This window comes from Puma concolor, chromosome D3 (assembly GCF_028749965.1).
Source record: "Puma concolor isolate L17-30 chromosome D3, mPumCon1.1.hap2, whole genome shotgun sequence".
Classification (NCBI taxonomy): Eukaryota; Metazoa; Chordata; class Mammalia; order Carnivora; family Felidae; genus Puma; species Puma concolor.
Genome location: NC_141678.1, coordinates 27207966 through 27351241, shown reverse-complemented (window position 1 = coordinate 27351241; position 143276 = coordinate 27207966). Strand labels below are relative to the sequence as shown.

The 143276-nt window shown below is 48.7% G+C and overlaps 1 protein-coding gene and 2 long non-coding RNA genes across 12 annotated transcripts in view; 2 read left to right on the top strand and 1 right to left on the bottom strand.

Annotated features, from left to right (window-relative positions):
* The window catches only part of LOC147575435 (uncharacterized), a 14720-nt gene extending 12418 nt beyond the window's left edge, over positions 1–2302 (top strand). Inside the window, exon 3 of the long non-coding RNA XR_015242392.1 lies at positions 2240–2302. This is a non-coding gene — a long non-coding RNA (uncharacterized LOC147575435). The remainder of the gene's footprint in view (positions 1–2239) is intronic.
* A 3630-nt stretch (positions 2303–5932) lies between these two features.
* Positions 5933–10013, bottom strand: LOC147575434 (uncharacterized). The gene is made up of 3 exons (XR_015242391.1): positions 9777–10013; positions 9285–9315; positions 5933–6225 (listed from the first exon to the last, which is right to left on the bottom strand). It is a non-coding gene; the product is annotated as an uncharacterized LOC147575434 (long non-coding RNA).
* Positions 10014–45244: 35231 nt separating this feature from the next.
* SGSM1 (small G protein signaling modulator 1) lies at positions 45245–141400 on the top strand. Of its 10 annotated transcripts, none has more exons than XM_086682209.1 (26): positions 45245–45403; positions 45501–45544; positions 77313–77388; positions 80555–80717; positions 82271–82423; positions 85662–85729; positions 86010–86155; positions 86295–86420; positions 91413–91537; positions 96606–96673; positions 98105–98268; positions 98681–98813; positions 103158–103322; positions 105214–105352; positions 106756–106820; positions 109003–109148; positions 112317–112445; positions 117184–117366; positions 118720–118788; positions 120299–120889; positions 123117–123241; positions 125656–125738; positions 131314–131423; positions 132076–132172; positions 133576–133743; positions 139193–141400. In XM_086682209.1, the coding sequence occupies exons 1-26, from the start codon at positions 45385–45387 to the stop codon at positions 139279–139281; spliced, it is 3444 nt and encodes a 1147-aa protein (XP_086538335.1). In that variant the 5' UTR covers positions 45245–45384; the 3' UTR covers positions 139282–141400. The 10 variants fall into 10 exon arrangements, 8 of the variants coding, with proteins under 8 accessions (XP_086538335.1, XP_086538336.1, XP_086538334.1 ...); XM_086682210.1 differs by having other exon boundaries at positions 45247–45403; positions 86289–86420; positions 103158–103301; XM_086682208.1 differs by having other exon boundaries at positions 45247–45403; positions 86289–86420.
* Positions 141401–143276: the final 1876 nt, after the last annotated feature.

Sequence of the window (143276 nt, the reverse complement as noted above, 5' to 3'; positions counted from 1 at the left end):
GGAGCTTATGGTATTTGTATTTTTAATTTGTTGGCGCCCCTCCATACTGGCTTTTGCTGTGGTGATACCAATTTACATCCCATGACCAGTGCACAAGGGTTTTTTTTTCTCCACACCCTGAGCAATGATTGTTGTTTCCTGTGTGTTGAAATTGAGCCATTCTGACAGATGTGAGGTGAGAAGTCATTGTGGTAACGTTTATAGATTTAATTTTCAACCATTTCAGAGAATTCCCTGCCTGCCACACTTGGTTATGGAAACTCAGGCTGGGTCTTTCCTGGAGATTTCACAGGTTAGGAGAGGTGGAGGCAAAATAGAGAACTGAAAGCTTTTTTAAAATAGGGTCCAAAGTATGAAAGACCTGTACTCTGGAAACCGTAAAACACTGATGAAAGAAATTGAAGATGGCAGAAAGAATGAGAAAGACATCTGATGCTCATAGATGGGAAGAATACATATTTTTAAAATGTCTACACTACCTACCCAAAGCAATCTACAGATGTAATGCAATCCCTGTCAACATACCACAGCATTTGCCACAGAGCTAGACAAACAATCCTAACCATTGTATAGAACCACAAAAGACCTTGAATGGTAAAAGCAGTATTGCAAAAGAGGAAAACTGGAGGGATCACAATCTCAGATTTCAATTTTATTCCAAAGGTGTAGTAATCCCAACAGCATGGTGGGTACTGGTGTGAAAAATAGCCACATAGCTCAATGGAATAGAACCGAAAACCCAGAAATAAATCCACAACTGTATGGGCAGTTAATCTTCCACAAACAGGAAAGACTGTCCAGTGGGGAAAAGGCAGTCTCTTCACCAAATGGTGTTGGGAAAACTGGACAAGCCGCATGCCAAAGAATGAACCTGGACCAATTTCTTTACCATAGACAGAAATAAACTCAAAATGAATTAAAGACCTAAGTGTGAGACCTGAAACCATAAAAAATCCTTGAAGAGAGCACAGGCTGTCATTTCTCTGACTTTGGCTGTAGCAACATTTTACTAGTTATGTCTCCTGAGCCAAGGGATATAAAGCAAGAATAAACTAAGGGGACTACATCAGACTACAAAGCTTTTGCACAGTGAAGGAAACCGTCAAAACTAAAAGGCAACCTCTGGAATGGGAGAACATATTTGCAAATGTTTTGCAAATCCTGTAAAGGGTTAGTATCCACAATGTATAAAAAATGGATACAAGTCAGCATCCCTCCCCCTCCATAAAAGCCCAGTTTAAAAATGAGCAGAAGACATAACCAGACATTTTTCCACAGACAACATACAGATGGTCAACAGACACCTGAAAAGATGCTCCCCAAAACTACAACGAGATACCACGTTCACACCTGTCAGAATGGCTAAACTCCCAGACACAAGAAGCAAGTGTTTGCGAGGATGTGGAGACAGAGGAAACCTCTTGCACTGTTGGTGGAAATGCAAATGGGTGCGGCCCCTGTGGAAAACATTATGGAGGTTCCTCAAAAAATTAAAAACAGAACTCTCCTATGATCCAGTAATTGCACTCCTGGATACTACCCAAAAGAATACAAAAACACGAATTCCATGGGACACACGCACCCCTGTGTTTATTGCAGCATTATTTCCAATAGCCAGCACAAGTGTCCATTGACAAACGAGTAAACGAAGAAGAAGTCCTATATGTATGTGTGTGTGTGGATATGTATATGCATAGACACACACACACACACACACACTGGAATATTACTCAACCATAAAACAATGAAATCTTGCCATTTGCAATAACCTTGATGGTGCCCGAAAGTAGTATGGTAAGCAAAGTCAGGGAAAGACAAATACCATAAGATTTTACTCACGTAGTATTTAAGAAACAACAAATGAGCAAAGGAAGAAAAAAAAGGGAGAGACAAACCAAGAAACAGGCTGTTAACTGCAGAGAACAGATGGTTCCCAGAGAGGAGGTGAGTGGTGGGAGGGGTGAAAGAGGTGATGGGGATGAAGGAGTGCCCTTGTCATGATGAGCACGGGGTGAGTATGGAGTTGGTGAATCACTGTATTGTACAACTTAAACTAATATAACACTGGATGTTGCTATTACTGGAATTAAAATAAAACTTAATGGAAAAAACAGAGGCCAACTTTTAATTATGCCAACAAACTTCTTTGAATAAACAGAGAGCTGACCTTTCCCTTAATTTTTAAAATTTTGTTTTTAAAAAAATGAACATGGTTTTGTTGTATATTTTTGCTCTAGAGGCTTTCCGACAAACCTGGTCCTGATGATTCATGGCCTACATCAGCTAGCCAAGACTTCAATTTGGTACCAAGGTAAAGTACCCTCTGGTGAAACTCACTTTCCCACTCTGAATGTAGTTTTCTCCCATATTTACTCTTAAAATTTAACAGTAGCCTGTGTCTCATCATTTTATGTGTGTAATGGAAAGTTAGCAAGAACAAACTGGACAGCAACATGCAGAATAATGAAACTAGAGAACTTTCTTACACCATTCACAAAAATAAACTGAACATGGATAAAGGACCTGAATGTGAGACAGAAAACCATCAAAACCCTAGAGGAGAAAGCAGGAAAAAACCCGCTCTGAACTCAGCTGCAGCAATTTCTTACTTGACACATCTCCAAAGGCAAGGGAATTAAAAGCACAAATGAACTATTGGGACCTCATCAAGATGAAAAGCTTCTGCACTGCAAAGGAAACAATCAACAAAACTAAAAACAACCAATGGAATGGAAAAGATATTTGCAAATGACATATCACACAAGGGGCTAGTTTCCAAAATCTATAAAGAACTCACCAATCTCCACACCCAAAAAACACATCCTCCAGTGAAGAAATGGGCAGAAGACATGAATAGACACTTTTCCAAAGAAGAAATCCAGATGGCCAACAGGCACATGACAAGATACTCAATGTCACTCCTCATTAGGGAAATACAAATCAAAACCACACTGAGATACCACCTCACGACAGTCAGAGTGGCTAAAGTGAACACATCCAGAGACTATAGATGCTGGAGAGGATGCGGGGAAATGGGAATCCTCTTGCACTGTAGGTGGGAATGCAAACTGGTGCAGCCACTCTGGAAAACAGTGTGGAGGTTCCTCACAAACTTAAAGATAGATCTACCCTATGACCCAGGAATAACACTGCTAGGAACTTACCCAAGGGATACAGGAGTGCTGATGCATAGGGGCACTTGTACCCCAATGTTTATAGCAGCACTTTCAACAATAGCCAAATTATGGAAAGAGCCTAAATGTCCATCAACTGATGAATGGATAAAGAAACTGTGGTTTATATACACAATGGAATACTACTTGGCAATGAGAAAGAATGAAATATGACCTTTTGTAGCAACGTGGATGGAACTGGAGAGTGTTAGGCTAAGTGAAATAAGTTATCCAGAGAAAGACAGATACCATATGTTTTACTCTTATGTGGATCCTGAGAAACTTAACAGAAGACTATGGGGGAGGGGAAGGAAAAAAAAGTTAGAGAGGGAGGGAGTCAAACCATAAGAGACTCTTTAAAACTGAGAATAAACTGAGAGTTGATGGAGGGTGGGAGGGAGGGGAAAGTGGGTGATGGGCTTTGAGGAGGGCACCTTTTGGGATGAGCACTGGGTGTTGTATGGAAACCAATTTGACAATAAAGTTCATATTAAAAAAAAAAGACTCCACCAAACAACTGCTAGAACTGTTACATGAATTCCGCAAAGTCACAGGATATGAACCCAATGTACAGAAATCAATTGCATTCTGTACACCAATCATGAAGCAGAAGGAAGAGAAATTAAGGAATCTATCCCATTAACAATTGCATCCCAAACCATAAGATACATAGGAATAAACGTATCCAAGGAGGTAAAAGATCTGTATGCTAAAAAGTATCGAGAGCTTATGAAGAAATTGAAGAAGACACAAAGAATTGGAATGACATTCCACACTCATGGATTGGAAGAAAAAATACTGTTCAAACATTTATACTCCCCAAAGCAATCTCCAGCCTCAACGCAATCCCTATCAAATAACATCAGCCTTCTTCACAGAGCTAGAACAAACAATTCTAAAATATGTATGGAGCCGGAGAAGACCCCAAATAGTTCAAGTGATGTTGAAAAAGAAAACCAAACATGGAAGCATCACAATTCCAGACCTCAAGCTATGTTACAAAGCTATAATCACTAAGAGAGTATGGTACTGGCACAAACACAGATACATACATCAATGGAACAGAATCGAGAACCCAGGAATGGACTCACAAGTGTACAGCCAAGTCATTTTTGACAAAAGAGGAAAGAATAGCCAACAGAAAAAGACAGTCTCTTCAACAAATGGTTATTGGGAAAACAGGACAGTGACATGCAGAAGAATGAAATGGGACCGCTTACCTACACTATACACAAAAATGAACTCAAAATGGATGAAAGACCTACATGTGAGACAGAAAACCATCGCAATCCCAGAGGAGAAAACAAGCAACAAGCTCTTTGACCTCAGCCACAGCAACGTCTTAGTAGACATGTTTCCGGAGAGAAAGGAAACAAAAGCAAAAAACAAAAACAAAACAAACAAACAAAAACAAAACTCTTGGGACCTTTTTTTTTTTTTTTTTTTTTTTTTTTACATTTATTTTATTTTTGGGACAGAGAGAGACAGAGCATGAACGGGGGAGGGGCAGAGAGAGAGGGAGACACAGAATTGGAAACAGGCTCCAGGCTCTGAGCCATCAGCCCAGAGCCCGACGCGGGGCTCGAACTCACGGAGCGCGAGATCGTGACCTGGCTGAAGTCGGACGCTTAACCGACTGCGCCACCCAGGCGCCCCTCTTGGGACCTTATCAAGATAAAAAGCTGCTGCACGGCAATGGAAACGATCAACAAAACTGATGGAATCAGAGAAGGTATTTGCAAATGACATATCAGATAAAGGATTGGTTTCCAAAATCTGTAAAGAACTACCAAACTCAACACCCAAAAACCAAAGAATTCAGGGAAGAAATGGTCAAAAGACATGAACAGACGTTTTTCCCAAGAAGACAACCAGGTGGCTAACAGACACGTGAAAAGAGGCTCAACAGCAGTCATCATCAGGGAAATAAAAATAAAAATCAAAACCAGAATGAGATACCACCTCACACCTGTCAGCATGGCTCAAATTAACAACGCAGGTAGCAATAGATGTTGGCGAGGATGCGGAGAAGGGGGAACACTTTTGCACTGTTGGTGGGAATGCAAACTAGTGCAGCCACTCTGGAAAATAGTATGGAGGTCTGCAAAAAAATTAAAAATAGAGCTACCCTATGTCCTAGCAATTGCATGACTAGATATTTATCCAAAGGATACAGGAGTGCTGATTCAAAGGGGCACATGCACCCCAGTGTGTATAGTGGCACTATCAATAATAGCCAAATTATGGAAGGAGCCAAAGTGTCCAGTGGCTGATGAATGGATAAAGAAGATACAGAATAGAATATTATCGCATGAGCCAAAAAAATTGAAATCTTGCCTTTTGCAAATATTATTCCATGATCCAAAAGAATGAAATCTTGCCTTTTGCAACAACGTGGATGCAACTAGAATGTGTTATGGTAAGCAAATTAAGTCAGTCAGAGAAAGACAAGTATCATGTGATTTCACTCATATGTGGAATCTAACAAAATAGATGAACATAGGAGAATGGAAGGAAAAATAAGATAAAAACAGAGATGAAGACAGTCCATAAGTGACTTGATTAACTCTTCACACACTGAGGACTATTGGAAGGGTGTTGGGTAGAGGGATGTACTAAATAGGTGATGAGCATTAGGGAGGGCACTTGGTGCGGATGACCACTGGGCGTTATATGGAAGTGATAAATCACTAAATTCTATCACTGAAACCATTATTACACTATGTTAACCAACTTGGTTTAACAAAAAAACAAAAAACAAAAAAAACTTTAAAAAGATGGTCACAGACAGAGCACATTCAAAGCCCAGAGTGAGAACACATCTATTCTATTAAAAGACCCTACTATTATATTAAAAGAACAAAACAAGGCTTCGCACATCCTTCCTTTGGCTTTCTGATTTCATACCTCCCACTCTAAGTCTACAAAGCAGCAGGTATAAGCCAGCTGTTCCCAGGAACTCTCTCCCGTTGATTCCTACCTAAGTGCAGTTCCCTATCTGATGACTATTCATCATCGGTTCCACAGTCAGACACGCTCTCCAACACCAAATCTTTGGAGACACAAGCATGAGCAAGCAGGTTGAGACAGGGGCCCAACCATTCCTGCAACGCCCACTGAGGCCATGCTGGCTCAGCCGGCATCACTTGCCCTTCCTCTGGGTCCTCAGACCTTCCCTGGGCTTGGCAGAGGCAGAGCCCTTCCACAAGGCATTGACCACAGTTGCAAACCTTCAAGCAAGAGAAAGGATCCCCCTTCATCTGGTACTTCTCCAGCTGCACCGGATCATGATAGCTCTCCCTTGCGCAAGAAGGGGCCACCTGCACAACCTGACATTCCAACTGTTACAGACAGACATAGGGTTTGGCGGGTTCCACGAGCAGACCCTGTGCCCGGCTCAGAGCAGCTGCCCAGAAGAACCCTCTGTGAGGGTGGAAATGTTCTGCGTTGTAAACATGCGTCTGCAGGGCACCTGAAATGTGGCTAGTGTGGCCAATGGCTGTGTGGCAAGTGGCCGCTGCCCTGGATAGCACAGCTTTAGGATGTACACATGAGGAAGACGTGACCTCCCAGTCCCGGAGGTTTCTGCAGAGGAGCTTGCTGGCCTCATCTGACCATTCATTTGTAGATTCTCCCTGGGCTCATGCATATGTGGCAGCCACTGCGTGAGGCCCTGGGGACACTTAGAGTGGAAGGTCAACACCCAGGTCTTAGGGGAATCCCAGCAGGGGCACATTATAAACAGAGTGAAGAGCATGACACCCCCACACTCATGCTGCATGTAATCCAGAGCAGCGGGGCAGAGGGGGAGCACCAGGAGCCCACCCTTCTCGTTCTGATCTGGACTAGTGCCTGGGCAGACAGCTAGCATAGTGTGGGGCCCAACAGGCCTGGGTGAACTGAGGAGGGACCTTTCCACCCCTAAACCAGTTCCCAGCCCAAGGCTGTGAACAGCAGGCGTTTATTGGGGCCAAACATGGGCTGCCTAGGGCTGAGCCCCTGGGGGACGAGCAGTGACGGAGAGGCTGTCGGTGCCCTTGCAGTGACCATCCAGAGCTGTGGCTCCTGTGCCCATGAGTGGAAGGAAGGTCAGAGACAGTATTTGGACCTGTCCGTTCCCATACCTTTCAGACAAACTCTCACACTGATGTCCTTGGGCCAGGAAAGAGCACAGCAAGGACCACCTCCATTCTGGGATCAGCCCCCACCACTTTGCTGAGCTCCCTGTGCACTGGAGCCTGTGCCCCTCTCACCTCCTCTGCAACTAGAATGTTCTACAGCTGCCCTGGTCACATGGGATGAGATCCCTTTTGTATGAATGTGTTTCCAGGCAGACAACCCTTGGCCAACAGTGTGTAGACAAGGACTGGCTGTCAGGTGATGGCCGGAAGCAGGTGAAAAGTGAAAACTGGTCCCTGCTGGCCCAGGTGGATCGGGTCTGGGAACGTACTTGTGTCTGGCCTGACCCTGGTTCCATCCCTGCTGACACGTCCCAGGTGGGCGAACAGGAGCCCTGACTCCATTGTCTGCTCCTCCCCAGTGTCCACCAATGAAAGAGTCTGGTAGATGGAGAAGAGGCTGGCACAGGAAGGACGCCCCTCTCCCCAGGCTTTTAGGAAGATGTCCGTACGGTGCTCTCACCCGGCATGCTGGCTTGTCCTGCCTCGTCCCACCCAGAAGGAGCCCAAATGTCATCCTTGGTGAGGATAAGGCTGGGCCCAGGTGCTGATGCTACAATGATTCAAATAATCCTGCCACCGTGGTGTCCCCTCCCACCCTCACATAGCCTGGATGTCCTTCGTGTCTTCCCTCTGCAACCCCTCAATATTTCCCGCTTAAGATCTAGTCCAAGACCCTGGATCGTGCTCTCACCCTTTCAAGCTGAAGTATTTGAAGGAGCAAGGACCCTTAGAGCCTGGCTGCTGGTTTCATTCCTGCATGTAACCACACACAGAAGGCATTATCTTCCACACCCCTGGGATACTAAGATCTTGAGATAAAGGATTTCTAGAAGCTGGAGGATCCTCTTCTCAGATACCCTCCAGAACTGGGTGTGGCATACGCCTGCACCAGGGGCCACCTGCCCCAGCCCTCCAGCTAAGAGGGGGAGGGTTCCTTCTCAGGCTCCTTGAATCTCTTTTTGGGAAAGGATAGGAGGGGCAGGAAGGCAGTAACCCTGGGGCAATTATCCCTTTACTGCTGAAGTATGATGGAGCAAGGACTCTGGGATCACTCTAGTCTCAGCTCTGGCGGGTGCCCCACACAAGGAGGATCAGGAGCAAGGACTGAAATTATTACTGATGACAAACTCAGCCTCGAAATTCAGGGTCTGCCTCAGAAAGTAGAGGCGTGAGAGAAAGTACTAGGAATTGGGGGTTAATAAGGCCTCGTCTCCCCGTCCAGCCCCTATCCCCACAGCCTGTGCCGACCCCTCCATAATTCATCACTTCCATAAGCTTCCTGTCCTCAGAGGCCAATTAGATACCATTAGGGCTCCTTCTCCTTCATCAGGATCGGTCCAAGTGCCCTGAAGGCAATGAAACAGCCTCCTCAGAGTTGGTCTACCTTGAACTGAAGTCATGATTCACAGAATCATATGGATTCTGAAAACATATTTCCCTTTCAGAATCCTGTGAATGTTTTCCTGGCTAGTAATAGGATTTTTTTTTCAGCCTATACAAGCTATGTTTGGTGTATAATATACTAACTATATTTAAATTGTCCATATTTATATACTTTGACATACAGACACACATCATGAAGCTCGGTGATGGGATTTTTCTTATGAATGGCAAAGTTCACACCAGCAACTGTGCTCTTTAGGGAAGTATTAATCTAGAGGAACATAAACTTCTCACACAGAGACCACATACAAGCACATACCTGCTCACTTCACACACTTGTCAGTTCACAAAGAGATTCACCCAGTCTCCATGCACACAAACTCACTACCCGAATGCCACACGAGTGCTTGTAAACACATGAACATGGTTTTTACCCTTCGACAATCCGCTTTGTCACTACATCTGTGACCCTCATTTCAATGGAAACCCCAAATCAGAAGCACTCTCCTGACTAAAGACCGCAAATGATTGATTCCTGAATGCGTACCATTCTCCATGGTTCCAGAGACCACAGGAAACTATAGAAAAGAAAATAGCATAAGGGTAAGAAGGTGAGGCACACTGATTGCACCACTCTTTAGATCTTGGTGATATTAGGATCCAATAGGGAACACAGTGGTTGAGTCAAAGGCCACAAAAGCAAATGAATAGGATGGCTGTCAGAAGTTGTATATTCTGGGGGATGTGTCTCTCAAGTTCACTTAGTATGGAGACTATAAAATTCTTCACCCAAGCAGGGAAAATTGCTGCTGATAAACTTAATCCTAGCACACTATTTATCACCAGGTTTGGCACTGCCAGTGGTAAATGTCCCTCTGACCAAGGTAACAGCTGGCAAGAGACAGCCACTCACCACTCTCCCCACCAAGGAAAGAAACCATATCATCTACCATGTATATTGCCACATTTACCACAGAAGTTGATTGGAAAGACACTAAGAAAGTAATTGTGTTCCTCAGGGGAAGACAGGCAAGCTCACTTCACCAGCAGACAGGTGCCTCCTTACAGGAAAAGCCCACGTCTTCTCCTCCACAGGGACACCTAGAAGGACACAATACACACATCAGTACATTGTTAGTACTGCTCAAGAAAACTCAGGGACTTTTCCTTGATACGAACATGGGCCAGAGCATACGGCGGATTTCCTTACCTGCATGGACTGAATGTGACTGCTGAGCCACGCACAGCAGTTTTCCTTGAAGTATGCAGTATGAGGAGTTTTATGTTTGTTTTTTTTAACATTTATTTATTTATTTTTTGAGACAGAGAGAGACAGAGTATGAACGGGGGAGGGGCAGAGAGAGGGAGACACAGAATCAGAAGCAGGCTCCAGGCTCTGAGCCATCAGCCCAGAGCCCGACGTGGGGCTCAAACTCACGGACCGCGAGATGGTGACCTGAGCTTAAGTCGGACGCTCAACCGACTGAGCCACCCAGTCGCCCCGAGGAGTTTTTTGAGAATGTAGACATTGGTTATTGTGCAGTGTCAGTGACACATATCCTCTGGGCAAACCCACATCTCTCTCTCTCTCTCTCTCTCTCTCTCTCTCTCTCTCTCCCCCCCGCTCTTTCAATGTGACTGTCTCTGTTATGCCTTTGTCTCCGAATCTCCCAAGCACACACACACACACACACACACACACACACACGCAGACATACACAGTCACAATCCCGCAACATACATACACATACAGAACCCCAAGACTCATGCACACAAAGTCACACCGCACACAAGGAATACGTTATCTTTCTTATACTGTAGAAACATCACCTACTTTTACACCTGGGACATCGGTCTTTCCCCACCACCCACAAGCACCAGTCCTCCCAAGACTCTGGAATTAGAGTAGCTCTCCAGACTGAAGACAACAAGAATGCCCCACCTATGTCACCATCTAAACATTTTCCTCAGCAAGAAACAGTTTCCAGGAGACATACCTTCTTCCTGTGCTCCTACAGCCTCCTGAATGTTAGCAAAGAAAACACCATCGGGGTGAGATCATGATATACAGTATTTCCACCACTATTCAATTCTCTTGGTGACTTTAGGATGCAAGATGGGACACAGTTGTTGAGTCAAAGGTCCCCAAAAGCAAATGAATAGGATGCTTGTTAGAAGTTGATTTTCCTGGGGATGTGTCTCTCAAGACCACTTAGGATGCCGAGTACAAAATTCTTCACCCAAGCAGGACAAATTGCTGCTGACGAAAAAGATCCTAAGACACTGTTTATTACCAGGTTTTGCACCGCCAGTGGAAAATGTCCCCGTGACCAAGGTTACACTTGGCAAGAGGCAGCCACTCACCACTCTCCCCATCAGGGAAAGTAACATTATCATCGAAAATGTGTATAGTCATATTTACAACAGAAGCTGATTTGAAAGCCACTAAGACAACACTTGTGTTCCTCATGGAAAGAAAGGCAAACTCACCTCAGCCACAGCTTGCTGCCTCCTTTCAGGAAGGGCCCGCTGCTTCTCCTCCTTAGGGACACCTAGAAGGACACAGAATACACGTCAGTACCTTGTTGGTCCTCCTCAAGAATAACTCAAGGACTGTTGCTTGATATGAACATGGGCAAGAGCATACGGAGGCTTTGGTTACCTGCATGGACTGAATGTGACTGCTGAGCCACGCTCAGCTGTATTTCTTGCAGTGTGCAGTATGAGGAGTTTTTTGAGCATGTAGACATTCGTCATGTGCAGTGTCAGTGGCACGTGTCTCCTGGGGAAGCACATCTCTCTCTCTCTCTCTCTCTCTCTCTCTCTCTCTCTCTCTCCTGTCTCTCTCTGTCTTATGAGTGTGTCTCACTCTCTTTGTGTGTTTCCCTGTCCCTCAGTTTTTGCCTGTCTCAAACACACATGCGTGCACACACACCGCACACACACACACACCACAGTGAATACAGTGTCTTCTCACACTGTAAACATACACATAGGTTTTCCCCTTGGAAATCTGTCTTTTCTCCACACCCTCAAGCCTCTGTCCTGCATGGAACCTGGGTTCAGGGTAGCTCTCCACACTGATGCCAGCAGAAATGCCCGATCTTCCTGACCTTAACGATTATTTCATCAGTTGGTTAAGTGTCCCACTCTTGATTTTGGCCCAGGTCATGATCTCAAGGTGTCTGGGATCAAATCCCTGACTGGGATTCCACCCTGCTCCCTCAATCAATCAATCAATCAATCAATCAATGACCTTTTAAAAGTTACCCAACAGACTATGTAAAGTGGTGCAGTCACTACAAAAAAACAATATGGAAGTGCTTCAAGACATTTAAAAAAGAAGTGCCATTTGATCCAGCAATCCCACTTTGGGCTAACACATCCAAAAGCATTGAAATCTGGTCTCCCGAATGTTATCTGCACTCCCTTGTTCTGCATTCACAAAAGCTAAGATAGTGAAACAGCTGAAGGTCCACTGGTGAACAAATGCACAGAGACAATGTGGTCTGTCCATACAATGGGAGACTATTCGGCCTTAAAAAGGAAGGAAATCCTGTCATTTGTGACAACATGGATGGCCCTGGGGGACTTGGTGTTAAGCAAAATAAGCCAGACACAGAAAGACGAATACTGCAGGATGTCACTTACATGTGGAACCTAAAATAGTCAAATGCATAGAAACAGAGAATAGAATAGGGGCTGGAGGGAAGGGAAAGGGAGGCAATGTTGGTGTTTAGGGCACCAAGTTTCATTTGTACAAAAGAAGTCAGTTCTGGAAACCTGCCTTGCAACATAGGGCCTGTGATGAACTGCTTGAAAATCAGTAAGAGTGTGTTTGTAGGTTGAGTACCCTTACCACAAAAGAAAAAGAAGAAAAGCTCCAACAGACATTGTGTGGACAAATACCTTTATCTGGGTGAGACAGTGTAGAAATCAGAGCAATCCAGTCATTGAGAGCATGGGGTTGGTGCCTGTTGGGCTGTGCCTAAGTTCCCTGTACTGCACAATGAAAACTTTCTTAGGGTCTGCTTATTAGTCTTATGGTATGAAGTTGAAAGTGATTAAATGTAGGAAAAGCCTTCGGAAAAAAATGACTGATGGTTCAGAAGCAGTGTGTAAGTGTTTAGTCACTAAATGTCTGGAACTTTAATCTAAACACTTGGTAGTGGTTGAATCTAGAGTGGGGACTTGGATGGCTACAGGACAAAGGAGGATGGAAGCTTCCTTTTCATCCTGTCCATGGCTAGGATGCTTTACAGCTCATGGGGAAGACCTGTTACCATCTCCTGGGATCCCCATATCAACCCCATGGGGCAGAGAGGGCAGGGCCTGTGGCCCATATTTTCTGTGAGAGATTAAGTGACTCACCAAGATTCACTATTCTGAAGAGTGGGAGGTCCAGGATAGGAATGTAGATGTTCAGGGACAGAGATCCCTGAAAATCTGGGGCCTTCCCAGGGCACCTGAGATCATGCCTTGAACCCCTGAGCCAGGGGGTCCCCCAGTCTCTTTATCAAACCTTCCTCCCCAAGGTCTATGTGGAAGACAGTTGATGCCCTGGAGGAGGTGCCTAAGCTAAGAGAAAGGTGCAAATCCTAACTCAGCCTCCCACCTCTAGGTTTCAACCCCTGACCCAAGGCACAATGCAGTTACCACCAAGTGAAGCCCTTCTGAAGGAGCAGGGGAAGCCCAACAGTGGCCATCCTCCCCCGGCATCCACACTACCAGGGGTCTCACAAGGAGCCTTCCCCAATGGCCACTTGGCCACCTTCAGTGGCCAACGGTCTGCTCAGCTCCCAACCGACTCCGAAGCCACCACATTCCAAACCAACTGTCACGTAACGGCTCTGCCAAGAGTTAGCTTCCCTTCAGTTGACTAAGCCTGGCTGAGCAGCTACTGTGAATTAACTGCCAAATTGGCCCATCGGGCTGGTGCTTTGATGGTTTATTGAATGTAGGCTGGGACACTTAACGTGGCACTGAGTATTGGTCTGTGGAACCATCTGAGCAGCCAGGACTAAGGCCTGGCTGGTGGAGGGCAGGGGCTGTACTGGCTCTGAGTGGGCCCCTTCCCATTTCCTCCTTCTTCCCCCAAATCTGATCTCTACAGACTCCTCATCCTTCTTTAGACCCTGCAGTGGCAGGGGCCCATGTCCCATCTCCTTTTAGATGGACCCCTCCATACCCACGGCCTGGAGAAGCCTCCTCCCCCTCTACCGCCATGACTCTCCCTAAGGATCACCCGGACCTGCATTGATCTTTCATCTGCTGTGTACTGTTTTGCAAGTGGTTATAAACAACCCTTTACTGAGAGACTAGATTCAAATCTAGGCACAGCAGTCTGTTATTTAATCATAAATCCTTTGTTATGAAGCTCATCAATTATTAACAAATTGTACATAAGGAAAGCCCACCATTTAAAACCAAACAGTATTATTAATTATGTGCTATTTTTCTTCTAGTCTTGCCTTGAGATGCTACCCAGATATATATTCGTTAAGCATGTCAGCTATTGGCTTTCTTACTAGCAAACGATGGGATAGTTCATTAAGGAGCAAAGGCCCCACTGGAGCATGGGTGAGAGTGTCAAAACAAGGAGGATGGACACCGGGCTAGTAATCAAATGTTTGAGTTCTTATTGGTCACGGTCTCTACAGTGTGTAGTTCATGGGAATCAAGCTGTTTTCAGGGCTCATGCTGATAATGTTACCGAATATACTACACGATGTCCCTGAATCTTTTTTCCGTAATGAGTCTTCACACACCACATGCAACGGGGCCTGAACTCATCACCCAGGGAGCAAGAGATGCATGCTCCAGCAGCTGAGTAAGGCACCAGCCCGTTATGTTCCCGATTCTTATCAGATTTGTGCCATGTCCTGAAGAATGACCACACCATGAAACTGACCAGGCACTGACCAGCTCTCTAACTCAGCTGTACAAGGGAGCAGCAATGGGGGTGACGGCACAAGGTTCATTGTGAATTGGTAGTTTGAGGCTTCATTTTCATTGTCTCACGGGAAGGCTCACAGAACTTCAGCATTACTAGGGCTCACTCGTATTGACAATGCCATCCAACACCTCTAAAGGACCTCCTCAGTCCTTACTGGACTCAGGCCAAGTGCCGAAGAGTAGCTCAGCACTGGCAGAATTTGACCAGGTTTTCCTAACTTGTGCCTCCAAACTTTCAGAATCTTTGAACTGACCAGAACCATGTAAGATTTCTAGATCCTTTTCATATTAGTGACTATGGCAAGTTCTATAATAATCTGGCTTGAGAGTTTCCCTGGGCTACGGGACCACAGAGACTACCTCATAATAATAGACAGCATTTGGGATTTTCCTTGGTCCAGGTGATTCCTGACATACACACAGATGCTGGCACTCCTTTGCACAGCCAGTGATCCCATGGCTAAGTAGAAATGCAGTTCAGTAGTTAAAGCATGAGCATTGGGACTACAGGCCTGGGTTCACATCCTGACTCTTAGGAGTTCATGCGCCTGGACACAAGAATCTCTGTGCCTCAGTTTCTCCTCCTGAGAAGTAGGAAGAGTAACAAACCATCACCATATGTTTGTGATGGCATTGAATGAATTATTGCATGTAAAGTGTGCGGTATATGACAAGTGGTCAGAACGATTCATTAGAGGGTATGGATGTTAAATGAGACCTTACAATTTTGCAAGTTCCGGAGGTGGCTTCAAACCTGGGAGTCTGAGTTCCCAAACCGTTGTTCTATGACACACAGCTGCTTTGCTTTGCCTAAAGACTATCATTTTACCTCAACACAATTTAGTTTTGACAGAATCAGAGGCATCAAAATAAATAAATAAATAAATAAAGGAACGCAAAAGAAAAGAAAAAAGAAAAAGCTGTTGGTGACCCCTGGATCCCACTCTCTGTGGCCCTTGACCAGAAATATTCATGATTGTTCTCCAGAGTGATCCAATGTATACAGTGTAATTCTGGATAACACCCAAAGGATAAAAGTAAATGTGTGTTTGGGGGCCACAAATTGTTGAAACTCTCATATTGTTAGGGTCTGTTTTGGACAACTCTTTATGTGAAGGAAGGAGCACATCTCCCCAAATACTGAACCCAATACCCCTTTTTGGTATAAGGAATATAGGGAAAGCGTGTTAAAAACAATGATGGATACCTTCCATATCAACCATTCTGGATTCACTCTCCATTTCTGTAATGAATAATTTGAATACATACTTTTGGAGTTTTAAAAGATCTTACATTACAACAGACATTGCCGTATGTCTTCCCCTAGGAATACCTAGTGGTGACAAGAAAGGGGTGCAGGATACAGTCCATTTTTCTCAATGGAGAAAAAATATCAAGGGAGCTATCTTGATAGAATAACCGAAAATCAAGAGATAAAACAAAACTATAAAACATTCATAACTCTGTACCAGATAGAGGAGATTTTAAACCACGGAAAAATATTTTGAGCAACAGCTAACTGTCCAGTTAGTAGCAGACAGTGTTAAGAAGATCTTTATGAACATACCACCCCAGCAACAATTCAGATTGCCCATCCTCAAAGACGCTAGGTACAGATCTGAGAACTCACTCGCTGTCAGATTTGAACTGCTCAGCTCAGAGACTGGCAGTTGGAAAAAAGGGCATCTTACATCATTTCGTTGCCATGGCAACAGAACTTTCATGGGGAATGCAGTTGCCCACCGTCCAACTTCTGCTGTGTGGACAGGTGCGTCTCTACAGAGACAGGGGCACCATTGGAGATTAAGTGCTTTTGTTTCAAAAGTTGAACCCTGGTCTCACACATTGTCATTCTCTGTGTTGAAAATAAATTACATGAAGGGAAATGACCTGACCCCTCCAACACCAATTATAATCACTAGTCAAAATTTCAGGGTGAAGAGGGAAAAAGAAAATACTTTGAGAATAAAGAGAGGTCCCATTTTTTAATTTAAAACACAATCCATACCCATTTCTACCAACCTGAGTCCAAGGACATCTCTAGAACGAAGTTTAAAATTTGTCCCAGATGAAATATTAAAATTATCATTATATCTTAAAGTAATTTAGTCAGGTTATAGACCCATTAATTATAAACACAATTTGATGTAGAGTAATTACATAGAAGCCGTATTTATGTTCTTAGCAAAGGTGTGGGACAAGAAGTTTACCTTTAGCTCTTCACTGAAACACACATGCCTGCGTTTTTGATGAAAAACTAACAGCTATATTAATTACATGTTTTTTCCATACCAAATTAGTCTAGAAGTTTAGAATCAGGGATGGTACATACAGAAAAAGGCATAAAATGAAAAATAGTAATTAAAATAATATTTACATTAAGAAAATATAATAAAAAGAAAAATGTCAACTAAAACTAAGGTAAAATGTTCTTGTGTCAATATGGGAAAGGTGAACAGAAATGTTATTGTGTTCTTTTTGAGTAGTAGAATCAGACTTCTATTAATTTTATATGTTCTAAATCTTAAGATTTTCTACTCTGCCATTGTATGTATGTTTTAATCAGAAAAACAATAGGAAAGGTATTAAATTAATATACATTTTATAAAGGTATAAAATGAAGTAATAAAGATATGTCTTTACATTGCAAAAAAAGAAAAAAAAATGTCCAGGGCTTTGAGCTGAGATGCAAGGAGGACCCAGACTTGGCAGGGTCCCCCTCTGTCTGCATGTACTACCTGGCCTAGACATGAACCCAGAACGAGGGTGACTTTCAGGATTCCAACAGGGCACAATTCTCCACCTTCTAGGTCACTGTTCTCTGATAAAAATTATGCAAAGCACATACATAGTTTGGCTTTTCCAGTAAACACACTGGAAAAAGGAAAATCAAAAACAGTAAAACAGTGAAGCTAATGTGAGTAATATATTTTAATCCGATACGTCCAAAATGTTAAGATTTCCACTGTGACACATGAAATGTGACCACATTTCAAGGGCTCGAGAGCCTCTCAAAGCTGGCTGCTACCGTAGAGGAGAGTGTAGATAGAGATCATTCACAGCACAGCAATAGAGTGGACGGTACTGTTCAGGATCTCCTAGGCTATACTTTAGGAACATAATGAAATAATCCACTTTGTCAGACTGAGTCCTGAGAATCGCATCTCTGCCTGGAATCTCCAGACCCAGAGTCAGTGTGTGACAAAACCACATCCATGTTGCCAGGCATGGATTGGATGGTAGGCACTCAGTAATGGTTTAATCATCTAAATTCTGCATCTTGCTATCTCCTTAGCCATCTTCTTCAAAATGTGAGAAACCAATTAATTTAATGAATGTATAGCAATCATTTAAATTAAAATAATTCAACGCTCCCCTCACCTCCCCTTGAATCCTGGCCTCCAGACTTACATTGGAGTTTCTCTCTCTCACTCACTGTATTCACACCCTCTCAATGCCTCATTAGTCCAATATTACTGTTACTTAATTCAGGTACATACTAGATTATTGTACCTGGAGAGAGTACCTTCCCAGTTCTCTGGGACACACGATAATTGGCTTCTGGTGGTCCCCAATCAGGGAGAAATTGGGCCCCCAGGGGACATCTGGCAAATTCTGGATACATTTAAGGTTGTCAACAGTGGGGAAGGCACCACTGGCATTTGGCAGGTTGAGGCCGGGGATGCAGCTAAACATTTTGTAAGGCATCCTGCAGCTCCTCACAAGACTTATCTTGCGCAAAATGTCAACAGAGCCCCGTTTAAGAAACCCTGTCTTAAGCCATGTCTATGAAGTCTCTTTAAGAAAAAGAAGGATTCCTCCCAATCCCTTTGAACCCAGTGTTAAAGGGTCGATATCTATCTATCTATCTATCTATCTATAAGGATTTAGTCACAGACCCCACTGGTGTGAATGCAATAAATATATTCTCATATTTAGATTTCGTAAAAAGTAATGAGGGCTTATCTGGCTGGCTCAATCCGTGGAGTGTGTGACTCCTGACCTCGGAGTCGTGAAGTTGATCCCCAAACTGGGTGCAGAGATTACTTAAAAGGAAAATTAAAAAAACATTTTTTTTAATGTTTGTTTATTTTGGGGAGACAGAGAGACAGAGTAGGGGAGGGGCAGAGAGAGAGAGGGAGACGCAAAATCCAAAGCAGGCTCCAGGCTCTGAGCCAGTCAGCACAGAGCCCGACACACGGCTCAAACTTACGAAGCGCGGGATCAGGAGCTGGGCCGAAGTCGGATGCTCAACTGACTGGGCCACCCAGGTGCCCCAAACGTAAAATTTTTTAAATGTTTACTTGTTTTTGAGAGACAGACAGAGTGTGAGTGGGGGAGGGACAGAGAGAGAGGGAGACACAGAATCCAAAGCAGGCTCCTGGCTCTGAGCTGTCAGCACAGAGCTGATGTGGGGCTTGAACGTGTAAAACAACAAATCATGACCTGAGCCAAAGTCAGATGCTTAACTGACTGAGCTACCCAGGGGCCCTGTTAAAAACTAAAATGTTTTAATGAGATGTAACAATCATTGTTTCGAGAAGTGTACTCTAAAAGCTCACTCCGTGGACACCATCATTTCTCCCCAGATATTTATTTCTCTCTGTGATTGCAAATATGTATTTTCAAGGATTTGTGAAGCAAACTGGACTGTGTGCAAAATCACAGGAAATTGGACAGTAACGTTTCTGTTTTGAAACTTCTGCTACTGAGTTTAACAGAAATGAGACTACTAATGTTACAATAAATCCTATCCTACATCTTTTATCTAAACTAACATTCACATCAAAACTATTATTGATTAGCCATTTCACAGAATTTCCACCCCTTGGTAATCCTAGTAAAGTGTATGAGGCATAAATCTGTTGGTGGCTGGCAAAGGTGTGAACTCAGAGCATTGATAGTCCATTTAGAAAAATGTCTCTCAAAGTCAAAAACCACCACCACTTCTCAATATTGGCATTGTATGAGTTTCATATTTGCTTTCATTTGTTCAGCTCAAGTTTGGAAATGTGTGAAAATGTACAAGAAGCAGGAGAATTGTAGACTTTACTTCTGAGGTAGGAAATTAGAAATAATTCTTAGATAATCTTAACATTTCCCCTTCTTGATCAGATGATGAAATAGGTGAGTCCTGATATGGTAGGGTGGCAAGAGGACCCTTTAACTATGTAGAAGCCCCTTCTGAGTCCATCTCATTTCAGAACTGCGTCCCCTTTGAAGGGAGTTGGGAACCAGAGAATAATCTCCTAGAGGAGGAGTCCACTCTTCTGCAACCTCCTTTTTGCTGGTCAGTGTTCTACAGAAGGCACATGTGAGATGGCAAAGTGCAGGGAACGAATCCTTCTATGAACACAGCAAATGTTATTGAGGCCACCTCCACCACAAAGACAGTGTGTGCCCCTAGGGACACTGTATATGCCTGGGCCCTCTGCTCTAGGAGCTGTGGGCGGGAGTAGATTTTCAGTACCCAGGCTTGAGAGATGTCATGTTCTTTCTTTTCCCTAAACAGATCATGACTTGGACCGTTATACGAGATGTTGAATTGAGTTTCTCCCATTGATTGGTTCAACCTCTCAGCTGCTGCTGTGGGTCTGAGCCACCTCCAGGTTGGTTCTGCGAGTTGGGAGGATCTCTCAGCCTAGACTGGCAATCGCAGGCAGAAATAGAATGAGACCCACCCATGTCAACTACACATTGTCTAGTAGCTGTATGGTAAAAAGAAACAAGTCAAAAATCAAATCATTGTAATGGGCAAAATGGTACCACTTCAACATGTATTTGATTTCAAAAATACATTGTTTTTAAAACCTCAACAAGAAAGTTTCTTCTTCTTCTTCTTCTTCTTCTTCTTCTTCTTCTTTTTTTTCTTATTCTGTCCTCAGAATCAGTGTGCATGTCACACTCAGAGCACGGCTCAGTTCAGGCGAGCTGAATTCCAGGGGTTCGATTTCCACAGGTGGTTGGTGGCTACAATATTGGACACCCCAGGTCTGGTCTATTTTACCAGCTCAGGTCAAAGCTGAATGACCAACTGAGTCTTTAATTCTACTTAGCATCTCAAATATCAGAAGATATCAGAAGAGCAGCACCAAGAGTCACTTATGTTTATATTTGTAGTGTGTGGCATTTCCTAGTAGAGGGAGGACACGTAGTAGGTATGTGACATGTCTATGCAAGCGAAGAGGATAAAACCCCACGCAGTCCTGTTCCTTTAGGTCCTTAGGAAACTCTAATATCACGCTCATTTTTCCACAGAGAGTGGGTATGGCTGAACATTTTAAAGAAGGAAGGAAATGTCTCATCTGCCTCAGTTATCTTGAAAAACCCATGTTCCTAAAATGTGGTGATGTCCGCTGCCTCCAGTGTGTCAATTCATGCCAGAAGGAGCCCTGTGAGGATGGTTTGTTGTGCCCATTTTGTCTGTGGTCACTCAAAAAAATAAGATCAAGACAGGTGGTCAGCTGGGGAAGCTGGTGTCTGAGATCGAGGAACTGGAGTGGCCTTGGAGAACTATTCTCATCCTTTTCACAGAAGGATGCTGAAACACCAAGGTGAGGCATCTGTCCTGTCCCAGGTCCTCTGACTCACGTCCGGGGACAGGAGGTAGGAATCGGCCTTGGCTAAGTTAGATGTTGAAACACAAGGTCCAAGCAAACATAGGTGGCCCTTATAGACCGGATCCTTTCCTATGGGCAAGGAAAGCTTTACCACTCTCCCAGGGGGAAGCAGACAAACTCCTCTCTACACAAAGCTGCAATTGGGGAAGCTAACGGAAACAATCACAAGAGGAAAAGCCCAAGTCCCACCCTCTGGCCCTGTGAGGAACAAGAGGTCTAATGATACAGGTGGTGAGAGTGGTGACCCTGCTCCCCACCCCACATGCAATACAGTCTATCATGACACCTGCACAGTCACAATGGACTGTGAAACTCTCCCCTCTTTTCCTCATAATCCTTCTTCCTAACACCCGTCAAACTTTGCCTACAGCTTTCAATTAAAACACAATCCGTACGCGTCCTATTGAAATCATGAATTATATGTCTTTAGCATATTCCAGCAAGGTAAGGTCACAGAAGACACTGATTTTTAAAATATAATACAAGTTCTATTTCTTATATTTATTTACAAAATTGGAAAGAGAAATGTAAGCTGGAGAACCTTACTCCTTAACATATTCCAAGTTAGCACTGCATTGAATTTGCTTCAAAATTGTCTGCTCTCTTTGGTTTTTCTGTATATATGACAAATCTGTGGAATCCCAGCCTGAGAAATGGTGCCACAAGGTGACCCAGGGCGTCCAGAGGACTCTGAAGGGTTTGAGGGGACGACTGGCCTTGGGCAACTCCCAGCCTGCCCTGGAGGCTGCTGTGGCCCCTACTTAAAGACAGGCTGCTCTATGCCCATGAGGATGCGGAGCTGAGCCAGGGGAACTACCTTACTTGATTCACAGGGAGACCCCCGGCCTCTGTCCTCCTCCCTCTTTCCCCGGGAGCCTGAACTGGGAAAAACCCAGCCCACCCTGCACTATCTCACCTTGTTGAGTGGCTGATGTGCTCCCTGTTTACCTTGAGAGGGCTGGGCAGCATAGGGTCCTGCAGGACTGAGATGTTGAACCCTCCAGGGACACCTTTCCCAAAGAACACAATGTGACCTGCTCCATGTGGCCCTGCAGGGGCCTCCAGCCCCATCGCCCAAATGCAGGAGTCAGTGGAGTCAGGAGTCAGTGGCCCAACAAAGTTAGGGCTGGGCAGGGCATGGCTATTTGCTCCCTGGGATATGTTGTCAGTACACCCTTCACTTGTGGCACGTGGCCATAACCTTCATGTCCTCCTGCAAGGTCACGTGCATTGTGGGCTGCCCCAGCCAGCTCCTGGGCGTTAAGGTTCCCTGAAGGGCACTTGTTTGCCTTCTGCACTTCCTCCTGCCTCTCTGCACTCCATTTCCTCCTCCTGTTCCACCCCATGCCCCTTCGTTCTTGACGCATTCTCTTTCATCCACGACAGGAGGATTTCTGGAATCAGATTCCTGATGGAATAATTCTTGTTTCAAAATTGTGTGATCTTGGTAGCTGAAAGGCAGAAGACAGTCATGTGATTGCAGAGGCCCCCATCCCTGTCTCTGGGGCAGGAGAGCACCAAGTCGGGCTCGGCCAGGGCAGACACAGGCTCCCAGGGGGGCCCTCCAGCAGAGCGATCCCAGCCCTCCTCATTCCAGCCTGGTGCCCAACCCACCACACAGGGCTGCTCAGCCCTGGAAACAGGGTGCTGCTGGGAAAGCTGGTGACGGGATGCTGGGGAGATTATATAGACACTGGAGATGCTAGGCCCTCCTGGGCCTGGATGGGACTGGGTCCTTCAGGATGGGAATCATCCAAAGAGGGAGCAGGGAAGAGTCACACAGGAGACTTAAGCGCCGGAAATAAATAGAAAAGAGCCAGAAGTAGGAAGTAAATTATATGCAGATGGCTAGTGTCTGAATCCTAATCCTCAGGATCTGTAAAACAGACTTCTGCGTGCACAAGGGCAGCGACAGTGATGGGATGGCCATGGGAAAGAGAGGATGAGGTCAGGGGAGGTGAGAACTCAGGCTGCTGCTTCTGGGATTACATCCCTGACCCCAGATGGCAACTGTGGCCTCACACTACAATCCCCCTGGGGCCCTCTTCCCACCTTTCTCCAATGTGATGAGGAGCAGGTCCAGGGACTCCAGGCCCTTCCTAGTCCTCAGATTCCATACCTGGGACCAGGAAGCAGCACCTGAGCCACCCCGTCCCTCCAAGAGGCAGTCACTGTCCCTAGGACTTTGTGTGCGATACACTGCCCGCCTCCCAAGTTCCCTCCCCAGTGACCACCTGGACTCCTTCCTGCCTCCAGATTCCTGTCCATTTCCCGTCTCCTGGTCAGCCTCCACCTTTGTATTTTTCTCCAATATGGGGACAGTGGAACCCAAGTGTGCATGCCATGGCTGTACCGCCACCTTCCCTAACCAATCGATCCATCAATTAATCAATCCAGCCAAATCCAGGGGCACCTTCATGGTTGTGCTGGGCCGTTGGAGAAGACAATCCATTCCCCATACCGTGTGGCTGGCCTGTGCCTGCTCTGACCTTAGGTACCTGGGGGACACTGGACGTTCCCACAGCCCTTTCCTCCACATAAGTCCCAGCCCCTTAGGGACAGTGACCACGACATTAGAGGTAACCTAACTTGCCCAAAGTCCCCCAGCCTATAGGTGAAGCGAGGGGAAAACATCAACGGGTGCAGCCATAGAAACCCCTGTGCCTGCCAGCCTCTGCCCTGAGCACTGGAAGGAGTGGGGGAGGACCCAGGCAGGCACAAGAAAGATCACACGGAGGGCTATAACCGTGGTGTGGGGAGCAGGCCCATTGCTGTGTGGCTGGAGGAGTGGGATCTGACAGGGGCAGGAACCCCAGCCCCACTGCCAAGAGCCTCTTTCCTGGGGCTGTTCGCTCCCAGGAGACAGCTCGGTGGGGCCTGGAGACCCAGTGTGTGCGAGGGCCCAGCGGCATTCACACAGGCCTGTAGAAATCCTGCCAACCAGGGAGTGTATCAGCGGGTGGGGGCGGGGGGAGCTGCACAGAGATCCCTCCCACGTGGAGGCAAGTACAGGATTTATTCGGCTCCAGGGACCCAGGATTTGGGTGAGGAGAGGAGGAGAGAACTTGCTCCAGGGAGCACCTCCCACCTCACTTCTTCAGACGGTCCCAGGAGCACTTGCAGGAGCTGGAGAGGAGACATTCTCTGTGATGCCCACCCAGGGAGCACCCTTTCACCCAGGGGCAAAGCTGAAGGTAGCCCATACAGGTGCTGCTCCGTGACCTGAAGGTGCAGAGGGAGAGGGTCCCCGGGTCCCCAGCACCCAGCTCACATGGAAGCACTTTGTCTCCGTTTCAAGTGTGCATGCCAGAATATGCCTCATCAGACCACCTCTGTCACAGATCACACCAAATCCGACCCAGTAAACTGCCCCTGCTCAAGTCCCAAGACGTGGGAACCTACCGTAACCAAGGCTTTGATGCTTGGCAGAGGCAGAGCAGAAGAGAGCAGGTCTTAGTGGAAAGAGAGACTTTAAATAACAAAGCAAGAAAAGATTGCGAACAGCACACCCTAAGCCAACAGACATAACGGCTCTTATTCCTACAGCATTAAAATATGAGAAGGACGCACATTTCCTTTTCTCTCTGATTTCATACCCACCTCCCTCAGTCTCCAAAGCTGCAGGTAGAACTTGACAGCTCCCAGAAACCATTTCTTGATACACCTCAGGGCTGTTCCCTACCTAGGGCTTCTTCATCCTCGCTGCTCGAATCGTATCTTCAGTGGACAATCCAATCTTTACAGACACAAGCATGAGCAAGCAGGGTACTAGAGACAGGGTCTCCCCTGTTCCTGCTGCTCCAGCTGAGGCCATGCTGGCCCACCCGGCATCAGCTGTCCTTCCTCTGGGTCCTCAGACCTTCCCTGGGCTCGGTGGAGTCAGAGTCCTTCAACGAGACATTGACCACACTTGCAAACCTTCAAATGGGAGAAAGGATCCACCTTCACCTGACACTTCCCCAGCTGCACTGGATCGTGATAGCTCTCACCTGGGCACGAACCAACCTGACCTTCCCACTGTGACGGACACATGTTGGGTTAGGTGGGTTCCATGAGCACACCCTGGGCCAGGCTCAGAGCAGCTGCCCAGGAGAGCCGTCTGTCGGGATGGAAATGCTCTGTGTTGTAAACATGCACCTGCTGGGTACCTGAACTGTGGCTAGTGTGATGAGGGATGGAATGTTTAACTTCATTTACTTTAATTAATGTAAACATGAGCCGGCACATCTGGCTAGTGGCTTCCCCCCTGGATAGTGCAGCTGTCGGATCCAAAGATGCAGAAGACGTGACATGCCTGCCCTGGGGGTGCCTGCAGAGGATTTGCTGGCCTGACACGATCTTTCATTAGTAGGTTCTCAGGGCTCATACACATGTGCCAGGCACTCCATGGGTCCCTGGGGACGCTCAGAGAGGATGGCCACCACCCAAGCCCTAGAGGAATCCCAGCAGGGGCCCACTTGTAAGCAGAGTGAAGAGCATGACCCCCCACACTTGTGCTGGGTGTAATCAGAACATCAGGGTAGGGGGGCACCTCACTGTCCTCAGGAAACCACCCCTCTCTCTCTCGGATATGGACTAGAGCCGGGGCAGATGCCCAACTTAGTGTGGGGCCCAACAGGTTGGGACAAGCTGAGGAGGGACCTTTCCACTCCTGAACTAGATCCCAGCCCAGAGGTTTTACAAGAGGCTCTTCCCAGTGCTGAGCACTGTGTGAGACAAGAGTGAGGCAGATGCTGTCAGTGCCCTTGTAGTGACCACCCAGGGCTAGGGCTCCTGTGCCCATGAGTGGCAGGAAGGGTTAGAATGGATGGGGTTTAGAACCGAGAATTCCAATACCTGTCAGACAAACTCTCCAACTGATGTCCTCGGAGCCAGGGAAAGGTACAGCGAGGACTACCTTAACCCTGGGATCAGCCCCCACCACTTTGCTGAACTCCCTGTGCACTGGAGCCTGTGTCCCTCTCACCTCCTCTGCAACTAGAATGTTCTACAGCTGCCCTGGTCACGTGGGGTGAGATCCCTTGTGTATGAATGTGTTTCCAGCCAGACAACCCTTGGCCAACAGTGTGTAGACAAGGACTGGCTGTCAGGTGACCCCCAGAAGCAGGTGAAAAGTACAAACTGGTCCCCCCCGGCCCCCAGTGGATCAGGCCTGGGAACCTCCTTGTGTCTGGCCTGGCTCTGGTTCCATCTCTGTGATGTGTCCTGGGTGGGAGAACAGGAGACCTGACTCCACTGTCTGCCCCCCCCCCCCAGTGTCAATGAAGGAAAGAGTCTGGTAGATGGAGAAGAGGCTGGGACAGGAAGGAAGGCCCTCTCCCCGGGCTTTTAGGACGATGTCCATGCGGTGCTCTCACCCGGCACCCCGGCTCGTCCTGCCTCACTTTTGCTCATAAGTGGTACCCAGGCAGGGGATGGGTGAGAGACAGTCCATGGGGCTTAGGGCCGAGGGTCTCGTCGCAGTGCCTGGCTCCCCATCCACAGGCTGTGCTAGTCCCCGTAATCCATCACCCTCTCTGGCCTCCCTTTTCCCAGAGGCCAATTAGATACCATTAGGGCTCCTTCTCTTAAATTAGGATTGATCCACCTGCCATGGGGTTAAGGAAACAGCCTGCTCTGAGGTGAGATCTATCATTAAATGAAGTGGTTATTGACCCAATAATGGTGATTCTGAAACAGTTTTGTCCACTTAGAATGCTGGGAACCCTTCCTAGCTGGCAATGGGATTTCCCCCCCAAGTTTATTAGCATACAAAGAACCGTACAAACTCAAAGTGCAGAGTTTGATCATGTTTGAAGTACATATAATTGCAGGAAGCAATGGTGATGGGAATTTTCACTTAGAAGCTGATGTTGTCAACTGTGTTTTTGGAGGGGACACCAGTCTAGGGAGACACACACACACACACACACACACACACACACACACACACACACACACTCAGAGCCACACCACCTAGATTCACACAGGGAAGAGCCCACCACCATACACACAAACCCTCACCACCCAAAGGGAGCAAAAGCGCTTGTGAAGAAATGGCCACGGTTCTTTCCCTATAGGGTCAGCCTCATTCCCCACATCCCCAGCCCCCGTTCCCAGCAGGCACCCAGAATCGGGGTGGCACTCCCAATGAAAGCCAGCAGGAAAGCCCCGCGTCTCTCACCACCTAGATCTTTCCCCAGCAAGTGTGGGACTCCACAGAACTTACTATTTTCACTTAATCCCGAGACCACCTGCAATGACAGAAAAGCATGAGGATCAGATCGCTCCCATGTGTCCTCTGGGTGACTTTAGAGACCTAGCCGGGAGACCATCCAGTAGAAGCCCCAATGGCCAGAGTAGAGAACGTTGCTGAAAATTCCTGGATCACGTCCTCTCAAGTCCGTGTCGGTTGCCAATCATGAAATTCTTAATCTGATGAGGGGGGATTTCTGCTAAGGAAAGCCCTGCCCCCCTCCACCCCCCCCCCCCCCCCACAGTCTAGGAGCCGGTGCAACCCTTCGCAAACAGCTGCATGAACCAGATGTCACTGGTAGGACTCGACACCCATCCCCAACAAGGAACTGATAAATATCGTCTCTGATGAGCATGCCCACATTTTCACACATGAATTCAACTGAAAGAAGGAAACCTAGAAAGCAGGGTTTGTGTCTCAGACAAAGGCAGGTCAGCTCACCGTGGCATTGGACGGGGCCTTTGCCTCGGCCCTGTCCCAGGATGCTGCTCCGCCAGGCCCTCGGGGGGCAGCCAGGAGGACACAGGGTAACTATCACTCAATGGTGGTGCTGCTGTGCTCACGTAGGGGGTTCTGCTTGACATGACTCGGGCCCAGGCTGCCTGGCAGCAACGGGTTAACAAGCAAGAACTGCGCTGTTCTGGGCCACCCGTCTTGGTGAAGGAAGGAGGCAAAGGAGAGGGGCGGGAAGGGAGAGAGAGGCAGAGTCCGGGCTGATCACAAAGCGCATACTGAGTTCCTGTTTGTCACTGTCCCCGGCCATTAGGCTCACACAACCGGACACTTCCAGGGCTTGTGGTGATCCTCTTATTAAATGCCCTAAAGTATCTCCCTGAGTCTTATCTGCTTTGGGCCAGAGGCTGAGGAGTGAGCCCAGCACTGACAGGTGTTGACCTACATTGTCCGAGGTGGCCTCACACTTCTCAGAAACTGTGGGCCGCCCGGGAGCACAGGGCTTGCTACGTGCATTTCACACTAATGGCCGTCCCAAAGTCAGCTGAATGCACTTGTGGCTGCGGGGGGCTGCGTGACCAATGAGGCCACCTTGTAAGGCTGGCAGGATCTGGGACCTGGGTGGACTCTGGCGCTCCAGGCATGTTCCCAGATGCCGTAACTCCCTCGCCCCACGTGGAGTGCGCGTGAGGAGTGCAGGTCAGAGTTCAGAGCTGCAGCCACGTGCCTGGGGGCCGCATGGTAGCTCCTGAGCTTGGGCCCTTCATCTCTGCACCTCAGCCCCTCTCTCCGAGGGGCGGGGAGAGAAAGCCAACGCCAGCACAGCTGTGGCGAGGGGTGAACAAGACAATGTATGCAAAGCGTGCGGGGTGATGGGGTTCTATCTGAGAAAAAGGACCCAGCGTTGTGACGTCTACATGGGCATCTATCTACTGGGGAAACACATGCTCTTACCCACAGGCACTGCCCGCACCACACGTTCACACCACGCAGACGCACACAGAGACCCTGCCCCTAAAGCCCATACACACAGACCCACACCATATAAGGGAGCGTGGCTGTTCCAGGGACTGTAGCACTGGCCATGGTTCTTATCTGGAAAATCAGTCCTTACAGAAATGTCCCCTTTCCCAACAGGAAGCTGGAAATAGGGTAACCTTCCAGACTACAACCAGCAAGAAAGCCCCACCTTTCCTTTCTTAAGGATTTTTCCTCCATAGGTGAATGATTCTAAAACACGTACCATTTTCACAGGGCCTTGAGTCCCCCTGCAATCACAGAAATGAAAACACAGTGAGAGTCAGGTCATACTGTATTCTGCTTGCATGGGGCTTTTGTTCTCTTGGTGAGTCTAGAAAACCAGATGGGAAAAAGCAGTTGACTCAAGGGAACCCAAAAGCAAGAGCAGAGCAAGTGTACTTATGCCAAAAGGCACCAACTTTTCCTGGACAGTAGGTCTCAGGTCCATTTTGATTGGCAATTATAAATTTATTTTCCAAGGAAGAGAAATGCCAAGATATTCACTGCTGTCCAGTTTGGAATGGATGCTGTCATTTTTGAGTGCCCTCTTGACTCAGGTATCTGTTGGTAAGAAACTCCCAACTGACACTCTCCCCACCATGGAAACTGCATATGCCATCCGTAATATACATTGTCAGATCCTCCTGCGTGAAATCCATCAAACCTGAAATAAACCGTCAAAGCAAGGTATCAATCTCAGACAAAGACAGGAGACCTTACCTTGGCATTAGATGGAGCCTCTTCGTCTGCTGTGTCAGGAGGAGTTTCCTCGATAGGCCCTGGGGGGGATCTAGAACGACGTGCCAGTCATGAGTGGTGCTACTTGGCACTTAGGCTGCTTTGGTCGACTGGGCACGGAAGGGGGCTTATGTAGCCTGTTAGTTAATAACCATGACCAGGGTTTTCCTTGGTTGGAAAAGGAAGGCAATGGGAAGAAGCAGAAGAGAAATGAGAAACAGAGCCTTTTGACTTTCCAGTAAAGGCTATCTAAGTCACCGTGAAATGTTCATGATTGCAACTGTATGACATTTTGGAAAGGGCAGATCTGGAGAGACACTAAAAAGACCAGGGGTTTCAAGGAAAGAGGAAGGGGTGAACAGGTGAAACCAGGGGATCATTAGAGCAGTGAGACTCTTCTGGTTGGTTGATAGCAGATGTTCAATATTTTTCCAAAAAAAGGACATAGAAATTGGGGCACCTGGGTGGCTTAGTTGATTATGAAGCATCCGACTCTTGATTTCGGCTCAGGTCATGATCTCAGAGTGCATGGCTTGGAGCCCTGCGTCAGGCTCTGCACTGACAGCTTGGGACTCTCTCTCCCCATCTCTCTCTGCCCCTCCCCCACTTGCACGTGTGCATGCTCTCTTTCCAAAATAAATCTCTCAACAACATAGAAACGTACAACACAAGGAGTGAATGTCAATGTCAAGTATCCACCAATATTGGGTCCCTAATAGTGACAGGTATAGCACAAAACGATTAGGGGTGAGTAATAAAAGAAATAGGATGGGGGGAGAGGATAGGGCATAGGAGAACTTTCTCTGTTATCTGCTCCATTTTTATGTTAATCTGAAGAGCAAAAATTACTTTTAAAACACCTGGTTTATTAATTTGAAAATAATCTGGCAGCCCTGTTTCAGGGAGAGATCTAGCTCCACTAACGTTCAGCAACCAGTTAATATGCAAACATTAGCTTGAGACATTGTTTCCCACACAATGTCAACAAGGCTGAGTTGTTAACCCATGTTTACTTCCATGGTCATAGCGTTACTGTCTGTCTGACGCCGTCAATGAGAACTTTTCACACGTGGAATAAAAGAGCATATGGCATAGCATCTTACACTTTTCCATTATATGGGTACACTGAATAAACTTCCATCAGTATTGAATTTGCTTAATGATTGAATTTCCACAGTACCTTCCATTGATTTGTTTGCGGGGTGCACCCTGGGGTGCGGCAGGATGCTGTTTTTGTCACCCGCTGCTGGGGGTGAGGTGTGTGTCTTCTTAAATGAGGAACACATTGTCTTTCCATATCCATCTCATACCATTCTGGGGAATGCATTCACACAATGAGAGCTAGTGGGCACCTGGCCAGCAGAAGATCACAGCGAAAGTAGTAATGACTTATTCACAGTTCAAACTTTTGATCTCCTGTGCACGAGCTGATCCTGCGCTCCAGGATCTTGCGGTGTGCACTTAAAAAACCCAGCAGATATGGGTGCCTGGGTGGCTCAGTCGGTTAAGTGTCCTGACTTCAGCTCAGGTCGTGATCTCACAATGCCTAGGTTTGAGCCCCGCGTCAGGCTCTGGGCTGACAGCTCAGAGCCTGGGGCCTGCTTCAGAGCAGGGCCCGGGGACCCCTATTTTATAGTTGCCAGCATGGAACCTTAGAGACCTTCAGAGATTCACAACACCTATAAGCGATGGATCTGGGACAGGAATGCAACGGGTTCCCGGGGACAGAGATCCCTGAACCCCTAAGCAAGTCCTTTGGATCATGCCCTTGACTCCTGAACCAAGGGCTTCCCTCCCTTCAATCCTCAACTCCTCCTGCCCCAACGTTCCTCCTGGAGGAGGCGTCTGAGCCAAAAAAGCGGCCTGAATCGCAGCTCAGCCTCTTCTCTGTGTCTACCAATCCCTGACCCAAAACATGGCACTGTTTTCCCCAAACCAAGCCCCACTGAAGGAGCAGGGGAAGCCCAGCCGTGCACATCCTGCCCCCACACCTTCACACCATCAGCCGCCTCGTGTGGAGCCTTCCCCAATGGCCAGTTGAGCACCGTCAGTGGCCAGGTGTCTGCTCGGCTCCCAAGCTGACTCAGAAGCCAGGACGTCCCAAACCAACCGTCACATGATGGCTCTACCAAGAATTAGGTTCCCTTCAACTGGCCAACCCTGGCTGAGCAGCTAATGTGAACCAACTGGGAACATGGCCTGTTGGGCTGGTGCTTTGGTGGTTTATTGAATGAAGTCTGGGACTCTCAGTGTTTCACTGACTGTTGGTCTGAGTAACTGTCCAAGCAGTGTGGGCTAAGGCCCGCCTGACAGCAGGGACGGGTTGTACTGGCTCTGAGAGGGCACCTTCCCTGCTCCTTCCTTTCTCCCCAAAATCCAGGCTCTAGGACTCCTCATCCATCCCTAGACCTTGAAGGGAGAGGGGACAGAGTCCCATCTCCTCCTAGATGGTCCACTCCTTTCCCACAGCCTGTGACCCCACTCCAGGATTTTCCGAAGGATCCCCAGACCCTCACGACCTCTGCTACCAAATGTTTATTTCATGAACCTGAAAGAACTGTCCCTTCTCACCACTCTCCCAGGCAGACAAGGCCAGGAGAGAACGCTGCTTTGTTCTGGTTTCTTTTGGCAGAAGGCAGAGGGGAAGGGCTGTGGGCAGGGGTGTGAGGGAGGGCAGGGGGGTGGTAGGGAAAGGGGAAGGGACAGCATTCTTGAACATTCCTGCAGAGACCAGCAGAGCCAGAAACCCAAGGAAGGACCTGGTGTCCAGAGGGACGCAGGCCCAGCTGCTGACGGGCGGCCCAGAGCCATGGAGACGCCCAGCTGCGCCCTGCACAGAGCCCTCTCCTGCCTGGGCATCCTGAGCGCTGGGGACTTGGGGGCAGCGGAGGCAGTACCCTTAGCTGGACACAGTACAGATGGAGCAGAACAGGGAAGATGGGCCCCTGAGCCCGCGGACCCGGAGACCCAGCACCTGGGGAGGCAGGGAGAAGGCTGTTCCGACACTGGCCCTGAGTCTTGGGTCCTGTTAAGGGGACCTTGTATAACCTCCTGTGCTGAGGCCACCAGCTCATGCGGGTCACATTCCTGGTTTCTGTGCCAACCTCTGTCCCAGCCTCTGAAACTTTCTCTTCCAAATGTCCTTCCCTCCCACTAGATGCTGCTCTACCGTCCCTTACAACACCCCCATTTCTGATTCCTACGTCCTCGTGTGGACGAGGCACGGAGGTGATCTGGGGAGTCCTCCCCATTCCCTGGAAGGTGAGTGGAGATCCGAGTGTTTACCTGGGCTCCTTGATATTATGGTGACAATAATATCTAGCTTTCCAGAGCTAGAGCTGGAAAGGCACTCAGCCTGAGTCAGGCTCTTTTCACCTGTCAGCTTCTTATCCACCCCCAGGCCCCTTGAAGTTAGTTCCTGACCTACATTTCCAGGAAACTGCACCTCAGAGAGGTGACGCGACCTGCCCAGAGTCACACGGCACGTGAGTGGACAGGCTGTGATTGCACCGAGGTTCCTAGGTTCCCAACACCAGAGACTGAACCACTTTTCTGTCCCATTGTCTAAGGCAGTGGCTAATGACTGAGTGCCTTCTATGTGCTGGACAGCAGCCAAAGCTTAGAGAACGGAGATAAATAAGACAGACTCACTGTGTCCCCTCTCCTGGGAACCTAGCCCCCACATGTCCCCAGCATCTAGCACAGAGCTTGGCACAGACTGAGGCCTCAGTCAGTGACGGATAAATGAACAGGTATTGGTTATACAATAAGCACTCAAGTCTGAAGACTTTTTGTGCTCCATCCCAGGGAAAGTGCAGGACAGACAATGTCCTGGGACCTCACGTTTTTCCCATCCAGGCATCTGTCTGGGTCCTCAGGCATCTGTTCGGGTCTGTCGGCTTAGCCCCACTGGACCATCCCAAAGGCTCCTCCCGGTCCTGGAGTGCCGCTCTCTGTAAAACAGTGGTTTAGGATGACTTTTCCAGTGGCACATGCTTCTTCATTTTTCCCAGTGTTTCTCGGTTTCTTGGGGGCCTTAAACAGTATAGAGAATATGTTGAGTTCTGTAGATGCCTCCCCCTGAAAAGCACACGTGAGCCTGTAGTTTACATCCAGTTTCAGAGGCTTCCTAGACCCTAAGTTAAGAATCTCGGTTGTAGAGGATCTTAAAGACCACAGACATTCAAAACCAACAGAACCGCATCTCAAAGGGTGCCATGGATTCAATCAGCAAATTTGTATCAAATTCCCGCCATGCGCTGTGTATCATGATGGGTTTTGGGGACCTCAGGGGACAGCTGCAGCATCCAGGGGAGTCAGGAGGCAGCTCCTGGGAAGCAGGAATCCAGTCAGCAGCCTCTGGGCTCCCAGGCCATGCCTAGAGTGGCCTCCAGTGGCTTCCGTAGATTCCCACGTCCCTGAGGCGCCTGTGACTTTTCTCCCTCCTGGTCCCTCTCCATTAGAGTCCTTGGGAGCAGGCTTATCCAAAGATGAAGGTGGACGATTCTGAATGTAGGCACTGTCTTTAGTGCTTCTGCTCCAGAGTATATCCCACAGGTGTGCAAGGTCAGCTGCCAAGTTAGTGTTACAAGTTCAAAGCCACCCTCGTCCTAACTTCCTCAACAAAATGTCAGGAACCTCTTCCTCTCCTTTTTGTTGCTAACAATAATAATGACAACCACCAATAATAACAAAATTTTTAGCCATTCATTGGGCACATGTGTATTGCCCCTTTGGGGGCACCTGGGACTATGGGGTGAACAAGATCCCAGGTGCCCAGGTGGCTGAGGGGTAGGGGTGGGGACAGGATGAGTTGATGCCTGGCCACAAGTGCCAATCTACATATCGTAGGGTCTGAAACTGCCAGACTTTTGAAGACCGCTTTGAGGAAAAAATTAAAACTGCAAAAACAAATTTCGGTTCAAAAGTGGCAAACTGCGGCGTTAAGAAAAAGTCAAAATATTGGCGACATTACAAAACCCAGAAAACAATGCTTTCCTGTATTGCCTGCCAAACGTATAACACTTCTTCTCATTTTTTTTTAAATTAAAAAAAATTTACTTTGATGTCATGGTCTTTGATCGCTTCTCCATAGGGCAATGCTTTTTCTAATATGTTCTAAAGAACAAGTAAGCTAGGATTGCAGTCTTTCTTCTAACATAGAAGATATCAACTTGTTCTTTCTTAGTTTAGAAAGCAATGTCAGTGTTGGGGTGCTTGGGTGGCTCAGTCAGTTAAGCATTCGACTCCTGATTTCGGCTCAGGTCATGATCTCCCAGTTTCGTCAGATCGAGCCCCATGTTGGGCTCTGCGCTGACCCTGCGGAGACTGCTTGGGATTCCCTCTCTCTCTCTCTCACTCTCCCTCTCTCTCTGCCTCCCCTGCTAGTGCTCTGGCTCTCTGAAAATAAATAAACTGAAAAACAAACAATGTCAGTGTCGCATATCATCATTTGTAACACCATCTAAAATTTTGAGATTGTTGCCAAATTTGGGAAGGACTTTCCTGAACTTCTATCATTATGTGATAATGTCCATGATGTGAGCATTTTGAGTGTTCTTTGTGAACTGATTAACTGTTAATACTCTTTGAGGTAATCACATTCAGTAACTAATTGGTCATCAATGTAAATTTGTAAAGAGTTTTCCATTATCTTGATTTTGTGTGAAACCAGTCAGTCAGAACTTTTTCTATTCCTTCAATAGGTTAAGATTTACTCCGCTTTCTTAAGTTGATTATGAAATAATCCAAGAGCCTAATCTCTGATTCTATTTGAAATTTATCTCTTCCTCTTCATGAATGGTGACTTTTGATATGAAAACTTTGTGTTAGAATCCTCATTGTTTGGTGCATTGATAACGATATACGCTGCACTATGAGTTTACTCCAGTAGGAATGGATACCAGCATTATTCTGTTGGCTCAATATGTCCTAACTGAGCACTCCAACTTGTTCATTAAGGAAAAAGTTCAATCCTGAGTATTTGGGGCCTGAAAACTGTGGCAAAAAGGTATTGGATAGGAAATGTTTTCCCTTGGTGATTAAGGACACACACACACACACACACACACACACACACACACTACATATCCATTTTCTCCATCATTTCCTAAAAGGGAGGCCATCTTAATGCACAGAGTAAGAAGGACATAACTTTAGAAAAAGCGAACCATAGCCCTTTCCAGGCAGGGACAGTTGGTAACTTGTAACACTGGTTTATGGATCTCAGTCTTGTTCCATTACCTCCTAGCTGTGTGACCTTGGGTAAGTAACCTGGCCTCTCTGTGCCTCACTGCCTGCTCCAGGTCCTTGGGAGGATGAAGCAATCAAATCAGCCACAAGCTTAAACTACTGCAGCTGGTAGTTGCCTTTGTTGTCATTTATGGGCCAACAGTGCCACTCAGTGTCCTCTCGTTCAGGCTTCAGACAGGCTGCTCCTGCGCAGCAAAAATGAGTGGGAACCTTGTGCATCCGCCAAGGCTGAGGCCCCAGCAGAGGGAAAGGCCATAAATGTTCACGGAATCCGGAATGAAGTTGGACCTCCCCCTCACACTCACGGCAGAAGTTAATTCAGGGGCGCCTGGGTGGCTCAGTGGATTAAACATCCGACTCTTGATTTTGGCTCAGGTCATCAGCCCCACACAGCACGGAGCCTGCTTGGGATTCTCTCTCTCTCTCTCTCTCTCTCCACCCCCCTCTGTCTCTCTGCCCCGCCCCCCCACTGGAGGCTCCCCCCACCAAAATAAATAAATAAATTTTAAAAAGGATTAAGATGGTAAATTTCATGCTATGCGTATTTTAGCACAATTTAAAAAATGAACACAGCAGTACCACAAAAGACAACACAAAGTTAAAAGTTAAGACACAGACTTTAAGAAAAAACATTTGTAACTTATACGCAAATAAGCCCACAGACTATGTATATAACATTTCTCTATAAATAGGAAATGATTAAAGATCAAGTGACAGAAGAATAAAATACAAATGGCTATTAAATATATGCAAACTCACTAATAATTTGAGAAAAAGAAGTTAAAAGGAAAAATTATTTCTCAATCACCAAATTGACTAATTATGATTGATCATATTCTCTGCAATCAAGGCTATGGGTAAATAGGAATTCTCATATACTGATTCTGGTACCCTAAATTGGTGATTTCTTTTTGGAACGCCAATCTTTCGTTTTTACCAAAATATTAAATATCCACACCTTTTCCTTCGTATTCTATTTCTAAGATCAATCATTGAAGAAAAAAATATAGCTTATGTAACAACCAATGAATGTATAGCTTATGTCCCATTCAGTATTATTGATAATAGTACATAACTGATACCAATGTGTCTCTCAATAATAAATAAACGTTAAAAAATTAAGAATTAAAAAGAAGACATCATTATAGGTACAGCAGATACAGAAAAGACAACAAATGGATCTTATGAACACATTTATGCCAATACATTTGAAAAATGTGTACCAAATGCACAAAGTCTTTGAAAAACACAAATTTCCCAAATGGATTCTTTTTTTATAACGTTTATTTTTGACAGAGAGAGAGGGGGGAGGGGCAGACAGAGAGAGAGAGGGAGACCCAGAATCTGAAGCAGGCTCCAGGTTCTGAGCTATCAGCACAGAGCCTGACACGGGGCTCGAACTCACAGACTGTGAGATCATGACCTGACCCAAAGTCGGAGGCTTAACCCACTGTGCCACCCAGGCGCCCCCAAAACTGATACTTAGAGAAATGTGACCTCTAAATAGTCTTATAGCCATTGAATAAATGTAATCATACTTTAAAAGCATTTTTTTTCTGTTTCTCTCTCTCTCTCCCTCTCTCTCTCTCACACACACATACACACCCAGACACACACACACACACACACACACACACACACACACACACCAGTCCTTATTGGTATTATTGGCTAAATACCAAATTTCATTGGAGATGTCATTCTAATCTTATTGCAATAGTTCCATGAAATGGTGAAAAGGGCTACTTTCCAAACCATTCGATGAGAACACTGTGATCTTAATACCAAAATCAGACAAAAACTAAGTAGAAGAAAGAATAACTATAGGCCAGTCTTCCTGTGGATCACTGATAGACAAAAGAAACAGGAGGAGAAGACATTGACCCAGTCTTCAAGTCAAAGAACCTAACGCAACCCAAACCAAACCAATTTAGTGTATGGTTGAAGATAACATACTCTGAAATGCTAAAAACTGTTAATGCCTTTAAAAATATTAAATAAACAAAGACTGGGGTGGGGGACGGCTGCTGGAGAAATTCTCACGAAGGAAGTAGGATAGGAAATAACCATTTCAATTAACAACTCAGGCAACAACAGATGTTGGTGAGGATGCAGAAAAGGAGGATCTCTTTTGCACTGCTGGGGGGAATGTAAACTGGTGCAGCCACTCTGCAAAACAGTATGGAGGTTCCTCAAAAAGTTAAAAATAGAACTACCTTACGACCCAGCAATTGCACTACTAGGTATTTATCCAAGGGATACAGGTGTGCTGTTTCGAAGGGGCACATGCACCCCAATGTTTGTAGCAGTGCTATCAACAATAGCCAAAGTATGGGAAGAGCCCAAATGTCCATCGATGGATGAATGGATAAAGAAAATGTGGTATACACACACACACACACACACACACACACACACACACACACACAACGGAGCATTACTCGGCAATCAAAAAGAATGAAATCTTGCCATTTGCAACTATGTGTATGGAACTGGAGGGTATTATGCTAAATGAAATTAGTCAGTCAGAGAAAGACAAATATCATATGACTTCACTCATACGAGGACTTTACAACACAGAACAACGAACACAAAGGAAGGAATGCAAAAATAATATAAAAACAGGCAGGGGACAAAACATAAGAGACTCTTAAATATGGAGAACAAACAGAGGGTTACTGGAGGGCTTGTGGGGGGATGGGCTAAATGGGTAAGGGGCATTAAGGAATCTACTCGTGATCATTATTGCACTATATGCTAACTAACTTGGATGTAAGTTACAAAAATAAAAAATAAAAATCTGGAAAAAAAAAGAAAGAAAGAACCGTTTCAGGGGCACCTGGGTGGCTCAGTCGGTTGAGCGTCCATTGAGCATCTCGCTCTTGATTTTAGCTCAGGTCCTGATCACAGGGTGTGGGATAGAGACCTGCGTCAGGCTCTGTGCTGAGCATGGAAGATGCTTGAGATTCTCTCTCCCTCTGTCTCTCTCTCTCACTCTCTAAAAACTGAAAAAAAATAAAAATAAAAAATAAAAGAAATAACTGTTTTAGAAATGTCTTTAAAAAGCAGTCTTTGTTTTCTCTCCACAAGGAAGGAGAAATATGGTATTGCATGTGTGGGGAGCTTGGTATATGTGGGTAAAAGTGAAGAAATCTGCCTGGCTGGAACAGAGGATGTATTAGGGGCATATAGAAATAAGATAGGAGGAGAAGATGGGGGTGCCTGGGTGGCTCATGCGGCTAAGTGTCCCACTCTTGATCTTGCCTCAGGTCTTGAACTCAGGGTTGTGAGTTCAAGTCCCATGTTGAGCCTGCTTAAAAATAAAAAAAGATAGGAGGAGAAGATATGGTTGTTTAATACAATCAAACAAGATTGATGTGTTGAACACAGTTGGTGGCTATGGAAGGAGTGTTTGGAACTGTCAGCCCAACAGCTGACACACAGATCCATGGGATCGATGATGGATGGATAGACAGACTCATAGACACACAGATGAGGGGATGGATTTCATCTTTGACAACTTGTTGGGAAGGTAAAATTATGAAGGTCACTTAGCCATAAATCTAACAGATTTTGGGAGCACCTGGGTGGCTCAGTAGGTTAAGCTTCCGACTTTGGCTCGGGTCATGATCTCACAGTTTGTGGGTTCAAGCCCCGCAGTGAGCTCTGTAGTGACAGCTCGGAGCCTGGAGCCTGCTTCAGATTCTGTGTCTCCCTCTCTCTCTACCCCTACCCCACTCGTGCCCTGTCTCTCTCTCTCAAAAATAAACAAACATTAAACAAAATTTAATCGATTTTCTCAGAGGCTGAATTTAGTGACATTGAAAGACACACCCCAAGCCAGGCACACAGAGTCCCTACGTGAAAACCAATTGTGAACCGGATAGTATTTTCTTCAGGACCATCCTCAGCTTCTTCCTGTCTTTTCTCTTCTGCATCTATATTGGTTTATTCCTCTGAACTGTTCTGCAGAGCCCATCCGGCATGGGCGATACAGCTGCCCAGAGACCACAGTCAAGTACGTGAGTGATGGGCAAATGTTTACAGTTCTATAATGTGACCTCCGAAAAAGTCATTCTGAAATTTCCTGATCATTACTAGTGAGGTCATATGCATGATGAAAACACTGCCATTCCTGTCCCCCCCCACCCCCACCAAAGAAGATGTCCTAGCCTGCCACCTCACCCTCATCCTATCCTTATGAAAACTTCCCATTTGGTACAACTCCTTGGAGCAGAGGCTTGCTAGCTGCAATGCTGCCGGATTTGTGGGCTGCTTAATATCGTGAATTAGATCTCCAAATGTACTCCATTGGATTTTGTTTTGTTGTTATTTTTTAATTGAGGTAGACTCGGCATACAATGTTTTGTTAGTTTCAGGTATACGACATAAAGATTCAGCAATCCCGTACATCACACAGTGCTCCCCATGAATTTGATTCTGAACATCACCAATCAAGATGCCTACAGATCCGAGGTCTGTGGTCACATGATCTCATGGGAAGGAGGATCCCACTGTGCTGCCTTTCCCAGTGTTTATGTACAGTGCAGCTGGTTTGAGATGAAGGATACCCCCCAGGACACACACTTGCTCCCAGCATGAGACAGATTCAGAGTCTGAGGCTGTGGGTGAAAGTCATTGCCAGAGAGGAGGGGTGGCCTTGACAAGTACATTACAATCTGGTTGTGTTTCACGAGCCATGGTGTAGCTTCTGGAGCCACGTCATGAAAGTCCTGCCATGTGAGAACTCCCTCAGAGAGCTAAGCTTCTTGCTTTAGTTCAGCGGAGTGGGGGGATACAAAGTCCAGAACATTTGGCTCTACGATGGGGGCAGGTGCTCAGGTTGCCCTGCTACCAGTCCTCGAGGCAGAGACTTGATCTGCTTGCATCCTCGCAGAAATACCCCCCACTCTTAGCATATGTCATTTTATGGATGTGTTTGTCTCACAGATATTTCTAGGATGACCTTTCAATACCACTCAAGACATGAGAATGTCTTTATGCCTCAATATAATGTGAGGTCCTTTATGCCAGTAGCATCCATGCCTAAGGGGTTGCCTGCATCCTTGGAATCAGGAAGTATTCTAATCCAAAAATGCAGCTGTCATCTGAGAGAGCTGCACAGAATTCTCTCAGAAACTCAAGCCTGGTGGTGTCTGGGTGGCTCAGTCAGTTAAACATCTGACTGCAGCTCAGGTCATGATCTCATGGTTTGTGGGTTCGAGCCCCGCATCAGGCTCTATGATGACAGTTTGGAGAGCTCCCTCTCTCTCTCTCAAAATAAATAAATAAACTTAAAAAAAAAAAAAGAAACTCGAGCCTGTTGTGGGGGCTTAGTTGCTTACACTAGCATTTGAATCAGAGGGGAGATTTTCCACTGTCCTCTTGGAATACAAAACTCTTTTTTCCTTATATTTAGTTTTGGGAAAGTGCAAGTGGGGGAGGGGCAGAGAGAGATCCTTAGAGGATCTGAGGCAGGCTCCTCGCTGACAGCAGTGAGCTGCATGTGGAGCTTGAACGCAGGAACTACGAGATCATGACCTGAGCTGAAGTCGGACACTCAACCAACTGAGCCACCCAGGCACCCCCATAACTCTTGAATCTTTACTGCATAGGTGGGCTCAGGCAAAGCAATGGGTCCCATTTATTATGGGAAATTCAACTGGGCAGAGGATGGGCTTGCCAGTGTTCATCTAAGAGCCGGTGGTCAGATGCTCAACTGACTGAGCCACCCAGGCGCCCCTGACTTATAACTCTTATAGACAACCCCAATTGCCACAGAGTTGATCTGATTATCATTACCTTCCTGATGACATGCAGGAATCTGCCAGCGTTCTTTCTGGGGAAAAAAAAAAAAAAAAGGAGTGGAGGGCAGTGGGAGAGAAGGTGGCATTTAAGTTGGAAAACTGGGGATACACAGGCAAAAAGCGGTAGACAACTAAATGCAATTTGGATATACAGTTTGTACATATACTGGACCTACACACACATTCTTGCATGAACTTACGTATGTATGTATTTACTTACACCTGAAATGAGAAAACACAATCACACACCAAAATAAACCTAATGGAAGAGGCTGACAAAACGGAAGGTGAAAAAACTAAGGTGGTTCTTTAAGAAATCAAGATAGCAGCTAAGCAGCTAAACCACCAAGAAGCCTAATGAAGACAAAAAGAAAGCGCCGAGAATCTTTGCAAAGATAATGAAGAAATGATCACAGAGAGGGAAAGGATGAGGAGAGGAATAATTAGCAGGCCTCTGCAAAGTAATGGAGAAACCTGGGTCAGAGGGATGGTTGTCTATACCACCTTGCATAAAATCACATCAATTGCTGCCTCTCTGCTTCCTTCATGTTTCCCTCCCACACCTTGTTCCCACGCCTCTGCTTCCAGGAGATAGATCACATGCTACACGTTCCTACCCAAGTAAATAAATAACCACGAAAGAACACATATCCATTTCTGGAGGTGATGGATATGTTTAGTACCTTCGTTTTGGTGATGGTATTACAGGGGAGTGCATAGGAGAAAATTCATCAAGATGTATACAATCAATGTGTGCAATTTGTTGTAAAAAGAGGGAGACAGACAACATAAAGGTAATGCTGCAAATGTTAACAGCTGATGAATCTCACTTAACAAGTGAATTGAGTTGATCAATAGATCAAGATGCTTTGTGCTGTGCTTGAATTCGTTCGCCCACCACCCCCACACGTTTCAAATTGTATCAAAATGAAGAGGCCTAGAAGCTGTGAAGAAAGCATTTGTGCATTCCTACTTAGCAATGCACAGTGTAACTCTGTCAACTGAGAGAAGAGGCAGAGCTGAAATAAAAACAAAGTTATTTATTTGGGGTCTCAGAATTGCAGTTTGGGAAAGACACATTTGGGCAGCAACCAAAGTAGTGCCTCTACCCTCCCCACGCCCATCCAGGGAATAAAAGGAAAAGGTTTTTGAAGACAAAAGGGAATGCTTGGATATGTCGTTTACTAAGAATTCTGATGACCAAGATTGGTGTTGGTGACAGGAAACTAAACTTGGTGACCGTAACTGGTGTCTAAGGCTATCACTAAGCAGGGTCTCTTACTAGAGCAAGCTGCAGGTGTTTGGGCCGAGTCCCTGGAAGAGTTGCAGTTTGGCCCGGTTCCACCATTTGTGGTTCTCCTACCGGTGAGGATGTACATAAGGCCCATCTCCTTACTGGCCTCTGGCTCCATTTGAAAACCTGTTGAGATAAGTGACCATTTCATTTCACCTTTCACAATGTAATATATTGAAGAAGATAATATTAAGAAGCCAAAAGTGAAGCTTGGGCTCATGTCCGTGTTGTGTTTCAAGCAGGCAACCCAAACCCTAAAGCCCTTAATGCAGTGGCTGGCACACAGTAGGTCCTCAATATATGGTTCTAATATAATGGGGGGGGGGGTTGGCTACCAAGCAACCATTTCACAACTCTGGGCCCCCCGGGGACTCTCACTGGAGATTCTGGGGCGGTGGGTTGTGCTTGAGACTCCCCTTGCCCAGCAAGAAGCAGGCGTAGGTCTCAGGCCAGGCCAATAGGATGCTCCCTCCTTGGAACGGGAACCTCCAACAGCTGGAGCTCCTTCCACCTGAGTGGTGGCACCCTAACCACTCTGTCCTTGCCAGGCGACTGTTCCCAAGGGTCTCTCTTTCTGGAGCTACCTTGCTTTCAACCCAGTCCTCCAGGCCCCCCTTGGACTCTGGGAATGCCCATTACCTTCCAGCTTATTTTCTTTTCCCTAAGCTAGTCAAAATCATCTTCTCTGGCTTATGGCACTGACAAATGGAGAAAAGGGGACTCTGAACCCCTCAGCAAGAGGGTGTGCTCTGACCTGTGACAGGAGGGCTGAAACCTGGGGGCTCTTGAGGGCAAGATGCGAGTCCTTTAAGTGGACTTCAAGGCCTTAACAGGACCTTGGAAGACTGCCAACCCTTCTTGTTCATGCCACTCCAGCCCCACTGGCCTCCTAGCTATTTGTCATACCCAGTGGCACACTCCTACCTCAGGGCCTTTGCACTTGCCCTTCCCTTTGCCTGGAATGCTCTTCCTCCAGAAATCCCCCAATCTACTCTTCTCTTCTTTGCTCAAATGGCATCTCCTCATGGGACCTCCCTCAAGCACCCTACTTCAAAGATACAAACCCCACCTGTCTCCTTTGCCTACTTCATTTTTCTCCAGAAACTTCCAATCTACTACATCATCTGCTTATTTATTTTTCTGTCTACGTCCTATGCCCTGTGAGGGCAGGCTTTTGCCCATCTTGCTCACTTCCGTATCCTCAGTACAGTAACCTGGCTTGTGGTAGGTGCTCGATAAACGTTTGTAAACCCGTGTTGCAGTCTGGGTGGACGCGGTCAGGAACTTGGTGGAATAAGCGTTGGTCCCAAAGAGTGTTGGAGATCCTGGCTGACAAGTGCCCTATTGGGGTCCTGGAAGGATCCCACTCTGCCACTCTCCCAGTGACCTGCGTGTGGGGGAGGGAGTCACGTAAGGCCTGGCCAATCTGGGTGGAGAGCCACTGTATCTTGGAAGACTCAATACTAATACTAATACTAATATTAATAATAATAATAATGGCAGCTTTTATGGTTGCTGGTCTTTTTTCCTAGGTCTCTGTTAAGTGCTTTACATTCACTATCTCTTTTACGTCCAGTATCGTTCCGATGAGGTGGTCCTATTACATCCATTTTATACATATACATATATTTTAATGTTTATTTATTTTAGAGACAGAGCACAAGCGGAGTCGGGGCAGAGACAGAGGGAGACAATCGGAAACAGGTTCCAGGCTCTGAGCAGTCAGCACACAGATCAACGCGGGGCTCGAACCCACAACCATGAGATCATGACCTGAGCCGAAGTCCGACACTCACTCACCGGACTGAGCCACCCAGGCGCCCCTATTACATCCATTTTAAAGATGAGAACCCTGAGGCTTGCAGCGTGTCAATAACAGGCCCCACCGCCTCAGGCCACTTCCCTGCAGCCTGGCAAGGAGCGCATCTGGGAACGAATGATGCATTTCCGCCCTGCCCACTAGAGGGGGAGTGGGACCTGGGCGCCGGGCGTGGGAGGCGGGGCTTCCCGTGGAGGCGGGGCTGCTGGTGGTAGGGGCCCGGAGCGTGCGTCGCCCCGAGGACCTTCCCGCCAGGAGCCAGGCTGAGCCGCCGCGGCGGCGGCGGCTCCTCCTCCTCGCCGGCTCGCCGGCGGGGCGGGGCGGCTGCGCGGGGCGGCTGCGCGGCGGGGCCTGACGTCACCGGGCGCTCGGTCCCGCCCCCCCGCGGCTGCAGCTGCGGAGCCGGAGAGCGGGCACCGCCGCCCCCTGGGCTGGGAACGCAGCGCGCGCGGCCATGGCCTCCGGCGCCGTGGGTAAGCGGGCGCAGGGCGCGGGGGCGGCGGGAGGGCAACCCCGGGCCCCCGCCCCCAGCGCTCGGCTGACTGGCTGCCCCCCCGTCTGGTCCCACAGAGGCGGACACTCGACAGAGGCTGCTGCGCACCGTCAAGAAGGAGGTGGGTGCCAGAGGCGGGGGCGGGGGGCGCGATCCTGGGGGAGGGGGCTTTCAAGCCCCCGGGGAAGGGTCTCCGGAGAGGTGGCTGGTGGTGGCGGTGGGGACGGCCATTTCCGGTTTGGGGCTCACCTGGCTGGGTATTTACCTCCCGCGGAACTGGAGGCGGGTGAGTTTGGGGGTTGGAGTATAGGGGGACTCTGGATGTTTTTATGCTGTGTGCAGGGGCGGGTGCAGCGGGAGGGCCCCCCGGGTGTGAGGCACCCCTGGATATGTCTGGGTAGGACCTCCTCTTGTGGAGGAGACGGTGGTTGGATCTCAGGAAGGTGAGGCAAGCGCCTGGGGGTGCTGACTGGGGGTATTGGGTGGTGGGGGGCTGAGTGGAGCTGCAGAAGGAAGACCAGACTTCGGAAGGGGAAAAGGGGAAAAGGTTCACTGTGGAAAAATGCCCCTCATCCCAGATCTCCCCTTTCCCGTAAATTCTCAGTGTTTGGAGCCACCCCCAGGAGCCAAGGGACTCCCCCCGCCCCCCATCCCTGAAAGCCCCTGGCAAGTGGGTGACTCCATTTGTGGGCTTGTCCCCTGCTGTTTTGGCAGGTGGGTTTCCCTTACCCCCCTACCCCACCCCCACATGCATTAGAGTGAGAAGCAAGCAAGGTTCAACTGTCCCTCTGCCCCTTCCCTCTCCTTGGGGCCAACTGGGAACCCAGTCCAGCCTTTAGTTTGTAGCCCTGGACTGCCCGCAGAGGGGAGAATGCATAGTGGTTGGTTCCCGGGGAGCGTTTAGATGCTTGGACTGTGTGTGTGCGTGTGTGTGTAAAGCATGCACACGCCTATGTGGGCGAGGACATGTGGCTGTGAGTGTGTGCCTCTGAGCATGTCTGTGCATCGGTCTGGAGATATCCAAGTATATCTTCTTACTGCGTGTACATGGGTCTGTGTGTTTATGTGTTTTTGTGCGTATGAGGTGTATCTGTGTGATGCATGAGTCTCTGTGTACACGGGTGAGGCCGTGACCGTGTATGTGTGATTGTATGTGTGTCTATTGCCTTCCTTATGTCACTTCCCATCCTGGGACCCCGTCACTGCTGAGCTGCCTCACCCCTGTATCTTGAGTCCTCAGCCTGAGACCACAAATGCCCTCAGACCTTGGGGGCTGGCCTCATATCTGTGCCCGTGTATGTGTGTTGAGGGTGTCCGCATCTGGTGTCAGCACTGAGCACCAAGAAGCCCCTCCCCGCCTGGTGGCAGACAGCCGCCAAAGGACAGGCTTGAAGCCTGGACCTGTTGCTGCCCCTCCCTGCTCAGAAAGCTCGGGCATATGTCTGCGTATAGGTCTCTAGGTGTGGCATGTCCCGCGTTGTTGGAAGAATCAGCTCTAGGGCTGACTGTACATTCTAGCATTTCTTTTTTTTTTTTCTTAATTTTTTAATGTTTATTTATTTTTGAGACAGAGAGAGACAGAGCATGAATGGGTGAGGGTCAGAGAGAGAGGGAGACATAGAATCTGAAGCAGGCTCTAGGCTCTGAGACGTCAGCACAGAGCCCAACGCGAGGCTGGAACTCACAGACCGTGAGATCATGACCTGAGCCAAAGTCGGACACTTAAGCGACTGAGCCACCCAGGCACCCCTCATTCTAGCATTTCTGAATAAGGTGGGATGTGTGGAATTCCTCAGAAAGGCCCAGATGTTTTTAGTTTAGCCCTCTTAGAGGCCCTGTGGGGACCTGAAGAAAGCTCTGTGTGGATAGACCACCTTCCAACAAAACATACAGACCTACAGTATTCTGATGACTGTGTTAGGGGAGGCTGTCTCTAGCACCTCCCCCAGAAGCCTTCAGGTTAAAAACCTGCAGACTCTTTGTTCATTGTTTAACCAAACCTAGCTGTCATATGTGCTCTGCAGATGTTTGCAACTGGAATGGCTGCGTTTTCAAGGAAATGGTTGGCTGTTCAACTGGGAGTGGGGGCCACAGGCAGAAGAATGTGTGAACAAGGCATCTGCCTCTGGGCAGGGCTCCAGCTGGGACCCTGGTCCCAGCTCTGCCAGCAGCTCCCTCGATGCCCTGGACAAGTCCTTTCCCCTCTCGAGGACTCCGTTTCCACATGTGGAGAAGGAGCGTCCTTGGAGGTCCCACCCATGTCAGTCTAGTTTGGATTATTGGCCGCGGGGTGGGGGGGTGGGGGGGTGGGGGGTGGGTGGGTATACTTTGCCCCTGGTGACCAGAGGTGTGGGCCTGCATCCTCTCTCCTGGGAGCAGCCGAGTTTGGGGCATGGAATGAGCTTTCTTCCTGACATGAGGCCAAGGCCATCGCCTGATCAGAGGGACATCCCCCTTGGTGCCCCAGTGGGGCAGGGACAGAACCTTGCAAATTTGGGCAAAGGGCCTCTAGCGCCCATTGACTCCGGATCTGCAGTCAGAAGGCACGGCCTACAGTAGTGAGTTGGTGGCTGATTCTGAATTCTGTATTTCTTGGGGCACATCGTTTCAGGAATCAGAACTTCCATTTCCTGGGGGCTACTCTGTGCCGTACCCTGTGTGTACAGGTAACTTTCTGAGGTGAGTGCGATTGTCCCCACTTTACAGAGAACCCGAGCTTGGAGGGGAGGCGTGAGTTGCTCAAGAGCACACAGCCGACAGGGTGCGGAGCCAGGGACTTCACCCCCAGGTCTGTCTGACATCAGAGCCAGGCTTTTGCCTGTCATAACCCAACCGTGTCCATCCAAGTCTATGCAGCACTGCAATGTCAGCACGTGTGGTGCCATGATTTCCATCGCACGGATGTGAAAACTGGCCCAGAGAGAATAAATGATGTCCCAAGGGCACAGAACCAGTAAAGGACAAGTTCAGGTCTTCTGTTTGTGAGCCCTTTGTTCAGCACGGGTGCCCCCTGAGGCATGGCGACAAGCCCCTGTCCCACCAAAGCCGACTTCCTCTCTCTTTCCCTTTCTCTGCCCACCTCTTTGGGGAGCATCTCCCCCCAGTATCAGAGAGCCAGGCTCCAGTGGAGTGGCATAGGGAAGCTCTTTGCCTAGAAATCCAGGAGTCAAGTCAACTCTTCCTTCTCCCCATTTTCTGGGTTCAGAGGAGCCACATCCCTGCCCGTCACAGCCTTGCCCAGAGACACCTCCCACCCTTCTTTCTGGAACCGTTGGCTTAACAGTCCGTTGCTTTTTATTTTTTCTATTTAAAAACATTTTTTTAATGTTTTTCTTTATTTTTGAAGGAGAAAGAGAGACAGAACATGAGTGGGGGAGGAGCAGAGAGAGAGGGAGACCCAGAATTCGAAGCAGGCTCCAGGCTCTAAGCTGTCAGCACAGAGCCCGATGCAGGGCTCAAACCCAGAAACTGTGAGATCATGACCTGAGCCGAAGCCAGATGCTCAACTGACTGAGGCCCGCAGGCACCCCAACAATGAGTTTCTTTAGGCAAGGTGTGCAAGCTTGGGATAAGCCACTGAAGACACAAAGGTCAGCAGAGGCTGTGGGGCTGGAAGCTCTGTCCAGTGCTGATCTGGGGAGCCAGTATGACCTGGCACCGTGAAACAGGTGAAGAAGGAGCTCTGGGTGAGGTTCGAAATTCTGGTGGTTCAAATTCTGGTGCGTGTATTTACTGAGGGGCATCTGTGTGCCAGACACCAGGCTGGGCTCTGCGGACACAGCAGTGAACAAGATAGTCCTGCCCCCTTGAGGCTGACATCCCAGTATGGTAGACACACCCTGATAGACCTTCTGAGTGTGATTAAAAGGATCATTACAGGCTTTGCACCACAGTGTGAAGGAGAGCCACTTGGCCCCACAAGAATGTGTAACAGGGTGAAGTAACCTCATGTAGGTGGCCCAGGAGGGTTTCCTGGAGGTAGTGATGTTTGAGAAGATATGTGAAGCACCTATAAACCCTTTTAGGTAAAGGGAGGAGGTGGAAAGAGAGGAACACTGTTCCTGGCCGAGGGAGCTGCGTCTACAAGGACTTTGTGGCTGGAGGGACCACGATGAACTTGAGGAAGACAGAGGGCTCGGAAGTGGCTGGAGTACAGAGAAAAGGAGAATGGTGGCAAAGGCAGAGGGGCAGAGCATGTGGTCCCGTCCTAAAAGCACGAGGAAAGGAGTGGGGAGGACATGAGCTATGCGCAAGGAGAGGGTGGAGCTAAAATTGATTGCTTGTAAATTGCGCAGTCTCAGGCAAGCATCTGTCTTTCCCTTCACGAGGGTATGGGGGGTTTATCCATGAGGAGGAAAATTACTCACCTATCAGAATGAGCCATGGGCAAACAGCCACCATGTTAGCCTGAGCTGCTTCTGAGCAGGTATCTAATCTTGTCTGTCTCCCCAGTGTCGCCCAGGGAAAGCTGGGGACAGGGTGGCCTCAGCATGATTTCTTCCAGTTGAGATCCAGCCCGCTCTCATCCTGGCTCCTGCCAGGCCCGCTTTGCCCTCCCCTCCTTTCCTCTCCCCGCCTCCACCCCTTAATTTTGTTTTGGTTCCCAGAGCAGCAGGGACTGGCTTCTCGTTGCCATGACGACTGCCATTAAAGGAGCCTGCCCATGACACAAATTGATCAGGGAAGCCAAGTGTCTAACCTCCTTGTTTTCTTGCCTTGAGCTGGGCCTGGCAGGCCTCTTAATTGGAAGGAAGGCAGGTGCTTGAGGGCCGACCCCCTGGAGGGGGAGTGGGGATGAGGGGAGTGCTAGAGGGCAGGCCACGTGTACCTCTGCAAACTGGAGCCTTTGTCACTGCCACTGAGCTGGGTGTGTTTAGGGAGATGCACCTCCCAGCCCCGGGGTGTGGGGTGATGGGATGGGGGGAGGAGGGCATCCCATGCTAAGAAGACAGGAGGAAAGAGAGTCAACCAGTGTTTCTACCTCCTAAGAAGATAGGAGGAAAGAGAGTCAACCCCATGGTGCTTCCAGTCTAACCCAGTGGCACTTCATGAATGAGGGGTGGCAATGTTGCCCCCCGGGTAGGGTTGCCAGGTAACATAGAGGTCACACAGTTAAATTCAAATTCTAGATAAACAGCAAGTACTTTTGGAGTGTCAGTATGCATTGCTAAATCTGGCAGCCCTACTTCAGGGGGACGTTATATTTCTAATGGTGAGAAATGAGAGTGCTGCTGGCATTGAGTGGGTAGAGTCCAGGGATGCTGTTCAACTTCCTGCAATGCCGAGGACAGCCCCCACCACAGAGAAGTGTGCAGGCCAGAATGGCACTGCTGTGGAGGTTAAGAAACCTCTGTGCTAGGCACTGTGCTGAGTGCATGCCAAGTATTCCTTCTTTTGCTCTTCATGACAGCCCTGAGAGGGAGGGTAATTATTTCCTCCACTTGATAGAGGAGGAGCTGGAGGCACAGAGATGTTAAGCAGCTCACGTAAGGTCACACAGCCTGTCCGTGGAGAAGCTAGGATTCAAATCCTGCTTTCTCAGGCTCTGAAGAGTGGCCTCATGGAGGTTCATCAGAGACCCTGGAAACATGGCTTGGGGTCAGGTGTGGGGGTGGGGGCAGATAGATGAGGCAGGAAAGTCATTAGTTACAGCTTACTTTGGGGCTGTGAATGCCAGGCTGCAGCCTTTGCTCTGTCAGGTAGTGGGGAGCTATGGAAGACTTCAGAGCAAGGAGGGTCTTGCTTAGACTTGAACTTCAGAAAGTTTCAGCTGATAGTAGGAGCCAGGATTGACCCTTTCTGCCATTTCTTAGAAGAAAACTTCTTCCTTTCCTTCCTTCCTACCTTCTTCTCTACTCCCTCTCTATCTCCCTCCCTCTGTTCCTTCCTTCCTTTCTTCCACAGATATTTACTGAACATCTACTATGTACCAGGTATAGCTTAGGAACTGTAAAGAAGGAACAAAGCAGCATCCCTGTTCACATGCTCTCAAGCATAGAATGTAGCTGGGGGACAGATAGATAAACCTATTTTAAATATACGCAGGCACATCTCGGAGACATTGCAGGTTTGGTTCCAGGCCACTGCAAGAGAGCAAATATTGTGATAAATCAAGTCAAAAGGAATTTTTTGGTTTTCCAGTGCATATAAAAGTTATGTTTAGGGGCGCCTGGGTGGTTCAGTTGGTTGAGCATACGACTCTTGATTTCGGCTCAGGCCATAATCTTGTGGTTCATGGGATCGAGCCTGTGGTTAGGCTCTGCGCTGATGGTGTGGAGCCTACTTGGGATTCTGTCTCTCTGCCCCTCCCTTATGCTTTCCCTCTCTCTCTCTGTTTCTTTCAAAATAAGTAAATAAACACTTTTTTAAAAAGTTATGTTTACACTATGCTGTAGCATTATGTCTAAAAAACAATGTATGTGTCTTAAGGGGCACCTGGTTGGCTCAGTTGGTTAAGCGTCCGACTTGGGCTCGGGTCATGATCTCACAGTTGGTGGGTTCGAGCCCCACATCAGGTTCTGTGCTGACAGCTCAGAGCCTGGCACCTGTTTCAGATTCTGTGTCTCTCTCTCTCAAAAATAAACATTAAAAAAAAATTTTACTACTATGTTATGTCGTATAATTATATTAACTTTATTTTTATTTTATTGTATATGATGTGTAAATTTTTCAAGTTTTTTCATAATTTTTTTAAGTTTACTTATTAATTTTGAGAGAGACAGCATGAGTAGGGGAAGGGCTGAGAAAGAGAGAGAGAGAGAGAGAGAGAGAGAGTGAGAATCCCAAGCAGGCTCAGCGCTGTCAGTGCAGAGCCCGACGTGGGGCTTGAACTTACAAGCCATGAGATCATAACCTGAGCCAAAATCAAGAGTCAGATGCTTAACCGATTGAGCCACCCAGGCACTCCTATTATATAAGTTTTTTAAAAGGGAGTGAGAAGTGGAAGCTTCCCTAAAAAACACCTTACTGTTAAAAACGCTAACCATCATCTGAGTTTTCAGTGAGTCATAATCATTGATCACAGATCACCGCAACAAATATAATAATAATGAAAAGGTTTGAAATATTGTGAGAATTACCAAAATGTGACCCAGGGACACAAAGTGAGCAATTGCTGTTGGGAAAATGTGCTGATATAGACTTGCTCGATGCAGGATTGCCACAAACCTTCAATTTATTTTTAAAAAAAGGCAGTGTCTGCTATTAGAAGTCCCAAGTGCTGTAAGGAAAATAAAGCTGGAAAGTGGGTGGAGAGGTGTGAGAAGGGCTCTCCAGAGGTGGTGGTCAGGGTTGGGTGACATTTGGACTGAGACCTAAAGGGAAGGAGGGGACCGTACTGACATCTATAAGAAGGGTGTTCCTAACAGAGGGAACAGCATGTGCAAAGGCCCTGAGTGGGGAACAGAGAGTAGGGAAGAGGCTAAGGAGCCTGGAGGGGAGTGAACAAGAATGGAGGAGGAGGAGAGACGAGGTCACAGGGTCTCGTGACCCTCAGAAGTGAGATGGGAGCCATGGGAGGACTTGGCACAAGGGAAGAAACATGGACTCATCCATGTTGTGGACTGCTCAGGCTGCAGGACCGGCAAAAACTGTGGGGGACACCAAGGCAAGAGAGGAAACTTGTTTTCTGAGCTTTCAATTCTTGGGCTAGAAAGCACAGCCCCCCACTCTTCCCACTTCCCCACTGGCCTGGCCAAGTAGGGGTTCCAAAAATGCTTGCCAGTTGAATGCAGGAATACTGGGTGCAGATATTTTGGGGCTCTCTGATGGTTCTAGGGTTGACTCAGATCAGTTCACGTGTGTCGTGTTTTCAGGCTTAAGACGGCAGAAATGCTCCTCGTGAATAATGCAGCCACATCCGTGCGCACTGCGTTTTGATGCTTTTCTCAGGTCTCTGGCAGTGCGGCTTCCGGGAGCTTTTGCCAGTGCAGCGCTTGGGCTTCAGCACCTTGGTTCGATGAGAAGAGAGTGGCAGGAGGGGCCCTGGCTTTCCGTGTGGGTGATGTCTCCTGTGCAGTGTGGCTGCGTCTCCCCTGAGGTCACCGCATGAGGGGCTCCAGGAAATGGCGGTAGCGTTTGTTGCCATTTGGCAGGTAGAAAAGGACATTTTTGTCACCCCAGTGGGCCTGCGGTTCCTGGCCGCAGGTCCCAGGATGGGAACTGAGGACCCCAGAGACCTTGTCCCAGTTCTGCCCCTGACCACGCCCCTCCTCCCTGTGTCATTCTGCTTTCTACGTGAATGAGGGTGGACAGCTCTAGGGTTCTAAGAACCTCAAGCCATCAGATTTGGCCAGCATCACTCTCTGAGAGCCGAGTCTTCCAAGTTTTCTCAGCTCCACATTTGCCAAGCCCGTACTTCAGACCCATTAAAACTCAGTAGCTGCTAAGACTATTTTGGAGTGTCCATTCCACTCAGGAAAAACAAGGGCTCAACTGAAGGCTTTCTTGAAGATAAAGAGTCTTTTACTTTTTAAACAGCACTTACTGAGCACTTCATACAGATGAGCTCGTTTAATTGTCCCCTTGCCACGACACGGATAAAACACTGTCCCTTGGGGCGCCTGGGTGGTGCAGTCGGTTAAGCGTCCGACTTCAGCCAGGTCACGATCTCGCGGTCCTTGAGTTCGAGCCCCGCGTCAGGCTCTGGGCGGATGGCTCAGAGCCTGGAGCCTGTTTCCGATTCTGTGTCTCCCTCTCTCTCTGCCCCTCCCCCGTTCATGCTCTGTCTCTGTCTGTCCCATAAATAAATAAAAACGTTGAAAAAAAAGAAAAAAAAATTTTTAAAAACACTGTCCCTTATAGCTAATGAAATCGATACACACAGATGGCAAATGCCTTGCCAAAGGTCACGGACATTGTCAGTGGTACGGCTTGGGGTTCTGGCTCTAGAACCCTGCTCTGCATTACCCTGGAGTCAAAGCCAATGACCTGCATATGGTTATGAGCTACTCTGAGAATGTGGAGTTGGGGAAAGGTCCCGGCTTTGCAGCTGGACAGCCTTGAGTTCAAGTTCCAGCCCTGCCATTTGGCAGATTCACGAACCTTTCTGGCTTCCGTTGCCTCACGTATGGGATGGCAGGGGGGGTCACGTACCAACACGGCACCACATTGTGCTATCGCTGCCGAAGATTCACCAGTATTTGTGAAGGGACCAGGCTCTGTGTTTGGCTTACCCTTTGAGAGTTGAGGGGCACCTGGGTGGCTCAGTCGGTTAAGTGTCCAACTCCTAATTTCAGCTCAGGTCATGATCTCACAGTCGTGAGATCGAGCCCTGCATTGGGCTCCACACTGAGCATGGAGGCTGCTTACAATTCTCTCTCTCTCTCCTCCTCTCTCACCCCTGCCCACCCCTCTCCCCCACTTGCACGCTCTCTCTTGCTCTCTAAAATAAATAAAATAAAAAAAAGAACTCAGTTGCAGAAGGATGTTTTGCTGCCCTGTCTGGTCACATCCGGACTTGCAGATGTTTTAGCACAGGATCTTGCTCTCCCTGGGTAAGCCCTGGGCTGGGGGGCGGGGTGTTGTAGACCTGGAAGGGGGAATTTCTTGGGGTCCAAAGGAATGAGCCCTCAAATGGAGGTCAGGAAGGCTGAGTCTCGCCTGACTGCCTCGCCATCCTGAGGTGGGCAGCTGGATCTCCCCTCTGGGTCTGGTGGGTCACTGGCCCCATGGAAGTAATCCCTCAGCCAAAGAAGGCCCAACACCCTCGTGAGCCTCCTGGCCCTGCCACTTAAGCACTCTGTGCCCCCGGGGGTCAGCAGCTAAGAGTGCTGAACTCCAGTGGGAGGCGGTGTGTTTTTCTTCTAGTAGGTACAGGAAGACAAGTGAATAGGTTCTTACACTTTTTTTTTCTCCCAGAATCTCGAAGGAACTCGGGTTTATAGAGGATGGGAACAGCTCCCTTTGCAGTGAGCCTCCCTTTAAAAATCAGGTAGCTGAGAGGCGCCTGGTGGCTCAGTCAGTTAAGCGTCTGGCTGTTGATTTCAGTTTGGGTCATGATTTCTCAGTCCTGGGGTCAGGCCTGTGCTGACAGCAGGGAGCCTGCTTGGGATTCTCTCTTTCTCGCTCTCTCTCTCTGCCCCTTCCTGGCTTGTTCTCTCTCTCTCTCTCTCTCTCTCTCTCTCTCTCTCTCCCCCCCCCCCCCCCGCCAAAATAAATAAAACCTTAAATTAAAAACAGTCAGATAGCTGAAGCCTCAAGAGTTCACGGGATTTGGGTGATGCCTGGGACCTTGAATGAATGGTCCTTTAGTTTGTATTATTTAGTAAGTTATGTTTCATTAGTAAATTCAGATTATAGGAACTATCATTCATTTTTTCCTTCTGTTGTTTTTTTCTCCCTTTTTTGAGAAATAAAGACATTTTACAACCCCCACATATTAACCACTGCTCTAAATCACCAATACACAAAGCAAGCTTCCTGTCGAGTAGGTACAAGTAGCAACTCCTCTTTACTGATGAAGGAAACCGAAGCTCAGAGAGGTTAAGAGGCTGGACTGAGGTCAACAACTTGAGAAGCAGCACAGCAGGGTGCTGTAGCCAGCTTCACCCATTTCACTGTGGGGAATCCCTTGCAAAGCTAGCTAGAACAATAAAGAAATCTAGAAACACAAAGCCAAAAGGGAAAGAGGCTCAAAAAACTGATTTTATTGGTTCAAGGGTATGGGAAGTTGGGGTACAGACTGCCAGCTTCAGGTGCAGTTCTGTCCAGGGGTCCCAATGATGTCATCAGGACCTTCTCTGCTTTCCTATCTCTGTGCTGATTTCCTGCGCGTTGGCTTTATGCTTCGCCTGTCTCTGGGGGGAGGGGGAGAGTTGCCCGGCCGCTCTTGGGGTCCAGCCTGCCAGCTTGGCATCAGCAGACAGAGAGCTTCCCCTCCCCCTTGGTTTTGGGGGAAGATGTAGGAGTAGATTTCATCAGACCAGCCCGGGTCACATGCAGCTTTTGCCCCTTTCACTGTGGGACTCGTTGCTCAGATTGATCAAGCCTGAAAGGGCAGTGTGGCTTCAGTCCAGTGAGAGTGAGGGAGGGGACCCAGCGGAGAGTCAAGGTGAAATGACCAGACAGGGACATGGGAACTAGGCAGACAAGCCACAGATGTCCAGTGTGACAGGGTGAGGCCGCCAGCATCTGGAACCCAGCCCCTAAGTGTGGAAGTGCTTGGCCGCCGTCCCAAGTGCTGCCTGGGGACCTGCTGTGTGCCAGGTGTCTCTGCCGGGCCACAGATTTGACTCTAGGGGTGTGCAGAACCCTGAAATTGTGCAGACGCTTTGTACTTGCTGTAGGGAGAGCATATCCTCAGTACCGTGAAGGGTCCACAACCCCAAAACCCTAATATGGTTCAGAACCACCCTGAAGATGCTGGGATACCAAGATAAATATGGTTTCTCTGACCTCGGGGTGCTCAGAGATGACATGCACCCTAACTTCTAACCTGGTGAGCCCTCTAATAACAACAACCCCTGATAATAATCATAATTAGTGTTTATTGGGCACCCACTGTGCCTCAGACCCTCGCTGTCCAATGGGAGCCACTAGTCACATGTGCTGATTTACGTTTAAATTAAGCAAAACTAAATTGAATAAAAGATACTGTTCCTGAGTCACATTAGCCAGATTTCAAGGGCACAAGAGCATGTGGCTAGAGATCCTGTTTTGGACAAATGCACAGGCATAGAACATTTCCAAAAATTCTGTTGTGTTCTAGACATTGGTGCAAAGTACTTTACATCCTTTAACATATTTAACCTTTAAAAAAAAACGCAAAGGGTAGGTCCTATTTTACCCCATTTTATCGCTGAGTAAATTGAAGCATAGAGGAAGTAAAGTGACTTACCCAAGGTCACACAGCTGCCGAGGGGGAGAGCAAGGATTCTAACCCAGCCCTCAGATGCAACACTTGACTGCGTTTCCCCCTAACGTAGGCTAGAGGTGGTTAGTATGTTCTCTGGTTCGCCCTGGGTGTGTTTGAAGCAACCGTCTGGGAATTTTGTTTCTTACCTCCTGCAGCGGCCCAGACCCCCAGAGAGAACGTAGGCACGCTCCAGAGCCCGTGCGTGCCTTCCTCATCCGTGAGGCCCATGTGGGTCTGTGGAAGTGGGGCGCGTTGCCGGGGAGCCGCCTCATGCAGCAGGCAGAAGCACCCAGAAGAAAGCTGGCCGGTCTCCAGGGTGTGGGCTGAGAACGTGAGACACGCAGGCCGTTTTCTTTGGGAACGGAGGGGCGGCGGTGGAGACTGTCTTCACAACTGCATCATCTCCAGGGGTGGCTGTGTGCGGGAGTGTTGCTGGAAGGACCTTTTTGCCAAGGTGCCCCCAGGCGAATGCTCCAGAACCAGGCACTGGGGGGACCTCCTTGTCAGGGGCCATGTGAACACCTGTGCAGGGCAGCGACGGGAGTCCTGTGGGAAACCCATTCTCGAACCCCAGCATACCCCCCCCTTCCAGGTCAGGGCGGGTTGGCAAGCACTATCCTGTGCCAGAACGATGCCTGGTGCCTATTTATAGCATCCCAGTGAACGATTAACCGGGGCCAGGCTAGCAGCAGCCGAATGAGAGAGGCTTTTGCTTCCCTTGCAAGGCCAACAGCCACATTTAGGGCAGGTTAAGAAGGTCATGCTAGAGGGAGGACTTTTCTAGCACTCCGAAGATCCACGTGCCACGGCTTTATCACTTCTGTCCACGCCGCCCCCCCCCCCCCCCGCCCCGCGCTCTCCCCCACACAGATGGGACTGTGGAATGACCCTCCTGTGTCTCTGCTTTCAGCATCCATCTGTGTGGATGTGGAGGGCAGGGTGGATGTGTGTGGGCAGGAGGGTGGGGCAGGTCTGTTCTGGAACTGTGTGTGAGAGAGAGTGTAGGAAGGAGAGCCTTGATCCGTTGAGCAGTGTCTGCTGAGCTCCTACTGTGTGCCAGATGCCTTCAGGCCCCTTCTTTGCAGCGCATTGCAGGCCCCAACGGGCTGAGGGTGCAGAGGAACCCCTCTGGGAGGAGGGCTTCGCCCATGTGCTGGAACGTTGGGATCCCTGCTGACATCCTACATCAGCAGCAGAGCACAGAAAGGATATTTCCGTTTTCCTTTCTTTTTAAGAGACTTTGTTCATGTTTTTACAGCAGTGTGAGGCTCACAGTGAAGATTGAGTGCAGAGTACAGACCTTTCTCATACGTCTCTTTATCTGCCCCAAAACTCCTCTGTGCGCTGCCTGTTCATCCCTCCCTCCCCCGCAACCCCTGGCAACCAGTGATCTTTTTGCCGTCTCCATAGTGTTGCTTTCTCCAGAACGTCCTACAGCTGGAATGGTACAGCACGTGGCCTTTTCGGCCTCTTCATCCAGTAATAGCATTTCAGGTCAGACATTTTCCTTTTGTCGCGGTGATTGTCCTTCGGAGACCGACGTGCAGCGTCGGAAGCCGGAAGCAGTGTGGAGCGGGGAGGTGAGGGGTGAAAGGTGATAGCGGGGCACAGGTGGAGCAGCCGGCTGGTGCTGTGGGACCCAGGCTCCGGGAGCAGGCAGTTGGCCATGGCTGTGACTGTGACTGTGCCCTAGGCTCAGGGAGCAGGTGCGATGGCCACCGGGACTCCGGACCAGGAGACCTGGATTCACATCCCAGCCTCTTCACGGACCAGATGGTCTCTGTCCCTCCTAGGTCAGCTGCATCATTGGGAGAACGGAATAATAGCAGTGACACCCACATCGCACACTTGTTGTGAGTCTTTTTTAATACATGTATTTTTAAAATTTTTTTTAAAGTTTATTTATTTTTGAGACAGAGCATGAGCAAGGGAGGGGCAGAGAGAGAGGGAGACACAGAATCTGAAGCAGGCTCCAGGCTCTGAGCCGTCAGCACAGAGCCCGACGGGGCTCGAACTCACAGACCACGAGATCATGACCTGAGCCGAAGTCGGACGCTCAACCGACTCAGCCACCCAGGCACCCTTGTTACGAATCTTTGGTGGGAAGCGCCAGTAGGTGTCTGTTGAATGAACGAATGAACCCACTGTGTGCCAGCCTCGGTGCAGGGCAGATAGTCATGGGTTTAAGTTCCCACTCTGCCATTCAAAAGCTGTGTGCCCTTGGGCAAGCATTAACCTCACCAAGACTCAGCTTCCTCATCTGTAAAATGAGTGCCAATACCCATCTCTCCTAATTACCCCGAGGATGAGATGAAATCATGCCCCTAACCAAGCCGCCAGGCTAGGGAACACTTTATAAATAAATGTATAAAGCACTGATTGTGTGCCGGCCACTGTGTTAAATGCTTTTGATGTATTATGCCTGTGAGGCTAATACAAATATTACCCATTCTACTGATGGGAATGTTGGGGTTCACAGAAGGGACATGATTTGCCCAAGATCATCTGTGTAAGAGCTGGGGTTTGAATTCTGGAAGTTTGACTTGACAGCCTGGTGCTCATAGCCGACCATAGGGAACTTGGAAGAGAGGGGAGTCATATCAGCTTTGGCGGGGGGGGGGGGGGGGGCCTGTTAGAGAAGGGCCTGTTAGTGAGTCCTGGAGGATGGGGTGGTTTCCCCAGAGTGGGAGATGGAGGGAGGAGTGGGTGGGGACATCAGTGGAGGTGACCGCACAAAGCAAAGGCAGGGAGTGGCAATCATGTGAGTCACACAGAAGGAACAGCACGTGTGACCGGAGCTGGGTGCGTGCGGGAAGGGGGGGAGCAAGACTTGTCAGGACCACACAGGAAGGTCGGGCCACACGGTGGAAACGGTCACGGCTTGCAGCCCTGCCCCAGCCCTTGCCAACCCACCTCCTGTGCACCCCACCTATAACAAATTAAAAAGTAAAAGCTACCAGCTATTTCCATGTAGGGCTCTTCCCTGCCACATTGTCCTTACATCTGTTCCTTCCTTTGAGCTCCAGGGTGGCTCTGTGGAGGCAGTTGTAGGGGACGGTATCACCTCCTCCAGGAAGCCCTCCCTGACCTCCCGACCTACCTCCTCAGGTCAAGTTTCTTTGTTACTTGTCCTCATAGAACCAGATTCTTTTGCTGCAGAGAACTGGCCTCACTTGGTCCTAACGTACTCATTCATGGGACTTGGCTAATGTCTATCTTGATGGACTGGTGCCTGCACAAGGACAGGAATTCTGTCTGCTTGGCGCCCAGTACCAAACTCATAGGAGATGCTCCATAAGTGTTGAGTGAATAGGTGACAGTTTTGGCTCCTGTGATAAATGCTGGCAAGGCAAGCGTTCACAGAACATGGAAGAGGTACACTGATCCCTGCTCGGGTAGGGAGAGTCCAGGAAGGCTCCCGGGAGGAGGGGACATGTGGGCCGAAGCCTGAATTGCTCTTAGCTGGCTGGAGCATGTAGAGAGGGGCACCTGGCCGGAGGCACAGTTGAGCGAGGGCACAGAGCGGAGCCCATGGCGCCGCCTTTGGGGAGCAGCATCTGAGGGTCTGTGGTCCAAGGCACAGCCGGAGACGCTGCCTGCTAGATCCTCAGCACCCAGGGCGCTCGCAGGGGAGGCAGAGCAGCAAAACCTGCACTCTGCTCTTCCCCTCTCCTCTTCACTTTGCCCAAATGCCGAGAACGATTTTTAAAGCCACCCTGACACCCTCCAGATACCCTGCATTAACCCGCCTCTCCGCTGTGAGTTTCTGGCAGACGCGAGAGTCAAGGGGCCTCCGTCTCTTTAGCTACTGCTGGCTCAGTGTTACTCGCCCACCTGCACTGCCAGGCGCCGACCACCTGAGACCCCAGCTGGGGTGAGGTACGCCCTGAGTCAGGACTGAGGCAGCAGGCCTCGGAGGAGCAGATGGCAAACGGGCTGGTTTTTACTTTGGCCTCATATGCGCCCCAGGCACAGTGCTGGGGGCTTTATGCCAGGGGGTCCCCTGGGCCAAGTTCAGCCTTTTGGTGAAACTGCTCTTGAGCAGAGAAGAATGGTTTGTACATCCTAAAAGAGGGTTATAAAAACAAGAGACAGTGGGACAGAGACTCTGTGTGGCCTGAAAATATGTTTGACAGATGGAGTAAGTGAAAATTCAGATTGCTGGATCTGAATCCGGGGTGGGGGGGCGGTGGTGGTGGTGGTGCTGCAGGGCACCTGGCTGGCTCAGTCAGTTAAGCCTCAGGCTCTTGATTTCAGCTCAGGTCACGGTCTTGGGGATTGTGAGATTGAGCCCTGCATAGGGCTCTGTACTAACATGGCGGAGCATGCTTGGGATTCTCTCTCCCTCTCTGCCCCCGCTCTCTAAATAAATAAATAAACTTAATTTTTTTTTTTACATTCAGATTGCCTGGTTGAATCTGAATTTCAGGAAAACAAGTAATCTTTTAGCATAGGTATGGTCCCATGCAATATTTGGTACATACTTACACACACAAAAAATTCCTTGTGTATCTGAAGTTTAGGCATCACTGGGCAGCCTGTATTTTATCTGGCAGTCCTATTCCAGAACCCGAAGTGTTTGCTGTCTGACCCTCTCCGGAAAATACTGCCCACCCTGGCCTTGAACACACAGCAGATGAGATCAGACGTCCAAGGGACTTAAAGACACTGCCTGGATCAAAACTCAGTGAGCTTTAGCTGCTGGTGTTAGTGCTACTAATATAATCAGAGTGATCACCAAACATAGATTGAGCACATGCTGTTTGTTTGCCTAGTCAGCATCCTAGAGACGGACACTAAACGCCCTCAGATGTATAGTGGAAGTCAGGCCATGATAAATTCTAAGGAAACGTCTACAGCAGCAGAAGGGGGTAGGGAGTGGAGCTCTCTTTTACACAGGGTGGGTCTGAGCCCCTGCCCCCATTCTGAGCGCTGTGCGTGTGTTTTTATGAAGTCCGCACATGGCAGCCCAGACAGGTGGTGTGAGTGTCCTCTCCATTTCACAGATGAGGAAACTGAGGCCTGAGGTCACCTCGCTAATGGCAGAATTGGAGTTTGACCTGGGCCTAGTGGCTCCCTAAACTCAAGTTTTTACTGACTTCCCTCAGGCTCCTTCCTTTACATGGTGCCAGCTGTGTGCTGTGAGGCCCTCTGCCCAGATTTTCCATAATCCTTATGACAGCCCTGCACCCTGGGCTGTATTATTCCTATCCAGGCACAGGAGGGGTGAGCACAGAACCGTGCCGAGAGGCAGCGGGGAGTAGTGGCTGATCTGAAACCTGGCAGGGTTCAAGGTGGGCAGCACGAGGGTACCTTGGTGTGGGTGGGCAGGTGGTGGGAGTGAGGAGAGAAGACAAGGCAGGCCCCAGAGGCCCGGGAGCCCTCTCTTCCGGCTTTGCGGGTTGGTCCGGATTTCCCTGCCTGATTCCCTCCTGAGATTACACCTCCTATATGTTGTTTCGATATTTGCAGGTGGAGGGTGGGAGGGCGGGGCTGGTTTCTGAATGGTTGCAGGGTGGGGCTGGAAGTGTGCTGGGGCCTGTGCTCACTGGTGGCCCGTGGAGGGGTGGGGTCACAGCCCCAGAGGCCACCTAGGTCCTAAATAACCTGTGGATGAGAAGCTGGGGTGGGTGAACAGAGCCTCAGAGCCCCTTCGCAATTGCCTGTTCACCTAACTCACACTCGTGAGCATCCACTGTGGGCCAGGCCGCGAACCCTACGGTCGCTGCCATCTAAGAGTGGCTCCTGCCTGTACAATTCCTACTACGTGCCAGGTGCCGTCTCATTTGCTGATGAGGTGGGGTACTATTATCCAACACCCCATGGTACAGGTGGGGAGACTTGTCCAGCGTCATGAGTGGTCAAGGGTTCAACACCAGTTCAGTGACCCCACGTTCTGGCTCCTAGCCTCTCAACTGCCTCCTAACATCCTGTCGTTAGAGCTAATAAGCTGGTTTTGAAAGAAGTGAGCTCCCCATCATTTGGAGGAATGCAGGCAGATGTTGGAGGACTCCGAATGGATGCTGGACAGAGACAAAATCTTTCTGACCTTTGAAGTTGGCTCCCCCTGCCCAAAGGACCCCTAGAGGACATGGTTGTAAGAGTCATATCCGGGTGACCCAGGTCTCCTGACTCCCAGTACAGTGCTGTTTTGGTCCCCACGTTGGGCAAGACTGAGGAACCCCTTCTCATAGGTTTCTCAGCACTTTGGGATTTCACAGGGCTTGACCCATTTCTGAGCAGGTTGCAGGCAGAGCTGTCTGTCAACCTTAAGTTCAGGTCTGGCTGCGGCCTTTCCTGGTTGTGTGCCTTAGGGCAAATTGCATCAATTCAGTTTACCCATCTTTAAAACGGGGAGGAGAGGGTCACCTGGATGGCTCAGTCAGTTAGGCATCTGAATCTTGATTTCAGCTCAGGTCATAGTCTCGTGGTTTGTGAGTTCAAGCCCTGCATTGGGCTCCGTGCTGACAGCACAGAGCCTGCTTGGGATTCATATTCTCTCTCTCTCTCTCTCTCTCTCTCTCTCTCTCTCTCTCTCTCTCCCTCCCTCCCTCCCTCCCTCCCCTGCCTTTTTGCCCTTCCCCCACTCACATGCACACACGTGTGCTCGCTCTCTGTCTGTCTCTCTCTGGAAAAAAAAAAAAACTTTAAAATGGGGATGATAATATTTTTGCGAGGATTAAATAAGGTATTCTGTGCAAAGTACATGGCACATAGTAGGTGCTCAGTAAACATACTCTCTTACTCTTAAGCTGGGCAGTAACAAAACTATTTCAAATGGTCTCCAGCTTCTGCTTTGAGGCCTTTGTTAGAATAAAGGCGCTGGGTCTGAATCCTGCCTCCTCTGCATGACCTTGGGTGGGTTATCTAATAGCTCTCTGCCTCAGTTTCTTCCATCTGTAAAATGGGACTATGTCGGTAATTTATCTTGGGTGGTCATGCCATAAACAGTCCCAGGAACACCATAAGTGCTCAAAAAAAACAAAAGAAAGAAAAGAAAAGCAGTGAGCTTTTAGCATCATAAAACTCCTACTGTGTGCTAGCCAGGCCTCCTGTTTTGCAAATAACACCCCATTGAATCCTAACCCCTGGTCATGAAGGGCTGAGCTGGATGCAAACACAGGTCTCTGTGGCTGCAGTCGCCCCACCCATAGCCACTGCCTCAGTCAGGCATGATTCTGGGGCCAAAGCTTAGAAAATCACATGGGCTTTTGCAAGGAGCCAGGATCCCACACTGCCACCGCCATCCCCAGACCACCCCGAGGTTCCTTAAAGCTGTCGACCTCCACAACAGATCAATTCCAAGCTCATGCCTGGAAGCCTGAGAGGGGAAAGATGGTTGAGCTGCATTTCAGAGGCCTTCTGTGGCCCTCTACCCCGTGCCCACAGGTGCGGTTGGTTCCCCCGGGGATGGGTCCTCCCCTGGCCAGTTTGGGCCATAGCCTCTTCCTGCAGTGAGACAGTGCCCTCTCCCGTGAGGCTATAGGGACTGACCTTCCGGGGGAGGCTTTCCCCCCCTGCCTTTTTAATTTCCTCTTCTGGCCTCAGGCTGTCAGCGCATTATTAAGTTCTGGGGAAGTCGGGAGCCAGCAGACAGAACCCTTGTCAAAACCCCTCCCTCAGGCTGAGAACTACGCCCTTGGTGCTGTGTCCCCACCTCCACTACCCACCCCACCCCAGATCCATCCCCAGGAGCCTGCCTTCCCTGGGGATTACCCTGTCTGAGTTTCAGGGTCCATAGCTACAAACAGACAACCTTCATTCTGCGGGGTTTGGACTTGAGACAACGTGTGTATACAGTCTGGGTAACAATAGGAAACAGATGATTCCTCCAAACTGAGCACACGAAGATGAATTTAATAAGGGTGCTATTGATGAAGGCAGGGTGGGGTGGGGTGGGTGGGGAGAAGGGTGCAGCACCCCGCGGTTGGAATAGTGGGGAGCCGGGAACTGTTGCCTGCCCCAGTCTGATATGGGAAGCAAGGAGAGGTGGCCAGAAGGGACTGGCTGTGTGAGGAAGGTCCCCAGACAGGAGCCGTGACTGCTGAGTCTCTTCCTAAGGACTTTGGCTGCTAGTTTTCTGTCTCCTCTGAAATCCCCCACTGCAATGTGAGCATGCGTGAGAGTAGCTTGGAAAGCTTGATTAACACCCCAGAGTTGCTGCCTCCGTGGCTTCCGAGCATCTGTATCTCCAGCCGGTTCTCAGCTGGTGCTGGTGCTGGTGCTGGTGCTGGTGATGGTGCTGCTGGGCCCTGCGTCAGCACCACGCTTGCCCTGTACCTGTCCTAGCTTGCCCTACCTTTTGGCTCTTTGGACCGAAAGGTCTTCCAGGGCAGGACTGTCAGACTCCATCCCTGCTGCTCTGTGCACCCAGTATATCCAGGCCTTTGCCGCGCTGAATCCACCGGTGTGTGAATGGTTTGCAACTTGTCCCTGTTGACTATTGCCCAGATGCACCCATGCTGTATCTTGGCGGTCCCTAAGTGGCAGCTGTCGCCGAGATGGAGGTCAGCATGCAGGTTTATTAGGGTGTGCCTTTGGGATTAACACCCAGCGGAGCCAAGTGAAGCGAGCGGCGGTGGGCCAAGGGAGAAGATGGGTCACGAGGCTTTCGTGGAAGCCCCGTGGGGAGTTGCCAGCTTGCTGGGATGGCCCTTCACACTGTCCCAAGTTGGGGGCGAGGATGCCAGACCTTCACAGCGTACACATTCCCGTCACCGGATGGTGGCCTCCGGGGAAGCAGTGAGACCTTGGAGGAGGCTCTCCCTGGGGCTGAAGGGATCCCTGTCCTTTATGGGACTGGCAGCTGAGGGCTCTCCAGGAGCCCTCCTAGCAGCCTCCAGTCCTGAAGCGGTCTGTGTGGCACATTGTGGCACCTGCCACATCATCAGAACCTGCCCACGGAGCCAGGGAGGGGACAGAGGCTTTCTCGTGGCTGCCACTGCCCTCCCTTCCCTATCCCTGAGTCCTGTGGCCCCTCTACCCCCGGCCAAGAAACCCTCTTGGATCCCTCAAGTACACAGAACCCCCAGCGAAGACCCCTGCCCGTGGTTTTGCCTACAGCTGAGTTCCGAATCTTACTTTTGCTGGGCCCAGCCATCCTGTGACACAGAGAAGCAGAAGTCCCCCAGACCCTATCCTGGCTCGTGCTGAGATGTGGAATAAACGCATCAGTGCTGTTATCCACCACTTGCGGTGATTACGGGGTCCTCCAGGCCTTCTGGAGAGAGGGAGAGGAAAAGGAAGAGATTGTGTCTTCTGTCATGTCCCTGAGGCCGGCAGTCCCAGGCAGTACATCTGACTCCTGTTTCTGGGGCAGAGTGTGGTGGATAGAGGCTCCCTTTGGAGTCAGATTGACCAGCATATAAACCTCAGCAAGGTGACCTTGGATTTTCTGATGCCCTTGGCTAGGTAGTAACCAATACCTCTGAACTTGTCTGTCAAGTGGGGTGGTGGTGGCCACCTGGGAACTGTGTTGTGAGGATTATGGGGGGGCCGGCCCCGTGTCTCAGCTCAGGCAGCCGAAGCAGAACACCACAGATGGAGTGGCCTAAACAGACATTGATTTCTTGCAGTTTGGAGGCTGAGAAGTCCAAGGCCAAGGTGCTAGCCCATTCAGTTCCTGGCGAGGGCTGTCTTCCTGGCTTGTAGATGACCTTTTCCCTGTGCTCTTCTCCTCTTCCTCTTTTTTTAAGGACCCCAATCCCATCCCGAGGGCCTCACCTTCATGACCTCATCCAACCCTAATTTCCCCCCAAAGGCCCCACCTGCAAATGCCATCACACGGGGGCTGGGGTAGGGCTTCAGCATGTGAATCTTTGGGGACACAAGCATCCAGTCCATGACACCATGTATGCTTAGCCCAGTGCTGTGCATTTAGTAAGTTGGAGCATTATTATTATTTTCAAAGACAAGCCATTGGCTGAAGCTTCTAGAATAGCATCAAGAGCCTGGGTTGGCACTCTGTTTCGGCCTCCTGTTCACTGTGTGACCTCAGGTTTATTGCTTAATCTCTCTGATCTTAATTCTCACGGTGTGAGAAATCGGTATGAACGTAGAACCATGGGGTGCCTGGGTGGCTCAATGAGTTAAGCGTCCAACCTCGGTTCAGGTCGTGATCTCATGGTTCGTGGGTTCAAGCCCTGCGTCGGGCTCTCCACTACTCTCAGCATGGAGCCCGTTTCAGATCCTCTGTCCTCCTCTGTCTCTGCCCCTCCCCTGCTTGTGTTTTCTCTCTGTATCTCTCTCAAAAATAAACAAACTTAAAAAAATTTTTTTAAATAAAAATAGAACCAAGCCTCACAGAGCTGTGGAAAGGGTATAGTGAGTTAATAACATAGGCAACCCTAGAACTAATTCATCACTCATTCATTCATTCATTCATTCATTCATTCGCTGGCACAGAAGAGCTCATTCAGAGGGATACGGATAGTGAGGATACGGAGGGTGGATGTATCAGTCTGCCCTGGCCGCCATAACAAGGTACCACACACCGAGTGGCTTAAACAACAGAAATGTATTTTCTCACAGTGCTGGAGGCTGGAGGTCCAAGGTCATGATGTCAGCAGGGTTGGCTTCTGTGGGCCACGAGGGAAGGCTCTGTTCCCGGCGTTCCTTGTGGATGGCCCTCTTCTCCCCGTGTCTTCATGTGGCCTTCCCTCTGTGGTGGTCTGCGTCCCAGTTTCCTCTTATAAGGACACCAGTCACACCAGATGAGGCCCCACCCTCATGACCTCATTGTAACGTGATTACCTCTGTAAAGACCTTGGCTCCAAATAGATCACATCCTGAGGTCCTAGGGGTTAAGGTTTCAGCATGTGATTGGGGGGCAGGGACATGGTTCAGCCCATCACAGCTGGGGAGGTGAAGGCATCCTGGAAAGTGGGAGTTGGGTAGGTCTTTGAGGCCAGAGGGGTAAACTGAGGCCCCTTGGGACAGTGCTAGCAGCCACAGCCAGAACTTAGAGCTTAGGGATTTTCCATCCCGGCAACCTTTTGTGGACTGAGCTGGTGGGTCCAGGCGGTGACTGCACTAGCCACTGGGGGGGGACGCGGGCAGACGGCAGGGCCCCTGCGTCACAGTCACTCTGGCAGGCGACAGGCAGATGGCCACCTCCGAGGGGCAGGCGGACATTGGCAGGAGGGCTACAAGCTGCCTGAGAGAGGGCTGGCCCCTGCGAAGAGCTAGGGCTGGCCCCTGCGAAGAGCTGGGGCTGGCCCTGTGTGTGGGGTGGTCAGCTGCGTTAGCGCTCCCCCCCCCTCCCCCCCCGTGCTGTCCCCTTGTGTGACACCAGGGCGGGCAGCCTGGGCCAGCCCAGTGGTACCAGACATTCTCACGCAGGATCAGTGAGTTGGAGAAACACACTCCTTTGTGTTTCTCCTTGATCCCACACTCTTCCTGGACGATAGCGCAGACACCAGAGGTGTGTGGGTTTGCTACACCTCAGGCAGTTCTCCGACGCCAGCTGGGTGGCCGCCCCTTAACCGAATTCTGACGCTAGCTGCCTGGAGTCAGTGTCAGGTCCCACAGGTTAGGGGCCCCAGTCCTGCAAGACTGTCCCCCACTTGAGGTGCAAGTCTCAGATTGTCACCTGTACTTCTTTGTTGGTTTTGTTTATTTTTGAGAGAGACAGAGAGAGAGCGTGTGCGCACAAATATGGGGAGGGGCAGAGAGAGAGGGAGACACAGAATCCAGAGCAGGCTCCAGGCTCTGAACTGTCAGCACAGAACCCAATGTGGCTCACGAACTGCAAGGTCATGACCTGAGCTAAAGTCGGACGCTTAACCGACTGAGCCACCCAGGCGCCCCATCCCCTGTACTTCTTGATAGCCACATACTGGGGTTTCCCTTATCCCCCTCCTTAGGTTTGATCATTTGTTCATCGGAGTCAGGGAAACACTTTGGTTCACCACTTTATGACAAAAAGGTACGATACAGGACGCAGATGAACATCCAGATGGAAGAGGTGCGTAGGGCAAGGTCTGGGGGAAGGGCACAGAGCCTCCGTGTCATCTTGTGACACCCTTCCATCACCTCCATGTTCGGCAGCCTGCTCTCCAAGCCTCAAACTTGGGGATTTTTATGGAGGCTTCATTAACACAGACACGATGGAGAGTGAACTCAGTCTGCCTCCCTGTCCCCTTCCGGGAGAATGAGGGATGGGGCTGAAAGTTCCAAGCTTCTCATCATAGCTTGGTCTTTCTGGTGACCAGTCCCCATCCCGAAGCGATCCAGGAGCCCGCCAGGCATCACCTCATTAGAACAAAGGGCATTCCTCTCACCCAGGAGAGTCCAAGGGATTTAGAAATTCTGTGTCAGGGACTGAGGTCAAAGATCAAATGGTAGAATAGAAGATGCCCCTAGCGCTGTGATCACTTAGGAAATTACCAGGGTTTTAGGAGCTCTGTGCGGGGAACTGGGGGCCAAGACCAACAGGTATATGTTTTTTTATTATTTCGCAGTCAGCAAACTGTTGCCCAAAGGACAAACCCGGCTCTCCACTTGGTTTTGTAAATAAAGTTTTATTGGAACACAGCCACGCTCATTCATTGGCATATGGCTGCTCTCCGGATATAAGGGTGAAGTTAAATACTTGAGACAGAGACCAGATGGCCAGCAAAGCCAAGAATGCTTACTCCGTAGATCTGTACAGAAACGGTTTGCAGACCCTTGTTTTTGTGCTTCTCTGTCTATAGTTCTAGGTACGAGGTTCACGCCTGGAACTTCCTTGTTGTGCTGCCTTAGAGAAGTGTCTTAGTCCATTTGGGCTGCTAAAACAAAAATACCGTAGAGTGGGTGGCTTAAAAAACAGAGATTTATTTCTCAACAGTTCTGGAAATCGAGAGGTCCAAGATCAAGGTGCCAGTAGTTCAGTGTCTGCTGAGAACCCGCTCCCTGGTTCACAGACAGCTGTCTTCTCTCTATGTCCTCACATGACAGAAGAGGGAAGGGAGCTCTCCAGGGTCTCTTTCATGAGGTCACCAATCCTACCCATGACCTCATCACCTCCCACAGGCCCGCCTCGTAATACCCCCATCACACTGGAGATTAGAATTTCAACATAGGAATTTGGGGGGAACTGAAACATTCAGTCCATTGCAAGGAGTGTCCTCCTCCCCAGAGCCTCAGTTTTCCCCCTCTGTGAATGGGGAGACTATTACCCTGAATTGTCGGGATGATCCCATGGGGCAAGGCAGGCAGGAGAGAACTTCACAAAGTGCCACACTCTCGGGACTTATTCTCTCCATTCTACCTGCTGATAGCCTCCACCTTGCTATGCTGGCAGCATGGAGCCTGGAGCCTGCTTCCCCCTCTCTGACCCTTCCTCCCTCTCCCTCCCTCCCTCCCTCCCTCCCCCCCCCCCCTCTCTCTCTCTCTCTCTCTCTCTCTGTCTCTCAAAAATAAACATCAAAAATTTTTTTTAAAAAATCAACAGCAAAATACTTACTTACACTATATTAACACATAGTATCCACACTTGTAAAAATTGTGGTAAAATACACAACATAGAATTTTGCCTTCATCATTTTTAAGTTCGGTAGTGCTGAGTAATTCACATTGTTGTGTGGTCAGTCTTTGTCTCCCAAAACTACAGCTCTGTACCCGTTAAGTAATAATTTCCCTTTCTCTCCTCCCCCCAGCCCCTGGCAACCACCATTCTGTTTTCTGTCTCTATGAACTTGCTTCCTCTAGGCACCGCTCATAGTATTTTGTCTCTTTGTGACTGGCTTATTTCACTTAGCGTGACATGTTCAAGGTTCTCGCATGTAGTGGCAGGTGTCAGAATTCCCTTCTTTTTTTTTTTTTAACTTGATGTGTATATTTTGAGAGAGAGAGAGGGAGGGACAGGCAGAGAGAGAGGGGGAGAGAGAGAGAGAATCCTAAGCAGGCTCCACACCATCAGTGCAGAGCCCGACACAGGGCTCTATCCCACAAACCATGAGACCACGCCCCAAGCCAAGATCCAGGGTCAGACACTCAACCAACTGAGCCACCCAGGTGCCCCAGAACTTCCTCCCTTTAAAAAAAATTTTTTTTTCAACGTTTATTTATTTTTGGGACAGAGAGAGACAGAGCATGAACGGGGGAGGGGCAGAGAGAGAGGGAGACACAGAATCGGAAACAGGCTCCAGGCTCCGAGCCATCAGCCCAGAGCCCGACGCGGGGCTCGAACTCACGGACCGCGAGATCGTGACCTGGCTGAAGTCGGACGCTTAACCGACTGCGCCACCCAGGCGCCCCACTTCCTCCCTTTTAAGGCTGAGCTATATTCCCTTGAATGTGTCTCCTACATTTTGTTTATCCATTTGTCCATCAATGGACACTTGGGTTGTTTCTGCCCTTGGCTGTTGTGGATAGTGCTGCCATGAACACGGGTGTGCAAATCTCTCTTCAGCACTCTGCTTTCAGTCCTTTGGGGTATATACCCAGAAGAGAACTGCTGGATCAGATGCTGATTTGCTGTTTAATTTTTTTGAGGACCTGCCATCCTCTTTTCCTTAGGAACCACACGATTCTACGTGCCCATCAGCAATGCACGAGAGTTCCGATTTCTCCATATGTGCACTCACACTTGTTATTTTCCATTTTTCAATAGGAGCCATCCTAATAGGTGTGAGGCGGTCAGTATCTCATCACGGTTTTGATTTGCACTTTCCTGATGATGAATGATGTTGAGCATCTTTGCGTGTGCTTGTTGGCCATCTGTTTATCTTCTCTGGAGACGTGTCTGTCCAGGTCCTTTGCCCATTTGGGAATCAGGTTGTTTTTTGTTGTTGAGTTGTAGGAATGCATCATACAGTCTAGACATTAGCTCCTTATGAGATACACGATTTGCAGGTATTTTCACCCATTCCATGGGTGTTGCCTTTTCACTCTGTTTATTGTGTCCTTTGATGTACGGAAGTTTGTTTGTTTACTTTGACGTGGTCCAGTTTATTTCATGTTACTTTTGCCTGCTCTGCTTTTGGTGTCACAGCCAAGAAATCGTTGCCAAATCATGGCGCTTCTCTGCTGTGTTTTCTTTGAGGAATTCTGTAGTGTTCGCTCTGGTATTTAGGCCTTTGATCCATTTTGAGTTGATTTTTGTGTATGGTACAGGTGAGGGTCTCACTTCATTCTTTTCCATGTGGACATCCAGTTTTCTCAAGAGCATTTGTAGGAGACTGCTCCCCCCCCAACACTGAATGGTCTTGACATCTTTGTCAAAATCGTTTGATATATACTGATAGACGTGATGGTTTATTTCTGGGCTCTCTGTTCTTCACCACTTGTGTTTATGCTGGTACCTCAAACTATGCTAGTATTTTTATTACCATAGTTTTATAATGAGGTTTGAAGTCAGGAAATACCAAACTTCTAGCTTTGTTCTTCCTTTTCAAGATTGCTTTACCTATTCATGGGAGTCCTTATGACTTTTAGGATAGAGTTTCCTTTTTCTGCAAAAAAAACCAAAACCAAAAACCAAAACCAAAAAACACCACGCCAAAGCAACATCAACAAAATGCCATTGGGATTTTGATGGCGATTACATGTAGATTGCTTTGGGTTTTATTGACAACAATATTAAGTCTTTCAATCTCTGAACACATGGGAAGCCTTTCCGTTTATTTGCATCTTTAAAAAGTTCTCTCGGGGTGCCTGGGTGGCTTAGTTGGTTGTGCATCCAACTTCGGCTCAGGTCGTGATCTCACAGCTTGTGGGTTCGAGCTCTGCATCGGGCTCTGTGCTGACAGTCCAGAGCCTGGAGCCTGCCTCTCTCTCTGTGCCCCTCCCCTGCTCATGCTTTGTCTCTTTCTCCTTCAAAAATGAATAAACATTAAAATAACAGCAATAATAATAATAACAATAATAATAAAGTTCTCTCAGCAGGTTTACTGTAGCTTTCAATATACAGGCCTTTCACCTCCTTGGCTAAGTTTATCCCTAAGTATTTTATTCTTTTGGATGCTACTTTTTTTTTTTAGTGTTTCTTTATTTTTGAGAGAGAGAGCATGAGCAGGGGAGGGGCAGAGAGAGAGGAAGAGAGAGAGAATCCGAAGCAGGCTCCGTACTATCAGCACAGAGCCCAACACGGAGCTCCAAGTCAGAAACCGCGAGCTCATGACCTCCGCTGAAGTTGGACGCTTAACTGAGCCACCCAGGCACCCCTGGTTTTGATGTTATTGTAAACAGAATATTTAACATTTTGTTTTGGGATTGTTCATCGGTAGTGTTTAGAAATACAGCTAATTTTCACGTATGGATTTTGTATCCTGGAACATTGCTGAATTTATTGATGGCTGCTAACAGTTTTCTTGTGGAGTTTCTAGGGTTTTCGGGGCATAAGATCACCCGAGATCATTTTACTTCTTTCTTTCCGATTTGCATACCTTTGGTTTCTTTTCCTTGTCCTAATTCATCTGGCTAGAGCTTCCAATGCTACGTGAAGTAAAAGAGGCGAGCAGAGGTGTCTTTGTCTTGCTCTTGACTTTGAAGGAAAAATTTTCAGTCTTCCACCATCGCATGAGATGGTAACTCTGGGTTTTTCATACATGACTTTCATACGTGACCGGTAGTTTCTTCCTGTTCTTAGTTCGGTGAGAGTTTTTATGATGAACGGGTGTTGAATTTTGCCACCTTCTTTTTCTGTATCAGCCGCGATGCCCATGTGGTACTTTTCTCTTCGTTATGTTAATGCTGGTGTCTTGAGTTGGTTGGTTTTTGTGCCTTGAACCCTCACTGCATCTTAGCAGTAAATCCTGCTTGGTCATGGCGCTTGTGGAGCTCTCCGGATCCTGCCGAATTCTGTTTGCCAGTGTTTTGTTGAGCCTTCTGATGGAGTCACTCTTTGGAGACATTGGTCTCCAGTGTTTGTGTCATGACTTGCTTGGCTTTGCTTTCCAAGGTAATGTCGGCCTCATGCAACGCAAGTATTCCCTCCTCTTCCATTATTATTATTATTTTAGAAGAATTTGAGGAGGATTGGTGTTAATTCTGATTTTTGTCGAGTCTTTCTCTCTCTCTCTTTTATTTTTTTGCTCTTAGTCAGTCTGGCTTAAAGGTTTGTCAATTCTGCTGATCTTTTGGAAGACTCAACTCTTGGTTTTGTTAAAACCTACCCTTGTATTTCTTCTCTTTCTTTTGTTTATCTCTGCTGTGACATTGCGATGACCTTCCTTCTGCTAGCTTTGGGTTTTGTTTGTTCCTCTGTAGTTCCTCGAGGTGTCAAGTTAGACTGTTGATTGGAGACCTTCCTTGTTGTTTGAACATAAGCACTTCCAGCTGTAAATGTCCCTTGTACCCTGCTTTCTTTACATCCCCTGGATTTTGATACATTGCCTTTTCCTTTCCATTTGTCTCAAGATACTTGCTGATTTCTCTTGTGATTTCTTCTTTGACCCGTTGGTTGTTGGAGGCTGTGTATGGTTTGGGGCACCTGGGTGGCTCAGTCAGTTGAGTGTCTCTCTCTTTTTTTTTTAAATACAATTTATTGCCAAACTGGCTTACATACAACACCCAGTGCTCGTCCCAACAAGCGCCCTCCTTAATGCCCATCACCCATTTAGCTCATCCCCCCACCCAGTTCCCCTCCAGCAACCTTCAGTTTGTTCTCTGAATTTAAGAGTCTCTTATGGGGGCACCTGGGTGGCTCAGTCAGTCGAGGGACCGACTTCGGCTCACGTCATGATCTCACGGTTCATGAGTTCGAGCCCCACATTGGGCTTTGTGCTGACAGCTTGGAGCCTGGAACCTGCTTCGGATTCTGTGCCTCCCTCTCTCCCTGTCCCTCCCCCACTCATGCTCTGTCTCTCCAAAAATATATAAGCGTTAAAAAAAAAAAAAAAAAAAAAAGAGTGTCTTAAGGTTCAGGTCATGATCTCACAGTTGTGGGTTCAAGCCCGCGTCAGGCTCTGTGCTTATCAATCTGATGGGTGTTCGAGAGCAGCCACTGTGGGGACCCTTGAAGCAGGGAATTTTATTCTCCTGAACAGGTTACTGTTTCAGCCAGAATAGAGAGACCAGGTGAGGTTTTAGGCAAGTAACACTGCAGGCACCCTGTGCGCCAGGCTCTGCTCAGCACATGGTGTGCGTTACCTTGTTCAGTCTTCCCGCAGCCCCATGAGGCAGGTGCTGTTCCTATACGCCCTTCACCCAGCGAGAAAACTAAGGTTCAGAGAGGTGATGTGCTTTGACTGTGGAAACACAATCAGTAGCCACAGTGGCCAGGATATGGCAGCTGGAGCTGAGATGGGGGGAAAAAAAGTCCTAAGCCAAAAGTCCAGCCATGGCTTCCTAGCTTTGTGGCCTTCAGTAGGCCAGTTTGCCTCCCGACCCTCAAGTTTCCACACCTGTAAACAGGGCCGATTCCAGGGGTTTGGCTAGGTAGTTTTCAGACTTGGAAATGCTGCTGGCGAAGCCCAGCTTAGAGCCCGCTGAGCTCAGAGGTCAGCGCTGTTCACGGGGCGAGTGCTGACTCGGTTGTGTGGGGCAGACACTGCAGGGCATGGCCAGGGATGCTCTGAGTTCTGTTTTCCCCTCCAGGAGGCAACCGCAAGGAAGGGGAGAGGGGCATGGAGAGCCTGCGATCGCTCTCCGGTGAGTGCACTGCTGAGCTGGCCTGGCTGAGGCCGAGTAGGCCACGGGGCAGCCAGGAAGGGAGCGGCTGCTGATGGAGGGGGTTGGATTCAGAACTGCTCCTGTTACCCCATGTCGCAGCCCTGGCGATGCAGAGCTGGGACCGGCCTTTGAGGTCATCTCTCTTGGCCTCCTCAACCTCAAGGTGGGGAAACTGAGCCTCTAGAGAGGAGAAATGCATGGCTAAAGCCCCATGGTGACGCTGGGCAGACTGGGGGCCAGAATCCAGCAAAGCAGAAGGGTGTTCAGGCCACTGGAGAGTCATCTCTGTGAGCAGAGGCACGGCTGCCCTTTCAGCACTGTGTCCCTCACTCCTGGTGCATCAGGGGCGCTCAAAAAAGATTTGTTGAGCGTGTGAGGATAGTAGGAAAACACACCCCCAGGGAGTCAGACAGCCTGGAATTCGGTGTCTGTTCTGGGCCAGCTTTACTTTTCTGGGCAAGTTTGCTCCACTTTGCTGAGCCTCGGTTTCCCAAATTGAGATCATAGACCCAACTGGTAGGTGCCGGAGCAGGGATTGGAACCCAGAGCTGCTAGATTCCAGGCCTGATTTATCACTATACCTTCCTGATTCTTTATATACTTGTTTCCCCTTCCGTCCTCTTCCTTCCTTCCTTCTTTCTTTCTTTTCTTTCTTTCTTCTCTTTCTTTCTTTCTTTCCTTCCTTCCTTCCTTCCTTCCTTCCTTCCTTCCTTCCTTCTTCCTTCTTCTTTCTTTCTTTCTTTCTTTCTTTCTTTCTTTCTCTTCCTTCTTCCTTCCTTCCTTCCTTCCTTCCTTCCTTCCTTCTTCTTTCTTTCTTTTCTTTCTTTCTTTCTTTCTTTCTTTCTTTCTTTCTTTCTTTCTTTTCTTTCTTTCTTTCTTTCTTTCCTTCCTTCCTTCCTTCCTTCCTTCCTTCCTTCCTTCCTTCCTTCCTTCCTTCCTTCCCTCCTTCCTTCCAAAAATATTTATTGAGTACCTGCTATGTGCCAGGCACTGTTCTAGTTTCCATGGATACAGAAGTGAACAAGATAGGTGAGGCCCTGGCCCTCAGGGAATTTATATCTTAGAAGAAGGTAATAGTAAGCAAGTAAACAGGACAGGAATAGCATATGTACCCAGAAGGGACTGTAACGGGGTGTGAGTGGTGTCAGGGGAGGGCTGTGTCAGATAAGGGGCTCAAGGAAGATGACATTTCGTGTGACACCTGAGAAGAACCAGCCAGGCAGAGGGCCTGAAGAAACAATTCAGTAAAACATGGTGCTCTCACAGGCCACAGGCCTCAGACTTGCAGAAGGCGCCATGAGGAGGGCATGGAAGGAGAGAAGTTATCAAAGCACCCCAGATGGCCTCAGAGGGCCAGGAAGGACGACACGGCCCTTGGGGATGACCGCACCCTGGGTCGCGTTTGGGTCTCTCCGTCCAACTGCCTCTGCCCTTCCAGGTGAAGCAGATCATGGAGGAGGCAGTCACACGGAAGTTCGTCCACGAGGACAGCAGCCACATCATCTCCTTCTGTGGTGAGTCCGTGGACCCTGACCTGGAACGGGGCTTCTTTCTCTGTGGGCTGCCTTGGGGGAGTGGCGTCTTTGTGCAAGGATTCTCACACCGTGTTTTGACTTTGTGACTCCGAAGTTATTTTTGGATTCCCGGGGGGCTCTGTGAGGGAATTTAGAACCACAGAGAAGTCGAGAGAAGAAAGGAAGAATGGCCTGTGTACCCAGCAAGAGTTAGTCACTGCTGACGCTGGAGGGACTGTCTTCCCCTCGTGTGGGCTCAGTTCACGGCTACCCATCCCCCTAGTGACGTTGGTCTCGCATGTTACGACAGACTCTGCACCCTTTCCTCACCCTGCCTGTGGCTGTTGCCAAATGAAGGGGGAGGATGGATGGGCTTTAAAGACATAGGGAATCGGGAGCCATTGATTCATCCTAAGGGATCATGTCCAGCTGGCTCAGCAGAGGAGGCAGGCCCAGGGCTCGGAGCTTGACTTGTATCCTTGAACCAGCTGTGCTCACAAGATTCCAGAAATAAATAACCGTGCTGCCAGGTTCTTAACTGTCCTTCCACAATGGCTACAGACACATGTTTTACGTGTCCCCACAGTCAGGGTTCAGCTTCTAATCCATGTGTATGTGTAAGCAGGGATGTTTCTTTCTGCCTGAAAACCTTTTCATTCCATGACTGGAGTGTCTGGCAATGGAGGATGTGCTGTATTTCCCCTCTCGCGCTCTTGGCCCCGAGGAGAGGCCAGAGCGAGGAGACCTGGTCGGCCCTCAGCTTCATCCAGATGGCTGGAGGCATTACCCATGGGAGCACATGCTGTGACCTGGGAGCCCACTGATGTCAGTTTAGCCCCTTTGCAGCCAGGCAGACCTGGGTTCAGATCCCTCCTCTGCCATTTGTTTGTTGGGTGACCTTGGCAAAAAAAAAAAAAAAAGAAAGAAAATTAAGTTTATTTGGAGAGAGAATGTGTGGGCAGAGGGAGGGCAGAGAGAGAGGAAGAGAGACAGAGAGTATCTCAAGCAGGCTGTAAGCTGTGAGCACGGAGTCTGATGCGGGCCCCGAACCCATGAACCATGAGATCGTGACCTGAGCCAAAGTCGGATGCTTAACCGACTGAGCCATCCAGGTGCCCCAAGTTTCTTTCTAAAGTGAGATATGTTTATTTAAATTACACATATGTGTGTGTGTGTGTGTGTGTGTGTGTGTGTGTGTGTTTATAGTTGTATGTGTATATATAGGTGTATATATATGTATATACATCTACATATGTACATGTGTATATACGCATAAATGTTAACATGAGAATGTATATATGCCTAATTTTTTTTTTCTCCTGGACGTCTCTATTTGCAATACTTCAGAGTGTGCGACCATGCTCACCCGTTGGAGATTTAAAGGAATAGAACAGGATAAAAATCATCATTCTCTAACTCCAACCCCAGTGTTTGGATGAGGGAGGAAGGGTGATGTTACTGCAGGGTGAGGCCTGCAGGGTCTCCCCGTGGTGTCTCTGCTCCATTGTGCCTTATGAGCCATTGTCAGAAAGACTCGAGGCATGTCTCCAGTGCTTGAACAGTTAATTAACTTATTGCAGTCTAAACAAAAGTATTGTGTGTACAAGCAAAAATGAAGATATTTCAGAGAGTCTCACCCAGAATATATTAAACCCATGGGCAGATTAGGCAATAGGGTGGGCATCCGTTCAAAGCCAAGTAATCGCTGGGGCACCTGGCTGGCTCATTCAGTAGAGCACGTGACTCTGGAGCTCAACATTGTGAGTTCAAGCCCCACGTTGGGCGTGGAGCGTCCTTAAAAGAAAAACTATAATCATAACGTTTTGAAAAAAGTCAAATAATTGCCAGCAAAAATAAACCAAGACAAGCAATTGCACCAAACCTCTCGGTATTTCTCCTTGTGTGCAACATAACCTGGGCCAGGCTCTTAACCCTGAGACTGCTGGAGTATTCCTTCTGTGGAGTCACAGTAACTAGAACGCTCACTTCTTGGGTTTTTTCCACAAGGATTAGGTAAGGTAAACCTTAACACTGGTCTCACACCCAGCAGATACCCAATAAGGAGTAGCTCTTATAATATGCTGAGTTTTTCCATCAACATCGATTATGCTCCTATGATATACCAGAGTGAGCTCCCTCCCAGTCTGCTGTGTAAGACAGAAGATAAGAAAATACTCAATAAAGCGCTGCTGAAAGTACCAGAAATAAGACTGGGCCCATCAGAATGGCCTGCACAGGGACTGTTTCCCGGGGGGAGGGGGATGGGGGGGGGACACTAAGGCCCAGAGAGGGAAAGCGATTTGCCTGAGGTCACATAGCAAGTTAGTGATAGAGCCCAGGCTACTGCCCAGGTCTCCTGCTCTGAGCAGGGCTGGGCAGGGTGTCCAAGGGAAACACAGACATGGGAAGATGATGACAGTCCTCTCTCTCCAGATCCGTTGTGGCGGCACAAGTGTTGTGAGCACACTTTGGGCTCAGACCTGGGTTTGGATCCCAGCTCGTCTGGGTGGCCCTGGGCAATTCAGTTCCCCTCTTAGGGCCTCAGTTTCCACATCTGAGAAATGGAGATGGCGTTCCTTTCTTCCTTGGCTGTGGCAGAGATGGAATGGGATCCATAATGTTAGCTGTTCCTGGAATCACAATAGTGGTGACGATCATGTGATTCTTCAGCCCAGATAAAGCCCACCAGTCCTGTGGTCAGCCTCCCCTCCCTCACTGACAGGAGTAATAGCTAACGTCCCTAAAGCGCTCACTCTGTGCCCAACTATGTGAAGCGCTTGCCATGCATTTTCCCCACCTCGCTTGCTGCAACCATGTCAGATGCCTGTTCGTACTATCCCCATTTCACAGATGAGGATACGGAGACACAGAGAGAGGAAGTCATTGCCCAAGGTCACGCAGCTGGTTAGTGTCTGGGAGAGGATATGAACACAGACAGTCTGACCTCGGGCAGCAAACACAGGTTAACTGCTAAGCTCTCCTGCTCCCTTTTGAGGGAGTGGAAGGCAGAGAGACGTACGTGATTTTCCTTTGATGCTTTCGTGGATTTCGCGATTCTGGGGCGCCCCGCTCTCCAAGGCACCTCTGTGTGGCTGAAGACCTGAGCTGGGCTGGGTGCTGGGGAGCACGGGTAGGGCAGGGCCTGCTGACCATTGTGTCCCTGCAGCGGCTGTAGAGGCCTGCGTCCTGCATGGGCTGCGGCGGCGGGCGGCTGGCTTTCTGCGCAGCAACAAGATTGCAGCTCTCTTCATGAAAGTGGGCAAGAACTTCCCACCGGCCGAAGAGCTGAGCCGCAAGGTGCAGGACCTGGAACAGCTGATGGAGAGCGCGTGAGTGTGGAGCATGGGGTATGGGCTGGAGCGTTCCTGCAGGGGACAGTCCAGGCTCCTCCCTGAGCTCTGCCAGAACCCGCACCTCCTGGCACTGTCTGCACTCTCCTTTCACTCCTCAAACCCGCCAGACTCTTTCCTACCCCGGGGCCTTTGCACATGCTCGACCTACCACCCGGTTCACACGCCTCACCTTCCAGGGCTGGTGCCTTGTCATCATTCAGGCTTTCCCCCAGTTAAGGGCAAACTCCAACCCTCACCCCATTTCTCTTACATATCACTGCTTATTTTCTCTCCTGTGGTTATCACCACCTCTAATTATTCATTCCTTTGTGTACTTTTTACTTGATTGTTGTCTATCTCTCCTCCTTGGCTCTGAACTCCATGAGAACAGGCCACTAAAATCTGTTATTCCTCATTTTGTCCCCAGTGTCTGGACAGTGCCCAGCACCTGGTAAAATGCTCAAGAAATGATTGTTGAATGAGTGTCTGCTGTTAGCCAAACCCATTCCGCATGCAGGAAGACCAAGTTTAATGAAACTACTGTGGTCTCCATCTGCATGGATCAGATACTGACACTGAGGCAACAAGGGGAACGGTGACTTCACTCACACGTCTGGAGGGCTGATTTCCTGGGGGGAGGGCTCAGGGCCTGAGGGCATGTACGGGAGAACCTCCCACCAGAGTCCCGACCGCACAGTTTGACTCTACGCCAGAGCCGCGGTCTGGAGCCTGGTCAGGGCTAGCAAAGAGGTTTCAGCTCCTGTTGGTGCTAGCAGCCGCCCACAGGACCTTGTTGTGAAAGATTCCGGAGCCGTGATTGGGCTTCACGGGAAGGAACGTGTGGATTGATTCGCTGTGTGTGTGACGGGCAAGAGAAGGGAGAGAGAGGCGCACGTGCTGTGTGTGCCGTGGGTGATCACTCCTCCTCAGCGGGTGGGAGATGGTCCTTTCCCTCCCTTGCAGGCTGTGCCAGCCCAGGGCTGCTGGCCAGAACTGTGGGACGGGCAAGGCTGTGGACTTAGCGTCACCGCCTCCCTTTCGGAATCAGACTCCTCAGCCACTTGGTCTTCAAGGTGCCTTCCAGTCTGTATGCTAAATTCCCAAGTGTTTGCTGACAACTTCTGAAAGGGAGCGATTTCCATGGGCCTTCCATAATATCGGGAATGACTTTCTCATGGAGGAATTAGAGATACCCATGCCAGGTGGTAAGGGAGAGCCATTCATTTCATTCATGCAATCGCTCATTCATGAGAGAGGGAAGGGGAGAGAGGGAATGAGAGAGAGAGAGATGAAGAGAAGTATCGCTGTGAGAATCTGGCTTGCCCATCAACAGTATATGAAGGTGTCTGTTTTATCGCATCTTCACACTCACTGGGTGTTATTTTTTCAACACGTCACCCACTTGCCAGGAGCAATGTGGGCTTTTGTTGTTGTTTTAGTCGCCGTTCCTTCATTCCCTAGAGAGGTTGGGCATTTTGCTGTTTGCACATTGGTCCTGTTGGATCTCCTTTTTTGCGAATATTCCTCCTCCTTCTGTACTGGTCTTGAAGGCGAAACCAGATTCAGGGCCTCCAGGAGAATGTGCGGAAGCTGCCGAAGCTGCCCAGCCTGTCCCCACTTGCCATCAAGCACCTGTGGATCCGCACTGCTTTGTTTGAGAAGGTCCTGGACAAAATTGTGCATTACCTGGTGGAAAACAGCAGGTGAGTGAGAAAGAGCAGCTGCCGTGGCGTGCTGTGGCGCCACCTTCTGGCCATTTTGGGAACTGCACCCTATGGCACAAAGCAACTTTCTTTTCTCTCCTGTTGACGTGCACTTGATTTGAAAGCAGTTAGATAAAGGCCTTCTGGATGTTTGCCTCTAAATGAGCCCAGCTTAGAACCTGGGACTATTCAGGTGCTTCCTGCTAATATAGGATCTTCAAATTTGGAATGAGGAACAAGGATCTTGCAATCTTAGGGATCTTTTTCCTCCCATGAATGAAGCCTACAGTCTACTTGCTAACTGTGGTCCTAAAAGAGTCATGTAGCTTCTCTGTGTCTCTGCTGCTCTTTTAATAAATGGGACAGGGATTGTTGCCATTCTGGAGAAGAGGTGAGAAGGGGAGTTAGTGAGTACACAGTGTTTTGGAAATGTATACTTTTTTTACATTTTCTATTCTAGCTCAGATTAACCTGGTGTAAAGGTTTTAGACTATGAGTACTCTTGGCAAGCATTCATCCATGCATTCATTCATCCAGTAAATATTTAATGGGCACCTACCATGTGCCAGGCACTGAGATGTTGGAGATACATTGGTCTTAACTGTCATGTTAAGAGCTTGGATATTATGCTAAGAGCACAGAGGAGCCAGTGAAGAATGTGGGCTTTTGTATAACCTGAGACTCTTCATGGCTAACACTCCTTCCAGCCGTAGACAGATGGGGAGAGAGAGAGAGACAGGGGGAGTGGGAAAGAGGAAACACGATGAGGGAAATACCTGAGAATCTCCTCATCTCTCGGTATATGAAAGTGCCTGTTTAACCACATCTTCACATGCAGTGGGTATTATGATTACCTTTTATTCTTTGCCTGTTTGCTAGGAAAATATATATGAAAGGAGAGAGCAGAGTCCTTCCTCTCACGAACCTCACATAGTTGCAGGGCAAACAGGAAAATAGTAATTGTGGTAATATGTGGTGAGTATTCCAAGTCAGGTGGGTGGTGTTTAACTTCCTCTGGGTGGTCAGGAAAAGAATCCTGGAAGACATGGCAGTTAATCATCAGTTTGAAGGGCACGTAGGCGTTAACCCAGTGAAGTGGGTAGGGAAAAGAGTGTTCCCAGCCAAGGGAATAGCAGGTGCAAAGGCCAGGAGGCAGGAGACAAATTGGAAGAAATCCAGGCTCTGGAGTGCAATTAATCTCTTCACCTTCTAGTAAAATGTGATACGTCTCTGCCCCGTGCCCTCGCATGGGTGCGGGCCTCCGGAGCTAATGCCTTTGGCATATGACCTTGTGTTTTCTGCTGAATGAGTCGGTAGAAGGAATGAGTAATTTATTTGAGCAGCAATGCCAGACTATCTCTTTATTTTTTTTTTGTCTAAACTTTTTATTTTTTTGATTCGCATAGAAGTTGTAACACTAGCGCAAAGAGTACTCGCCTGCCCTCAGTGATCACATCCTACATAACCATAGTACAAATACCAAAACAGGAAATTGACATTGGTACAATACTGTTAACTAAACTACATGCTTTATTTGGATTTCACTAGTCTTTACGTACACTCATTTTTTTCTGTCTAGTTCTATGGAATTTTAGCATAGTTAAATTCAGTATAAATACATATATGTATTATTTAATTAAATGTATTATTTAACTATTTAATAAAAATTACATATGTATATGTATTATACTAATAGTATAAATACAGTCTATAATTCTGTATAACCAACACCACAGTCACGACACAGAACTGTTCCAGTGAAACCTGCCACCCCAAAGAAGCTCCCTCGAGCTACCCTCGATGGTCACATCTTGCCCCCAGTCCCACCTGCTAGTTTTTAAGGTACTATTTCCAAGGTTTATGATCATGCAACGGTGCTGGTTTTCAGCATAGAGACTGAGTGGCAGAGTGGAAAGTGTCTTGAAGTTTTACCTTCAGATCTGACACCAAAATGGATAAACTTGCTGCTGAGAATGCACAGAGCATGTCCGTTCGGCTTCAGCCAATATCCTGGTGGATAGAAGATTCCTCTGGGGTCAAATTACAGTGATGTTGCCACCCCTTAGCAAGAAGTCCCTGGTGTCAGAGTCTGTGCTGTTGCTGTAAAAGCAGGTCAATATTTAATCCTCCCAACAGCCTGGGCAAGTGAGTTCTGTCATTCTTGTCATTTTATAGCTGAGGACACTAAAGCTCAGAGAGGGTAGTCGTCACATGCCCAGGGACACACAGTGAGAGTGGGAGTGGCCGACCTGGGCTCCCACTCAGTCTGCCTCGCTGCAGATCCTGTGTTCTTAGACCCCTGCTGTAGGATGGGAACACCCAAGCCGGCTGGGTATAGCTTGCATCCACCTGCTGTGTGGCCTCCAAGAAGTCACTTACCCTCTCTGAGCCTGACATCCCTTGGGAAGGTAGAACAAGGTCCTTTCCAACTCTAAAATTCGGTTCCTAGCTTGCAGGAGTTTGCAGAGAATTAGGAGGCACTACACAACAACTCAAACAAAAAAGCAAAACCCAAAAACACTCAGCACAAACATTGTCTTGCCCATATGACAAGTTATTTTGAAGAGCCAGAAGCCAGGGGGCGCTTGCGAGCACGTCAGGCCAGCGTCATCCACATAGTTATCCGCGCAGGAAGTCCTGTTAATATAGCTTTTTTGTACACACCACAGCTAAAAAGCCTTTTATGGCCTCAATAATATTAGAAGAGCTGACATCATCTGAGCTCCCAAGCCACTTGGCGCCTGAAATGGAAGATGTGATAGAAGCTGATAGAAGCAGCCAGGAGCAGCCTTCTAATTACTATTCCCGTTACTCTCATTAAAGCTGTATCACAGCCATGTATTAAGCAGTTACGTGCCAAGCATGGTACTAAGTGCCCACATCTGTTGTCTCTTTCAAAAGTCCCTTTTTCTTTTTTTTAAATTTAAGTAAGCTTCACACCCAGCATGGAGCTCAACGTGAGGCGTGAACTCACGACCCTGAGATCAAGACCTGAGCTGAAATCAAGAGTCAGACACTTAACTGAACCATGCAGGTGCCCCTCTAAAGTCCTTCTGATGGCCCTAGGATATATGTTTTTATTACCCCCATTTTACAGATGGGACATTTGAGGCTTACAGCGTTAACTGGGTAACAAGAGGGAGGCTGAACTCAGTCTGCTCTTAAGCATCAGGTCAGTGTCAATTGTGCGCCCTCTGCTGGTTACCATCCAGACCTGCCTGTCCTTTTCTCTTACTAGTAAATACTATGAGAAGGAAGCCCTCCTGATGGACCCGGTGGATGGCCCCATCCTTGCGTCTTTGTTGGGTAAGTGGTCCAGGGCTCTGAGCTTCATCTGGATCTCTGACGTTGGCTCACTAGTGCACCTCCTAAGGGCCTCTCTGGTTTCCCTCTAGCCTTCTCCATCAAAACTTACCTGTTCCCTGGCTCTTGCTCTCAGGCTCTTGTGCTGGACTCTCCTTAGCAGGACCCTGGGGCATACTCACTGGCTGGAGGGGAGAGGCAGTGAAGGTGGTGGCCTATCTGGGGGTAGACAGGAGGGTAGACTTTGAGGGCTATGGATTCCCAGTCCCTGTGTGCTCCACAGTGGGGCCCTGTGCCCTGGAGTACACCAAGATGAAGACTGCCGATCACTTTTGGACTGACCCCTCGGCCGACGAGCTTGTCCAGAGGCACCGCATCCACAGCTCGCACCTGCGGCAGGACTCACCCACCAAGCGTCCAGCCCTCTGTGTGAGTAGGAGTGGACTCTGGGGCCCTGGGAGGGAGTTGGGCTGAGTGCCAGACTTGGTGTGGAGGTGGAGAATGGAGTGGGACATTGAGGGTCACCGCAGGCCTCACCCTCCACCTCCCCTCACCCTGCCAGATCCAGAAGAGACATTCAAGTGGCAGCATGGACGACCGACCATCCCTTTCTGCCCGTGACTATGTTGAGTCCCTGCACCAGAACTCCCGGGCCACGCTCCTCTATGGCAAGAACAACGTTCTGGTTCAGCCGGTGAGAGATATCTGGGACCCAGATCTTCCACAGGGGGTCTGGCTTCCGGTTATACAGGAGGCGTTCCCTCTGGTTCCAGGCTGCTCATCCATTCATCCATCCATCTATCCACACCTCCATCTCTCCATCCATTCATCCATATGACAACATTTGCTTCTATCCATCCATCCATCCATTCACCTACCTACCTATCTTTACTTCTACCCATCCATCCATCCATCCACCCACCTATCCATCCATCTTCCTACCCAGGTTTTCATCCACCCATCCATCCATCCATCCATCCATCCATCCACCCACCCACCTACCTGTCTTTACTTCTACCCATCCATCTACCCATCCATCCATCCATCCACCCATCCATCCATCCATCTTCGTACCCATGTTTTCATCCATCCATCCATCCATCCATCTTTATATCCACCCACCCACCCATCCATCCATCCATCCACCCATCCATCCATCTTCCTACCCATGTTTACTTCCATCCATCCATCCATCCATCCATCCATCCATCCATCCATCTATCCATTCACCCACCTACCTGTCTTTACTTCTACCCATCCATCCATCTATCCATCCACCCATCCATCCATCCATGCACCCACCCATCCATCCATCTTCCTACCCGTGTTTACTTCCATCCATCCAACTACCCATCCATCCATCTATCCATCCACCCATCCATCCATCCATCCATCCATCCATCTTCCTACCCATGTTTTCATCCATCCATCCATCCATCCATCCATCCATCCATCCATCCATCTTTATATCCATCCACCCACCCACCCATCCATCCATCCATCCATCCATCTACCCATCCATCCATCTTCCTACCCATGTTTACTTCCATCCATCCATCCATCCATCCATCCATCCATCCATCCACCCACCTACCTGTCTTTACTTCTACCCATCCATCCATCCATCCATCCATCCATCCACGCACCCACCCATCCATCCATCTTCCTACCCATGTTTACTTCCATCCATCCAACTACCCATCCATCCATCTATCCATCTACCCATCCATCCATCCATCCACCCATCCATCCATCCATCCATCTTCCTACCCATGTTTTCATCCATCCATCCATCCATCCATCCATCCATCCATCCATCCATCTTTATATCCATCCACCCACCCACCCACCCATCCATCCATCCATCCATCTACCCATCCATCCATCTTCCTACCCATGTTTACTTCCATCCATCCATCCATCCATCCATCCATCCATCCATCCATCCACCCATCTTTACCTGCATCCATCCATTTGTCCATCCATCTATTTAATTATCCATTTATTTTCCAGTCCATCTCTCCACCCACCTGTCCACCTAGCTGTCCATCCATCCATTCTCTTTTGTTGTCACTCACTCATTCAGCAAGTATTTATACTGAGCTTTCCTTGTGCTGGATGCTTGGGATATCAGGATAAATATCTTCATGGTTGAGATATTTTTTAAATGTTTATTTTTGAGAGAGAACATGCATGGGGGAGGGGCAGAAAGAGGAGGACAAAGGATCCAAAGTGAGCTTCACCCTGACAGCAGAGAGCCCAATGCGGAGTCGAACTCACGAGTTGTGAGATCTCAACCTGAGCTGAAGTCAGACGCTCAACCAACTGAACCACCCCGGCGCCCCCTTCACAGTTGATATTTATGGAGTGCTTTCTTTGTGTCAAGCACCATGATAAGTGCTTTTAACTGTATTAACTCATTTAAAGCTCCCAGCAACTATTTGATGCAAGTAGTGTCATCCAAGATGATAACGCTGAGATGTGCACAGGGGGGAGTAAGTGGCAGAGTCATGCTTTGAATTCAGGCTGCCTGATGTGGGAGTTGAATCATTTATCAATCACCTCTAGGCCTGGCTGGTGCAAGCCCCAGAGATGGGTGGTGAGCCAGGCACACGAAACCCCTACCCTCATGGAGTAGATACCCCTCTGCCTTTCCCTTCCTGAGACTGTGTGGATCAGTGTGGTGTTTGGGCTCAGCTGGGAGGAAGCAGAGGAAGCTGCCAGTCGCTCTAGCTCTGTGGTCACAGTTGTGATCACGGGGTGACCCTGAGCGAGTCACTTCTCCCTGTGAGCCTTAATGTCCACATCACAATGGGTACAAGATCCTACCTCCTCAGATCTAAGAAGCTATGGATTTAAGATGCTCCATTTTTAAACATAACCATCAGGAAGTAAAAAAACGATACTAAGTTCTAGAAGATGTTTTCTCATTACTTGGAAATTTTATTTGACACTTTTTGAGAGTTCTTTGAGCTCTTTGATTTGGATAAAAGGAGTTTTGTTTTTTTTTTTAGGGGTGCCTGGGTGACTCAGGTGGTTGAGTGTCCGACTTGGATTTTGGCTCAGGTCATGATCTTGTGGTCTGTGGGATCGAGCCCTGCATCAGGCTCTAGGTTGGCAATGTGGAGCCTGCTTGGGATTCTGTCTCTCCCTCTCTCTCTCTGCCCCCTCCCAGCTCACTCTCTCTCTCGAAGTAAATAAATAAACTTAAAAAAAAAAGTAAAAGGGTTTTCTTTTAAATCATACATTGCTTTTTTAACTATGCATAAGGGAACTTATAACTGACATTCATTAGTTAAGACAGTCCTAAAATTTCTTCACATTTCAGGGTTTAATTTTCTTTTTTTTTTAAATTTTTTTTTTTTCAACGTTTATTTATTTTTGGGACAGAGAGAGACAGAGCATGAACGGGGGAGGGGCAGAGAGAGAGGGAGACACAGAATCGGAAACAGGCTCCAGGCTCCGAGCCATCAGCCCAGAGCCCGACGCGGGGCTCGAACTCACAGACCGCGAGATCGTGACCTGGCTGAAGTCGGACGCTTAACCGACTGCGCCACCCAGGCGCCCCGAGGGTTTAATTTTCTATATCAGTTTTTGACTTAGAGTCATCACTGCTTGTATTTTTCTAGTAAATACTGTTTTCTTTTTTTTTCTTTGTGAGAGAGAGAGAGAGAGCATGTGCACTTGCACACAGAGAGAGAGAGAGAGAGAGAGAGAGAGAGAGAGAGAATCCCAAGGAGGCTCCGTGCCCAGCACAGAGCCCGATGTGCGGCTTGATCCCATGACCCTGGGATCGTGACCTGAGCCGAAATCAAGAGTCAGACACTTAACTGAACTGAGCAGCCACCCAAGCACCCCCAAATACTGTTTACTGTTCCATCCAAAGAAGGGGTCAACACACTATAACCCATGGGCCCAATGCAGCGCTCCACCTGTTTTTGCAAATAAAGTTTTATTGTAACAGAGCCGTGCCCATTACCTATCGTGTATGGCTGCTTTCACGCTATAACGGCAGAGTTGAGTGGTCGCACCTGAGTCTGTATGTCTCACAGAACCAAAATTACTCCCCGTCTGACCCTTTATACAAAAAGCTTGCTGACCTCTGATCAGGAGTGTAGGAGGCCCAGCGTTTCTCACAAGTGCGTGTCCTTGGTTGTTGCTCTGCAAGGCCATCTGGAATTGTGGGCATGGCTGTAGTGGTGAATAATGTGTCTCCTCTGCCAATATCAAATCAGTGCTCTACTGCTCTGCTGCCCGTGTTTCTGCATACACAAAAACTTTGGAAGTCGAAGATGACTCACCGTCTAATTTTTCTGAAGACGTTTAAAATAGCACCTGTTCTCCGCATGTGAAGTAACAACACAGGAACAACTAGGACCGAGTTTGCAGGAGGTCAGGCAATGACCACTGTGTCACGATGGTGAGATGCCACCTGCTGTAAGATACATCCACACTTCAGGTACAGGAAAACATGGAAAACGTTCATGACCCGGGGCAGCAGTGCTCCGTCATGGGGCTGCAGGCATGAGTGGCTAACTTGAGACAGTGTGGGTAAAGCTGAGACATGCTAGGTGCTCGGTAAATGTTGGCTGTCCATCTCCACATGTTGTTGAGGTGAATTTGCGTCCTTTATTTGTGAGGCTTGGAGAGACCACCCCCCCCAACACCCCACCTGGGATAAAGCAGAGGGAGCTGCTGAGAAGTTCTGCAGGCTCATGGGGAACACAGAGGGTCAGGCTGCTAGGCAGTGAGTATGGTGTGGGTGTTTGGAGGAGGAGATTCAGGATAACGTCTGTGGTTGGGACATAGAACTCGGCTGCCCTCTTGTTCTCCCTTAAGACTGGCCAAAATGATGCCAGATAAATGACTCCTGTCAAGGAGAGGGTGGTGTTGGGGCGCCTGGGTGGCTCCGTCAGGTGAGCGTCTGACTTGATTCCAGCTCAGGTCATGATCTCATGGTTTGTGAGCTCAAGCCCTGCATTGGGCTCTGCGCTGGCAGCACGGAGCCTGCCGGGGTTTCTCTCTCTCCCTCTCCTTCTACCCTTCTTCCCTCTCTCTCTCTCACACACAATAAATAAATAAGACATTTATTTATTTATTTTAATTTTTTATGTCTTTATTTTATCTTGAGAGGCAGAGTGCAAGCGGGGGCAGGGGCAGAGAGAGAGAGGGAGACACAGAATCTGAAGCAGGCTCCAGGCTCCAAGCTGTTGGCACAGAGTCTGATGCGGGGCTCGAACTCATGGACCGTGAGATCACGAACTGAACCGAAGTCCAACGCCCAACTGACTGAGCCACCCAAGCACCCCTAAAACATTGTTTTAAAAAGGAGAGCATGGTATTAAAGAGGGATAGAGTCCCTTCCTGATTCTAAAGAGTCCCCGGCTCTGCCCTTGCAGCAGGGCTTCCTGGACCTTGGTTGGGGGGTGGGTGGGAGTGTGAAAGTGCAGGGGGGCAGCTCTCAGAAGTGCATCTCTAGAACCCATCCTGGGTGGTTGGCTGCAGACTGCTTTGCTTAGCATGGCCCCCTGGAAGGAGGTACAGGATCTTCCAAATGGTCGTAGCCTTGGAGGGCATGACCCAACCCCTTGGATCTGGTTATGCCTCCTTGAGTCAGACGGCCCAGGGCCTATGACCACTGTGACTCTGGCACTTTGACCAAGCCTATGCCCTCCTCTCTCTGCAGAGGGATGATATGGAGGCCGTGCCAGGGTACCTGTCTCTACACCAGACAGCTGACGTCATGACCTTGAAATGGACGCCTAACCAGCTGATGAACGGGTCGATGGGGGACCTGGACTATGAGAAGAGGTAGGGCGCCGGGTCCTTCTCCCCCTTTGGCACAGGGAAGTGTGTGCTCTGTCCTTTGTGTCCTGCCCCGGCCCGCTGTTCTGTCTGGTTGTTGCGGCCACTTGGGCCACCCCCCCTGCAGCTATGGCCTTATGGGTAACTCATTAGGAGGATCTGGAGACCAACTAGAAGAATGTTAGAATGTAATACGGGAATTAGGCAGGCCCTGGTCAAACACCACCCAGAGGGAGAAATCTTAACTAAGAGCTTGGGAGCCTGCAAATGGCAAATATTCCCCATCTGCTGCCGTCCTTCCCATCACTCCGTAAAGGAGGAAAGCTGGAGGTGTTGGTTGGTGGCCATCTGGTCCAGGGTTGTGTCTCCTGTGACCCTGGGATTTTCAAGACTCAGCAAAGGCTTTGGAGTCACACGCCGAAGACACATGGAAACCAAGGGTCCTCTGCTACAATCGTGTGTGTTCCCGCACAATTAGGGACGGCCCTAGGAGGAGCCCAAACAAAGGGAAGGCTCAACCTGATTATTTCAGCTTGAGGAGTCTTGGCAGCTTTATATAAAATAAGGGCTCCTTTCAAGGAACATAACCAGAACACTGTTCTTGTGTTCTGTTTCATGTTAAGCTTCAGTGTGAGTAACACGAGGCCTGGGTGTGATTAATACCATTCTCTAAGCCACTTCCTGTGCAGAGGTGGCCATCTGTCTTCAGAGACGGTCAGTGGGAGGTAGAGTTGGTTCTAGGCTGAGCCGTATAATTCAGCTCTAGCTAGACTCCAGAGTTTCTGATCAAGAAGCCCTCACCAAGGAACAGCATGGGGCCCAGGAGATGCCCTTGGCCTGGGGCATTATTTCAATGGACTTGTCTTAAACCTCAGGCCTTCCGCAACCCCTCCCAGCTGAATCTGGATCACATGGAACCCTGAACCTCCTTTAAAGCATTTATAGAATCGCAGACACGTAATAAATCTGTGCCTATTTGTATATCAGCTGTTGCTTCTAGACCTCAGTTCCGTGAAGGCAAGGCACCTGTCTTACTCATGTCTTCTCTTTGGCAACTGCCACAGATCCTAGTACAAAGTAGGTGCTTAGATAATCTCTGTGAAGCAAAGCAGGGAAGTTACCGGATTCAGTCATCAGATCTGAACAGAGCACCCGCTACATTCCAGGCACTGTGCTAGATACAAGAAACATAGCAGATGAACAGAAGGAGAGGAAAATCTTTACCCTCTCGGAGCTTCCACTGTATTTACCTTACACTGAAGGAGACCACAATAAAACAGGTGTATGGATAAGTGTACGTTTTAGGCCCAAGTGCTTGCTTGGTTCTCATCCTGCTGGAAGATTTGGGGTGTGTCTGTCTCTCCCTGTCTCTGGGCTTCTATCAAATGAGAGGCCTGCACAACATGATCTTCCCAGAACTCAAAGGGTTTGCAGGGGCTCTCCATACACAGAAGTGTCATCTGTCAAATAGCACAACCCAAAGGCCCTGTTTACTATTTGGACTTACACCCAGGATTGTGTGGGCAGAAACCTTTTTGTTTTTAATTTTTTTTAACTTTTATTCATTTTTAAGATACAGAGAGAGACAGAGTGTGAAGGGGAGGGGCAGAGCGAGGGAGACACAGAATCTAAAGCAGGCTCCAGGCTCTGAGCTGTCAGCCCAGAGCCCGATGCAGGGCTCAAACCCATGATCCATGAGATCATGACCTGAGCCGAAGTTGGAGGTTTAACTGACTGAGCCACCAAGGTGCCCCAACTTTGTTTTTAACTTTTTTTTTAATGTTTATTCATTTCTGAGAAACAGAGTGTGAACAGGGGAGGGGCCGAGAGAGAGGGAGACACAGAATCTGAAGCAGGCTCCAGGCTCCAAGCCAATGCAGGGCTCGAACCCACGAACAGTGAGATCGTGACCTGAGCCGAAGTTGGACGCTTAACCTGCTGAGCCACCCAGGCACCCCTGGGCAGAAAACTGTTTTTTCTTTAATTAAAAAAAAATTTTTTTTTACATTTATTTATTTTTAATAGAGACAGAGCACAAGTGGGGGAGGGGCAGAGAGAGAAGGAGACACAGAATCTGAAGCAGGCTCCAGGCTTCGAGCCGTCAGCACAGAGCCCGACGCGGGGCTCGAATTCACAAACCGCGAGATCATGACTTGAGCTGAAGTCGGACGCTTAACCGACTGAGCCACCCAGGTGCCCCTGGGCAGAAAACTTTTAATGTTGATATTTTGGAGAGGCATTGAGCCAAATGATTGCCAAGTACCTCCCACCCCTCCTCCAGCTCAGATCAGTGGGACTCCATCTTTCATCATTATCTTTTCCTCTGAGAACAGGCATAGCATAGGCGCATCAATATTTACTTCCAACTGAGCCTGTACTTCCCAGGTCACTACTGAGGGGGCTAGAAACTTCCCCAGCCTTGGGTTCTCAACCCCCATCTATCCAGTGAGAGAGAAAAAGCTAAGGGTCAGAAACATGGTGGTTAGCCTATAGGATGTGGAGGTGCCCAGGGACTCTGGCATCTCTTTGGAGACCAAGAGACAACAAAGATAAGGGGTATGGTCCTTGTCTGAGAAGCTTCAGTACCTCTTCTCTTGTCCCAGCCAGCGCCCCCTCGTGTACAACCAGGGTCATAACTCCCCAGCTAGGTTTCCTCATGTCCATGAGGAAATATCACCAAAGAGTGGCTATTTGGGCTCTGGAGTCAGGCTGGACTTGGCTCAGATCTCAGCCCTGCTGTGTGGAACAGCTGAAACCCCCATACCCTGCTGATGGCCCAACCACTTGACAATCTAGTTTGGAAGTGTTTTCTGACCTACCAGTACCACGTGACCCAGCAGTTCTGGTCTAGGAAGTTGTTAAAACCTGTCAAATGAAATCAAAAGCTCAGCTCTTGCTCCTTCCCAGTTGAGCGATCTTGGACAACTTCGCCTTCCTGAACCTCAGTTTGTTCATCCGGTGTAAAATGGGGATGTGGTCATGGAACCTCCGAATAGGTGTACAGGAAGGAGTCGATGAGAAAATGCATGTAATACCCTTAGCAGGGAGACTGGAACCCAGAAAGGCCTCTCAGTCATGGGACTGTTGGTGTTAAGTTTACACAGATCCAAAGGGACTGTGGCCACAGAGATCCTCTTTGCTGGTGTGTGGTGGTAGCTGGAAAGTTGTTTTGTCTACTGGGCACCCTAGGGTATTCACCGTTCACTCTGAATATTCTCGGAGCATCTTGCAGAAGTAAAGAAAACCCAGGCGCTGTCCAGTTCAGCACCTCTTGGGGGAGACAGGAGAAAACAGGCAACCACAACCTGTATGGTGGGTACAATGTGGAAGCCCAGGGAAGGACCTTCTGGCCAAGACTCGCCCGTGAGGGACTCAGCAGAGGCTTCTCAGAGGCTCTGAAAATGTTTGTGCACTCAGCTGCCCTCCAAGGATGTTTGCTCCACGGACCCTGGCGAGGCTGACTCTGGTACAGATAGACCAGTGCAGGAAGGTCCCTTAGAAAGCTTCTGTTCCAACTTCCTCATGTTGCAGCTAAGGAAACTGAGGCCCAGAGAGGAGAAAGGACTGAGTCAGTATAATTGGTAAAGTGGGATTTGAAATTTGACCTTGAAGCCTGTGTTGGTTCAGGTCCTCCAAGAAGCAGACCCAGACAGAATTAGACATGCAGCAGAGACTTAACGTGAGCGGAACCTGTGAAGGATGAACGGGAAGAGCAGGAAGAGGCAGGCAGAATATTCAGAAGCTGGTTGACCCCTGTGAATGGGGAGGGGAAAGAAGGAAGAGAGAGTCTTATATGCTGCAGTTCTTAGCATGTTCAGCCAGCTCAGTTGGGAGCCCCTGGGCTAAAGTTGACCATCAGAGGAGCCCCCCATCCCGCAGGAATAGGCCTACGTTGGCGCCCCCATGTGCCCGGGCCTGCTTGAGAGCTGCCCAAGAGAAGCATGGTCTTGGCACAAACATGACGGTGGATCTGGAGAGGTGGCCTCTGAAGCTGTTGGTCAGCTCTGGTCCCCACAGCAAGATCTGAAGGACACCCAAGCAGTGCATTCCCCTGACTGCCACAAAGCCCCAGTTCCTGTGAGCCCCACCTCCATGGTGTTCTGAGGGGAAAAGTGATCTGTTTCAATACAGCAGTAGGCTTTGATCTGAAAAGGGAAAGAATAAAGTATGTAAGCACAGAGACCATGAGCCAAGTACTTTTTTCTGTATCAGCATTGTGTTGAGCCCTTCAAATATGTGATTCCATTTAACTGTCATAGCCGCACTGTGTGGTGGGTAATTATCATCCCCCATTTTACAGAGGAAGAAACTGAGGCCCATAGAAGCCGTCACATCACACTGCTGGGACCTATGGGGTCAAAGCTGTTGAGTGGCTCTTCTAACCCCTCGGATGCATGGTGGTTTGGCGTTGGGGTCTGAGTCAAGATACTTAGATACCTGTGACAGAAAACTAAACTCAAGTGGACTTGGGCATTGAGCCGAAAAATTCTGGACAGTGGCTTCAGGCATGGCTGGATCCAGGGACTCAAATGATGGGGGCCTGAACTCTCCATCTCTTGGTTCTGCTTTCCTGACGACTCCATCGTCAGGCAGGCTTTTTCTTGCCATGGTTCCCTATGTTTCCAGACTTTTATCATCTCTGCTCCTACTCTCCTAGCAGAAAGGAGCATCCTTTTCCCAGTTTATTCTAACATAAATCCGACAACTGAGTCTCATTCATTCTGCTTGGGTCATGGGGCCATCCCTGAACCAATCACTGTGGCTGGAACAGTAGAATGTGCGGATCGGCCAGGCCTGGATCAGATGGCTATTCCTGGAATCCTGGCATAGAGGGTGGGTGGAGTCAGCCTCAGCCACATGGATGGGGGCAAGGGAAGTGTGTTCCTCAGAAAATTGGGGTACTGGGACCAGAAGAAGGCGAGGTAGATTTGGGGAAGTCTTGAATACAGATGTTGGGGACAGATGGGTCCTAGTGAAAAGGGTTAGCAAGGGTGTGGTCTTCTGGCCTCATGGGCCCTTACCCATGATGAAGTGAGCAGGCATCCTGTGGAACTAACCATCCCTCCCCTTCCAGCGTCTACTGGGACTATGCTATGACCATCCGCCTGGAGGAGATTGTATACCTGCACTGCCACCAGCAAGGTAGGGACTGTTGGGGGAGCGTGGGGTGGGGGTGTTCCTTCTGGCTCCCCTGCCTGCTCCCACCTCCTCATTACCTGTGCAACCTCAAACAAGTGATTTCACCTCTCTGAGACTCGGTTTCCCGATCTGTGAAATGGAATCACCACAGCACCTAGTCATAGCATTGTTGTAAAGATCAAATGACATAGGTTCAGGACTTAGCATCAAACCCACGGTGTTAGCTGCTGACACTTAATGGAGCCCTTGTGATGTGCCAAGCAGGGCTCTAAACAGGTTGGCACAAAGTCACACAGCCTGTAAGCTCCAGAGTTTGGACTCAAACCCGGAGCTCAAGGAAGGTACACTCAGAACAAGCAGAGGGCTATTCTGTTGTAGAAAGCAAGGGATCTGGACTCTACCAAGGCATGACACATTAATCTTATTTAAAACCTTTTTAGGGGCGCCTGGGTGGCGCAGTCGGTTAAGCGTCCGACTTCAGCCAGGTCACGATCTCGCGGTCCGTGAGTTCGAGCCCCGCGTCGGGCTCTGGGCTGGTGGCTCGGAGCCTGGAGCCTGTTTCCGATTCTGTGTCTCCCTCCCTCTCTGCCCCTCCCCCGTTCATGCTCTGTCTCTCTCTGTCCCAAAAATAAATAAAAACGTTGGGAAAAAAAAAAAAAAACCTTTTTAATGTTTATTTATTTTTTGAGGGATGGGTGCAGAGAGAGAGAAGAAGACACAGAATCCAAAGCAGGCTCCAGGCTCTGAGCTGTCAGCACAGAGCCTGATGCAGGGCTCGAAGTCATGAACCATGAGATCATGCCCTGAGCCAAAGTCGGACACTTAACCACCTGAGCCACCCAGCTGCCCCACATTAAGCTTATTCAATGAGACAGACCTGGGTTCAGATCCAGACTCTACTGTGCGACCCAGAGCAAGTCACGTACCCTCTCTGAGCCTTAGTTTCATCATTTGTAAAATAGGCAATAATAGATAGACCTCATAGGGCTATTTTGGGTATTCCAATAACACACTGCCTTTCATGTGCTGTGCTTATATACAGTAAGTGCTCAATACATGCTAGCAAGCCACTACTGCCCTGAGAAGGGGTAGGTCTGAAAGCCTCCATACAAAAATAGGTCAGGCTTATGCATAGAGGGTACTTGAGGGACATGGGGTGTTTCCCCTTGGTGGGTGATTTCAGGGGGGGCAACCACATTCTTCTGGACCATATCCCATAGTTCCCAGTCTGCAGCAGTGGCCGGTGGGATGGGAGGGGCTCTGGGGAGGTAAAAACTTCCCCTGACCTTCTGCCCAGGCCTTTCCCAGAGCCTTGGAGCAGGTCCACGGGTCTGGCTTGGCATGCCCAGGGCGATGTGTTTGCCGGGAGGACCCCCATCCCATGCCCCATAGTGACTTTCTGCCGGGTCTCCTCTGGCTGGGTCGCGGTGGCAGTGGACAGCGGTGGAACAGTGGTGTTGGTCAGCCAGGACGGGATCCAGAGGCCGCCGTTCCGCTTCCCCAAGGGGGGGCACCTCCTGCAGTTCCTCTCGTGCCTGGAAAATGGGCTGCTCCCTCACGGGCAGCTGGACCCTCCACTCTGGTCTCAGCGGGGGAAGGTGAGTGACCGTGGGGGCCCCAGGGAGGCTGGGATGGGGGTGGGGGTCAGCCGTGGGGAGTGGTCATTCTTTTTTTTTCTTTAATTTTTTTAATGTTTATTTATTTTTGAGAGAGAGTGTGAGCAAAGGAGGGACAGAGAGAGAGGGGGACAGGAGATCCAAAGCGGGCCCTGCGCGGACAGCAGCAAGCCTGATGTGGGGCTCAAACTCACCAACTGCAAGATCATGACCTGATCCAAAGTCAGATGGTCAACTGACTGAGCCACCCAGGCACCCCAGGGTGGTCGTTCTTGCCCATGACTCCTTACCTGGCTTTGTGGGCTCATGCACAGCCCACTGAGACCCTCAGGCCGTGCACAGACTGTGGGGACAGATGTATCCCAAGGGCTATGCATTGGGATTGTGCTTTCAGGGCAAAGTATTTCCCAAACTGCGCAAGCGAAGCCCTCAGGGTTCTGCCGAGTCCACGTCTTCGGACAAGGAAGATGACGAGGCCACAGATTACGTGTTCAGGATCATCTATCCCGGCATGCAGTCTGAATTCGGTAAGCTTCCCAGTCTCTGGGCCCCCGAGATCTAACCTGTTAGCTGAACATGAAAATAACTCCAGGTGTTTGGGGCTTGTGGACAGGTGGTCTGGGTTCTGGGGCCAGCGGGGGGGTGGGGGGGTGTGCAGGGACTTGAAACCAGGAAGTTAGTATCTCGGTTTCCCCCCAGTGAGAACCACGCACTACTGAGCTTAATAAAGGTGAACCTGGAGCAGGAATTACCACGGGGTAGTGAGTGGGCTCTGGAATCCTGGTTGAATTGGGGCAAGTCACTTCACCCTTCTGTGCCTTGGTCTCCTTATCTGTAAGATGGGGACGTTAACATAGCACCTGCATCATCGGGCCCTTGTGGGGACTAAATTAGAGAAGGCCCTTGGCACAGAACACGTCCATGCTAGCTGCTGTTATGTGGTTGTTGGTATTTTATTTCACTCTACTGTTGTCAGGATTCAGTGAGATAATGAGGTGATCAATGTAAAGTCCCTGGAATCAAGTCTCGCACACAGTAGGGCTTCAATACATGATGGTCAAAAACAGCAAAGGCGGGAAGCAAAGCACCAGGCCCTGGCACACGAGACGCTAATATATGTCTGCCACTTGGGACAGTGACTGCCGTGACATAGATGCTTGGTTCGTGGAGACTGTTACCATTAAGGTCATCTTTACCACGGAGGTGTTATTTGGATAAAATGAACTGATATTTGGAAAGTTCTCAGAGGCCTGGCTTTTATTTTATTTTATTTTATTTTATTTTATTTTATTTTATTTTATTTTATTAAAATTTTAATGTTTATTTATTTATTTAGAGAGAGAGAGAGAGAGAGAGAGGGAGGGAGAGGGAGAGAGAGGGAGCTGGGGAGGGGCAGAGAGGGAGAGAGAGAATCCCAACCAGGCTCTGAGCTCTCAATGCAGAGCCTGATGCAGGGCTCGAACTCAAGAACCGTGAAATCACCACCTGAGCTGAAACCAAGAGTCGGATGCTCAACCGACTGAGCCACCGAGGTGCCCCAGAGTCCCAGCATTTATTAAGCACCATGTGGATGTCTTGTTTCAGCAACTCAGTATTAAGCTGTAGGTGCTTTCTGTCAACCCCGTTTTATTTTACCCTTGGTGGTCCTGTTGTTCCATTTGATGGATAATGGCTCTGAGCCTACCTTTGCTATCATGCCAGGTCGCTTCACGCTCTGGCTTTTGTCCACCACTCAGTGGGATCTGGGGATGTGGGGCAGGCTTGGTGGTAATGTCTTATATTGCTCAGGTTGGTTTCTCATCTTCACCCATATATTCATTCCTTCATGGTCAGTTAGGACCAAAGCCTCGTGTTTCTGCATCACTAGGAGCCTGAGAGTGTCCTGAAGTGTTCATTACTACATCCATTCCTACCCCGGTTCGGGGTCTGGAGCCATCCCAGCCTGTCAGCGGTACCAGGCTCATACAGCACCCCCAAGAGCCGAATGATCAGAGGGGCCAGATGCCCCCTGTCTGCCTTCCCGGGAAGCCCTGTCTCTGCTCCCCAGAGAGGCTCATCCAACATATAGTTTGTAGGCTCTGCTGGGAGCCAGGCTGGGTGCCGGAGGTCTTACTTGCTTGGGAAGTGTCCATGTTAGCGTGTTGGGGCTCTCCGTGTGCCAGCAGGACAGACGCTGGCAGTGCCCACCCACACCCCTCCTTGCGGGCTCTCCTGTCGACTCCCATCCTAGTGTCTCTCTGCCTGAGGGTCCCTTCTGCCTGTGGGTGGGGGTGGGGTAGAGGTGTCCAGGAACCAGGATCCTCCCTGGAGCAGCCTTCAGCCAACGACTGGCAGGAATTAGTGTATAAACGCCCCAGCTCCCTCACCCCCCACCCCAGTAAGAAAGCTCTGACATGCGTGTCTGCATGTCTCCCAGAGCGCCCCCTGCCCCCCAGGAGATCAAGCACCAGTTGCCCATAGTGGTAACCTGAGCGGTAACCAGCCCTTTGCTCTGCCTTCTCGTGTCACTTCGCCTACCCATGCTTCTTGGAAACATCTCCCAGATAGACTCCCGGCACTTGAATTCTCATCTGCCCGTGAGGAAACCCCAGTGAACTCAGTTTATTTAGATCAAAGCTTCTCACTCATAGCGCTGCCGATGTTGTAGATGGAATAATTCTTGGGGGGGGGGGGTGTCATGTGCCTTGTAGGATGTTGAGTGCCATCCCTGGTCTCCCGCTACTAATGGCCAAGCAGCAAATCTGCCCCCTCCCCCACCACCAAGCTGTGACAACCGGAAATGTCCCCAGACGTTGCTGAGTGTCATCTGGGAGCAAAAGGGCTCTTGGATGAGTAAAGCACACATCACTGCATTCACCTCTCCGCCACTGCAGCATTGCCCTCTCCAGACCTCATTTCCTTGTCTGTAGAATGGGGAGACATTCTACAGACCCTCCCCACCCAGGGTCATATTCTGAGGAGTCAGTGTGATGATGTATCAGGCACCTAACGCAATGCTAATCCTCACCACGGCCCTCCTAGGCAGGTGCCACTGTCTTCACCATCGCCCACTTTTCAGAAGAGGAAGCTGAAGCACAGAAAGGTTAAGAAACTGGTCCAGAGCCACACAGCTAATCCTCGGCATGGTTGGGATTTGAACCCAGGTGTCCTGGCTCCAGAGCTTGTACCTCTCACAACCACTCCATGCAGATTGTTTTTGACCAGGATCGGTTGACACTGTGGTTTCACCCCCTTCATGCCCAAGCTCAGTCAGATTCAGCCCACGTGGAAATGGTGCCCCCTGCTTGGTTGATTTTCTCAGGGGCCTGAGCCCCAGAGCTATGGTTTTCACCTTTGAGGACAATGAAGTCCTTTCTGAAGAAGTGCCTAAATCAGAAATGGGCAGACTCCTTCCTGTGGTCCAAATTCGCCCAATGCCTGTTTTTGTAAATAAAGTTTTATTGGAACACGGTCACACGCATTCACAGACAGCATGTCCATGGCTGCTTTCACACCACAGCAGCAGAGTGAGATCATTGTAACCAAGACTGTAGGCCCACAATGCCAAAAATATTTACATGTCTGGCCCTCTATAGAAAAAGTTTGCAGATGCCTGCCTTCAATAATAAGGGAGAAGAGTTTTGCCCTGTGGGCAGGATGATGTGGCCATAGATGGTTCTAAACCCCCTTTCAGTGTCTTCTTGCCTCCGTCTTGTGGTCCTTGTGCACAGAGGAGGCAGAGACCAGTTCTGAAACATTGAGCCCGTTTCGGAGTCAGAAGAGGGCCTTTCCATTCTCCTGTGTTGCTGAGACTGTCTATGCCATCTGTGATGGCAGGCGTGAGCCACGCATGCCTCCCGAGCGCTTGAAATGCATCTAGTTCGGATGGAGCTGTGCCTTAAGTGTCAAATACACACTGCATTCTGAAGACTTACAACAACCAACAGAAATATAAAATATCTCCTCAGTAATTTTATATCGATTACACGTTAAAATGGTAACATTACAGATATACTGAGTAAACAGAAGTTATTGTTGAAATTGATTTCATCTGGTCCCCCCCCTTTAGTGCAGCTTCTAGAAACTTCTGAAGTAAGCATGTGGCTCAGGTTGGATTCCTGTTGAACAGAGCTGGTCTAGGGCAGGGTTTCTCAGCCTCGGCACTGTTGATATTTTGGGCTGAATAATTGTGTGTTTGGTGGGGTGGGGGTGGGGGGTCTGGTGCATTATCCCTGTCGTCTACCCACTAGATAGATGCCAGCAGCATCTAGCAAATTCCCAGGTCGTGACAACCAAAAATGTCTCCAGACATCGCCAGATGGCCTCAAGGTGCCAAAATTGCCCCAGTGGACAGCTGCTGGTCTAGAGCAAGGGTGGTGTCGGGGGAATGTCGGTTGAGAGACTATTGAATAGGATCTCGGGGTCTGACACCCTGGGTTGGAATCCCAGCCCCACCGTTTGTTAGCTGGACGGTCTTGGGCATGCTGCTTCCATGCTCCGTGACTCAGTTCCCGAATCTGCAAAAGGGGATAGTGGTAGTACTTGCACTCAGTAGGTGAAAGCTGTTGTTGGCGGAAAGAGAGGGGGACCTCAGTCAGAAAGGAATGTTACGCCAGTTACCACCCGCTGGGGCTGGGGCTCATTCTGAGCCTCAGTTTCCCCTTCTGCAGAATGGGAGAAGAGAGGCCTCCCTCACGGGGCGATTGAGGACGATAGGGCAATCCTGTGCCTGCACAGCAGCCAGCACATAGTAGGCACTTTATAAACACGGAGCCGTGTGGAGCAGGGCAGGGGAGAGGTTCAGCCCTGAGGAATTGGCTCTTTGCCTGTGTCAGTGTTCTGCCCACCGCGGACATTCCGTTTCACTGGTGCTTTCTGTTTTGTGTCTCAAGTTGCTCCCGACCGCTTGGGCAGCACTCCCCCAGTCTCCGTGAGCCTTGCCTGGACGGTGGTTCCTGCCGGCCGGTCGGTGCTAGTGGTGGCCAGGGGCAGTCAGTGGGCGCGAGCCAGATGGGATGCCACCTTCCCCATGCCGGGTCCGAAGCAGCAGCCCCCCAGTAACGTCTGGGCTACTCCCACCCTGGGGCTGGGTGCCAGCCACCTCTGCCATGTTGTCATTTGAGTCTTGGTCCCAACGAGGGAAGCGGGAGACAGACCGATGCCCTCACGCTGTCCAGCCTCCCCGGTGCGGGATGTCAGGGGTTCCGTGGTGAAGGGATCCATTGGTGATGCCTGTGGAGTGCGAGGGGCTGGGGTGCAGGCAGCCTTGCCACAGCTTGCTGAAATCGATCAGGGAAGCAGAGAACTGGGGACACTTTTCTAGAACATTTTACAGGGGCTCGCTGTGCTTTCTTGGCCAGCTCATCTGTGAGTCAGGTTGGGGAAGAGCTTTCTATGTGACATTGTGAAGACAGCTTTCTATACTGTCAGTGGGTAGGGCTGGGCCCTGTCGGCTACTAAGCGCTGATGACAAGTAGCGTGGGCTCGGCAACCATTCCCCTCTCCCCGACCTTGCAGCCCAAGGGAAGAGGCCAGGGATTACCGGTCATCCTTGAGGAGGCGTGGCTGGTGGGGTCGATGTGAACCCTTCTTAATCTCCTAGACAAACTAGGGCCCACAGGCCGGAGCCAGCCTCATTTTGTGCAGCCCATGAGCTAAGAATGGTTTCCACATATTTTTATTAATCGATAAAAATCAAAAGAGTAATATTTGTGACGTGAAAATGATCTGAAATTCAGGTTTCAATGTCCATAAATAAAGTTTTATTGGAACATACCCGGGCTCATGTCTTTGCATCTTGAGCATGGCTATTTTTGCATTCTGAAGGCAGAATTGAGTGGCTGTGATCACAGCCAAATGGTTCATAATCCCTAAAATGTTGGCTGCCTGGTCCTTGACGGAAAATGTTTACCGAGCCCTGTCCTTGAGAAAATAATATTTTTGCACCTGTCTGGAGCTGTCACGAAGCCAGGAAATTAACGACAGAAATTGTAACGCATGTGTCACTGTCGTGTTGGTCCTGCAGCCCCGCAGATGCCACGGTTTCCATGGAGCTGGGAAAGAAGGCAGTGAGGGAAAATCTAAGTGCTGTATCCTGGGAGCACTTGATCAGGACTCACCAGTATCCAAGTGTTAGGAGATCAGTCATGCTCTCTTGGTTCTCGAATGTGGCTGCTGTTATCAAAATTGTTTTTGATATACAGACTTAAGGGCTCTCTCTCTAGCAGGTTTTAAATCAGTAGATCGGGGTGGGACACTGGCATGTGGCTTTTCAGCAAGCGTGATGCTGGGTGGCGGTCGCCAGCCTGCTTGAGACCCGTTGATGGAACAGCTGTATGGCTCAGGCTGATGGACAGTGCAGACAACCTCATCAGCGGGGCCTCTGCTGGGTCCCTTGCCCTTGGGTGCCCTGCCTCATCTGTTGAGTTAGGCTCCCTTCTGCCTCCCCGCTAGAGATTCTCTCTCCCAGAGAGTCTACCCCAGGGGACTCAGGATCATCAGCCTTGCCCAGAAACCCCCAGCAGGCCCCTCTTCCTTCTTGTCAGTCTCCTATAAGGACAGCTGAATGACAACATGGTGAGGCTTGGCCTCCTGCTGTGGCACTGGGTCTATTTTCTTGGCTCTTGGCGTGTGCTCTCTCTCTCTCTCTGTCTCTCTTTCTATCCTCACTCTCCCCCCCACCCCGCCTTCTTCCTTTTTCTTCCTTTCTTTACTTCCCATCTGGTAAGGGCCCCAAATCTTGCTGGTGGCTTTCATTGGATCAGGTGGGCTCAAAGGCCATTATCTGGGTCAGATAATGATTGGGGTCGCTGTTTCTGGCTGTCACATTCAGAGTCTTTCCCTATCCCTGTGCTGGCCTAGGGGCGAGCTGCTTGCTTTGGGGTAAGGTTTCCATGACCCACATAGATTTAACTGGGGCTCTTGCCCCATCCCTTCTATCCACCACAGCCCCCCAGGACCTGATGGATGTCTCCGTGAGCAACCTACCACCCTTATGGCAGCCCAGCCCCCGGAAATCCTCCTGCTCATCCTGTTCACAGAGTGGCTCCGCTGATGGTGGCTCAACCAATGGCTGCAACCATGAGAGGTATGAGGGGCTTACGCCATGGGTCGAGGGAATGGAAAGATTTGCAGAAGATTTGTAGGCACCTGTTTGTTGCCCAGCGCTGAATTCAGAAGAGGGATGTAGGCTACGGAATCACTCAGGTCTGGGTCAGAGGCTAGCCTTGTGAAGTCCTAGCTAGCGGAGCTTCCTTACATGTATCGGTCAGGATAAACAAGGTTATGTTGCAGTAACAAACAGTCCTCCTATCTCAGTGGCTTCTTACAGCAAAGGCTTATTTATCATGCGTACTATGTGTCTGTCCTGGGTCAGCTCGGGGCTCTGCTTGCTGCCCATTAAAGGGCCCGGTGACACCAAATATTACTTAATGCCAAGCACACATGCCTCAGTTTGCTCCTCCACAGAATGGGGATACAAATGCCTGGTAACCTGAGCAAGTCTGCACCCGACCAACCTGAGGGTACAGTGAGGGTTATTTTCATGTTTAATGCCTCCCTGCGTGTAACTGGAGGACATTAACCATGCCTCCTTCCTGTCTCCCTGGGTTTTGCTGGGTGGCCCCCAGGAGGTCCTGAGAAAAATATGCAACTATTCCTCCATCCTGTTCTCTGCAAGCATGCACAATACTCCCTTCAGCAGTCCTCGATTTCCCCAACACTGCTGGGGCCTTACTCCCCTCTCCTCTTGCAGCCAAAACAGCCCCCAAAACCCCCCCATGCAAGGAGGAGCTCTGAGGCATCACCTCTGCAATCAGCCAGACTCTGGATCGCAGTTTGGCTCAGTTTAGTTCAGCTGGGCCACTTGAGAAGTCAGAACTCTTGGTGCAAGTCACTGAAAAACCACTTCAGACTAGTTCAAATACGAAAGGAAATCGCAACAGGATGGAGAAGTCCAGAGGCATGGTGACTTCAGGCATGGTTGGCTCCAGATGCTCAAAACAGAAATCTCTCTGTTTCTTCAACTGTTGCCTCTGGTGGTTTCATTCTCAGGCAGGCCTTTCCCATGGAGTGGCAAGAATGGATCCCAGCAGCCACTGTCCTATATCCCTCTGGCTTAGGAGCTTGAACAGAGAAAAATGGGTCTGTTTCCCTGTAGTTCCAACAAAAGTCTCAGGGCTCATTCTCATTGGCTCAGGTTGGATCACGTGACCACCTCTTATTCAAGGACTGTGATTCCAACCTGAGTCAGGTACTGGGTAGAATCAGCCTCATCCAAACCGCAGGTCCAGAGTGTTGGGGAGGCAGTGACCCCAAAGACTAGGGGAAGTGGCAATGATGCTGTATGGGTAGAAATAATAGTTCCCCCGCCTCCAGTCCCCTTAACTGACTGGTTTTAATCTGCTCCCTACAGGCAACAAGCTGTACTTCCCCAGGGAATCTGGGCTCTGTGTGGTCTTTCCTAAGTGTCGTCTTTTCCTCCACCTGCAGGGCTCCCCTGAAGCTCCTCTGTGACAATATGAAGTACCAGATCCTTTCCAGAGCCTTCTATGGATGTGCGTATTGGCTTTACTTGCCATTGTGGTCTCTGGGGGCATTTATCAAATGCCTGTTGTATGTCAGCAGTGTGAGGGGAAGGTGCCTGGCTCTGGCACACGAACCTCTGCTCCCCTGTTTCCCGAATGTGTCTGTTTTTAGTGTAGTTACATGCACTTCTCTGAGCCTCATCTATAGATTGAGGATAAATTGTGTCTGTAGGTGCTGAGGGGGGACAGCAAACAACGGGGCTTCTCAGTGGCAGGGGTCTGGTTAGTCACCATCGCATCCCCAGTGCCCACCTTAGAGGGCTTGTTTTCAGGATTAAATGAGAAGCATGTATAGAGCCCCTAACACCTAGCAGGACACGTCCTAGGTGCTCAATAAGAGTCGGTTCCCCTCACCTGTGGGCAGAAGAGTCAGGTGGTCTGATCCCTTTCCACGGAGTTAAAAATGAAAATTTAAATACAGGCATTCCGATGGTTTCTGTTTAACAAATGAGGAAACTAAGGCACAGGGAGGCAAGGTAACTTGTCCAAGGTCACACTGCTAATACATGACACAGCCAGAGCTCAAGCCTAACCCACTGACCACAAAGCCTGATTTTTTTTTTTGTTTTTCATTCTGCTGTGATTCTTAGCACATTTTATTTCCCCAGCCTCCCAGCCTAGATGGGGGAGATAAAACACGTATTTTCAGGGATTCCAGAAAAGTGTTACTATGTCCTGCATGGCCTGCGGAGTAGCAGCTCAGGCCATGTCCCCCCGCGCCTGGAGAGGCAGGGAGAGCGTGAGCTCTCAGGATCAAGGTTTTTGCCTGTTCTGTTATCACCATCCCCAGTGCCTGATGCAGGGCCTGGCTGGGAGCCAGGGGAGCGTGGACACATGTTTATGGAACCCAAATGGAAAAGCTTCCTGGAGAAAGGGTCGAGGGTCAAGATGGATCTTGAACAATGTTGTCGCGTGCCATGGCTCATCCCTGATGGTGGTTGAGAGCCCAAGTTCTGGCGCTGGGCAGCTGGGGTTCAGATTCCATCTCTGCACTTCCCGGTGATGTGACCTGGGCAGGTGACACGAGCAGTCTGTGCCTCAGTTTCTTTATCTGTAAGATGGAGAAGATAGGAGTACCTGCCTCATACTGTTGTTGTGAGAATTTAATGAGTTGCATTATGGGAGCTCTGGCAGCTCCCTGGCACGTAGTGTATGCGTGTGTCAGTGTTAGCCATCTCCTCCTCCCCTTTCTCCCCCTCCCCCCTGCCCCTCCTTCCCCTCCCCCTCCTCCCCTTCCCCCCCTCCTCCCCTCATTTCTCCCCTCCCTCCCCTCCCTCTCCTCCTCCCCCTCTTTCTCCTCCTTTTCCCCTCCCTCTCCTCCTCCCCCTCCTCCTCCTTCCTCCCCTCCCTCTCCTCCTCCCCTTCCTCCTCCCTCTCCTCCCCCCCCTCCTGCCTCTCTTCACCCTCCTCCCCCTCCTTCCCCTCTTTCTAATCCTTCTCCTCCTCCTCCTTCTCCTCCTCATTGCTGGGAGGGGCGAGTCCTCAGGCTCCAGAAAGCCCAGGGTCCTCTCCAGGAGTTGATAGGGGACAGCCAAAGGGAGGGGGCATGGTCAGAGCAAACACAAGCTGTCATTTGCTGAGTGCCTCCTGTGTACCAGGCACTGTGCCCTCCAGGTGCCCAGGGTGGAGTGGACGAAGGGTGGCAGGTTGGCAGGCATTCGGTGAGAGTGCGGGGCCATCTTTGAAAGCAAACCAGGTGCATCTCCCAGGGCCTTCTTTATCTAGCTGCACTGTGAACAAGAGCTGCCCACCTCTGCCATTCTCTTTCTCTCTTGCTACGGATCGGAGGCACCCAGAGGCCTGGAGAGCATGTGGAGTCCCTGCCTCCTTCCTGCCTGCCCCTTGTCTGCCTCCTGCCCATGGATTAAATGCCTTGGCTTCCGAGTAGAGGAGGTAATGGCACCCTGGCCTGGGCTGAGAAAGGTGACCGACTTCCCTAGGCTCACAGAACTATTAAGCAGTCAAGCCAGCAAGTGACTTCACCCCTCCGAGCCTCGCCTTCCTCATCTGGAAGAGAAGGATGATGGGACTTTCTGCGTCATGAGGGTTTACTAGGATTGCAGGGTGGGGCAGCGCTTTGAGATCCATGAGACCAGGCAAGGCAAGCTGGATGGTGGATGATGGCACTTTCCCTCCCTCCTTCCCTCGCCAGGGCTTGCCTACTGCAGACACCTGTCCACTGTGAGGACCCACCTGTCAGCCCTGGTCAATCACATGATCGTGTCTCCAGACTTGCCCTGTGATGCCGGACATGGGCTGACGGCCAGGATCTGGGAGCAGTACCTTCAGGACAGCACAGTAAGGCTTGGCCTGGCTCTGCCTGCAGTGGGGCAGAGCCCTTGGGGGGACCATCTTGTCATCTGAGCAATGAACCCACCTGCTTGTGGGGACTCAAGGCGGCTGTGACACCTTAGGGGTGGTCTGCGTACCCCACCTGAAGGCCCCGCCCTTCTTGAGAGTGCTAAAACCCACGGCCCCCTTCTGCCCATGGGTGTGAGGATCCAGGAGGCTGGAGTATGCGCGTCCTCTCCTGGAAGGAGTAAAGAATCTGTCACCAAGGATTTATTAAGCATCACATGTATGCACAGTGCTGCACGAGGTGCAGTAAGTCTCTTCCGCAGGAAGGTTGAAACTACTTAGCTACTTAGGAGGATGGTAGCTAAGTCAGAGGAGGCAGCTGGGCCCAGAAAACCGCCCCCCAGCGTGCAGAACCTTCCACTTGGCCTCACGACCTGAGAATCCTCCCATCAGATATTTCACCTGGAAACGCATCTCTAAGGTTTTCTTACTAGAAGGCAATCATCCCTGCAAGGAAGATGTTTATGTGTGAAAAAAGTTTCACAGTCAAATAGCTTGGGAAACGAGAGGGGTCAGCTTTTCTATATCCTGCAGAACTTCCCAGAACCTTGGCTAGGCTGATAGGCTTATGGCTCTCAAGAAACTGGGTGGGGGGGAGGGGGAGGGGGGAGAGCATATGGAACAGTTTCTAAATGTTCCTAAATGAACTGTGAGATCATGACCTGAGCCAAAACCAAGAGTCGGACACTTCACTGACTGAGCCACCCTGTTGCCCCTGTAATTCTTATTTTTTTAAAAATGAGGTAACAAAAAAAAATGAGGTGACATTGAGTTTGTATTTTAAGCAACAGCTTCATTTTATAGCAAAGATGTCTTTCAGATCTCTAGGTGAAATGTTGAACGTTAGAACCTTCGCACGTAGTTGATGAGTAGACCATACTTTATTCAGATCTTCCCCTAGTGATAGACAGCTGGGCTCTTTCTCTTTTTATTTTTTTAAATTTTTTTTTAAACGTTTATTCATTCTTGAGAGAGTGTGAGCAGGGGAAGGGCAGAGAGAGAGAGGGAAACACAGAATCTGAAGCACGCTCTGAGCTGTCAGCACAGAGCCCGATGTGGGGCTCAAACCCACGAACCGCGAGATCATGACCTGAGCTAAAGTCGGACGTTTAACTGACTGAGCCACTCAGGCACCCCTGGGCTCTTTCTCTTTTTAAAAATTATTTCAAATAGGGCTTCAGTCGACATCTTTATAAGCACGTATAATTCTGACTAGTGCTTTTATTTCGAGAGTAGATTTCTAGAAATAAAATTGATATGCATTTAAAATTTAAATAGATGTGCCAGTTTACTTTCCCAAAAAGTCCTAGTGCTCATAATCCCGGCTGGCCTGGGAGAGTGCACATTTCCTGAGGAATTCAAAAGATTTGTAGACTTCTGGGCTCCACTCCAGCTTTACTGATTTAGCATCCCTGGGAGTGGAGCCCAAGAATTTCTGTTTTTTGAAAGTTCCCCAAATGCTTCTAGTGATCTCCCCAGTTTGGGAGGTGCCAGTCTAAGGACAAGTTGGTTGAAAAGATGGATTAGTCAAAAGTGAGTATTTTTTGTCTAACACTTTTGCAACAGTTTCGCAAACTGGCCATGTTTTTACCCTTCTTGGTTGCATTATTGCATTCGGGTGGACTGAGCTGCAGTAACCAATACAGTAACTACTTCAGTTGCTTGACATCATGGGGTGTATTTCTTGCTCACTCTTCAGTCCTCAGTGGGCGTTCCTGGTGGGTGGGCATCTGTCCTCCCTCCAGGGGCTCAAGAGTCTTTCATTCTTGTGGCCCCACCATCCTCCCGGGGGCCTCATAGTCATCTGCCTCCAGGCAGCGGAGCAGAAATACATAGTCTGAAGGGAATACACCTGCTTCTTCAAAGCTCTGGCCTGGAAATGGCTTGTATCACATCCTATCACATCCCATTGGCCAGAACCTAGTCACATGGCCACATCCAACTGCAAAGGAGGCTGGGAAATGGAGTCCAGCTGTGGGCCCCAGGACCCGAGCAGGTGGATTTTCAATGAAGCATTTACAGCCTCAGCCACAAATAGTTGTCTGATCTTTAAACTGCTTTGACAAGGCTGTCGGCAGAACGTGAATTAAAATTTCCAACAGAGACAAAAGAGTGGCTGGTTTTGCCATTGTGGTGAGGTACATCTAAGACTAGCATTAAGATGGGAAATCTGTGGAGCACTTGTCTGGCTCGGTTGGTAGAGCATGGGGCTCTTGATCTCAAGGTCGTGAGCTTAAGCCCCATGCTGGGTGTAGAGCCTACTTAAAAATGTGAAATATGCTTCTAATTTTAGAATGTACAGTAAAGAGGTGGGAGGAAACTGGACCTTGCTGCCCTTCAGAGTGGCTTTTCAAAAAGCAGTCATTGGCGTTTTACACACACACACACACACACACACACACACACACACACACACACAGATGGGACCTGCTGGTCCCCTCAGTGTGACTAATTACAACTGCAAAGCCTTTGCTTGAATATGAGTTTTAAAAAGAGGGCAAACCTATTTGACAATACAGCAAACAGTTGTTAAAGTTATCCTCGCGTGCACAGAAGTTACTAGTGCGTGAAGAACCAGCTGGAAATGTTCATTTTGGATTGATTTGCTTTTAAACAATTTTCTCTGAGCTGAGTCAAGGTTAATAACTTTGAGATGGTATGGCCAAATAAACACAATGCACGAAATTGACTAAAAGCTAAGTACAAATGTTAACTCATTGTATACTGGCCTTTTTTTTTTTTTTTTTTTGTAAAAATGGGCTCACACTAGATATATTCTCCACCTTGTTTTTTTCCACTTAACAATATACATCGAACATCTTTTTGTTGAAGTTCTCATGGATGCACCTTCCGCCCTTTTTACTCTCTGTTGGTATTCCTGTGTAGGGATGCCCCGTTCCCCACCCCCCCCACCCCCGTCGGCAGGCAGTTGGGGGATTTCCAGGGTTTTGCTTTCTCGTATGATGCCATGATGGATATCCCAGAACATACGGCTTTGTTTGTTCACACCATGATCTCTAAGGACCAGGTCTGAGAAGTGGGACTGTCAAGTCACAGAGCCCACCTTTCCTGTTGACCAGACCCTTTATTTCCTCCCACCTACCACAGAGTTACGAGGAACAGGAGCTTCTACGCCTCATCTACTATGGAGGCATCCAGCCGGAGATCCGCAAGGCCGTGTGGCCCTTCCTCCTGGGCCACTACCAGTTCGGGATGACAGAAACAGAAAGGAAGGAGGTTGGTTACACCTGATGGGCAGTGGGGTCTTTGGCAAGAAAAGGAGCTGGGTACTGTGGGGATGGAGGTGCTCTGGTTCCACGTTGGACCAAGATGGCACAGGGGAACATGGGGGACCCAGGAAGCTCCAGGGCAATGGTGCCTGGTAGAAATACAACACAAGCCACAGATGCCATTGTGTAAAATAAACTTTATTTTGAGAGAATTATAGATTCACGTACAGCTATAAGAAATAATACGGAAGGATTTATCTGATTTCTCCCAACGGTAGCATCTTACAAAACTATAATATCACAACCGGGGCATTGACATTTGTCTGTGTGTGTGTGTGTGTGTGTGTGTGTGTGTGTGTGTAGCTCTCCACATTTTATCACATGAGTAAGTTTGTGTATCACTCTCATTGTCAACAAACTGAACATTTCTGATGTTACCAGGGTCCTCCTGTTGCCCTTTTGTGGCCACAGCCTCTCCGTTCTCCCTGCCCGCCTAATAACACCTGACAACATTACCAGAACGTTCTTCGTTCCTGTAGTTTTGTCATTTCCAGAACATATATACATGGAATCCTATAGTATATGGTATATAACGTTTTGGGATGAACTTTTTCACTCAGCACAATCCTCTGGCAATCTATCCTTTTCATGGCCAAGTGTTCTATGGTGTTCCATGGTATGGATGTTTGACGATCCACCTGTTGATGGATAGGTGGGTCGTTTCCCGGTTTGAGCTTTACAAATAAAGCTGCCGTGAATGTTCATGTTTTCCCTTGAGCATAAGGTGTCATTAAACGTTCAAGATGACAGTTGCTGGGGCACATGGCGTGCTTGTTCAGTTTTGTAAGAGACTGCCAAGCTTCTGCAGTGGCTGCACCATTTTATATTCCCACCAGCAGTATATGAGCGACCCACGCCTGCATCCTCACCGAGGTTTGGTCCTGTCACTATTTTTTATGTCGGCCACTCAGGCAAGGGGTAAATGATGCGTCATTGTGATTTTAGTTTGCATCTCCCAAATGACTGGTGATACTGCACGTTTTTGCATTGTATGCTTATCGCCATCTGCGTATCTTTGATGAAATGTCCGTTCGTGTCTTTTTTCTAACTGAATCGTTTGGGTTTTTACTGTTGCACTTGGGAGCTCTTCATATGTTCTTGATACTTATTCCTTGCTGGGTGAATGGTTTGCAAATATTTTCTCCCCAGTCTGTCTTGTCTTTTCACCCTCTTTTGATTTTAGTAATGTTTTTAAGTTTATTTATTTATTTTTGGGAGAGAGAAAGAGAGCAAGCGAGCAAGGGGCAGAGAGAGGGAGAGAGAGAATCCCAAGCAGGCCTCACGCCATCAGCACAGAGCCCGGCATGGGGCTCGAACCCACGAACCGTGAGATCATGCCCTGAGCCGAAGTCAGACGCTTAACTGACTGAGCCACCCAGGTGCCCCTTGTCTTTCATCCTCCTAATGAGATCTTGTACAGAACAAATGTTGAAATTTTTGATGAGGTTCAGTTTATCAGTTTTTCCTCATATACATTGTGCTTTTGGTGTCAGGTTGAAGAACTTTATGTTTAGCCCTAGATCCCAGAGATTTTCTCCTATGTTTCTTTTCTCAAAGTTTTATCAAGTTCTGCAGTTGTACATTTTAAATTTAGGTCTGTGATCCGTGTTGAGCTCATTTTTGTATCCAGTGAGTGGTTTAGGTCAAGATTCATTTTTTGGCCTATGATGTCTGGTTGCTCCAGCACGGTTTGGTGGAAAGGCTGGCCTTCCTCTCTTGACTGGCTTTTGCGCCCTTGTCAGCACTCAGGTGGGCATATTAGCGTGGATTCTCCATTCCATTCCGTTCATCTAATACCACCCTGTAATGAGAAATCTTTAGCTGATACCACACTGTCTTGATGACTGGAGCCCGTGTGTTAATTTTAAGCGTTTAGTTAATGTTATGGGACACCTGGGTGGCTCAGTCGGTTGAGGGTCTGACTTTGGCCGGGGTCATGATCTCGCAGTTCGTGGGTTTGAGCCCCGCTTTGAGCCCCGCGTTGGGCTCTTTGCTGACAGCTCAGAGCCTAGAGCCTGCTTCCGATCCTGTCTCCCTCTCTCTGACCCTCCCCTACTTGTGCTCTCTCTCTCAAAAATAAATACACATTAAACAAGTAAATATAAACAAACGTTTAGTTAGTGTTTTAATAGTCCCATTTTAAAAAATAGAAGGAAACAGATGCCTTGAATTGTTCTTAAACATCATTCCCAGTTCACAAGAAGTTGCAAAAACTGTAATAAAGAGGTCCTGTTGTACCCATTGCTCAGTTTTCCACAATGGAAACACCTCCTAGAGCAGTAGCACATTATCACAACCAGGACGTTAGCATCAGCACAATATCACTAGCTACACCACAGACCTCTTTAGGATTTTAGTCACTTCTGCATTGGCTCGCGTGCATGCATACACGTGTGTGTGTGTGGGTGTGGGTGTGTGTGGATGTGGGTGTGTGTGTGCGTGTGGGTCCACATCACTTCCTTAAGATGAAATTAATTTTAATGATATATTTTATTTAACCCAACATATCCAGTACGTTACCATTTCACTGTGTAATCAATATAAAAAGTATTGCGACATTCTACTTCTTTTATTCATACTCCGTTTTCAATACCTGGTGGCATTTTACATTCCTTATCCATTTCCCACCTGTGCTATTATTTACTAAATATTTGTCAGTAAATTGACTCACTGCAAAATGTATGTAACTTATTTAAAAAGGTATTTCATATCCCTGCCATTAATGGAAGACTGACATGACTTGGCATAACAGAAGGAAAGCTATAAAAATAAATAGAATACGACCAAATGATATAACTCCGTTCCATGTAGATACTGTAGCCTGCCTGAGGCCTGCTCTCCTTGTTAAAAGAGGGGATTATGAAGTGTTACTGGAGGTGTTCAAGGCACGGTAGCACCAGACTGGCCTTCCTCGTAATCCGGAAAGTACAGGGGGAACTGAAAATGGAAATCACACTGTGATTCCAGATGATAAGACCCTGTGCCAGTGAACTGTCTAAAATCATCTCAGGACCAGCACGAGGCCCTCCCATGCTTCACCCCCTGTCTCGTGGGCTCCTGGCAAACAGGAACAGAGTTCCGGGTGCCAGGTCCTGTGCTTGGGACCGGGGACCCAGAGGTGCGTTAGATGAGTTCCTTGCCAGTGTAGTGGGGGTTTGTGCAGAGTCAGATGTAGGCAAACCCCAGGGTTGTAAGAGCATACCAGGGCCACCTATGCCATGCAGAAGGCTACCTGCTTGCTTTCCAGGCAAGGGCGGTGAGGAAGGGCCTCTCAGAAGAGGGGCCAGCAAGAGCAAAGCCCTAGAGGTAGAGGAGACATGTGTATGATGCAGTGTGTGTGTGTGTGTGTGTGTGTGTGTGTGTGTGTGTGTGTGTCTGTGAGGGTTTGTGGGGAGAAGGGTGGCAAGTGCATGGTGGACGTGGTGGCTGGAACAGGATAGTGAGGTGGGGGCAACAGTGAGAGGTGGGGCCGGGGAGGAAACAAAGAGGAGTCTGCTGAGGGGTAAATGCAAAGGAGGGGCCAGGCTGGGACAAACAGGCACCTGGAAGGAGCCCACTGGGGTCCTCCTGGTTCAGGGTCATGGGAACCTCGCCTAGGAAGGCAGTGGAAATAGGAAGGTATGCTTGGATGAGTCTTCTGGAGGTAGGTCAGTGGGAGGAAGGGCAGGAATTTGGGCAGGGTGGACCCCGAGCCTCTCTCCGGAAGCCCTGGAAAGCTTAAGGATTCCCTGTCCCCCCAGCCAGGAGGCAGGCTCCCTGCCCTCTCTCTTCCCCTTCCTGCCTCTCCACACCCTTACTCAGATCAGCTTGTCCACGCCCATTTGTGCCCAGAGTTCTGGTGGTTTCAGAACCTCAGTTACTCGGGCTGTGTAACAGAAACAACGCAAGTTGCCCTTCTGTCTGCTGAAATCCCACAAGGAAAATGCTTGAAACCTGTAGCCCTTTTCTAAGGCCATTGCTGGAGTCAAGGGAGAGGTCAGTTCTCTTCATCTTTGTATCCTCTGCACCTGGCCCTGTGTTGGGCACATGGGAGGCACTCAGTAAATGTGTAGGGTGTGTGGATAGATGGATGGCGTGAAGCGTCTTGCTCATCTTGTATCCCATTATGTCTGGCTTGGTACCCAGCACAGAGTAGGTGCTTCCCAAATCGAAAGGATAAGTGAATGAATGAATGAAGAAGAAGGGAAGGAAGAATAATAAGAAAGAAACAGTCTTCTCACTTCAGCTGTCTCCAGGGTTTAGTACACTGCTTGGCAGAGGAGAAGCTCAGCAAGTATTTGAATGTGTATAGGAAGAGAGGGAGGAAAGAAGGAAGGAAGGTAGGCAGGCAGGAGGAAGGGAAGGAAGGAGAGAAGGGAGGGAGGGAGGGAGGGAGGAAGATAGGAAGGAAGGAAGGGGGAGGGAGGAAGAGGGAAGGAAGGAAGGGAGGGGAGGAAGGTAAGAAAGGAAGGAGGGAGGGAGGGAGAAGAGGAAGAGAACATTGAAAGAAGTAGCTTTGTGCACGTTTGTGTATCCCCAGAGCCTAGCCAGGGCCCTGCACATGGTAGGTGTTCGGTCAATGTCTGTTGGACGTCCATGAATGATGAATGGGTGTCTCCAGTGCTCAAGGTCCCAGGTCAGAGCTGGCAGTCTCTTCTGGGTTGGGCCGGCTCTCCCCAGGGGTGACCTTGCATCTGCCCTGGCAGGTGGACGAGCAGATTCACGCGTGCTACGCACAGACCATGGCTGAATGGCTGGGCTGTGAGGCCATCGTGCGGCAGAGGGAGCGGGAATCCCACGCAGCTGCCGTGGCTAAATGCTCATCAGGGGCCAGCCTGGACAGCCACCTGCACCGGCTGATGCACCGGGACTCCACCATCAGCAATGAGGTGACAGGCGGGACGCATCTGGGAGCACAGGGCGGGAAATAGAGGCCAGGATCTGCTCCATTTAGCTGCTGTAGGAATGGTGAAGGCTGGGTATCTGGAGCTTTGGACGGAGTCTCACCCCTAGCGTTTGGGTGGAAGGTTACTGTGGAGTTTGATAGACCTGCATTTGAGTCTAGCCTCACCATTTCCTAGCTCTGGGGCCTCAAGCAAGCACCCTTATTTCTGGGCCTCAGTTTCTTCATCTATAAAAAGGGCGCGACCATTTGGATAGGGGAGGTTTGTGTGCAGCTCAAATGAGGTAGTGCATACGAAGCGCCTAGCACAGTGCTAGGCTCCCATTTTTTCAGCCAGTGCTCACTGAGTACCTACTACGTGCCAACAACGGTCAGGAATGTCCTGGAATGCCAGGAGCACTCCAGCGACCAGGTCAGACATACCCGCCCTCTCAGAACCTCCAGTTTAGCCGCCCAAAGGAGAAGCCAAGAAGAAAATTAATTCTCTTCCCCAGGGCTTCTACACTCATCCATTGCCAACAATAATACTGCCTAGGGTAGCAAGCAACCACCAGAAGTCGGTGACTCCTAACATTAACGCCCTTCGTGTGTACTCCTGAGTCTGGCTCAGCTGAGCAGTTCTGCCCTGAGCGGGCCTGGCTGGGCTCACTCTTGAGCCTGCTGTCCGTGCCTGGTCCGCTAAAAGGCTCGTTCATCTTTGCTGGGCTCTCTCACATGTCTGAGGCGACCGGGCTCTGCTCCACACGTCCCATCCTCCAGCAGGCTGACCTGGGCACGTTCACATAGTGAACGTAGATCATAAAGAGACGAAGTGGAAATACACAGTACTTGTTAAACCTCTGCCCTGGTAAGGTTGCTAACTAACATCCCGGTGGCCGAAGCAGGGCCCGTGGCCAAGCCTAGCATCCGAGTAGGCGGGAACTAGGAGCTATAAGGCAAAAGCATGTATACAGAGGGGAATAAAAAAAACAAAAACAAAAAAATCAGGCCATTAGTACCACGAGCTCTGAGTTGATCTTAAATATTTGTCCAGAGGTCTAGAGGACAGGGCAGTTAAAGGTGGGTTTTTCTGATTGCAAGAGTAGGGGGAGGGGGTCCAGTGGCTGCTGTGGCCCCTGAGGAGACGCCAGGGAGCAGAGGGCGCCCCCCTCCCTATTCTTGTGGTACAGATAGGAAGCTGAGGCCCTGACAGGGGACTTGCCCAAGTCAGGAACAGAGATGAGGCCACACTTACAGAATCCCTGCCTGAACTGAGTGTAGGGCCCCAGAGCCGGGATGCAGCCTCACGCACACCTTCAATCTCTCTGTCTCTGTCTCTCTTGGCCCCTTTTTCTATCAGTCCTCCCAGAGCTGCAGTTCAGGCCGCCAGCACGTCCGCCTGCAGAGTGACTCCAGCAGCAGCACACAGGTGACCCTCGGGGAGGTGCCCCCCCTCCCCCATCCCCCCCCTTCAACTTGGAGTAAAGGGATTGGATGTCCATCATCTACAGGTCACTTGTTTTATGCTAGCATTAAAAATGGAGTTTTGGAGGCTCAGTCGGTTGATCGTCCGACTTCGGCCTCAGGTCACGATCTCGCCGTCTGTGAGTTTGAGCCCCGCGTCACGCTCTGTGCTGACAGCTCAGAGCCTGGAGCCTGCTTCAGATTCTGCGTCTCCCTCTGTCTGTCCCTCCCCTCCTCGCACTCTCTCTCTCTCTCTCAAAAATAAATAAACATTAAAAAAATAAAAACTTTTAAATTAAAAAAAAGGAGTTTTTAGTTACACAGGTAATATGTGAATCTCTTCCTCCTATAAAAAATTAAAATATTGCAGAGAGAGCTAAATTTGGCTTTGACCCTTCCTAACCCCCACTTGCCCTCCCTGGAAATGTCATCATTTCGCTGTGTATCCTTCCAGACCGTCTGTTTGCCTTTACATGCACACAAGTATGTACACAGTATGAAGACAATACATTGCACTGTTTGGTAATTTTTGGAAAATCCTACATAAATTCTATTATACATGTTGTTGCACAGCTTTCCATTTTATTCCATGAAATGTTAACTCATCCCACTCAATATTAAATAAAAAGCAAAGCACAAAAAACATGCACACTGTGACACCTTTGGCATTAAAACAGGAAATGTTAATATATCTGTTTTCAAAAACAACGGATGAAAAAGCCAGAAATGAATCAGAATTATTACCTACAGGAGACAGGGGAGGACACCGGGAAAGAAGCCACACTTCCCTGAATATCCCTTGTTTCCTAATTCTGACTTTGGAGTTAGGCAAATTTTGTATTGACATAATTTAAAACAATTGAACCAAGAAAAAAAAATTTTAAACCAGAAACACATGAAATTAACAGATCATATTGGTGACATAAACACAGAGAAGAAATGTTTCATGTGACCTTGGAACATGGTCTTCTACTATCTATCCTTGATGGGATATGGCCTGAGGACATAAGGAACCACAAATAAATCCTTGCCCTTGTCCCAGAGACTTTTCCATAGTGTCTCATCTACGTCTAACTACTTTGGAAAATTGATCTGTAATAATCAACCACATGGATATACTGTTTTTAGCCTGTTTCCTATGTTGTAAATTCATTTCTTACTTTAAAAAGTTATATGCAAAAAATTTTTTGTGATGAAAGGTACACTTCCTGCTACTTCGGTTCCCTAATACTCCTCAATTTCAGGGCTTTCTTCTTTCTGGGTTATTCTAGGCATTTCCATGCAGTAGGTCACTCTTATATTTCCCACGGCGGGAGCATACATTACACCTGGTCCGTCCCACTCCTTTCCCCGACTGTATAGTATTCCACGTGCATGTTCCATTTTTGAACTGGCCCCCTGCTGATGGATGTTTAGATTGGTGCTGGAAGCAGTGGGCATCCTAATCTCTCCGTGTGTGCATACCTCATCTTCAGGTGTTTGAGTCTGTGGATGAAGTGGAGCAGGTGGAGGCAGAAGGCAGGTTGGAGGAGAGACAGCCCAAGATCCCCAACGGGAACCTGGTGAATGGCACCTGTTCCCCGGACTCCGGCCATCCGTCATCCCACAACTTCTCCTCGGGCCTCTCGGAGCCCTCGGAACCCAGCCTGAGCACGGAGGATGGCGTCATGGACGGCCAGCGGAATGCCCCTCTGGTGCTTCGACCTGGGGACAGCAGCGTGGATGACGGGCAGAGCAGTGAGGCCACCACCTCCCGGGATGAGGCCCCCCGCGAGGACCTGGCCGTGCAGGACAGCCTGGAGAGCGACCTCCTCGCCAACGAGAGCATGGACGAGTTCATGTCCCTCACTGGCAGCATGGACGTGGCCCTGCCCGGAAAGGAGGGGGCCGCGATGGAGGGCTGGGGAGACAGTGAGGTGGGGAAGCACAGCCGTGTGGACAGTGAGGACAACCTCTCAGAGGAGCCCGAGATGGAAAGTCTCTTCCCCGCCCTGGCCTCTCTGGCCGTGGCCACTTCTGCCAACAACGAGGCGTCCCCCGTGTCTTCCAGTGGCGTCACTTACTCTGTAAGTCACCAGGATTCTCCTGCACTTAATTTTCGTACCTAACAGCCGTGGGACGGTGGGTGTGTCCCACGAGCCTCAGTTTCCCAGAATGACCTCTGATCTGTTACATTTTCCCCATCACAGAGGCTGCACTGGAGAAGCCCTTCTGGGCAGACAGTATAGTATTTAAAGAACACAGGCTTGGGGTGCCTGGGTGGCGCAGTCGGTTAAGCGTCCGACTTCAGCCAGGTCACGATCTCGCGGTCCGTGAGTTCGAGCCCCGCGTCGGGCTCTGGGCTGATGGCTCAGAGCCTGGAGCCTGTTTCCGATTCTGTGTCTCCCTCTCTCTCTGCCCCTCGCCCGTTCATGCTCTGTCTCTCTCCCAAAAATAAATAAACATTGAAAAAAAAAATTAAAAAAAAAAATAAATAATTAAATAAATAAATAAATAAAGAACACAGGCTTTGCAGTCAAATCGTCCCGGGTTCAGTCCCAGCTGAGGCACCTCACTTTTTCTTTCTGAGTCTTAGTCTTCTATCAGTCGAGTACCTTCCTGCCTGAGCTGTTCTCAGAAGTAGGGAGTCCAGTCCTCTGTGCCTGATGTGCGGTGAGCTTTCCACCAATAGCAGCCTCGATGATGAGCATCTTGGGGTACACTCAGGTCCAACATCTTTTAAGTACTCCAGTTTACTTTGTTGCCAAAAAGTCCAAGCCAAAGGATGTCAACTGAATGGGAGGTTTTCTGAGCCAGGCACTGTGTATATCCATTTTCCTTTGAAGAACGTGTTATTTCTATGTAAGATATACATGCCCATAGTGTAAAGAGTGAAACAGACCAGGCTGAATACAAAACCCAGAAGTGCCCCCATCTGCCCCCATGTAGCCCTCCCCAGAGGCAATAGCAGTTACTCGTTCTGCCCAAATTACCTGGTGTTTACCCCCGTGTGTATAAATAACATACTTGTATTGCTACTTCCTGATCTTTTTCCTTTTTCTTTAGTTCCAGACATGAACGTTTCACCCCCACAGCCTCCCCAACACAAGGGACCCCTTCCCAGCCCCATCCATCCGCTGCAGTTACAATAATTTTAGTTCAATGACTATCTGTTGTTCACGCTAGTATAACGAAACAATGTATATACACCATGCAGTAAACTGTATTTGTTTTTCTTTCCTGCCAGAAAATTTTGTTTTCCCTGGATGTGTTTTCATTTCCTCATCTCTGTTTTCTTGTCCTGCGTTTGCTACATACGAATCATTAATTCGCTCCCCCCAGCCCCCCAAGCTCTGCCAGTTGTCTAAATCTCTTCTAGAACATTCCGAAACCTCAAGGTTTTCTGTTCATTTTGTATGCCTCAAGAATGCTCTCTGAGAGCCTCAGACCTTCCCCAGTCTTCTGCTCCTGGTGAATAGCTGTCGTCTTAGATTTTTTTTTTTCCTCCACCTTCATCTAGAAGTTACTTCTGCTCTTAGGTTATCCACCTGCATAAGATATAAACCTGGTGTGAGGCTGTTAATTATCCAGGGAGGTATATTTTATACTTCATTTGACACCTATGTTCAAGACAGGTAGTTGTCTTTAAGGCCCTAGATGTAAGTAGCTTTTTCTACCATTCCTTTACTGGGGATGTGGCTCTTGGGGATCCTGCCTTAATGCGTGAAAATCTCTTATTAGATTCCTTACCTTCAGGGAGAAGGATCCCCAAACCATTAAATCCAAGCTTCAGGTTTCCCAGTCTGGAAGCTTTCCTCAAGGCAAAAGCCAGATTTGGTATTTCTTGCCTTTGTGGTGAATTTTTGGCCTTTAATCGTTCCTCATTTTTCTTGCCATATCACTGAACCTTTTCCTCAGATGGGGGTCAAGGCAGCAAGCCCGGCATATGCCAGAACTGGACTCCTGTCCGCTTTCTCCGTCTTCCTGTCCAGTGTCCCGCGGGGGCGGTGGGTGCATCTCCAGCTAGTTCCAACCGTCGTGCACAGTGAGGAGAATTCGTCTTTGCAGCTTAGAGGATTGTTTTGTTTCATAAAAGGGAAAGAAAGAAAAAGGGACTGTCATCGTACAAAGTGAAAAGAGGCTTTCTCGGAAAACCACAAAAATGAAATCAAACGCCCACCTGGTCCGGGGAGAGGATGTTCTTTTCAGTGGCAGCAGGAGGGGGGTAGGAGGAGGGAGACTGTCTGGAACGCGACCTCTCTGTGAGGAGCTGGCGTGTAATTGTTCTCTCCGTCCCCTCCTGGGGGCCTGCAGCCGGAGCTCCTGGACCTGTACACCGTCAACCTGCACCGCATCGAGAAGGACGTGCAGCGCTGTGACCGCAACTACTGGTACTTCACGCCCGCCAACCTGGAAAAGCTGCGGAACGTCATGTGCAGGTGGCTGGGGGGCAGGGAGGGGCGGTGAGGTGGGGGGTGGGCTGCAGGGGAGCGGGAGGGGGTGGCAGAGGCGGGGGCTACGGAGAGCCCAGCCAGACCGCAGCCTCTGCCGTTGGCACCTTGCCCACCTGGCGATAAGGTGACCGTCCCAGTAATGATAATAATAGAGAGCATTCGTTAAGCACTTACTGTATACCAGGCACCACCCCAAGCCCTTTACTAACGTCATTTCACTTAGTCCTCACAACAAGCCTATGGGGCAAATATTATCCCATTTAACAGGTGAGGAAATGGAGGCCGAGGGGTACCATACTGCTCGGAGTCCCCCAGCTGGGCAGTGGCTGGACGGGAACTCTTGCCCACATCTCTCGGGCTCTAAAAACATCTGTGCTTTTCTTCCTTTTTCTTTCAGCCAAGATCTGGAGCTTCTTATTCTCATTACATACTAAATATGTTATTTCTTAAAATATGAAAGTAACTCAGGCATATTAAATACCTAGATCAACCAAGGAAACCAGAAGTTCCTAAGGTATAAAGAGAGACTGCTTTCCCTGTCCAGGTATCAGTGCCCCTCGCCTAAAAGAAACTACTGCTAAGGATTTAGTGAATGTCTTCCCAAGCCGCATATAGATGGAAAATGACATCATAGGTAGTATATTATATAACATGAGTGCATACGTGTTTTAATGTCTTCTTAATTTTACCTATGTAGGATTAATATTATATTTTTCTACCACTTGCTTCTTACGCTTAATGCATCCTGGGGGGCTCGGTCGGTTGAGCATCCGACTGTGCTTTCGGCTCAGGTCATGATCCCAGGGTTGTGGGATCGAGCCCCACATCAAGCTCTGCACTAAGCATGGAGCCTGCTTAAGATTCCCTCTCTCTCTCTCTCTCTCTCTCTCTCTCTCTCTCTCTCTCTCTCTCAAGTAAAATGAAAAAAAAATGCATCCTGGATGTCTTTCCATACTACTCTAACTCAGGGGTTCAGAAACTACTAGTATGGGGGCACCTGGGGGGCTCAGTCGGTTAAGTGTCCAACTTTGGCTCAGGTCATGATCTCACATTTTGTGGGTTTGAGTCCCATGTCGGGCTCTGTGCTGTCAGCACAGAGCCTGCTTCAGATCCTCTGTTCCCCTCTCTGCCCCTCCCCTCTGGCCCTCTGGCTCTCTGGCTCTCGCTCGCTCTTCTCTCTCTCTCTCTCTCTCTCTGTGTCAAAAATAAATAAACATTAAAAAAAAAGACCTGCTAGCACAGCCCACAAGCCAAATCCAGCCCCACCACCTGTTTTTGCAAATACAGTTTTCTTAGAACTCAGCCATGCCTGTTTGTTTGCATAGTATCTATGATTGCTTCTGCAGAGTTGAGTAGTTGAGACAGAACCTAGGCCTGCAAAGACAAAGCTAATTATCATCTGGACCTCCCAGGAAAGGTTTGCCAACCCCTGCTCTAACTCATTTTTATTAATAAGTACTACCTCGTAACTATTCTGTCTTACAGTCTCCCAAGCAATCAATCACTGCCTCTCCAGATTGAGTTGAGGAGACACAAATATAGTTTCAGTGTATGTGCTGCCTAAGCGAGCACAAGACACAAATATAATTAACTCTAATATATGTTACATTAAAATGAGAAGGTGCTGGGGGAGAAGGAAGGATAGACCGGCTTTTGCTGGGTTATGGCCTTGGGAAAAAGTGTGGAAGCCCACACAGGCGGGGACATGCAAGATGGCCCTTGGCAAAATTAGGAGAGACTGAACAAACCACCCGGCATACACGTACCCTGTGGTAAGGCCACCTGGGCTCAGATCCTGCCCTTGCCATGTATTCTTGGGTGTATGACACTACGCATGTCGCTTAGCTCTCTGCACCTCAGTCTCCTCATCTGTGAAATGGGATATGCCAGGACCTTCTGTGTGTGATTATTTTGAGAATTTCGTGGCGCAGTATATGTTTAGTGGCTGAGCATACAGTACATGCCCAGTAAATGGTAGTTACTGTTATTCAAGGGCAGATGGGAACTCCAGGCACAGAAGTGCTAGGGCCAGGCACCGGGGTGTGAGTGTGTGCCCGAAAGGAAGAAGTACTGGGAGACGATGGTGGGGCTGTGAAGATGCGGCGAAGACAGTGAGTGCCTTACACGCCCAGGGAAGGCGTTTGCACGTTGTCTCGCAGTGGGCAGCCTGTGAGGATGTGGTGGCCTCTTGGAGCTGGGCTTTAGGAAGGCCATCCTGGTGGCTGAGAATAGGATGTTTGAAGAGAGTGGGACTGGGGAAGGGGTGGAGGCAGGAGCCGAGGGAGTGAGTGGTCCAGGTAGGAATGGGGGGCTGTGGCAGGAAGGAGGAAGAGGACGGGGGGGTTGGAGAGACAGAGGTCGTAAGTGCCATCCTCAGGCCCATCGTCTCTCTCTTGTAGCTACATCTGGCAGCACATTGAGATCGGCTATGTCCAGGGCATGTGTGACCTCCTGGCTCCACTGCTGGTCATCCTGGATGACGGTGAGCATGTCCCCCCCCCCCCGCCACCCCAAGGCCAGGGGTGCACTTTCCTTCCCACTGCAGAGGAGGGGTTTAACCTTACTTTGTGACTCCCACTGCAGAGGAGGGGTTTAACCTTACTTTGTGACTCTGGTGAGTGCATCAAGGTCCTAGGGAAATAGAAAGGCTTGTTGTTCCATGTTAGTCCACACTTATCACCAGGTGCCCGACACCCAGCCAGGCCTTTGCTAGCCACTGATTGCACAGACATGAAGGGGAGCAAAGAAAAACCCACACCCAGATGTCTTCACTGATGAATTCTACCAAACACTTAAAGAAGAATTAATACCAGTTCTCCACAAGCTCTTCCAGAAAAACAATAGGAGGGACTACTTCCCAACTCATTCTATAAGGCCAGTCCTTATATGAAGACCCATTGGTACCTTGATACTAATATCAGACAAAGATATCACAAGAAAAGAAAACTACTGAGTGATGTCCTTGATGAATATAAAGACAAAAACCCTCAGCAAAACACTAGCAAACTGAATCTAGCAAGATCTAGAAGAGACTATATACCATAACCAAATGGGATTTATCCCAGGAAAACAAGACTGGTTCAATGAATGAAAATCAATCAGTATAATTCACCAGATTAATAGAATAAAGGACGAAAATGACACAATCATCTTAGTTAACAAAGAAATGGCATTTGACCAAATTCGACACCCTTTCATGTTAAAAACTCTCCACAAACTAGGAATCGAAGGAAATTTCCTGAGCACGATAAAAGGCACCCAAGGAAATCCTACAGCTTGTTCATACTCAATGGTGAAAAACTGGATGCTTTCCCCCAAGATCACGGATAAGACACAGATGTCCACTTTTGCCACAAAAGGTTCTAGACAGGACAATTAGGGAAGCAAAAGAAATAAAAGGTAGCCATACTGGAAAGGAAGTAAAACTATTTCTACTTGCAGAAGATCTGATTTTTATATACCGATAATCCTAAGGTATAAAAAATAATCTTAGAACTAATAAACAAGTTCAGCAAGGTTGCAAGATACAAGATACGTATACAAAAGTCACTTGTACGTCCATACATTTGCATTGAACAATGCAAAAACAAAATTAGGAAGGCATTTACATTTGTAATACTATCTAAAGGAAGACCCTTACGAATAAATTCAACAGAAGAAGTGGAAGCTTTGCAGGTTCAATTCCAGACTGCTGTAATACAGTGAATATTGCGATAAAGCGAGTCAAATGAAGTTTTTGGTTTCTGAGTGCATGTACAAGTCACGAGTACACTACCCTGTAGTCCGTTAAGTATGCAATAGCATTATGCCTAGACAAATAATGTTCATGCCTTAATTTAAAAATCCTTTATTGCTAAAAAATGGTAGCCGTCATCTGAGCTTTCGGCAAGTCATAATCACTGGTTACAGATCATCATAACAAATATAATAATGAAAAAGCTTGAAACGTTACAAGAATTATCAAAATGTGAAACAGAGACCCAAAGTGAGCAAATACTGTTTGCAAAATGACGCCGATGGACTTTCTCAATGCAGGGTTGCCACAAACCGTCAATTTGTAAAAAATGCAGTATCTGGAAAGTGCAATAAAATGAGGTATGCCTGTATGCCAAAACTGTAGAACATTGTTTAAAAAAAAAATTGAAGATCTAAATAAATGGAAAGACACCTCATGTTGGTGAGTCGGGAGACTTAGTACTGTTAAGATGGCAGAGTACTTTCCAAATTGATCTGGATTCGGTGTGTTCCCTATCAGCATCCCAGTTGCAGTTTTTGCACAAATGGGCAAGCTGACCCTAAAACTCATTTGAAAATGCAAGGGACCAGGAGTAGCAAAACCAGTTTTGAAAAAGGAGAAGATATTAGGGGACACACAGTTCCCAATTTCAAAACCTATTACAAAGTTACAGTAATAAAGAGAGTGTGGTAGTCCCACAGGGATAGACATGCAGATCAGTAGAATAGAACTGGCAGTCCAGAAATAAGCATTTCTGGAGTGCCTGGGTGGCTCAGTCGGTTGAGCACCGACTTTGGCCTAGGTCATGATCTCGTGGCTCGTGAGTTCAAGCCCCTCGTCGGACTCTGTGCTGACAGCTCGGAGCCTGGAGCCTGCTTCGGATTCTGTGTCTCCCTCTCTCTCTGCCCTTCCCCAACTCACACTCCGTCCCTCTCTCTCATAAAAATAAATAAACATTAAAAAATAGATCATAGACCTAAATATAAGAATGAAAACTACAAAATTGTAAGAAAACACAGGCGTACATCTTTGTGACCTTGGGTTTGTGTCCTTGGGTATTAAGCAATGGTTTCTTAGATATGACACCAAAAGAATAAAGCGACAAAATTAAAATTGAATGGGACTTGAACAGAATTTAAAACTGTTGTGCTTCAAAGGAAAATGAAGAGAGCCCAAAGAATGGAAGAAAATACTTGCAAATCACATACATCATACAGGGGACTTATATCCAAAATATGTAAAGGGGGGCACCCAGGTGGCTCAGTCGGTTAAGCCTGAGTCTCGATTTTGGCTCAAGTCATGCTCTCATGGTCGTGAAATGGAGCCCTACGTCGGGCTCCAGGCTGGGTGTGGAGCCTCCCTCTCCCTTTGCCCCTCCCCCACTCATGCTATATAAATAAATAAATAAATAAATAAATAAATAAATAAATAAATAAATAAATAAATGTAAAGCGCTTTTACAATTCAATAATGAAAAGATAAATAACCCAATTAAAAATTTCTCAACAGAATGAAAGACATACATGTAGCCAGTAAGCATATTAAAAGATGCTCAACATCTTTACTCGGTAGGGAAATGCAGATTAGAACCACAATGAGATTCCACTTCACGCCCACTAAATGGCTAGAATGGAAACAATGGAAAATATCAAGTGTTAGTGACAATATGAAGACATTGTCTCTGAGATTTTGAACCAGCAGTTTGGTTCCTAAGTATATCCCCAAGAGAAATGAAAACGCAGTGTTTGCACAAACACTCTGTGTGAGCATGTGCACAGCAGCGTTATTCACAATCGCCCCAAAGTGGAAACAACCCAAGTGTTAATCAGTGGATGCATGCATAACCAAAATGTGGTATAGCCCTGCAATGATAAAAAAAAAAAAAAAAAAAAAGAACGATTTGGCAAAAAGAAAAAAAAGAACGATTTGACACTTGCTATAGTGCGAAACCTGAAAGAGGCTCTGCTAAGTGAAAAAAGCCAGACACAAAAGGCCACATAGCATATGATTCCATTTATTGGAAATGTCCAGAAGAGGCAAATCTGTAGAGGCAAAATAGACTAATGGTTGACAGGGGCAGGGAGCGGGGGGGGGGGGTGGGCGGGGGGGTATGGGCCATGACTGCTGATGTGTGCAGGTGTCTTTTGGGGGTGATGGAAGCGTTCCCACCTTAGAGATGATGGTTGCACAATTCTGTGAACATGCTAAAAACCTGAGCTGTACATTTGAAATGGTGGATGTTATGCGATGTACATCTCAATAAGACTGTTAAATAAATGGGCAGCATAACTCCCTAGTCCTTAGACGTGGGTTGTACACAGTGACTTCCTTCCAAAAAGTTCCGCCTAGAAGGGGGTGCGGGCAGGAGGGAAACTGTGGTGGAGAAACCTAACACTGCGTCAGCCAGGTGACTGAAATCAGCATTAACAATCATAAATCATGTGGATGGCAGGTGCCCTTGACATGATGTGTTTAAAATGGCACATCACCCACGTGGTCTTTCGCTCAATAACCCCAAAAGCCAGTTTCATCGTGAGAACAACATCCAACAAATTCCAGTAGAGAAGCATCCCTTAGAATATGTGACAACCACTCTCACAACTGCCAAGGTCATCACAAACAAGGAAAGCCTGAGAAACTTCTATACCCGAAAGGAGCCCCAGGAGAGAGAACACCTGTGTGTAATGTGTTATCCTGGTTGGGTTCTTGGAACAGAAAATAAACAAAATTATGGAGTTTAGTTAATAATGTATCATCAGTGGGTTGTTAATTGTAACAAATGTAGTATACAAAAACTGTCCCTACTCCTTTCTCAACTTTTCTAGAAGTCTAAAACTGTTCTAAAAAAATCAAGTCTTTTTATTTAAAAAAATTTTTTTAATGTTTATTTATTTTTAAGAGAGACAGCATGAGCAGGGGACGGGAAGAGAGAGAGGGAGACACAGAATCCAAAGCAGGCTCCAGGCTCTGAGCTGTCAGCATAGAGCCCGACACAGGGCTCAAACCCATGAACCATGAGATCATGATCTGAGCCGAATTCGGACGCCTAACCAATTGAGCCACCCAGGCACCCGTGAAAAATAGTGTTTTTAAAAATGAATGAGGTCTTACTGTGCCTTGGGAAACCTTCCAGTCTAGTGTAACATTCTCCAGAGTTACCAGGTATTAAGAGAAAAAAAAAAAAGGTATCATTTTCAAATAAAGTTTTCTAAACGCTGGCTCATAAACAATATGAAACAGGTTTCTTTATTGCAGGACTTCTCAGAGCCTTTACTTTTCAATATATGTAGTCACTCTCTAGCATTTCCCAGAGTTATTGGACTCTTTCTCTGCATAATGCCTGTCAGCGCCTTTCCAGTATTGACAATTGCTGTTTTAATCCAGTGATTCCCAGACTTGAGAATTTCATGAACTGGTAGAATTTTGAAAAAGAAAAAAAAAAGTTTGGGGACCAAGAAAACATCATCAACTTTTTATTAGAGCAAATTAGGGATCTTTAATTACTTTCTTTTATTTTTTTATACATTAAATGTTTATTGAGCTTAAAATCCATAAAACCCCCAAACTAAATAATGTAAATGTCCAACAAGAAAAGAATAGATAAATTGTGCTCTAGTCATACAATGGAATACCAGTCAGCAATACACATGCATGAACTAATACACTAAAGCATCTAAAAGTATATATACTGGGGCGCCTGGGTGGCTCAGTCAGTTGAGCGTCCAACTTCGGCTCAGGTCGTGATCTCGCGGTCTGTGAGTTCGAGCCCCGTGTCGGGCTCTGTGCTGACAGCTCGGAGCCCGGAGCCTGCTTCGGATTCTGTGTCTCCCTCTCTCTCTGCCCCTCCTCTGCTCATGCTCTCTCTCTCTATCTCGCTCTCTGTTAAAAATAAATAAACATTAAAAAAATTTTTTTTAAGTATATATACTGAGTGGAAGACGCTACAGATAAATACATACTTGATTATTCCCTTCATAAAGTTCTAGAAGAAGGAATAGGATGCTGACATACAGAGTTGAAGGAAAGAGATCGCAGATGGTACCAATTGGCAACTAGGGATCTTTTAAAAAAAGAGCATCTGGTATCACCATTATTTCCTAAAAGAAAGGCTATTTCAACCCTCCAAGGAGGGAAGTATGTATTTAGATTGCAGAACATCCCCTGAAGTGCAGTACGCTAACACTCCATCGTCTCTGTGTTTGTCCTTCGGCTGTGGGTTTCAAGAACCAGCTTGGAGCCTTCGACCTTGGGATCACCTTGGGAGCTTGGGGTTCCTTGGGCAGTGGCAGCATTGGCCGTTTCTGCTGTGCTCTTTCCCCAGAGGCCCTGGCCTTCAGCTGCTTCACGGAGCTCATGAAGAGGATGAACCAGAACTTTCCCCACGGGGGCGCCATGGACACGCACTTTGCCAACATGAGGTCGCTGATCCAGGTTTGACCCAGTCCCGTTCAACAGTATAACTTATTCCAGCTCAGCCTGATGGACCCCAAATCAACCTCAGAGCCACACTTAGTTAATGCAGCACAAGCCAGTTCATTCCATTTTGTTCATCCCATCGTTCGTTCATGGACATTTGGGTGGTTTCCACTCTTTGGCTCTCGTGGATTGTGCTGCTGGGAAGATTCGCTTACAGGTTTTTATGTGGACAGATGTTTTCATTTCTCTTGGTGATGCACTCAGGAGTGAGGTGACAGCTGCACCGTGTTACGTTCCCACCGGCCACGTGCCGGAGTCCCAGCTTCTCTCCTTCCTCACTGACACTCGGTTGTCCATCATTTTGGTTCTTGCCATCCTAGCGCGTGTGCAGTGGTGTCTCATTACGGTTTAGATTCGCATTTTCCTGATTCATCCCACTGAGCATCTGTCATGTGCTTTGTGGATCTTTACCTGCAGGTCTTTAGAGAAGTCACTGGGGTTGACTTGGGCTGGGTTGATTTTCACTTCAAATCTTCTGCCCGTTTTTTAGCTCCACCTGGTTGTAGGGGCTGTAGTGGGGTCCGGTATGAGGATGTGCCCTCATTCTGTCCCCTCTGGTCCAGCCTCTTGCTGGGAGGCTGATGCCAACCTTTTCTCCCACTGGCAGATTCTGGACTCCGAGCTCTTTGAGTTGATGCATCAGAACGGGGACTACACTCACTTCTACTTCTGCTACCGCTGGTTCCTGCTGGATTTCAAGCGAGGTATGGACTTCAAACTGGGGTCTTGTTCCCAGAGTCTTGGCAGCAGACCCTCAGGGAACAGGTACCGAGGAGGCGAGGGCGGGGGTGTTGCAGCAGAGCCAGAGGAAGAGAGTAACACCCAGTTATCACGCTGTGACTGTTGGCTCGCCTGCCTTATTTCTCAGTGACACCGCGCAGTAGGTATTGTTACTGGAGCAGGATTCTCGCACAGAGAGTCGTGACACCCAGACTTTTCTTTCCAGGAAGCAGCTTTATTCCCGCCGGCACCGCTCAGTTGGGTTCGTACCCGAAGAACCGAGCCTCGAACGCCACGTGGCGTAGTTTTTTTTTTAATATATGTTTCACCTCTGTGTCTCCCATACGTGGGAACACACAAACATGCGGTCAGATTAAGGGGTCTCATGTCACAAGGTCGTGAGGGATGTTGTCATGTACGCACATTAGCCAGGTTACCTTGAGGTTTTTTGTCCTTCCTTAGGGAGGGGACCCCGCCACGTTACAGTCCCCATTTTACAGATGGGGAAGCCAAGGCTGAAAATCGAATTCAGAGGTAGGACCGGCAGAGCCAGGATCTTAGGCCGCCTCTGTCTAGCCCCCAAGCCCAGTTAGTTCCCTTCCATTCTATTCTGCCGCCTTTCAGAGACCAGGTGCCCCGAAGCTCACGCAGCATGGTGCACATGTGACTTGGAAATGACGTGGGGCACAGCACACTGCTATTGTGCAGAGTCGGAGTGATGCTCATAAGAGTATCTACCCTGCGGGAAGGCGTTTTTAACGCGCCGGGCAGTGTGTGCTGAGCCATTTGTATGTATTATCTTTGCAAGCCTCACCCCACGTACAGAGGAGGAGAGAGAGAGGCTCTTGGTAGAGGCTTGGGCTAGCCCAAGGTCACCTTGCCAGCAAGTGGTGGGGCTGGATTCAGACTGAGTTTAGTGGACATAGGAAGCCTTGCTCTCAACCATTGCTCTCTCCAGTTTCTTGACTAGCCCCAGAGGCAACAGCCAGCTCTGCATTTGTACAGGAGTAAGAGAATACACCCCTGGGTGCTAAGGAGATACAAGGTGCAGGGAGAAAAAGGGGATGCTAGTCAAAGGGCAGGGACAGGTCGGTGTAAATCAGACCTGATTATGCCGGGTTCCTCCCCTTCCAGAAGCTGGAAACTTACATCCCCCCTAGTCTGCATAACCTCCTCTACAGATGGGGAAAACGGAGGCTTCCGACGGTCAAATGACAGAGTCTGGGTCTCCTACCTCCTGACCTGAGTTCTGCCTGCTCTCTGCAGTGCTAGGACAGAAGTGAAGGAAGGACACAGCTGGCCTGGGATTTTCCCAGAGGGAGGGCAGCACCGTGAGCTCTGTGGCTGACCCTCTCCCCACGCATGTGCGTACTGGTGTCTCACGCAGAACTTGTCTACGATGACGTCTTCTCTGTCTGGGAGACCATCTGGGCAGCCAAGCACGTCTCGTCCACCCACTACGTCCTGTTCATCGCGCTGGCTCTGGTGGAGGTCTACCGTGACATCATCTTGGAGAACAATATGGATTTCACAGACATCATCAAATTCTTTAACGGTACCCACATGACTACGGTGTCATCTGAGGGGTGCAGGCTTCTGACAGGCCCCTTCGTGGGGCCTCGGAGGGGATATAGGGGGGTTCCGCCCACTTCTTATGTCTATTTCCAAATGGAGGGGTTGACATCTTGTAACACTGAGAATGCATTTTTCTCAAGAATCTAGCAGAAGGAGCATGAATGTTGAAATAAGGCTCAGGGGCAAACCCTGGCTCTCCCACCAGCCAGCTATGCCCACAGATAAGCCGTTTCCCATCTGCTTCTTCATCTGTAAAATGGAATAAGAGCGTCTGCTTCGGAGGGTTGATATGTACAAAAGCAGGCATGGGAAGGCATTTGAAGTGGCATGAGAAGGGCACAGTCATTGAAACCAGACGGATAATGGATTCTGATCCCAGCCACTTGGGTGCTGTGTGACTTTGGGCCACTGACTTTATGTCTCTGGGCTTCAGATTCCTTGAGGTAGAATGCTACTAACACCTCCCTCACAGAGATGTTCGGACAATTAAATGAGACAACATGGATAAAGCCTATCACATGATACCCAGCTCATATGAGGGGCCCCATAGCTGGAAGCTATTGCTACTGTTATCACTATTAAAATTTTTTTAAGAATAAGGGGTGTCTGGGTGGCTTAGTCAGTTAAGTATTTGACTTCAGCTCAGGTCATGATCTTGGGGTCTGTGAGTTCGAGCCCCACATCAGGCTCTGTGCTGACAGCTTGGAGCCTGCTTCAGATTCTGAGTCTCCCTCTCTCTCTGCCCTTTCCCCGCTTGGTGTCTCTCTCTCTCTCTCTCTCTCTCTCTCAAAACCAAACATTAAAAAATATTTTTTTAATGTTTTAAGACAAAAAAAAATTTTTTTTAAAGAGGGAGGGCGCCTGGCTGGCTCAGTCGGTAGAGCATGAGACTCTTGATCTCAGGGTCATGAGTCCCAGCCCCACATTGGACGTGGAGGCTTCTTAAAGATTAAAAAAAAATTTTAATTTTTTAAAACCTGAAGCAAAAGAAGGAAGAAAAAAAAAGCCACCTTTGACCTTACCCCAGAAACATGATTTTTCTTTAATAAGCTTTTTATTTTGGAATAACTGTAGATTTACAGAGAAGTTGCAGATATAGTACAAAGAATTCCTGCCCTCCTTCACTCAGCCACCCCTCGGGTCTCTGCGTTGCCCGGTCCTAGAACTTTTCTCACGACTAAGAAATTAACATCGGTACATTACTATTAATGAAACTACAGACTTTGATTTCGCCTGATGCCCTTTTTCTGCTCCAACATTTTCCAACCCAAGAAACCACATGGCATTTAGTGGGTTCAATAGAAAACCTTTTTTTCCCCTCTCATCTTTTCCAGTCATGTATTTGTTACCATCACAGAATCCAATTGTATCCCATTTTTTCCACTTAATACTTTAAATTTTTAATTTTTTTTAATGTTTACTTATTTTTGAGAGAGAGAGAGAGAGACAGAGCTCAAGAGGGGAAGGGCCGGAGAGAGAGGGAGACAGAATCAGAAGCAGGTTCCAGGCTCCAAGCTGTCAGCACAGAGCCCGACGCGGGGCTCGAATTCACGAACCACGAGATCATGACCTGAGCAGAAGTCGGACACTTAACCGACTGAGCCACCCAGGGGCCCCTCATTTAATACTTTAACAAGTGTCTTCCATTTAATCATTTTTTAAGGCTGTCGAGTGTCCCTATAGCCACTGTCTGCAACATAAGGAACCATCCCTATTGTTGGGTAGCTAGATTGTTTTCAGTTTGAGGGTGTGATTGAGAAAACAAAGTGCCCTTTATGCCTCTATAAAATTTTCACAGCACCCCAGGCCAAAAGTTCCATTTAGCAAGTAGTTAGATCCAAACCACTTGATAACTATTTATATCCCAACAACTTAGCAGCTGTTTGCAAAAATGATAACTGTTGGTCCAAAGAAAATAATATCTTTATGTCATTCTCTTTTTTTGTAAGTTTATTTACTTATTTTTGAGGGAGACAGAGACACCACGAGTGTGAGAGGGGCAGGGAGAGAGGGAGATTCCAAAGCAGGCTCCGTGCGGTCAGCACAGAGCCAGACACAGGTCTCAAACTCACAAAACTGATTTCATGACCTGAGCCGAAAGAAACCAAGAGTCAGATGCTCAACCGACTGAGCCACCCAGGCGCCTCTCTATGTCATTCTTAAATAAGCACAACAATTAATGGGATATGTGCACCTGTTTGGCATTGCACAGCTTCTCAAACACTGGAACCAGATTAGACACCCTCACCTTCATGTATTTCCTGTTTCACAGTGATTTTCTTACGGTTTTTGCTTTTTCTCAAACTTGCTTAACTGCTTACAGAAAACCTAGCGTTACAAAGATATGAAGTCATTGATAGGCATGTAGGGCAACGTGTGACCTCCCAGATGCTACCAGTTTATGTGGTGTTGAACAGATATGGAATATCATTATGTTTCCCTCACAACGTACAGAAGTGGCACCCTGGGGTACCTTGGTAGCCAGTTTGGGAACCATGGTCTTAAGGCCCTTTTTTTTTTTTTTCATCCAGTAAATGATTTTTTTTTTAAGTTTTATTTGCTTATTTTGAGAGAGAAAGAGAGAGAGAGAGAGAGTGTGTGTGTGTGTGTGTGTGTGTGTGTGTTTGTATGTGTGCACGCAGGGAGGGGTAGAGAGAGGAAGAGAGAGAGAAGCCCAAGCAGGGTCCGCACTGTGAGCACAGAGCCTGATGCAGGGCTTGAACTCATGAACTGTGAGATCATGATCTGAACCAAAACCAAGAGTTGGACACTCAACTGACTGAGCCACCCAGGCGCCCCAATCCAATAAATGATTTCTTTATGATAAACGTCTAGGTTTAGGATTATTCTGCTTTCAAGATCCGATTGTTTTATGTGGCTCGCTATTTATTTATTTATTTATTTATTTATTTAGTATTGGCTACATTTTTATTTAGCATTTAGTATACAATATATAATATTTAATATAGTATAAGTATAGTATTGTCAAAGTCACTAGGCATTTCCACTTTTATATATATGTGTGTGTGTATATATATAATTTATTGTCAAACTGGTTTCCATAAAACACCCAGTGCTCATCACAACAGGTGCCCTCTTCAATGCCCATCACCCACCCTCCCCTCTCCCACACCCCCCATCAACCCTCAGTTTGTTCTCAGTATTTAAGTTTTTTATGGTTTGCCTCCCTCTCTCTCTGTAACTTTTTTTCCCCCTTCTCCTTCCCCCTGGTCTTCTGTTAAGTTTCTCAGGATCCGCATATAAGTGAAAACATATGGTATCTGTCTTTCTCTCTATGACTTATTTCACTCAGAATAACCCTCTCCAGTTCCATCCATGTTGCTACAAATGGCCAGATTTCATTCTTTCTCATTGCCAAGTAGTATTCCATTGTATATATAAATCCAGTCGTCAGTTGATGGACATTTAGGCTCTTCCCATAATTTGGATATTGTTGAGAGTGCTGCTATAAACATTGGGGTGCAAGTGCCCCTATGCATCAGCACTCCTGTATCCCTTGGGTAAATTCCTAGCAGTGCTATTGCTGGGTCATAGGGTAATTCTATTTTTAATTTTTTGAGGAACCTCCACACTGTTTTCCAGAGCGGCTGTACCAGTTTGCATTCCCACCAACAGTGCAAGAGGATTCCCATTTCCCCACATCCTGTCCAGCATCTGTAGTCTCCTGATTTGTTTATTTTAGCCACTCTGATTGGCGTGAAGTGGTATCTCAGTGTGGTTTGATTTGTATTTCCCTGATGAGGAGCGACATTGAGCATCTTTTCATGTGCCTGTTAGCCATCTGGATGTCTTCTTTAGAAAAGTGTCTATTCATGTCTTCTGCCCATTTTCTTCATGGGATTATTTGTTTTTCAGGTGTGGAGTTTGGTGAGTTCTTTATAGATTTTGGATACTAGCCCTTTGTCTGATAGGTGACTTGCAAATATCTTTTCCCATTCCATCGGTTGCCTTTTAGTTTTGTTGATTGTTTCCTTTACAGTGCAGAAGCTTTTTATCTTGATGAGGTCCCAGTAGTTCATTTTTGCTTTTAATTCCCTTGCCTTTGGAGATGTGTCAAGTGCGAAATTGCTGCGGCTGAGGTCAAAGAGGTTGTTGCCTGCTTTCTCCTCTAGGGTTTTGATGGTTTCCGGTCTCACAGTCAGGTCCTTCATCCATGTTGAGTTTATTTTTGTGAATGGTGTAAGACAGTTCTCTAGTTTCAACCTTCTGCATGTTGCTGTCCAGTTCTCCCAGCACCATTTGTTAAAGAGACTGTCTTTTTTCCATTGGATATTCTTTCCTGCTTTGTCAAAGATGAGTTGGCCATACATTTGTGGGTCCAGTTCTGGAGTCTTTGTTCTATTCCATTGGTCTATGTGTCTGTTTTCGTGCCAATACCATACTGTCTTGATGATTACAGCTTTGTAGTAGAGGCTAAAGTCTGGGATTGCGATGCCTCCCGCTTTGGTCTTCTTCTTCAATATTACTTTAGGGGTGTCTGGGTGGTTCAGTCAGTTAAGCGTCCGACTTCGGCTCACGTCATGATCTCACGGTTCATGGGTTCGAGCCCCGCGTTGGGCTCCGTGCTACCAGCTTGGAGCCTGGATCCTGCTTCGGATTCTGTGTCTCCCTCTCTCTCTGCCCCTCCCCTGCTCATACTCTCTCTCTCTCTCAAAAATGAATAATAAAGACTAAAAAAAAATTTTTTTTAAATATTACTTTGGCTATTTGGGGTCTTTCGTGGTTCCATACAAATTTTAGGATTGCTTGTTCTAGCTTCGAGAAGAATGCTGGTGCAATTTTGATTGGGATTGCATTGAATGTGTAGATTGCTTTGGGTAGTATTGACATTTTAACAATATTTATTCTTCCAACCCATGAGCACGGAATGTTTTTCCATTTCTTTGTATCTTCTTCAGTTTCCTTCATAAGCTTTCTATAGTTTTCAGCATACAGATCTTCGACATCTTTGGTTAGGTTTATTCCTAGGTATTTATGTGGCACTTAATAAAATTTTTTTTTTGCTCCCCCCTCTCCTGTTGCTTCCTTCTTTTGTATCTTTTAACACCTGCCATGTGCCCAGCATGGTTTTCTCAAAAGGTTCCCAGTCATCGTGTTTACACGAGGCAAGGCGAGTGGGAAGATGTAACTCTTTTCAAGCACTGTGAGCCAACATCATGTCGTTTGATCTCACGGCAGCCTCGTGAAGTAGATGCTGTTGCAATCCCCATTTTACAGATGAGGAAACTAAGGCCCAGAGATGCAGGCCTTCTCCAAAGTGTCTGCTTCTGGAACTCCTCTGGAGATGATGCCAGATGAGGAGGAGGAGGATGCCCCAGGGACACCCCCCCTCCCTTCTAGAAGGTGCAAGTGACCTAAGGATGGACACAGAAGGAGGCTCATGAGATTTTTGCCTTCTGCTCTTTCAGAAATGGCTGAGCGGCACAACACCAAACACGTCCTGAAGCTGGCCCGGGACCTCGTGTACAAGGTGCAGACTCTGATTGAGAACAAGTGAGGGCCACCTCACCCCGGCCCTGTCAGCCGTGCCACCACCCACCTGTCCAGCCCGCTTTTCCTCCCGGCTGCCCCGGGAGCGAGGTCCTGGTGTCTGTTCATGAGCATGGACTTCTGTGCAGAGAGAAGCTGCCCCAACTTTGGCCGCCAGGCAGGTGGGGTCGAGGGTTTGCCCCTTGAGTTCAGCCTTACGTTTTCCTGTTTGACCAAAGATTGTCCAAGTCTGGGATTTCTCCCTTGTGGGAGTTGGGGTACGTCAGTGGATGGAGGGAACAGTTTCGTTTGTGGTCTCCAGAATGGTTGCCTCTCTCTTATTCTGTCCCAACCCCTCCAAACTGTTCCGTCAGGGGAGACTTGGAGAAGTTTTTCTTGGGGAACTAGTGTAGGAGAGGTCTGTGGGGCTATCTCTATACTCTGAAAGGGGCCTCTGGAGATGTCCCAGAACATGGCCGGCAGGCAGGCTTGGAGCAGTTTCTGCACCTCCCTCGGCGCTGTTGACAGGGTGCTGGGTGAACCGTCTTCTGAGAGGGGTCGTCCTGTGCATTGTTGGAAGGTAAGCGGCATCGCTGGCCTCTGCCTGCAAGATGCCAGTAGCGCCCCCTCCCCAACCCAGCTGTGACAACCCGAAGGGTTTGCAGCTTTGCCACATGTCCCCACTGGAGAACCAGTGGCGTAGAGGAGGGGCTGCAAGTGTATCTCCTTCCCCCCCCCTTTTGTTTAACCACCTGCTCCTGAGGCTCTCTCCCACTTAGAAAAGGCACACAGGAGTCCACATCTCTCTCGGGACCTGGATTCTGTTTGTTGTGGTCTCTCATTTTTTTTCTCCTCCACCTGACCCCAGGAGAGACTTCTTTCCTTCTTTTCAAGAAAGCCTCTCCCTGAGAGGCTCCCCGGAGAGGGAGGGAAGGGCGGAAGGGCGGAACAGTGAGAAGTGTGGTAGGTGTGAGTTAGCCGAGGTCCCGCCCAAAGCCCTCCAGGCAGGGTGGAGTCCACATCCCTTTCTTCACCTCCTAGGGAAGATCTCGCCTCTCCTTCTGCACTTTGGGTCTGATGCTCCAGAAGTTTGGAAGGTGTGTGTGAGTGGCCGCCACTTCAAGGGAGGTGGGGGAAGCTGGCTTTTCCCTAGGTGCCTTTGATCACTCAGGACAAAGGAAGAACAGGAAGGCAGAGGTCCGCCAGAGTAGACTGTGATGGGTGTTTTCCTTGGAAAATATGCTGATGAACTGGCCCCCGGAACATGGATGGCTAAGTCTGGAAGTGGTCCCCTCCGCGTCTTCACACAAAGGGTCGCCAGTCACAAACAGACCCCGAGTTAGCTGGTTCACCCTGCCTACCTGTCCTTTGATAGAGCAGTCCTGCCAGCTCTTTTCTGAGAACACACGTGGGAGAAACAGAGTCAGGTTGGAAGGCTCCTCCCCAGAATGGAAGGTAGGATTTTGGAGAGGGGAGGAGACTCATAAGCACAAGGAAGCATTCACAGAGAGGGTACATTAGTCCTCTGTCCTGAGCAAACCAGGAGGGGGAGGAACCCCTACCCTGCGTGCTTGTGAAGGCTCGCCCCTGGGCCCCAGTGCCTTCAACTGCATCCCAACCCCCCAGTCTCCCACGTGGGGCCTCCTGAGCAGGACGGACAAGACCTAAGTGTCCCTTGCCTCTGAAGAATGTTCTCTGTGAAAATTGCACCTCCTGGCTCTGGTCCCCACCTTCCCAAGACGAGGAAAACACGTCCAGATCAAAGTTTTCCTTGCCACTCTCAACTCTTCGTTACAGAGGACATTATTTTAGCAAGACCCAGGTCCCAGACCTTCCGATTCTGATTTATTTTTCTCGACAGACTAGTCCCAAAGTATAGCACACAATCTCTTCTCCGCCTTCTCTCGTGGTGTTCCAGAGAAGTGTCCGTGGTTGTGATTTGGAACAACTCCTATTTGTTCAGCTTACGGTGTTTATTTTGGTCTCCGTACATCGTGCGTCTTTGTGTCTGGGAATCGAGTGCGTGGGAGTCATTCTGTCCGTGGAGTGCCCTCCTCCTTCTCTCAGTGTTGCCAACATATCTTGTAACTGTTTACTAAAGAGTTGTGTCTATATAGAGAGAAAATATATATAAACAGAGAAATGTGTGACTATGGGTTATTTTTTCATTTCTGTGTTTCGGGAATTTTTTTAATGCGTAGGGAAGAGAGGTTTGCTTTTGGAGACTGTGTCCTCCCAACCGCACCCCAGTGGCCCATACCCAGATGGGGACAGAGCCTCATGATAGCTGCCTGGTCTTGCCCCAGGAGGTGCAAGGCAGGTGAAGCACTTCTCACCCCCTTGTATCAGTTAGCTGTCACCATGAATAATGCCACGTAACAAACCACCCCAACACTTAGTGGCCTCACACTGCCATTTATTCATTAGCTCTCAATTCTGTGGGTTGACATTATGGGCCGCATTCATCTGGGAGGTTCTTCTGGTCTGAGATGGACTTCTTCATGTGTTTGTGGTCAGCCAAAGGCCAGTGAGGCAATTCTGCCTCCGACAGTTGGCTGACTGTTGGCCAGGAGAGTAGGGGAAACCGGGCCATGTGTCTCTCATCCCCTGGCAGGCCAGCTCAGGCTTGTTTATGTGGCCATGGTGGCAGTTTTTCAAGAGAGCAAGCAGAAGTATGCAAGGCCTTTTGAGACCTAGGCTTGCAATTGGCATAAAGTCATTTCTGCTCTGTTCTGTTGCTCAGGGTAAGTCACATGGCTGAGCTCAGATTCAAAGGAAGGGAAAATAGACTCTACCATTTGATGGGTGGCTTTGCAGAGGGACATGGAAAAGGAGAATGGATACCATACAGAAATAATTGAGGCCACTTTTGCAAATGGCCTGCATGATCCCCCCAGATCCAGGGCACAACACAAGAAAGGTCCCCAGATGGTCAGCCATTTGACTCGAGGTCATACCTGTAAGTTGACACCCACTGAGCTTGCTCAGCTCTCACCCCCAATGTGCCCACAGATGCCCAACTACTCTCCCGTGACCTCCATGGTCCCAACTCGTGGCTACCATTCAGAACCTTAGTCATCAGGCAATGGCGACCTCTCATGGATGTCCACCCCCAGCAGCCTCTAAACATGGGTCAAAGGGAAACAACTAGCTTTCGGCTGCAGAAGCAAAACTCGATTTAACCTAATGAGCACCTGTCAGAATTTCAGGTTTTATGTAGAAAAAGTTAGATTTCCAAAGAAGCCTGCAAAATAGAGACAGAGTTGGCAGGTGGCATTGGCAGCCTGGGTGAGTCTGGTCGTCACGTTCTCAGAAGATTGCCAGCAGAGGTAAGTCTGAAGGCACACAGCAGTGGGCGGGTGGGGATTTGTCCTTTGCCAGCTCGGACGGGGGCTTTCTTTTTTTTTTTTTTTTTTTTTTTTTTTAATTTTTTTTTTTTTTCAACGTTTATTTATTTTTGGGACAGAGAGAGACAGAGCATGAACGGGGGAAGGGCAGAGATAGAGGGAGACACAGAATCGGAAACAGGCTCCAGGCTCTGAGCCATCAGCCCAGAGCCTGACGCGGGGCTCGAACTCATGGACCGCGAGATCGTGACCTGGCTGAAGTCGGACGCTTAACCGACTGCGCCACCCAGGCGCCCCGCGGACGGGGGCTTTCTTAGCAGGAAGATCTGCTCCTTCCTGGGGGAAGCTTCTTTTTTTTTTTTTTTAATGTTTGTTTATTTTTGAGGGGGTGGGGCAGAGAGAGAGGAGGACACAGAATCCGAAGCAGGCTCCAGGCTCCCAGCTGTCAGCCCAGAGCCCGATGCGGGGCTCAAACCCACGGACTGCCAGACCATGACCTGAGCCGAAGTCGGACGCTCAGCCGACTGAGCCACCCAGGTGACCCGGGGGGGAGAAGCTTTTGAGGGCAAAGACCGGTTCCGATGTCCCGACGGTGCTACAGAGCTTCCCCAGTATCATTTCTCCAATTCCAGCTATAGTTTGCTACATGTGGTCCCGGAGGGCCCCACCAGGGCTC

Coding starts and splice junctions, on each gene's coding strand:
- SGSM1 (XM_086682208.1), top strand. Junction 85,730..86,009: donor CATCCTTGCGTCTTTGTTGG/GTAAGTGGTCCA, acceptor TGTGCTCCACAG/TGGGGCCCTGTGCCCTGGAG. Junction 98,269..98,680: donor TCTGGTCTCAGCGGGGGAAG/GTGAGTGACCGT, acceptor TTGTGCTTTCAG/GGCAAAGTATTTCCCAAACT.